Genomic DNA, 140,496 nt, shown 5'->3' on the forward strand with positions numbered 1-140,496 from the left:
CCTCGAAATTGCCATCATGCGCCCCAAACCTTCCATCGATGCCACATCACTAGTTTTCGCCATACAATTTGACAAAAATAATTTTTCGTTAAATGGTGGGACGAAAATTTGTTTTCGCCAAACCGTTGGAGGAACCTGTATTAATTTTGAAATTTTCTTATTTTTGATATTATTTCCACAATATTAAAAAAATAATATTAAAAAAATTCCAAGGGAGGGACGGCGACAAGCATCGGCTTGGGTGGCCTCTCCTATCTCCTTGACCATGCTACTGTACTTAGTACGATTGGATGAATCATTGGTGGCAGGTGCCGTAGGATAGACTTCAGTCTTCAAGCAGCCAGCATGGCTTCTGCTGCCTCTGCATTGATATCTCTTTTTTTTTTTTTGACGGAAATGCATTGATGTCTCATTGAGGGCGCTGCTCTGTTGGTTGCAGATTCTAATACAGTGGCTTATAAACTGTTCAAGCTTTATCTGACCATTCAATTGCAAATTTTACTGCCGATAAAAGATTCTCTAATTACAAACCTGGGAAGGGTAATCAGATTTGGGAGAACTTTTATATTGCCTAGCAAAAGGGAGCCACTGGTTCAGGTACATCATAGTATTATTGTCTGGACAATTAGACAGCCAACCTGTAACTGGAAAAACCCAGCCATGGTGCAAATCTGAGAACCTACTGCATGGGGTCAATTCCTTTACCACTCCTTCCTGTGGACAAACTTGGACCTTGTACTCCCAAATCAAGAACATACTGAATTTCAATAGTTCACTATTTTGGAGAGTATTTTTAGTTACGGTCTTGCGGATGACAATAACATCAGGTAGGTGTCACTGCTGCAAGCAATGATTTTTTAGATAATGGATCGAACTAATGAAATTGTCCCGACCTCTTCATCCCAAGATGAATTCAACCGCACATTATCACAAGAGACAAAACCAGAAAGTAGATTATGTCTATCACCTAGACAACAAACATCAAAAGATGCTAGGAAATTTAACAAATAGTACATGTTAATTTTAAACATTTAATCTATTGCTAAACCTTTAGCAAAGATATCCATCGTTGCGATCTTCAATTGAAGACATCTTGCTCTCATATTCTCTTAGGTCCTCTTTTCTCTTCTAAAGTAGAGCTTAGAAACTAATTCAATGTGTGGCCCTGTAGATAACCTGCATAGGAGTAAATATGTTGTCCTTGTCAAAAAACATATCATTTCGGCTAAACCAAATTGCCCAACAAATGGCTATGGCTCCCACCAAAATTTGTTTCTTTAACCCCATATTTATTCCACTCAACCACGAACCAAACATGTTAGATACATTAATAGGAGGAGCTAATCCAAAAGAAACTTGAACTATTCTCCAAATGAACTTGGCAAAATTACGGTTAAAGAAAAGATGTTGAATAGTCTCGTCGAAACTACAAAAACAACCCATTTCATTCACATGCCAATTTCTTCTTATTAAATTATCTTTAGTTAAAATCACTCCTTTGTAAAGGTACCACAAGAAAATATTGATCTTCAACAAGCAATGATGAGGAACCTATTACTGTGGGACTCCTAGATCTGGAACAAGCACTAAATGGCTGCAAAATTTGGTGCAAATCCGAGCTTGGCTACAAGATGAAAAGGAAAAGAAAACTGAGCTTGGTTCACAAATCAAGAACATACACCACTTAGATTCCTAATAGTCCAGTACTCTCAAGAACAGGTAGTTTAGGGCATTCAGAGAGGCAGTTACACCAGCTACATTGTTCACAGCTTCTGTTAGTACATATAATCAGTCAAGAAACCTTTTCGGTCTGGAAAAATTGGATAAAAAGAAAGGAGATCGGTGCAACCTTTGTTAGATAGCACAAGCAATGCACTAAATGAATGAAAAATTGGGTGAAGAATGATGAAGATATTATTTAGAGCTTTCAGTGGCACCCTCAATAAATCATATATCTGAAAAGAGACTCTATCACTAAAAATATTTCATCTTTGGATAAAAGTAGAAATGGGAAGTTGAGATGACTGATACTATGTAAGCAAACTGCAAAGCTTTCTGCAGTAACAAGCAAATATGTTTGCAAAAGAACATTAATGACAAAAAGGATACATTTAGCAAAGTATAGTTGGCAGAAGAAGTTTTCTTTTTTGAAGCTCTGTGGATAAAAGGAAAAGAAAAATGGAGTAGAACTGTGGTATTACTACAGACCTGCATAAAACGCAGTATTCTGGGCATGCATTTAGTGTGTGTCAGCACGATTAGGTCAGGTTGAGCCCCAAGAGAGGAACATGTGGGCCAGCGGTACAAAAGAGAATTGAAAGTTTCTGAAGCTACTGTTTCTGAATTTACTAAAGAATAGTTGATAAGAAATGCAAGCTGCTTCTAAATCATAACACTTCCCTTATCCTTCATTTGCTTCTATTGAACATTTTTGGAGTAAAAATGATGACCAGATATCAGATATTAACCAAGAATTTCTTTACTTAACATGTAAACTAGTATCACTGTCAAAAGTACGTAATCACATGAACACACAGGAAGAAACACAATTTAGAAGACAAAGATAAAACATTAGATGAAAAAACATAGAATGTAAGAATGTGACCTAGGAATGAACATGGCACTTAACTTTTGTGGTCCCCTATTCATGGAATATGTAAGGTACTAAGCAATTTATTGCTTCCCTTGGTAGCCAGGCACTACCTGACGGCCAGCAACCTAACCACACCATGTCCTGTGAACGTACCATAAAGACTGTATCTCTAAAGTCTAAATCTTGACCATCAATCAGGATATATTCAACGAAGTTCAAACAAATCTGAACCATTGATATTCTTGTGACCAAATTCCTGGAGTAGTAGTGTCCAGTAACCAAAGGAAATCAGACTGCAGCAGGCAGTTCTATTTATACATAGCAAAAACCTGCTTTATGAGTGTAGTACTAGGCAATCTTTCTGGTTTGACATCAAAATCTACCTAGTGCTTCACAAATCTATGGTTGCCAGTGCAGGTTGTCCATAGTCCACAGATTTTGGAGAGTGGTGGCAGGGGAGGACACTGCAAATGAGTAAATACCTGAGAAAGGAAGCCAGAAATGCACATGCTTTCCTTCATTTCCTTTTGTTCCTTTTTCCCTTTCCTATATGAACAACTGAACAAACATACGAGAATAATACAGCAAATGTTGTTTGAACAAACACATAAGCTACTAGCCTGCTCGTGAAAACAAAAGAAATAAACAACAACAACACAAGATGCTACTGATTCGGCTGCCATGCCTTCATTCACTGTGCATTCTTTGACGATTGGGCCGCCTAACGTTCTCCCAGCTTGAGACAAGCAGATTCAGGATGTAGTAGTAAACAGTCATGACACAAGTCATGACGAAGTTCCAGCAAGAGGAAGGCCAGTACCAGGGATAGAGCAGCCGGAAGAACAGACTTATCACATGCCTCGGGTAGCGACCAACCTGTAGCCAAGTAATAATCCATAAGCAACCAGAAAGATATCATATTATCTTACGAGATTATAATGGAGAATGAAGAAATGAACCAAGTGGTTTAATCTTAACATATGCTGTTTATTGGTGACAATGAGGAGAGGATAACATAGAAGAACACAAGAGATGATTGCTAGAGACGATAACATTTTTCACCTATGATGCGCCTGGCCTCAATCGCAAGGTAACTAAAATTGTCGTTATCGCAACTTGCAGTATATCATCTACTAACTTAGGTTTTTTTGGTAGATCTACAGCATAGCAAGTCCACTGTACAGGTATGGACAAAGGTATCGTCAACACCCAACATGCGTGTTAAATAGCATCATATCATGCTTCATTACTTACAAGGTACACTGCCAAAGGAATCAAACTATAGTGAATTCACAACTATTCTAAGTATGGAGAAAATGCAGGTACTCACAGGGAAAAGCAAATCCAATGTATTCCAGGCTGCGTGCCGCACCGCTCTTGTTGGGTAGGTAGGGCCTCCAGGAGAAGTGAAGCTGTAGAGGCAGGCCTTTAATCTAGTGCTTGTAGTCATCCTCAGTTCCAACCCTGCATGGATTAATTTATTTCATAATAAAATTTGACCTTGCAGCGGAAGAATGGAAATGTAAAATTAGCTCATGTCTGACTTCTTTGGAAACTTGTTTAGACTAGTACCTTGAAGTATGGTCATGCGGGAGAGGTAATGCAGCAGTACTGGCTCGATTTTTAGCTTCTGAAGCTGCAGTAAAGAACAAAACAGTTAATTTCAGATGATGGTATAACTCATCATCAGATGCACAGAACAGCACATCTATTTCATTAAGGAAATAACCTGATCAGAGAGTTCAATTACAAAGTAATCTGCTGGACCACCAACCAAGAAAGAATTTGGAAAAGTGGGAAAATGCTCAAGGAAACTAGAAAGCAAGTGATCTGCATATAGAACATTGCGATACTTTAGTAGCAAACGATGAGCATTCAACATTAAGAAGATGCAGAAAGGACACCTACCTTGATCATAGAAGAACATGAATCTAGAGAGCAGAAGGAAAAGGTCTCTACCAGCCTGTGAATTAATAATGGAAAAGTAGCATTGGACATTGTTAGGAGAAAAGAGGTACAATATAACTCAATGAAGAAAGATAATAACCTGTAATGATATTTTACTAAGTCGGTCAGGGACTAGAGCAACGTCTTCAAGGAGATACTGTTTAACAAAGAAAGCAATGTTAGGGGTGTAAATACACATGGAGACTAATTTTAAAATGAGATAAATCAAGAACCAAACAAACGCTTACATGATACAAAGAGAGAAAGTGTCTTGTATTTGTCTGTATGTCAATCCTATTGAGAAACAATTTGATAAGTTTCTGGTAGTTTAGGAAGGGGAGAAAAAAAAGGCGACAACAGTGATATTTTCTCAACTGTTAGCAGCCAACAGTTGAAGTAAAAAACATTAAAAAGAAATAAAGCTGGCTTTTTATCATTGCAATCATACCAAAATACATTTGTAGCACCTTGAACAAGCGCAGAGCTGTATCTTAGCGATATTTCCTTTCCATCAAAAGGGGCTTCAAACAACTGCACAATGAACTTGTGATTACTAAAATGAGGTAAAGATGGAAGTTACTATAATTTTGAGAATCCTACTTGTCAGAAGGACGTAATAATCAATGGAGAGTAAACAGATTTTGTCCCATCCTGAAATTAACTTGTTTGACTTGTTATTGGTGTTAACATGTTAACCTGAACTGTAGTCTAGTTACTTCAGAATGAGCTTGGTAATGGATACAATATCCTTTCTCTGGTCTTGAATCAATTTAAATCTAGAATACGTATTGCCGATAACTTAGTCTCATCAAAATAGAATACATATACTATTTTGGAAGAACATATAGTAATTTGGAATATGTGCAGTGATGCATGGTATAGCAAGAGGTAAATTACTGAAAGCATGTACCCTAAAAAAAATAAAGAAATGAAAGCATGTTTTTCTCTGGACTTGAATGAATGCTTTGAAGGACATCAACTAGAAAATAAAACATGGTTTCTTGATAATGGAATTGGGATGTACACATACATCCTTCGATTATTTATTGAACTGAGTAACGCAGCATACCCATTTGTGGAAAAGAAGTGCAAATATGTTGGCCGCAAACAACTGGCTCCAGAGTTGCACTATCAACTCAAGTATACGTCTCCCACTTTCAGGAACTCTAACAAAATGATTAGCAAGAATCTCATAGAAGCACAGCCAACCATCTTCTCGTTCATCTACTGGAGCAATGCCATCATCGTACTTGCTCATAATTGCATCTGTTCAGAGTATAATGCAGTTATTTCTCATGAGATTGAATAAGCTGCACAGAAGTTGTGCTCCAGGATCTAAAACAACAAATCCAGCAGTGAATGTGGCCCAGGTGATCTTAATGAATTTATCATAAGAGGAAGTAGCAACCCAAAAGAAAGGAATTATACAGCAGCAAGACATTGTAGCTTATTGATTCAACGAAATCCCAAATGCAACAAATGCGTTACTTTTTTCCCAAATGAGAGATCGATTAAATTTCTTCCAAATGTTCTGCTCATCCAAGGCGACAATCATATTTATTTACTGATTAACATGTTTATAGAAACCATGGTGCACACAGTCTGAGTTCAATCCTAGTAATTAGCATCACCTAAACATAGATAATGATACAGGGTGTCACTTTCTGAAGGAGGAGGAAATAGTGCATGCTGTACCAGGTCCGAGCAGCCAATGTAAGAACATCAGAGAAGTGCAAAGGACTTACTAAAAAAAAAAGCTACATTTTGTCATGGAATGAATCAATAATCCAGTGTGGTTATGTCAGTATAACAATATGAAAATCAGGAATTCACAATCAACTGGTACCATAACTTCTTGATAAATCAATTTGAAAATCAAGATGCAAGGGACTAGAACTCAAGAAAGATCCAAAGAGGTAGTTCAAACACCATCAACAAGCTGTTGGCTTTCACAATTGGCGAAATGAAATCTATGGAACAGGAACAAGATAAACTGTTTGGCCTGAATGAAATTTATGAGACTCGTAGAAAGATCATAGATAATTGACATTAGGTCAAAACATCTGTTTTATTAGTCCCTCTTAATTCCCATATGGCCATACTTGCAAGCACATAGAACTTGTGCTCTAGCTAAAATTGTAACTGACTTTGATGCACTGCATGGCAAAGTCGCAGAATGCAGTAATTCCAAACACTAAACCAATAGTAAGCAACTAATATTGATGGAAAGAAAAGACTAATGAAATTAGCAGTCAAAACTATGCAAGATATGGTACCTCGAGCGCGATCGTCAACCTTCAATGCGATATCAGCAAACAACTGCTGCAGTATCTGTAGACGCTGTGAGTTGGAGCTCAGAGCCTGCGTGCAAACAACAAAAATACGGTGAAACAGGTCCACATTTATTATATTAACGAGTGAAATTTCGAATATAACAAATGTGTCAACTTTAAGTGGAATTACATCCATTGCATAAATTGGTATCAGACAATAACATTGTCACTTTTTTTTCCAACAAAAGAGGGAAGAACATGAAAAGTCCAATTTTTGAAACGATAACAGTCAATACTGCACAAAAAATGGATACACGAAAACGAAATTCCTGCTGTTTAAGAAAATTTCAAAAGCCCTCGTGATGTATCAATTTGGGGGTACTCTGCGAGAGAGGTCCCTCTCCCTCCTTTCTCCCTATTTGCCGCCGACCACACCACGGCCTTACCGCGGTGCACCCGCACACCTCTTACTGCGCGCGACCCTGTCCGCCTCGCACCGCGCAACCTCGCCCACCCCAACAGCCACCACACTTCCTCCGCCGCCCTCGAAATTTCTCGAAGCCGCGAAAGCACATGGTACGAGAGCCACAAAACCTCAAATTAACCGGGAGGAAAACAGATTGACGGAAAATTCAGCGACCCTAAGCACAGCGCGGAGGAAACGGACGAGACCACGAAGACGCCATGCCACCTTTACGAATCGGACCAGCAGCAGCAAACTGCCGGACACCCCCGCCGCGCGAGGAAAAGATGGGTTACCTTCTGCAGCTTGCGCTCGATCTCGAGGGAGAGCGCCTCGAGCCGGTCAGAGGAGCTCCGGCTCCGCATAGTCGCTGCCTTCCACACCGCGCGCGCGCGGCCGGAGGTGATCGGGGCGGTGGCGCTTTCTGTAAATTAAGCCGTGGAATTTTCCCAAACAATTTGTGAAGTTTCATGTTTGATGGATGGATAGGGATGCGGGGACCCGGATCTGCTGCTCCCATCGCAACCGCTGCCACGTGTGAGCCGTCGGATCTACAATGCGCGGCGCTTCCGTCGTGCTGTCAAGCCGAGCTCCACCCGCTGATGAACCGAACCATCAAGACCAACCACATTCCGTGTCAGTCATTTGACTTGAGCTTACAGCTTAATTTATACACACTTACTAAAGATTTCAATCGATTCCAATCAATTTCAGTCAACGTCTATTTCAATGGCAATTTCAATCAACGTCTATTCCAATGATAATTTCAGACTACTGATATTTTAATGACTTGACAAAGAGTTAATATTTAGGGATAATAGTTTTTGGGGTTTGGGATGTTCTCCGTGCTTTGAGGGTAGCTGGGTAGCGGTAAGACTGTTGGTGGGAAGTGGCATGGTAGTGTAGCGAGGTGATAACGGCTGTGGCAGGAGGGTGGTGGGTAGTGTCGTCGGAGAGTGGGACAAGAAAATAGCTCGTCACCACTAGGTTAGTGTGGCAGGGACGACGACCACAAATCTGATGGTGGGAGTACCATCGGAAACAAAGGCCAGTGGGCGGAGCAGGGGAGCAGATGCAACGCTGAGAGAAAAACGTGAAGGGGAAAAACCAACAAGAGGTCAAAGATGACATGAATTATATTAAATGTAGATCCAACGTAATCTTATATAATTTAATTAGACATGTCTGTTTGTCCTTCAAAAGATTTCCCCTCTTCAAATATTTTAATTTTTCATATGTTTGATCTTCATCCAGCGTACTAAATCAATCTCCTCCTTAATATACAGCTCCCAACCGTAATCATATAAATGCACTTAAGGTTCTATTTGTATCACCGTCATCCTTAGGCGGTGGGAAGGTGGTGCCATCCTCACCTCACGAAGCCCACCGCCTCACCATCATCGTGCTCGGCACTGGTACGAATCGTCTGCCGCCGCTAATCCTCCCTTCATCGTATGCCTTTGCACGTCTCTTTTTCTCTTGTGCCAGCCATGCTCTTCTTCTTCTTTGTGTTCGGCAGGGTACCCCGCACTGCCCCGTTGATCCATCTCATTGACTCTTGTTGTGAGATCCACCACCACCGTCTGCATCTATGCTAACCCATCAACAGTTTGTGTGCCCCCACGCTGACCCTACTCACTGACGATCCTCCACCGCTATAGCCAGTGGAGCCCCCACCGCCTCATCATCCCAACCACTGCCGAGCCGATTGACATTCCTAACCATCCCTCTAACGTTGGAGGACCATAAATCTCGAATCATAACCCCAACGCTAATCGGGTGGTGCAAGGCAGTAGAATGACAAGAGACGATGGAGATGAGGAAGGAGCAGCCGAAGCTCGCCGGAAAGGACGACTATGGCTGCCCTGAGCACGGATCTCCTCATCAATCGTAAGGTCAGAAAATCGCATGGCCGTTCCGTAATTTAATTGGTCGGGTTTCTGACCAAACAGCTCAACCTCAGATGTACATTTCCATGGGGGGAAATGCTACGGTTCTCTTGTAACTTTCAACAATGGTACAGGAGACTAGGACTAGGCATCTTGGTGGTACCTCCAATCAAACGTTTGTGAGAAGCTAAACGTTGGCGTTTCGCATGCACGAACACATTTGATTTGTTTTTGGTGCAGCCACGGGGAGGCGTTGACACAAAGCCTCTCTCAGTAACGGCTCTAGTCAGTTGTCATACTCAGCTCCGACTGCCGCGCGTCGGGAGAGACTCGACGGCGGTGCTTCGTGCAAGATGGGATTAATTGATAATTGATTGTGTCTGTACCAAATTAATCGAAAGAAACTGTACCAAATTAATTGAAATTTTATTGAGGCTTCCAAATTAGATGTGATGTCTAACATCATTGGAGCGAAGTGGACCGTACGATGTAGGTAGATGGATGCCTGAGATTGTGTTTTTTATATTAGTATAGAAGTATAAGATAGTGTTAGGAATAAAGTATGACAGCATCGAATACGAGATATGATTTTTATGTGAAAAATTTTTGCCGGAAAAAAATCACGGACGTCAATCGGCGATCTTCAATATATCAGGAATATATACAATGCAGGGGACTACAATGAGCTTCTCTCTCCCCCCTAGCAGCTTACAAAATATATTTATAGGGTGGACAATATCGACTAGTCTAATACGGATTGTTTCGAAACATGGGTTGAAGACGTCTCTTGTATAGCCGACCAAGAATTCATATCACAATCCAACAAACTCCACCTTAAGACGAATTACATCTTATAGCAAATGAAGAATCATCAATGGACTACCTTCAATAACAAATATCACATACGCCAAAAGTTTCTGGGACTCAAACTGTAACACCAACTAAACTTGAGCATAGCTCAAATTTAGTAGCAGGAACTGACTTTGTCATCATATCAGCAGGATAGCTCAAATTTAGTAGCAGGAACTGACTTTGTCATCATATCAGCAGGATTATCATAAGTGCTTATCTTGCATATTTTAATATCACCTTGAACAATAACATCTCGAATATAATGATACCTCACATCAATGTGCTTTGTTCTTTCATGAAATATCTGATCCTTTGTAAGAAAAATAGCACTCTAATTATCACAGAATATATTAATGCAAGAATTATCTCCATAAAGTTCAGTGTACAAACCTCTCAGCCAAACAGCTTCTTTACATGCTTCAGAAATAGCCATATATTCAGCTTCAGAAGTTGATAAAGCAACAATAGCCTACAAATATACTTTCCAACTAACAGCACAACCATCAATAGTGAAAAGTGGAATAGTCTATATGCCCTTCTTCGTAAGTAACTGTACTTAATCATAATTGTACTCATCAGGCAGTTCTTCTGCATCCTGAAACAAATCAAATGATGTATCAGATAGATCCAAACAAATCCTGGGGTAAAAAAAGGAGACGTGTCAAAATAGTCCATATGTTTGGGGTTCCTTTCGATTCAGTGCTACCATCGCACCTACATAAAAAGGTAATCAATTCTTTCTTTTCGTCTTTTATCAAGTCTTCCTCCCTTCAGATGAGACCCCGGCGGAGTTCCATTGGAGGACTAAAAACCCAATAAAATGCATTCTAGGTTGATTCACATCTTTGATGTATGTGCCAGGTCTCATTATCTAAATGCATGAAATAAAAATACTTGATATCAGAAGAGATAGAGATGGGTTCTTTTGTTCGGGAGACAACCATTGTATATTCAAGCCGAGATGACCAGGAAAAGAGAAGGATAAAGAATGTCATATATCTCAGGAGCTAGATCACTTCCCGATGAACAAGTAAGAATTGCCTCAACAACATAACCTATGAGAGATCTCCTCTTATCCAAATCACCAACATAATCTGAGTCAACATAACCAACAAGTACAACTCCAGATTTCTCAAACTGCAAATAAGCATCGGAAGTACCACACAGATATCTGAAAATTCACTGAACAGCTTTCCAATGTTCTTTGCCAGAATTATCCATGAATCTACTAACAACACTCAATGCATGAGATAAATCAGGACAAGAGTAAACAATGGCATACATAAGTGAACCAACTGCACTAGAATATGGAACTCTAGACATGTACTCAATATTGTACTCTAACTCAGGACATAGAGCTGAAGATAATTTGAAATGAGCAGTTAATGGAGTACTCACTGGTTTTGCATCATGCATATTAAGACGACAAATGACCTTCTCAATATAACCTTGTTGACTAAGATATAACTTGTCAGCTTTCCTGTCTCTAATGATCTCCACACTAAGAATTTTTTTGCTGCACCTAAATCCTTCATCTCAAATTCATTACTCAATTGTGATTTCAATTTGGCTATTTCTGATTTATCTTTTGCAGCAATCAACATATCATCGACAAAGAGAAGCAAATAAATAGCCAAACTATTAACAGTCTTCAAATAGACACAGCTATCATAATCAGAACGCTTAAAATCATTAGAGAACATAAAGGAGTCAAACCTCTTGTATCACTGTCTAGGAGACTGCTTCAAACCATAAAGAGATTTCTTTAATTTACAGACAAGATCTTCTTTTCTAGGAATAACAAAACCTTTAGGTTGATCCATATAAATATCTTCATCTAACTTCCCATGTAAAAATACAGTTTTAACATCTAATTGCTCAAGTTCATAATCACGCATAGCAACAATACTGAGTAAAGTGTGAATAAAACTATGCTTCACAACAGGGGAGAAGACATCATTATAATCAATACCTGGAATCTGGCTATAACCTTTTGCAACTAACCTTGCTTTATACCTTGCTGCTTCATTAGGAGAAATACCCTCATTTCTTTTGAAAATCCACTCGCAACGTATAAGTTTTTATGTTACTGGATTCCACAATTTATAACAGTTAACACCAGATTTATAACCAAGAAAGATGCACTTAACAACTCTAGGTTCTAATTTACCATTATCAACATAAGCATAAACAGGACTACCAAAAACTCTCAATTCTGAATAATCAGCTGAAGAACCAGACTATATCTCAATTGGAGTTTTCTTATCAATGGCAATATTGGGTGATCGATTAATAAGATAGCAAGTAGTGGAAGCGGCTTCAGCCCAAAAACGTCTATGCATACCTGCATTAGACAATATGCAACGGGCCCTCAAGATGATAGTTTTGTTCATACGTTCAGCTACACTGTTTTGTTGTGGAGTACCAGGAACAGTGTAATGTCTCAGAATGCCTTCAGACTTACAATATAAATCAAATTCATTAGAACAGAATTCCATCCCATTATCAGTGCGAAGCTTCTTTGCCTTCTTTTCGGTTTGCCTCTGAACCATAATCTTCTACTCTTTAAATACTTTAAATGTTTTTGATTTATGATCAAGAAATAAGGTCAAACTCTTCTCGAGTAATCATCAATAATAGTTAACATATAATGAGAACCACCTAGTGAAGACCTACGAGATGGTTCCCATAAATTAGAATGCACATAATAAAAAATACCTTCTGTTGTATGAACCGAAGTGTTGAATTTCACCCTCTTATGCTTGCCAAAAATACAATGCTCACAAAATTTCAGCTTGCCGATATTATGTCCATCAAGAAGACCTCTTTTGCTCAATTCTGCCAAACCAAGTTCACTCATATACCCAAGACGCAGATGCCAAAGATTAGTAGAATCAAAATCTGATAATGAATGTAAACTTACAGCAGCATCACATGTGATTGTAGTTCCTCGGAGATGATATAAATTGGCAGACTTCAAATCACCTTTTATTACAATAAGAGAACCTTTTTTCACCTTCAAAACAAAATCTCCACCTGACCAATCATACCCTTTATTATCAAGAGTACTCAAAGAAATAAGGTTCCTTTTCATACCTGGAACGTGCCTCACATCTGTCAAAGTTCTAACAATAACATCATGCATCTTTATCATAATTGATCCAATTCCAATAATTAGACATGGGTTGTCATCACACATTCTAACAGAACCAACATCTTGAACAAAATTATAAGTGGTGAACCAATCTCTATGTATGCATATATGAAAAGATGTAGCAGAGTCAATAATCCATTCATCACCACTACTAGCACATCCAGCAAAAGCAACGAGAGTCTCTCCATTAGAACTATTATCGGAAGTAGCAACGGATGCTTTACCTTATTCATTACATTTACCTTTCCTCTTTTCTTTATTCTTAAACTTGTAACATTCAGATATATCATGATTATTTTTCTTGCAATACCTGCAGAATTTTTCTTTGCCTCTGGACTTTGAACGACCCCTGTAACCGTTCGAACTTTTATCTCTTTGGCTATTATGCGAATTCTTCTCCTTTGTCTTGCCACGCACAATCAAACTTTCTTCATTAGAAATAGAGCCATCAGTAGACACCATCTGTTTCATCTTTTCCTTGGCATGCAAGACCTCATAAACTTCTTTCAAAGTTAGTGTATTATGACTATATAATATGATATCTCTGAAGTTTGCAAAATACCTAGGTAATGAGCACAAAAGAATAAGACTCAAGTCCCCATCATCATATTTTACCTCCATAAACTGTAGGTCAGCAACGATCTCTTTAAAGGCCGAAAGATTATTCAACACAGAACCACCCTGCTGTAATTTGTGCATGAATAACTTCATCTTCTGATGCATTTTACTGGTTAGATCCTTGGACATGCAGATCGATTCCAGCTTTAGCCATAAAGTAGCAGCGGTTTTCTCCTGCAAAATCTCCTGCAAAATATTGTTTGATAAATGAAGATGAATTTGTGACAAAGCCTTACGATCCTTTCTCTTTTCTTCATCGAACCAAGACTTTTGATCCTTATTCCCAAAATTATCAAATGCATCATCCAGATCAGTATGCGCAAGAACAGCCCGTATCTTTACTTGTCATAGAGAAAACCTTGTATCACGATCTAGCAATGGAATATCATATTTCATAGAAGCCATGAAGAAGGAAAAATTAGAAATAAAATAGCCTGCAATGCCTCTGGTACAACCCTTTGTGCACGAAGCAATAAATTGCAGAAATCCTGGCACACTTCGTGTACGTGCAGCAATCAAACCAGAAAAACTTTCCTCATGTGTTTCCTCCTTGTGGCAGAAAACGAACGCGGCCCCGCAAGCACGAGGCTGCTTCAAGTGTTCGGGACTTTCGCCGGCTAGCAGCTGTTTGCGTGATGGCGGATGACGTCGGCAACAGATGAAATCGCGAAGCGCGTGGATAGGCGTCACGTCCCAAATTTCATAATCACGTGATTAAGCTTAATCATACATCATTAGCATCATAATTATTTTCGAGGTAAATTATTTTGGCACACTAGAGCACTTTGTTTGAAATCAATTGGATGAGAGAAAGAAATTCGGGAGAGAAAAAAAAATTAAAGTCGCAGTTAAAACAGACCTCTTTCTCTCTAACATGTGAGACCCACCCGGCCCCACACCTCCTCCACTCCAAAGGGGCAGCCCACCTGCTCTCTCTCTCTCTCTCTCCTCCTCACTCTCCCTCACGTCCCCACCCGAGCTCCCTCTCCCTCTCACTCCCCTCTCAAGTCCTCTCTCCATTTCTTCCAAAATCCGAGCTCAAGAGAAGGATTGGAGGTAAGCATGTTGTACCATTGTGATCACAAGCTCATAAGCTATCCATTCCTCCAATTCATTTTCATTTTCCCCAAGGATTCGAGCCGATTTTGTTATCTTTTGGTGTTCTTTGTTGAAGCTCAAGGAACACCGGAGTTCTTCGATTTCTCACCATTTCCTCCTTCTCCCGGCGGTCCTCAACCTCGACAAAGCACCTTGGGTAAGTCCTCTAGGCTTCTCATGGCTTAGATACGCATTTGGTTGGTCAAAATTCGAATTTGAAGCTAGGTGGTGAAGTTTGGGTATTTTTGGATGTTTTAGACCTACTTTGAGGATTTGGATGAATTTGAGTTAGGAATTGAGTTTCTAGGTTGGGTAGTGAGTTCTCGGACCCTTGAATTAGCTCTAAGATGTTTCCTTTTAGTATGGAGAAGTACGCAAATCATTTTGGCCAAATTTCCCCCTCTCAAACAGGCTGTTTTGGAGCCACTCGGAGAATCCGGGCTGGCCTGGAGGGTCCAGGCGACTCCTAGCCGAAAATAACAGAGAGCTCCGCCCAGAGGGTCATACGGAGACTTCGTTACCCCGGAATATCCGAGTCAACCCGGAGTATTCATGTTGACTGTTCATGAGCCTTTTTTCTTTTGTGCTGATAACTTGTAAAATTCATAATAAATTCTCAGTAACTCCAAAAATTATGAAATCAATTTTTTTAGTTTCATAATAAACTATTATATCTATTAAAAATATTCCTAGATATTAAATGTTGAATTAAATTTCTGATATTAATTAATTAGGTTAAAGATTCATTAATTTACCAATAATTTTTCACAAGTACAAAGTGGGTGAATCCAATTTTGCTAGTTTTGTTATGACTTGTTCTAGCTAGGAAAAATATTTTCATGCATTGTAAAGTATATTTTTATGGTATTTCATCTTGTGCATATTGTGGCATGCATTGGTGCACTTTATTCATACTCATGGCATTGCACACATTATTCTTTTTATAGAACATCGAGCCGGTGATCCAGGAGAGCAAGAGAAACTTTGGACAGCTACCTGAACAGCAAGCATCTAACATATCGAACCCTGTCAGTTGAATTGAATGAAGTCTAAATATTGATAAACTATGCTTATATATAGGTTTGCATGTATATGGAGTCAATGTCGGGAACAAATGGGTAGAACATACGCCAATTGCATTATTCTACCTTGATGACTTGTTCATCCACGTTTCTTGTAGCTTTGAGATGATGTTATGTCTAGGTACAAGTTCGACTTATATGCTTAGCCATGCTTAGGTCTTTTGGTAGAAGTCGAACGATGACGTTTTCCGTTGTTCGCGAGCATAGGATTTACTTTTATCGCACAAATATGTATTTGATGTTGTTATGGTTGGTTGAGTGGTGAGTAGGAGACGAGATGTGGACGGTGTTAGGGGTGTCATCTACCCTCAAGGAAAGTCCAGGGGTAGTTCTGGAAGGGAACCCGGACACCGTAGGTCGCTTGCATCGTTTAAGATCAATCGTTGGAGTAGTTGATTTTAGTACTTACCTTACTCACCACATGCCGATCTAATGGTAAGGCGAGCCGAATACCTTCGCAGATGTGGCTTTGTGGGGCCTGAACATCGACGGTGTGAGCGAGCGGGCATGTAAGTGGTACTAGTTTGCTCCGGAAGTAGTTCTAGTACCGCCGCGTCGAGCGATGCATGTTGCACACGGTTGGGGCTGGTTGAGAAAGGTTGACAAGGGTACCCCTTGTGTGCACTTTAGCGAGTGGCACAAGCCGTATGGTCCCCGAGTCATGTGGGTCCAAGAGTATCCCCCTGCGGGGTGTAAAAATAGTTCGAACTGCCGCGCTCTCGGTCATGAGCATGCTATTATTTCATTTGCATCCGGTCGTAGAGTTCTCGTTGTTGTTTCGGTTATATGGTTCGTATATATTGTTTGTGGTTTGGATATGTGGGAGGTGGTCGAGATGGCACTTGTTATACATTGATACTATTGTGGTTACAGTTTCGTATGATCAGTTGATAGTTGCAGGGTAATTTTATATATGTTGGTTAAGTTAGTTGCTCACAGATATGTCTAGGTTGCTTACCGTTTTAATTAACTTAACCGCATGTTTATAGTCTTACTAACAGCTCAATGCATAATCCTTGGAGTCGGGATATTATATACACATATTGTGTAAGTCTTGCGAGTACCTTCGTACTTAGGGTGCTGCCCTTAAGTTGATGCAGGTACTCCAGCTGCTAAGGAAGGGGTGGTGTTCGGCTACTTTGTGCCTGTCGATCAGGGTGTGCGGGCAGGAGTAGTGCATCCTACTCCGAAGCTCGAGCTTTTGGAGTGGAGCCTAAGGGCATGTGGCTCCACTCTCTTTTGTTGTTTAGTTTATTCTTTCCGCTGCGTAGATCTTTGGATAGTTAGGAGTTGAGGGGTTTTATCTCATCCTAGCTCGCTTTTGTTATAAATTGTTGGAATCTGTTGCATGCTTAATTTTTGTAATATAAATATTTATTACTTGCTCTTTATTAAGCTATGTTGTGATGTACTATGTTAGAGGCATGTGTTTCGATCATTGGGTACAAAACACGTGCTGAGACTATCGAAACAGGATTCTAGTTAATCGTCGATATCGGATTATGAATAATGATCCCCTGATGATTAATTAGAATACTGTTTGGATGGTTCCTCACAATAGGACCGAGCGACAAGGCGAACGACGAACCTGGCGAATTGAGCGGCGAACTCGGCGAATCGACGTAGATGCAATCTCAGTCAACGAGCGGACGAAACCGATCTAGCAAAATCGACGAATCCTAATGACAGGATCCGACAACGAAAACAGATCTATTTTTTTCTTGTATTATCATGTGTTTGATCCAGCTCTGATACCATTTGTTAGGAATAAAATATGACAAGATCGAACACGAGACACGATTTTTACGTGAAAATCCTTACGAAAAAAAACCACAGGCACCAATCAACGATCTTCAATATATCAGGGATGTGTACAATACAGAGGATTACAATAAGCTTCTCTCTCCCCTAGCAGCTTATAAGATATATTTATAGGGATAAACAATAACGACCAGTTTAATAAGAATTATTCCGAAACAGAAGTCAAAGATATCCTTTATATGACTTAACAAGAATTCGCATCACAAACTACCAGATAGAAGTGTGCACAGGTAAATGCATGAATCATGGTGTACATATCTACATGAGGAGATGGATCGAAGCAACAGCTAGTCTACGGTCGCTAGCCTCACAACCCTGCTGGGCTGCCATCTTTCCTCGGGTCGCTGACGGCGGTGAGGTTCCCGCGGAAGACACTGTCCCCGCCGCCCGAGGCGGCCGGGGCCGGCAGCTCGTGCACGATGAACTGACTGACGCCTCCCGTGTCACTTCTCTGCAGCCGGTGTCCTCTCTGCGCCAGGAACTCGATTGCCTCGCCGCTCAGAGCGATGACCTCGCCGTCGATCACCGTGTCGTTCTCGTACGTCACCACGTTCGGCACTAGCTGATTGCATCAATTCGTCAACTTGTCAGGAGTGAGATCAACTCGATCCAGGGTCAATGATGCATGGAACGCGCGAGGCGAATGCATAGCGGATGTTTACCTCATGGTAGACCCTGGGGTGCTGGACGGCGGCCAGGGGGTCCAAGCCGACGATGAAGTGGTTCAGGAAGACTTGGGTAACTGTGGCGATGATGTCCGTGCCCCCGCTGCCGCCGATGACGCCGGCGAGCTGGCCGTTCTGCAAGGACACCTCAGATGTCAGTACAAGCGAGTTGCAACGAGGCGTGTAAGAATGGATGCAATACCTTGAGTATGATCAGCGGCGTCATGGAGGACAGGGGCCGTTTGCCCGGCGCTATGAAGTTCGCCGGCGCGGGCGGGAGGTGGTCGGGCGTGCGCTCCGCCGGCACGGAGAAGTCATCCATCTCGTTGTTCAACACGATGCCCGTCGACGGCGAGAGCACGTGCGCGCCGAAGCTGTAGTTCACGGTCGTCGTCATCGCCACCGCGTTCCGGTCACCGTCCACCACACAAAGGTGACTGGTGCCGTGGTCTCTCAGCTGGCTCCACCTGACGCCATCAACCAAAAAAAAAATGCATGTTAGAGAACTGGTACTCCGATGTCCGATCCTTGCTCTTAAGAGATGTGAAGACCATACGTGCATACTTTGGGAAGTAGTAACCGGGAGGGAATGTCGTATTGTCGACGATCCTTTGCCGGATTTTGTCGGCGAACGGCGGCGACAGCATCTCGGAGACGCTCCCGGACACATTGACGAAGTCGGGGTCGCCGAGGTCCATCCGGATCGCCAGCATGTGCTTGACCGCTTCGATGAGCCGGTGGACACCAATAAACATCTTCACGAACTCGAGCGATTTGTACCCTCCCAATATGTTCAGTATCTGCAATGATCAGACGATCAAAACAAAATTTTGCTGCGTTTGAATCGACGGATGCAGAAATCATTGCAAGCTCAAGCTGCAAGGGCACTGACCAGAGCCACCCCAACTGTGCCGCTCGACGGCGGCGGCATGCCGAGGAAGGTGTACCCCATGGCGTCCGCGCGCATGGCGTCGCTCACCTCCACCTTGTACCCCCTCAGGTCGTCCACCGTCACGATCCCTCCCGCCGCCCTGACGTCGCGGACAAAGCTCTCGCCGACGGCGCCGCCGTAGAACGCCGCGACGCCCTCATCGGCCACGCGCTCCAGCGCGTCGGCGAGGGCCGGGTTGCGGCACGCCTCGCCAGCCGCCAGCACCCTCCCCTCCGGCGCGAACACGGCGCGCAGGCCCGGGTCGGCGAGCACGTCCCCTTCGTTTTTCTTGAGAGCGCGGGCGACGAATGGCACGATCGAGTAGCCGTCACGCGCAAGCCGGATGGCCGGCGCGAAGAGGTCCCGCCACGGGAGCCGGCCGTACCGCGACCACGCGGCGTGGAGACCCGCGAGCTCGCCCGGAACGCCCATGGCGAGCGCGCCCTTGTACTTCGTCGACGGGTCAGCAGCGTACATGTCCTGGTGTTTGCACGAGCACAAAGAACAGAGACTGCTGTAAGGAAATGCTTCGCATCACACGTGCGACTGAAAACTAGCAAAGCCCATAATTTCTATCGTAATTAGCTAGTTTTATCTTCAACTAAATGAAGAGATTTTTCAAGCAACTGAAAACTAGCAAAGACGATAACTTCTATCGCAATTAGTTAGTTTTTATGTCGAACAATTAAATGAAGAGATTTTTCTCTCCAACAAATTAAAGAACAAAGTTTGTATTTGATGGTAGCAGCAAACTTTGTGTGTCGACTACGATGCGATCAGTCAATAATTGCAGGTTCGAAATGTTTCAGAGATCCACATAGTGAGCACACGGTAAGCACTAAGCAGCAAGGAGGTCATGTGGAGAAGCAGTTCTAATCCGAAGCCGTCTGACAAATATGTTTAAACTTTTTTACATTACCACTAATATCTACATCATAAACTAGCTAGGTGCACGTGCATTAAAAAAACATAAATATTAAAATTGGTAATAGACCTGACTAAATAGGCCAACGCGTGACCTAATACTGTAAGCAAGCACAGCCTAGCACAACGCAACCCGTTTATAAGTTATTATAATCATAACTTATACTATGAAAAGTCCCGGCTTCTGCCGGGATCGTGTACGCTGCCCATGCTTCCCTGTCTGATGCGGCTCTCACTCACTCTCACATGCAACATGCGCACCCGCACATGCATAAGCCATGCATTTTTTTATTCACCAGCCACATGTATGCATGTGAAGGTCACGGAACAAAAAATACCGAACGCCACAGGTGAGAGATGGCAGGTGCCTTTTGTATTTTCCTAATCGGCTAGGAGTCCACTCCGCGACCAATGCGCAGCACCCTGAGCCTTCCGCTGACATGGGAGTGTGCGTCACGCGCCAAAAAAAAGCCCCTAGTGGCTACCGTATTACGGGTCGGTAGTGGTGGAGCCAGGACTGGAAAAGGATGTCCTCTTCTTTCCTCCTCAACCCCCTCTTTCCTTCTTACTAGACCTATTCAAATACTGGGCCGGACTGGACTTTGAAAAGCCCGATAGAAAAAATCAAAAGTCTGAGTTCGATGTTGAGCCAGGTTTATAGGTCGAGCCTAGTCTGATAACAGGATTCTTTGGGCTGGGCTCGGGTTTTTCGGCTTCTTCGAGTTTTTTGGCTTCTTTTGAGTTTTGAACAAACTTATGTTTTATATAGTAAAATATGTTTAAACTTCTTCTGCATTTGCAGTTGCAGCGAAATCAAGAACTGCTCGCATCAACGTCGAAGTTCCGTGTAACTCGCTTGTGTGTACCTATCACTTGCGTAGGCAATACGTGGCCCACCAGAGACTGATGCGCGCGCAACCGGACGCAACAGTTACCAGGGCCCAGTTGGTGGCCGGCCGGGTGTCATGTGGTGGCCCCACATGTCATCGAAAGGCATGGTCCTCTCGTCTCCCCCGCTTGCTACTGAGACGGTGGCGCGGGTACATACCGGCGTGGCCGCGGCAGGCGCGGTCTCCCTGGCGTCGAAGGCGACGGCCTCGCCGGAGGCCGCGTTCCTCACGACGATAAACGCGCCGCCGCCAGCGCCGCTCGACACCGGGTGCACCACCCCGAGGCAGAGCGCGGCCGCCACCGCCGCGTCCACCGCGTGCCCGCCCGCGCGCAGCGCCGCGGCGCCCACCTCCGAGCACCGCGCGTCGTCCGCCGCGACCGCGCCCACATCGGACTCCGCCTCGTGCGGACTCAGCCGCACGCCGCCACCGGCGCCCGACACCCGGCGGCGGTCGCCGTCGGCGCCCCCACTCCCGGAGCTCAGGAACAGCAAGGCGCCGGCCAGGGCGAGGAGCGCCGCGGCGATGGCCAGCACGGTCCACGGCCGGCTGCTCCGGCGGCACCGCGGAGCTGCCGGCGAGTCAGCGCCGGCGCCGAGGAGAGGGCCCTGAAGGCCGCCGCCGCCGCGTGCGGCCATGTCAACGCCGGCCGGAGATTCTTGCCGGGATTCTTGGATAGAACGAGCGCGAGGGGGGAGAGGAGGGATTCTTGGATGGTAAGAGCTCGGTCTCTTGTTCTTGGCGTGAGATACTGCAATTGTATAGACAGTACCAGCTAGGAAAAAAATGTCTCTGTCACTGCAAGTGTCCAATATTTTATAAGGAAAACAAATGTAAACCCCCTCAAAAATCAGTCTGATTTTGATATTCCAGCAGAAAATCTCTTTTGCATTTTTCATATATATATGTATATATATATGGAAAACTTTTTTTTACCCGAATTAAATAAAATATTTTCTGGTAAAAAAAGTTCTCTACCTTAATTAAGTTATACTTATAGAGGCCTAACTTGTTGGGAATTACATCAAACTACAGAAATCCAAATGTTACGTTCTTATTTTCTATTCTCATCAGAGAATATCAAAATAAATATGCAGGACTTCTAAAGAGAGTTGAAGTAATCATTATCGTAAAGGCAACTTCTAAGTTCGAAACTTATTGATGCACGATGGCGTTTTGAAGGCAACAAGATTCATAAATGTATGTGTGTGTATATATAATGCAAAAGGGGAATCTCAAAATAAATAAACTTTTGAGGGGGTTTTACAAGAAAACAATTTTTAGGAGAAATTTTAAAATCAGACTGACTTTTAGGTTGCTTTCCCATTTTCTAATGACAAACATAGTTTAGTCTGTCACTTTGTCTCTCTTTTTAGTAATCAAATGAAAATTCAGGACAGGATTGGTTCATTGGTTGATGGCTGACGCAAATTGTACTAATCCGTATTAGACTATTCCTACAGCTATTCAATAGCAGTTCTGAATTCTGACGAGTCCGTGGTTTATTTCGCTGAATCAAATGTTATTGTATGTTTCTTAGTCCAAGATTACCAAAATGGATTTAACATGAGACAGTGGTGGGAATAGAATAAGAGCATTGACGTGCGCATGAATCACAGTTCTGAATTTTTCTTTTGAGAGGGAGAAAGTGTACCAAGTATTTGTAAGCTGTGTGGAAAACATATTTTGTGACCGCAGAAAAGGAGAGGATGGTGGTGCTTGATGCAATCATCCAACTGTGAAAACGACCTCTCAGTGAAATCAGGAGCTGCTCACCTTCAGATGATGTGATGCTATTACTGTATTAGAGCAGCCGCGATAAGAGAACAAGACTTGTGAACTGACAGTAGCTCGGCTGGTAAAGGCTGCATGGGAGCAGCCGGCTGGTCTGGGCTCGAATCTCGGCACCATAAATGGCTTTGAAGGAAGGTTAGACCGAATCTAACGGTTTTTTTTTCCGCGGGAGAGATTTTTTGTCGTGAGGAGATTTTCGTTCCAGCGTTTCAACAGTTTCATTTTACGATGAGATTTTTAAGGTTATTTTCTTCAGAACAAGATTCTTTCTACTTTCCCTTTGCGATTTCCTTTGAAGAAAAACTGTTGGAGATGAGAGGAAATAAAAGGAATAGAAACGGAGAAGAAAATCGGAAAGGGAATGAAATAAAAAAAAATATAATTAGGATAATCTTAAGTTGAAAAAGATATTTTTTTAAAGAGTAGTAAGACTTTAAAGTCTGTTACTGGTAGTAATGCTATTATCATATTATAATCAATAAAATGATTATTTCTCTTTCAGTCCTTTTTTTTCTCTATCTCTCCACGGTAGGAGGCATATTATGATATGGGTTTTATCTTAAGATTTTTTTAGCAATATGCATTATGCCGATTATAACAATTAATATCTACCGACACATGGTTTCACTTTACTATCTATTTGGATAATAAATATTATGGTCACCTTTATCATCTAGCTGTTTAGATCATGTCTAACAGATTCTCTTTACAATTCAGAATCCCTTCGTGAAGGATTTTTTTTTCTTTAGCGTTTCAACAGTTTCTCTTTACGGTTTACTTCACGAAAAGATTACTAAGTTCATTTCTTTCAGGACGAGATTCTCTCATATTTTCTTTTACAAATCACTTCGAAGAGAAGTGGTCAGAAATGAAAAAAAATAAAAAGAATGGAAACAGATAACGAATTAAAAAGAAAACAAAATGAAAGGAAAGTAATTGGGTATGATCTTATGTCGCCTGACGGAAGGGAGATTAAAATTGTGGCGACGATACGGCACCGACGCTTAATATTTCTTGCGCGCTTCGTCGCCTCCCTCTCCAGGTCTCAGTTCAGGAGCCATGCTTTGGTTGGCTCGTCTCGCCGATCGTCAGCTTGCTGGCTGCTCTTGGAACAGGAGGATGGAAAACGGTTAACCAATTGAACGGAACATCCAATAATCCCGCCTCGATGGAGCAGAGCATCTATCGCAATCTATGGTCCGGAAAAATTCAGAATGCGGGACTTCTACGAGAATTTTTCAGGATGTTTGGTCTGAGGAATAAGAGGATATCTTCGTAAGCATATGGTTAGTGTAAACATGAGGAATAATATCCTCTCACTAAAATTCATGGGATAAACCCATAATCATCATCTCATCTAAGATAAATTTATCCTTCAAATTAAACACCCTGTTTGTAACATTTACACTAAGAAGTATGGTTCTCACACGTGGAGGCCAGGTACATCGCTAGGGTCTTTGTATATAGCTGTCAAACCGTCTAGATTCAAGTCTAGTGATCTAAAGTACCTGCTCCCGTTGTATGTTATACGAGTTATGACAGGTACACAATTCTAAACGTACACGGATACACCATTCAAGGCTGAAGACGAATTTCAGGGCATTGAACTCCTCGAGTACAGAAGAGGTTCCAAATTGCCTCCTGGCTGATTGTAATAAATAAACTTTGACGTATCGACATGTGTGAAATCGAAGTCAAAGATCCAAGGCGAGGAACTGAGGATGGGCGTTTGATGCTTCAGTAGTTGCAGCAACAACCTCGTCATCACCCATTACAGTAGCACTACTAGTGCAAAAATTGTTAGATAGTTAAACTAATATTAGGAACTGATCTTATGAACACAACACTTAATTATATGGAAATTAGAATAGAACCTGAATTTGACAAAACCACCCTTCCAGTCGATATAGATGCTTAGGACGCCTTGATGAACCCTGGGAGAGCCCTCCTGGTGGCGTGGGTCGACCTTAAGTCAGCAGGTGGGCTCCTATTTAGGGGTAGTCGATCACTCGAGTGTTAATGACGTGATTAGATCAATAGAAGGGTTGTCCCCCTCTTAATATAGCGCAAAACTGATATGGGATCTAACCATTTTAGGTTTAGCCCCCAATCACCAGCACAATTATTAATTGACTCTTAATGACAGCATTAATCATCTAATTAAGTCATGCTGCACTTTAAGTTATAGATTAACTTTAGCCCAAGATCATATTATGGTGTAACAAATTTGCTAGGGACAAGAGAAGGAGCGAGGAACCCTCCTAGCAGATCTAGTAGTCTTTTATAGTGTTTAGCGGTAATAAAAGTCCTTAATGCTGGCGCTAGATTGGCGCATCTCAGGTTGTCATTGAGGTATGTTTGTTTTTTACTTCTTTGGGCTGAGATCTTTAGATTTGCTTATCATGTATGTGAATAGGAGAGAGTTTTCACTATCTTTTTTTGAGGGTTTTGTTTTCGAATCGATGTCCTCATCGATGACGGAGGGGATGGTGTTTGAGTTACCATCGATGGTGGATTTAAGGATAGTGGCACTGAATGTTTTTTTCCTCAACCACATCTAGCGGTGTAGTTGCCGATACCCCTTCATAACTTCAGATGCATCTTAACATTGAATTTGAGACGTTAAATCTTGCAGCAATTTCAACGTTTGGGGTTGTTCGACAGATCTGGTTGTAGGATTTGACTCTGACTTCGACCTTTTACCTTGCTTCGATCTAGTGCAGTGATGCCATAGGCACGTCGGAGACCGGAGTTGGAGAAGATAAATGAAGGATCTAGATGTTATTTCTATGTAATTTGCTCTTCTTTTAGGTTCTTGATGTGAAGGGTTTGTACTGCTCAAAGTTTTAATATAACCCCTTCCCATTTGTAAAAAAAATAAATAAATCCAAGAACAATAATTCTGGTTGTGGCCAACAGATTGGATAGTTGCTCTGTGTTTGGATGCGACAACAAGTAGATAGAAGCTAAGGTCAGCCATGAGAAGTCGAACCTGCTTTGTCGTCATCACGACAAGCCTAGCAACGATGACTCCGTCGTTTATAGGTTGTAAAAATGTGATGGTGTCACTATAGGTGGTCGTTCTTCTGTCATTGTCAAGATTTTTGCCAGTTTTCCCTTCTAATAGATCATACAGTTCTAAATTTTCAGATCCGGTTTCCCTCTTAAACGAAGTCAACTCCATTATTCTTTAGTAAATTGCAGTAAATCACTGCCTTGAAAAAAAGTATCATACTATCATAACCGTAGGATTAAATTCATACTATTGCTACTAGTGCGTAGTCAGGAATCAACACAAAATAATCACTTTACTGGGCCCAAAGATTATTAGCACAAGCCCATTCCTTCATAATTCTAACAATACAATGACCAAAGTTGCATCAAACTCATTACTATGATCGGATGGTTGTCAGCTTGCGCAACATACCTCCTCAAACAATGGTATTAGGTTACAAGAGGAAAAAGGAATGAATCTCAATAGCCTGGACAATCCAGTTTCTGCCCAACTTTAGATCCCAACTTACAGAACAACACGAGCGTATTTTATCTACTTGCTCTAAAGATCCTCTCCTCTGCTTGTACATACACTCGAGCCCAGTCACATATCCATTACCCTCTCAAACCTATATTGTACCATGTACTGAACTACTTCATCTCACAACATACCAGCAAATACCGTTGACCCCCGAATTTTATCTACTTGTCTGCACCTGAAGTTTAGGCCTCTAAGGGACCAGCAAAATTGTCTCCGAGATCAACTGTGGGATCGAACTGGTCAGCTGAATTAACCTGCAATTGCGAACTACTATTACATACACCATTTGTTAAATAAAAAAAAAAACCGGTGGGAACCTGCTTGTTCCCGTTGCTAGATTAAAAAGTCAAAGTCCAATTGTTGGTTGTTTTTGTATGATTGGGAAGTACTCGATTTGATATGTTTTTTGGAGGCAGAATTAAAGGAAATTGGGATTCACTGAAAAAAGGACCAGTATGGGGCCAGCAACCGCCTGATTACCAGGAAATTTGTAAAACCAGAAAGTATAACCCAGGTCACTTGTCATCCATTTTTCTTTTTAAAATCTTGAACAACAGAATAAGGACAAGTGACATGCTACATCATAAAGAGGTACCTGAAGGTCACTTACCAGTTGTGACAAAAACTAATCCCATTAGCTCTGCCACATTACTGCACCACACGCTTCCTTTTCGATCTTTTGCCCTTCTTCCCAGAGTAACTTGGAAGTTTCTTGTTGCTACCAGAACTGGATGCTTCCTCTACAGGCCCTCCCTGTTGTCAGGTTTACATCAGTAACACAAGATGAATTTCATATTCTCAAGGGCTGTTGGGGGAAGGAGGATTTTCTAAGATGAGTAGCATTACAATGCTTTACTAAAGAAAGATAAGTAACGGAAAAAGGGCAAGAGTACCTCTTGTGCGCTCTCATCATCTGAGTCTTCATCCTCTGAGATAGACGATACCGAATCTGAATCTCCGGCAGCAAGCACTTTGTTGAATTTTCTCCTGTTCTCTTCTTCTTTTAGCTGCCTAAACCTGGTTGAGATGTATGTAAAAGTTAAAAGCAAAAAATAACAGGGTCAAATAACAACTGAAGTTCAAAGGCACCTTTCGCCAGCTGGTTGAGCATCAGAGCGTTTTGCTCGTCCCGCTGTAATTATTCCACTACCTCCTTCACTGACTATAGGCTTTGCTCCTCCCATTTTCCGTAACCACACCTGCTGGGCTGTGCTGAGGACATTGTTCGTAAACCTAACGGCAAACCATGACGCCAATACAGAATGATAATTGTGAATTTGATTGACTGTAATAATTCAGTGAACATCAAAGGAATAATACGATCTTCCATGAGGCATCTAGCACTATAGCTTGGAACATATCTTAGCGCACTGCTTAATAGAACCAGTAACAGATACACATACCAATAAATGGACAATCCCGACGGCACTGACAAAGAGAAATATCCAATCATAAACGGAAGAAATTTCAAAACAAGCAGTGTGTTCTTCTGTGATGGGTCATCGCTCTGTAGCAGACCATAAGAGAAAAGTTAAACCATGATAGTGTATAATGGCATAATAACTGGTGAAAGAGTACACAAAGCATTCACCTGCGGTGGCTTCATGATCTCCATAGAGACGTACTGAGAAGCAACAAGTAGTACAGGCAACACAAGATAAGCTATCGTGTCATGCCAGCCTAATGGAGGATGACCATCCTGCATAGTTCGTTTGAAATGTCAGCACAAGTTATATGCTTTTAGCTTATCAATCATGCAAGCATATAGACCATTTTATTGCCACATATCTACAAGAATACTAAATCAGGAAAATGTTATGCCACATCATTTAAACAGTAGATTTGTTACATGACCAACTATTTAAGCCATAGTGCTAAACAGGTAATGAAATTTAAATTCTGCACATGACAAAGCTTTTGTTGCTTGAGTGCCATCGAATGTGCTGCCTAATTGGCAAAGAAAGAAACATATTGCTGGTCCAACAATCCAATTTGACTAAAATGTTGCAACAACATATCGCTAGTAGTGCAATAGACCAATCTTTTTCCCAGAACCAGGAATGGAACAACTGATCTATATGTTCATAAGGGATCAATTTCAATACCACAAAAGGGAAGAGCCAAGAAATGCCAGCACCACTTTGCCGAGCAGCAATTGTTGTAGGGCCTCCCAACGAAGGAATCCAGAAAAATCCTTCTGTCAACAACCCCTTCATGTCATAGAAGCCACTTAGTTCAAAAGCCTCTTAATCAAGCAAACACCAAGCAATCAGTCAGACTTAGCTTACCTCATTTGCTACATTTGAAAGAGCTTGGTAAAGACCAATCCAGACGGGTATTGTTGCCAGAGTTGGAAAACATCCTGCCAGAGACCATAAGATCATGAAACTACATCACAAAAGGCAGTTGCAGTAAAAAGCTAAATGGTTTTGCAAGGCGGGGATGGATTCTATCATAAAATAACAAAATATCATCAACTAACATGAAATGATTCTCTTTCAGGAATCAAGTACAGAATAAAATTCAATGGACTGGATGGACCATTTCACTGTCAGAGTAATTTGGTTTAGAAGGGGAAATTAAAGCAACCTGCTAATGGGTTGACTCCAGCTTGCCTATATAGCCGAGCAGTCTCTAGCTGTATCCTTTCCTAACAAGAATTGTGTAGAAGCAGGTGATTAGAATATGCAAAGAAGCGTGTTTGAGAAAGATAAGACAAGCATAAGCTCATTGTAGGGAGAATGATTCTATCATGACATCCACGATCGATGTTTCCGATAACCAACACAAACCTGATTGCCTGCATATCTCTGCTGGATCGCCTTAATCTGTGGCTGTAAATTCTGCATTGCCAGAGTTGATTCGACCTAAAAATAGATAAGCAGCACATCAATCAATCCACCAAATTCATAATCAGGAACGAGAGGTGGGACGATGCTCATAAATTCAACTTAAATAAGGCTAGAACATTCACCTGCTTTTTTGTTAGGGGTAACGTCGCAGCCTTCACAATGATGGTGAGCAGAATGATAGCAAATCCGTAAGAGTACGGTACATGAACTGCTGACAGACCATCCTTTAGCACCTGTATGGCGAGGCCTCGATAGCATCAGCATTTGAAAGCAGTTCACTATTATGTTCCTAAGTCCTAACCGGCAAAGTAGCATCCTATAATGCCGCATTTCTATCAGTTCCCGTTAACCTCGAAAGTTAAATGTAAAACAAACACGTGGAGTTTCATAGGGCTCCAGAACAATCATTTCCATCCCGAAGTAGCCATAAACAAGACTATGAGCTCGTACAGGACCAACCAAACGAGCTTTTCCTACCGCTCAATGTTGGAGCGAGTTCCAGAGACCAGAGCATGCATGGAAGCATGAGCAGTGCATGCACACCCAGTCCCACCCTTGACCGACTCCCCAAGAACTTCCTTAACAAATAATTACGCATTCAATTCCGCACAATTAGCATCAACTGTCAAACTACTAACACCAGGACCACCATTATTAAGCAATCATTACCTTGAGCACGACCTCCAGCGCCTCGGAGATGAACCCGAACCACCCGCCGTTCTTCTGCACCGCCGCGGCCGCCTGCTCCGCGTCCCCTCCTCCTGCCCCGGCGGCCGCGACGACCGCGGCGTCCGCGAGCGTGTAGAGCGCCGCCTCGGCGCGCTCCAGCGCGGCCTGGAGGCCCCCGACCGACTCGAGCCCGTTAAGGTTCGCCCTCACCGTGCATGAAGCGCCTCCCCGGCGGCGGCGGAGGGAGCGCAGCGACGGAAGCCTCGCGCCGCCCCCGACGGCCGCGGCGCGGGGCAGCGCGGGGAGGAGGGAGGAGGAGAGGAGCGCCTTGGCCATCGCGGGGGGGAGGGGTCTAGAGCTAGGGTTACGGTTTCATGCACGGCGAGGGAGGGCCGAGGCGGAGGCGGGGAGGCAGGCGGTGGTGGTGAGAAGTGGAGAGGAGGGAGCGGAAGAGAAGAGTCGGTGCTCGTTGGAGAAGAGGAGGTGGGGGACGCTTTATCCGCTTCGGTGCTCCTGGACTCGGCGCACCAGAGCAATTCACAGCTGATCTTTAGTTCAGTGGCTCTCTTGCATTGCGCTACATGTCTACAACTTCGGCTCGTCATGCTCCCTTTGCGTCCCATTTACCCATTAGTGGACTCAACATTTTAATAACAGATGCATATAGATAATAAAATTATTCAATGATTATAAAGATTTATAATGAAAAGATCCAAAATATATTTTTTATGTGAGTCTTGTAACTTTAAATTTTATGCAGTTCTCATCTTATTACCTCTATACTATGTTGATATGAGAAATTATAAACAGCGAGACTCATATAAATTTTAAAATGTATTTTTTTATCTAAGAATTAGCACTAATTTTAACTATTAAAGATGACTGGCGCTTAATGTTCTCAACTCCGACGGGCAGGTTCAGAGTTCAGAAAATGCATGTGCGCACCGTCACTCACACGCAAGGATAGTCCAGTTCATTCCAGGAAATCAAAGCTGAGCGCACAAGGCATTCTTTTACCCTTTTCCTCTGCTACAACACTACTGCTCTGCAGACTGCTGGTTTTTACTTGTTATTGTAGACTATACGCCACACTCAGCCTGAAACTGAACTGACTGACTGAATCCACTTCCGTTCTCTAGCTCCAAAACGCAACCGGCTGCAAGCAGAAACCAGCCCGTTTCCGGCTCTCGATCTGCCACCCGGCCATCCACTCGCTGCTGCAGCTGCTCCTGGCCACAGAGAACGACAGCTGCTGCAAGCGTATTCGACGTTGCTTTCTCCATGGCTACACAAATCTCCTATGGGAAGAAACATCACATGGCTATGTGCTGGCCACAAGAAAGGCAGAAAATATCCTGCTCCTCAGGACGAAGTAGAGATCTTTGTACAGCACACGTCAGGCAGCCAGGCAGGCGTCACAATATACAGAATTCAGGTTGAGCAAAATTTGCTAGTTAGGCTGACCCCAGAAGGATGAAGCTTATTTACTGTTTGCAAAATCAAGAGTGTCTCATCAGTAGTTCAGTTCCAGAATAACCAGGATGCAAGTAGGATTCAGTCGACACAAGGCGCATATGAACGTATCAGTCATCATACAGCAACCACATCAGGTTCTGATTTCTGATGAAAGCGAGATGGGTCATAAGAAAATGATTACAAACACTTGTTGAAACCGACAACGCAATTCTGAACCTCTGAATCATAAGTAGCTATCAACATTATTATGAACCTGATCATCAGAATATACACAGAAATCTTAACAAGCCAGCTTTCTGATAGTCAAGGAGATCACCAATGTAGTGATGTCCTTGTGTAAAGGTACAGGGGGGCATTAACAGAGGTAACTTTTACCTAAATCACGAACTTTACGGGGAAAAGAAGTTCAACTTATCAGCTACACGTTTGGCAGCAAAAGATGAAGGCTTTCACTGATCCACGGCCTGACCTGTTACATTCCAGTATCTCATGGCATGACAACGGAAGATCTAAAGGCTAACCGTTTTTTCTGTTCTATGATAACAAAAGATCGTTGTCACCAAGGTGCGGGGGCCTCATGCAGACCTGAACTTCATGCTCCTCTGGTCCAACACGGTGCTTTGGGACCATGATTTCCAATCGAGTTCCTGTCTCATCATAATACGCTTCAATCTTTGCGTCTTCTGGAATCCATGTAGCCAGAGGTATCTCTCTCACAAACTCGCCGGGAGGGCAGTGCTCAGGAAAAGGGTCCGTCAGCTTGAATGTCCTGTCACGCCTCTTTATGAAGGGCATCCGAGCGGTGCTCACACATGTTATCTTCACAATGCCATGTGTCAGTGTGTTCCTCCAAGTCACCTTGACGCTGTGTGGATCAGAGAAGAGCATGCTCACCACGATTAAGTACCCTTCATCATCCTCATATATTGTCTTGGCAGCAGTGACAGGCCCACTAGCATGTTTAGCCACACCGGTGAACTCATGCATCCATGATGGCTCACCAGTGTGGACTTCTACCTCTTGCTCTCTATCAGAACAAGAATTGTTTGCCATCGCACAGTCCTCTGCACCATGGCCAAAGAAGTCCTTGCGGCGTTTGGCGCATTTTGGTGAAAGGTCCATGCCATCATCTGATGATGGTGGAGTAGATAGATTAAGACCTGAACCATTCAGTCCCTTTTTATGATTATGAGAGCCATGTGAGACACCCTTTGATGATGGTGGCTGTGGCCTATCAAGTTCAAAGTCAGTGCTCGGCAGATTCCTCCATGACTCAAAGCCACTGGCTTCAGATGGTATTGAGAAATTAAGTTCCCTGCCTGTGAGTTCAGCCCACCTCTTCAAGTCAGCCTCAGGAACTGCTGATAAATTTGGTGAGTTCACAATCTCAATCCCATGAAGGCACTGCGGGTTTGACAGCCCGCGGTAGTGCTTTCGCTGCATGCGGTGTGATCTCGAAAAGCCCTTGTCGGCACTGAATGGAAAAGATGGCTCCCCATGCTTGGAATGCCCATTCATGAAGCTCCGGAGCTGCATCTTCCCAAGGGCATTGTCAGGACGCTCCTTGAAAACCCACATGTACATGTTCTCCATGTCGTGCTGCACAAGGAAGACATCAAGGCGGAGGTCAGACTTGTCGAAGCCCGAGATGCTCCCGGATGCATCTCGCACCACTTTCCCCTTTGGCTTCTCCACAAGTGCAGGCCTGAAGTAGTGATTGAAGAAGAACCATGCACCCCAAATGCTGTCTCCTCTCTTAGCACACTTCCTCGCGCCAACACCGACCACAACACTACCATTGCCGGTCGACTTTGGAAGTGTAAGTGCAACCTCAGACTCATAAGTATGAGTGCCAAGATTGACATCAAGCATGTCAAACGGGTCGAGGCTCCACGAAGGAGGTGGTGGGGAGGGGTCTGCAGAAAGAGGGAGGTTGATGTCTGGCGGACCCGGATGTGCAGACTCATGCCGAGGAATGATGAAGAGTTCCCTGTCACCACCACTACCAACCCCATTGGCGCCAACACCACCAGAGGACTCGGCAGAGGCCGGGCGCGACCCAGCAGGGTCCATGGAGAGGAGAGTGCAGGGGTGGCTGTTGCTGTTCTCCATGGAGAGGGAGGTGAGGAGGGGCTCCCCAATGGAGAGCTCCCTCCTTTCCTTCTCCTTCGTCCTTCCTATTGTTGCCTGCTTCTCTTCTACCCCTTCTTCCTGCTCTATCACCTCCTACTGGCTACTGCCCCTTCTCACCTGATGTGCCAATCAAGGTTCAAGACAACCATGGGAGCCGCATGAACTTCTCACAGCCTAGCATCATAAAAGATGGAACTTTCCATCACCAGTACGCAGATCAGGATTTGAGATGAGAAATCCGCTCTTCCGAATAAAACTGGGATCTTTCAGGCCAATTCGACGGCCACAACCCTGTAAACGGATGAAATTGAAAGTTATTTTTTACCCTCGTCAAATTGACACTAATAACTGCATACATATCAAAACCTAAACCGCAAAAAAGTGAAAAAAAATGCCTCGGTTTCTCCCACAACTCGATCTTTGTACCAAATTGCAACGAAGGAACAAATTTTTTTCAAACCATACCAGATAAGACCTCGAAATATCCATTAGCCGTTACAAGAATTGTCATGGAAAGGTATAGAAAAATAAGCTATAGATGGGGAAAAAGAAGAAGAACAAGAGGGGGAGGGAGGAAGAGAAGCTCTTGCTCTGATCTGACCTTGGGGGAGGAAGAAGCTTCCAGAAGACCCTTGTTTCCTGGGGACGATCTCTCCTGCGGGTTGTGGCGACTCCGCCTGGGCTCTCGCCGGCGACGGGGTGGAGAGGGGAGCGCCGGAGGGGAGAGGGCAGGAAGAAGAAAGGAGAGGACAGACGCGAAGGGCCAGACTGCCAGAGAAGAAGAGCCAACAGGGGTCCGGGCGTCAACGGGTTCAGGTCCAAGTCCGTCGCGGGTCACAATCTGCAACCGTGTTTCCTCTCTTTTCCTCCAAGGAACGGTGCCGTTGGCTATTTCCCATCTATGCCATGCTCGGTGACAACCAAATCCTCCGGCCTAGTTTTTATTTTAAAACAAAAGGCAACCTTTCATTAACATGGGCTCTAAACACATCGTTAGAGATCAAACTAAGTACTCCCTTCAATCCTAAATACATAATATTTTAAATAAAACATAGTCTCTAATAAATAATTTTGATTACTATTTTTATTAGAATGTATTTATAAAATCTATTAAATTTGTGATATTATGAAAAAAATCGTCAAGATAAATCTACCACTTTGTTACAAGACTGTAAACAAGCAGAAACTAAACAATTAGTAAACCCAGATAGTATATAGCCTCTAATCTGTCTAAATAAACCCCCATTTGGGTTTCTATCCATACTAGAACTTTTGATAGCCGTAGCTACAACTGTTGTATCAGTATCAACAATGATTTGTATCCTTCCCAAATACGTCACCAACGCCAAATTATAGGATATTATCATGGCTTCTGCTTGCAAAGCACATGATACATGAAGAAAATTTCCAGCTTCAGCACATGATATACCATATTGTCTTTGATGTCGTGTCCTCCTTGGAGCGTCGCCCAGGAGGTCCTTCCTCATGTTTGAGTGGCCGCCGGCATCTTTTTGTCAGCGATGTCGACTGTTGAGACTAAGGATCGCTACGGAGAGTCAGAGTTGCTTGGTCGTTGTTGCGATGAGCTTGACAACGATGACTTATGATGAGCATCGATAGTTGAAGGTCGTTGGTGTGTGGTGGTGAGTCGCCAAAGGCAATTGTCCTGGTCCCATTGTGTGAGTTTTCGCCGGTTTTCCTCCAATTAATCATGCAGTTGTAAGGTTTTAGGATCCGATTTCTCTTATAAACTGAGTCAACTCCACTACTACATGATCCATTTAGTATGACGCCTCTATACAGATGGATCTATAGAGTTATCTGTATAAATGGTACTATAGATGGATCCAAACTAGAACTATTTCAGAAAATGACAACAAGCAGTTTCAATAAAGTGGGACGCTAGAACTGTCTATACTACAGACAATCATAGTACATACGGTTCTAATTTAGAACTGTCTATACAAATAGAACAGTACAGACGATTCTAAACTGAGAACCATCTATATTATTAGTATAGACGATTTCAAACTTGAAACCGTCTGTACTAATAGTGTCACACTTGTTTAGTGTGTATATATTATATAGATTATTTTTATACAATAATCAGTAATCAATGACATGTGAGATGGTAAGAAAGCTTTATAAGAAAGAACCCTTTTTCTATCAAGTTCTTTCACCTTCTGTCGGAGGATTAGCTCCTGTCGCAGGGATCCCGAGAGACCCCTTTTTAGAGATTCGGCCGGGGGGATGATCCTGAATAAGTTCGCCGGAGAAATAAATGAAAGTGGATGTAAATGCAACGGCCGGTGGTGGGGGATGATCGACCTAGTGCAAAGAGAAATAAATGCACCGGAGTTTAGACAGGTTCGGGCCGCACGGGGGCGTAATACCCTACTCCTGTATGGATGCAATAACTGTCCTGAGGGAGATCCCTCGAGGATGTATCTGGTTACAAGAATATAGTGTCTAACTAAGAGCTTGAGGCTCCTTGTTCTTCGGTAGGAGCTCTGCTCAGGCTTGCTCACAATGTCTTCGTCTGTTGGCTTGGTTCGTTGTGGGGTTCGTCTTCTTCGTGAGTCAACTCGTGCCCCTCCCGTTGATTGCTTGGGCTTTTTTCTCTCCGATCCCCGCTCTCTTCGGTGTGCCGACTCTTTTATGCACTCGCCGGCTGCGACATGCCCCGAACGGGAAGGAGGGGGCACAAGTTCCAAGATGCCATGACTGAGAAAGGCGTCATCATTTCCTCTGGGCGAAGTGACTGGAGCGGTGGAAAAACGCGGCGCGCGTCCGATCACTTATCACTGTGGACGCCCTGGCAACGGGCGCCGTTGAGAGGGCCCACCGGGCAGCCACAGAGCCACCCGGCGTGCCCGCCCTGTCTTGTTCTTCTGCCACGGCAGGGCGGCAGGCGGAACGCCTTGATCCTGGCAATGTTATCCCGAGACACACCGGATGATACGGGACGGGACCCGTGCAATTAATAGCCCCACACTCCTCTGGCAAAGCATGGCAGGAACTGACGCTGCGGCGGGAGCAGTTGGATATGTCAGGCCACGCGCGCTCATTTAATGCAGCCTTGGACCTCTGACGGGCGGACACCTCATCGGTGGGCCCCTTGGGGGCCTCTCTAGGTCGTCGGGGAACCGAGTGCTCGGGGGTACCGTTCACCTCCCCGAGCACTCTCTCCCGGGAATGCCTCTCTTTGTCTTCGGGGTACCGGGTGCTCGGGGGTACTGTTCACCTCCCCGAGCACTCTCTCCCGGGAACGCTTATCCCTGTACGAGCCTTCGGGGAACCGAGAGTCCGGGGGCTGCCACGTGCAGCCCCGAGCATTCTCTCCCGGAACTTAGCCCTTCTGATCATCGGGGGACTAGGGTGCTCGGGGGTGACCGGGCACCTCCCCGAGCACTTTCTTCCCGGTACTTAGACTCTACGGGTCATCGGGGAACTGGGGTGCTCGGGGACCAGAGACTATGGCCCCGAACACCTTCTCTCGAAACTTAGACTTTCCTCATCCCGCAGGAGGGACCTCGCGGGATGGTAACACGTGGCGGACGGCTGGCCTGGCCTCGGGACTCAGGGACCCTCGGTTCCTGATACACCGACACCTTCGATTGGAATGGATTTACAATAATTATGCCATTTTCATGATTTCTTTAGAAAAATATATAATCCAGATGTTGATACAATTACTGTGGTATTTTGCGTGAAAAAACGTGTGATTTGCGACAGTTACAATTTGGAATTGTCTGTACTAAGTATTTGTACAAACAGTTACAATTTGGAGCTGGTATTAGTAGGAAAATTATTTTTTAGAGTTTTTAGCTTAAAAAACTTAGCACAGACAGTTACAATTTGAACTGTCTGTACTAAAGATTTATACAGATTCTTTAATACAGATAGTTAAAAAATTATCCCACACAGAGATTTTTAACCGTCTATACAAATTATTCTCTAGTAGTGCTCTATTCTTCTATATTAAATTGTAGGAACTTTCTGCTCTTTACTAAGGTTTAAAAGAAATTCCAGCTCCGGCTGCCCCCCCCCCCCCCCCCACAATAGAAAGAAGCATCAACATTGACCTTGTAATAAGGATCAAACGACAGGATTATCTTGCTTGTGGTTTATGTTGCATATCAAATTCAGCTTGTTTAGCTTTTCAAACTCTAGCAGATGAAAGGTTAGTGAGACTCGAATCGTGATCCTTAGCCAAAATATACATGTGCCATATTAGTTGAACTTGCTATAGATATCACTTGGATGCAGTTGTGTTCATCTTAAAAAGATGCTTTGAAGTGTTCTATTCAATTGGCTAGTTGTTTGCATTGCATCACTTGATTTAGATTTTAAGACTTCGTGAGCCCATAATTTGCATTGAATCTTTAAATCTGGATTCAGTTATTGTCCAGCAAAAAAATAATCCAAACTTAGCTTAGTTGATAAAAGTTGTGAATGCATACCACTACCATCTAGGTTTGAGTCATGTTTTACTCGAATGGAGCGCCTATTTTCTTCTTATTAATTCTAGGATGAATTCACTTTTCAACCTTTACGCCTGATCTTGGTTTGTGTTCTTTTTTATCTCTAACTTTGGAAACCTCTAAACACAACCCTCAACGGTTAAAATCGGTGTGAAGTTGATGTGGCCCGTTTTAGTTAATGTGTATGGTGCTCACGTATGCTTGTAGCTGCAAATGCGGCTACACAAATTAGCGGACAACTTAAAAAAAAAAAGGAGTCCATGTCACGGAGACTTGAGTAGTAGGAATCCACCTCAGCAAAAACCTCCGTCATGCATATCAGCCAAAATCATGGTGTTTCCTACATGGGTTTATTTTACACTGTTATTGATAGTTGAGGATTATGTTGAAAATGATTGTAGATTTATGGATTGAAAAACAAACCAAACCAAGACTTGGAAAATTAAGAAGTAGACTTTTTTTTTTCTTAATACAAAGTTATAACCTGGTTTCTCACATACTCCCTCAAATAATAAATATATGGTGTTTTAGCCTCTCCAACTCTTTGCTAAATGTATGTCATCCTAAACTTCTATACACCTTTTAATCTTTTCTTCCATCTTTGCCCATGCTAAATAAATATTACTATTCTCATAAAATTCGATAATAAAAGCTTTATTAACTCTCAACGTTTTATCAAGATGATATAATCGTAGAAGAATACTCTTATAAATAAACAATCTCTCTTTTCTAATGTAGTGTAAATAAAGGACAACAAAATTATTTGAGCTACTTTCTTAATCCCTATGCACAAATATAAAAAGACATATATTTGTGATTCCAAGGAGTAGTTTTGAACGAACAACTTATCTGATAATTAGCGGTTGGTTTACTACAGTAGGCAGGTCCTTGAATTCTTTACAGGTAACAACATTTAGAGGCTGTAGACCAAAACCAAGGATTCGACAGGTGCTTTTTGCAACAAGGCGTCAGCAGCGTCTGGAAGGGAGATTATTCTAAGCAGAGTGTGGCTTCGGAAACTGCGGTGTAATGTGAGGAAGGCAAATGCCATCCTACTACCTATTTGCAAAAGCGGTGTGGATCCAGAAAAGATTGAAAGGATGTGTCTATTCTATTACGACATATCACATATTATATATATTATATTACAAGTTTAATGAAATTAATGCTCAAATTAAACAAAATGCAATACAAATTGTTCAAATAAGAGTATCAGTTGGTTTTACATTAATATAAAATTCAAATTATCTAAAAAAAATTACAGCTTCAATTTCACATAACGATGGCCCATATTTTGAAAGCGCTCGATTACATCGCCAATACTAATATTTAAGAACATGTTTCGCTCTATAAATGCCACAAGACAATCATTTAATAGTTGATCACCTATACAATTTCTCAATTTGTTCTTCACAAAATTCATAGCAAAAAATACTCTTTTGATACTCATTGTAGCCACCTGGAAATCGATTTGTAAATAATGATGTATAGGAGCATAGGGAAAATTGTTGTGTTCTTGTTTTCCCCAGACTTAGTTGCTTGCGTTCAAATAGGAGGAATTGGGAAAACAATTGTTGGATGGTGTCTGATAGAACAAATTGCAGTCGCTAGGGTTTTGCTTTTGATCGGTAAAAGGTATTTTGTGAAAGTGCATCTTACCCCTATGTATAGTTTTGGTAATTAATGACAATACCTATAGACTAACAATGGTGTCGAGATTGTTAGTAGGTTGTTCAATAGGTGATGCATGGAGAAGAGATATGTATGAACTCAAGGTGAATGGGAAGATTGAAAATGCATCGAGATGAATGAGCTTTAGGTGATGCTCGGGTAAGTGATGACAATGCCTATGGACTAACAATCATATTGAGAATTGCTATTAGGTTATTCTATAGGAGATGCATAAATGATGAAGTATGGATTCTTTGAGAAATACCATGAGTTCAAAGAATTGCATCAAAAGTCATTGAGATTTTAGTGATGCTCATAAGAAGAAGAAGAAGCTAAATAAGATTCTTGAAGGCTAAGTTACTTGTGGAGATCAAGTAACTAAAGGTATGACTTGTCAATAGAGTTTTATGGACTAATCCGTGTGCTATGTGTTTAAGAATGAGTGGGGTTAGGTTCTATATGAAGATTTGATAATATTCATGAAGGCTAATAAGTTACTTATGGAGATCAAGTAACATAAGGTATAAAAGTTGTCATTTAGGTTTTATGGACTAACCCATATACTTTGTGCTTGAGAGTGAGTTGGGGTTAGGATTCATAAGAAGGCATAAGTTGAATTGAAATTATATGTGCCAAGAGTCAAGAACAAAAGTGAACTCCATATATGAAAAAGTGAATTCTCTGAAGATGTCGAATACAAAATGGTTTTCTATGGCAAGACGGCGAAGGGCAAGCAAGACTCGACTGCGATGGACCATCCGGTGGTGAAGGGCAAGCAAATGGCTTAACGCCGAAGGACCAAGGCGATGGTGAAGAGCGAGTGAAGCTTTGCGTCAATGGACCGTGCAAGGCCATGAAAAGCTATGAGTGATTCGCATCAATTACATGAGAAATCAAGAATAGATGGAGTGAAGATTTTATGGAAGTTGGCAACCCTCAAAGGTTTGAAGGTAAGAAGCGGTACTTGAAAGTATTCAAAAGGCTCAAATTGGTTCAAATGTGTTTTATCTTTGAAATTGAGTCTAGGTATGCCGCACTATTAAGAGGGATGCAATGTGAGCTAATTGTCGTATCTCAGTGCTCAAGAGTTCCCAACCAAACCCAAAGTGAGAGTTTGTTGTTAAGAGTCCGAAGCGGAAAGTGTGGAAGTGTCCAAAATAGTTTTTGGAGTGTTCCTAATTTGATCCTATGTGTTTTAGGTCATGAATTTAGTTGGGATGTGTATTCCTCTGAATAAGCTTTCTATAGAGTCCAAAATCGTCGAAATCGGACTTTGGGATCAAAAGTTATCGCCATTTTTCGGAGGTCAGCTGTGCTGTACTCGGAGACTCCGGTGAAGACCGGATTCTCCTGTACCTGGAGTGGCCAGAGACTCCGGTATAGTCCGGATATTCTGGTAAAGTCCAGAAAAGAGCCTAACGGCTAGTTTTTTGAAGTGGGCTATTTATACCCCACTCACCCCATTATTTGGGGCTGCTGCAAGGGCACGAAAGAAACACTTTTTAGAGCCAAAAGAACTCCATCTCACTCCATTCTAGTGTGTGATTTGAGAAGAAAAGTGAGTTGGGTTGAGAGATTGGAAGATTGAGTGCAAGTGAGCTAAAATCCAATCTTGAGCACTTGAGTTCTTGACAAGAAGTTCTCAAAGCGTTTGTTACTCTTGGAGGTGAAGCCTCCTAGCCGGCTAGGTGTTGCCCGGTGAGCTCCCGCACGTGTGGTGAGCCGCGGGAAAGTTTGTGAAGGTCGATCTCGCCTCCGAAAGGGAAGAGATAAAGCTAGTGGATCGAGGAAAGCGGTTGAAAGAGGCTCGTTGGAGATTCCTCAACGGAGACGTAGGATTCACGGTGGTGAATCCGAACTTCAGGAAACAAATTTTGTGTCTCCTCTTTGTTCCTCTACTTTTGAATTCTTGCTCAAATCTTTGTGCATATTGCTCGATCTACTTGTTTGTGTGTATTTGAGTGTAGGTTCTCCGTGAATCTACTTGGAATCATCTCCGGGAACACACGACATCACTTGGTTTGAGCTAGAACTCTCTACCCATCCTTTATATTCAGTTTCGAGCTCAGTTCTGTACAGAATCCGGAGAATCCGGAGTTCACCGGAGTTTCCGGACCTGTACAACCCGGAGACTCCTGTCTTCATCCGGTAAACAGTAATTTCAGGCATATGAACAGTGTTTTCAGCCTTTTTCAATTTAAGTTTTATTGCATATCTCTTGCTAGATTAGAGTAATTTTTGTCACCTTAGGATTGTAATTTCCACACTTATTTAGGGTGATTGTGCACTAGTTGAGCCAAGCATATTTAGGTTTTTCACTTGTAAAAAACCCGTTAGTTTATATTCCGCTGCAAGTTTAGGCCAACGGTAAAAGGGGACAAATTTTTGTAAAAACGTCTATTCACCCCCCCCCCTCTAGGCAACATCATTGTCCTTTCATTTTGAAGGACCAATTTGTGATGAAACGAAGATATGAATGTTTTGTTCTAATTCTGGTCTCAGCTCTTTGCAACGGTTCCTTGTGATGAGCAGAATTTTTTTTGTGTGCCCTAGCCCACCCGATGACCCCCTAGATCCTCCCCTGCGCAAAGCCCACGTTGCAATTATTTTGTTAGAATTTGAGGCTCAGCCCAAATGGGCCTTTGCCGTGGCCCAAATTCATTTGGAAAAATCAAGGTGGTGTGAGAGAGGCATGATGGTTTTAGTCACATATTGCCTAGCCATGATGAGGTAGTCCAACTTAAATAGAAGCCTCATATGAGGCTTGTAATTGAGGCACATGGGTGGAGAGAGAGGAGGCTTATGGCTATAGTAACACACACGAACGCACGCACATGTTTCACTTTTTTTTTCCGTGATTAACACGTGACGCAGCGATCATGTCGTGATGAGTTGTGTGTCTAGTTGGGCGGGTCCTTTTTGCCACGCATACGAGAACACCACATCATCGACACCTAGGCTGTCACGTGGGACCGCGAAGTGGGCTAAGCACATTCGCGTGTGATGAGTCTGTCAGTTCCACATTTGAGAGATACTAGGGGGCGGTTCCTGGATATCTGGCAATTCAAAATCCTAGTGGAATATCTCTTACTCTATATAACAGGAGACGTCCTGTGAACGAGGGGATATAGACAACACTAGAACCACGTTCTCTAGTTTTTGTTGCGCTCGACGCTTCTGAGTTTTGCCGCCCTCTCTGTGTCGTGCAACATATCGAGGGTGAGCGGTGTCTCCGAGTTGATGCCGGTGATCTGAAGCCTGCATGAGGGACCGGCAATCAGGTTTCTAGGAAGCGCACTCGCACAGTCGCGCGACTACTCCTGCGACTTCCTCTGCGACATCTACATCGACTTCTTCGTTCATTCGTCTTCCACCTAGCGGGATCTGCTGTAAGTTCATCAGTGTGCAATGACGATACATGTATTATGTGCTTTATCTATGTATCTAGTATATGTTTGGGCTGTTACTAGATCTGTTATAATGTTTTTGCATCCGTTAGAAATCATATTAATCAGGTGCCCTATTATTTTTACAACAATCATGAAACCTGAGATAATTAACATGGTTGGCATTTTGGATGCATTGAAACCTGAGTGATTCGCATGCGCAAGGGGGACAACTTTAAGAGATGGCAGGCACGGGTCAAGTTTTAGTTCAGGTGGTTGATTTCCCCAGAGAGACCCCTTACTCTAGAGCAGCATCGTGACTTTGAGGTGGAGAACAACACACGTCTCGGTTGCATGCTGTCCCTCCTGTCGGATTAGCTATGTGAAATCTACATGCACTTCAACAGTGCCGCTGAACTATGGGAGGCCCTTGATTGCAAATACACCGAATCAGATGTTGGGTGTGAACTCTATGTTAATGAGCAGTACCATGAGTTTACCATGGTGGACGACCATTTGGTTGTGGAACAAGCTCATGAGATCCAGCTTATGGTGGGGGATTGCCTGACAAGTTCGTGGTCGGTGGCATAATTGCCAAGTTACCTTCTTCATGGGGGGACTTTGCCACGAGCTTGAAACACAAGAAGGAGGCTATGACTGTTGAAAGTCTGGTCGCCACTCTTAATGTTGAGGAGAAGGTGAGATCTAAGGATATGCCTCGTTCTACCCATGATGGTCCTTCAAATGAGAATGTGGTGGATGATCAATCTGGTGGTGGCAAAAAGAATGACAAGAACTGAAAAGGAAAGGCCAAACAAACTAATGGCTTTAAGAAGAATAAGAACAAGGAGGGCCTTACTTTCTTTGTGTGTGGTGAGCCTGGTCACATAGCCAGGAAGTGTCGCCATCGCAAAGGCAAGAAGGACGGTAAAAAAAAAACTATGAATGTAACCATTGGCGGGGTTGGAGGATTAGGGTATGTTTCTAAAATTCTTCTAGCATGTCGGACCACCGATTGGTGGATGGACATAGGAGCTAATGTTCATGTCTGTTATGACATTAATCTGTTCTCTTATTATCAGGCTGTCGGCAATTGCTTCGTCTTGATGGGCAACCGATCAAGGGCAGTTGTACAAGGAAATGGTAGAGTTGATCTGAAGTTAACCTCTAGAAAGACTCTAACTCTGAAGAATGTGCATCACATCCCTGGAATAAATAGGAACCTTGTTAGTGGCTATCTTATGTGCCATGACGGCTTTAAGTTAATGTCTGAGTCAAACAAGTTTACTATTTTGAAGTTTGGAACCTTTATCGGAAAGGGTTATGATAGCGGAGGTATGTTCCGCCTTTCTGTGATTGATGGTTGTAATAATCTTGTGAACTCGACTTCATGTTCTTCCAGTTGTGAGAATATTACAGGAGAGGCCTCTGTCTGGCATTCTCGGTTATGTCATATTAATTTTGATAGAATCATCTGTTTGAGAAAGTTTAACTTAATTCCAAATTTTTCCATAGTCAGAGGATCCAAATGTCAGGTTTGTATGCAAGCTAAGCAACCTTGAAAGCCCTTCAAGTTTGTAGGGGAGAAAAGCCTAACACCCTTAAAACTTATTCGTTCTGATTTATGTGAAATGAATGGAGTATTGACTAGGATAGGGAAAAGATACTTTATATCATTTATTGATGATGCGACTAGGTACTGCTATCTCTATCTAGTAAAAACAAAAGATCAAGTCTTGAATTACTTTAAAGTCTATAAAGCAAAGGTAGAAAACCAACTAGAAAAGAAAATAAAACAGGTTATGTCTGATAGAGGAGGAGGGTTTCTCTTTGATGATTTTTTCCCTCTACTGTGCGGAACATAGAATTATACATGATACAACGGCTCCTTACTCGCCCCAATCGAATGGAGTGGCAAAGAGGAAAAAACCAAACACTTACGGACTTGGTTCATGCCATGTTTGACAGTGCTGGTTAATCCAAGCCATGGTAGGGGAAAGCCATCTTGACCGTTTATTTTGTCCTGAATTGGGTTCCCTCTTCAAAGGGAGAAATAACCCCATACAAAGGATGGAAGGGAGAAAACCTTCTCTGCATTTTCTATGGGCGTGGAGTTGCTTGGTGAAAGTCAACGTACCAGCTTGAAAAGAAAGCTAAGACAAAAAATCGTTGATTGTGTATTTCTAGGATATGCACATAAAAGTGCAGCTTATAGATTTTTAGTAATTAGATCTGAGATTTCAGATATGCATACTAATACTTTGATAGAATCTTGAGATGCAAGCTTCTTTGAGAACATCTTTCCAATGAAGAATAGTGGAGTGTTCTCTAGTTAGCAAAATGTTAGCTCCTCAACAGAGTAAGAGACAAAGGATTGGAAAATCCTTTGGTGATGATTTCATTGCATATCTCGTGGATGACATTCCCAAAACCCTTTCAAAGGTATATGCGTCTTTTTTTTAAAGCGGTTTATAGTGAAATAGAATCCATTATATCAAATGGAACTTGGGAAATATGTGACTGTCTACTGGGGTGCAAACCCATTGGGTGTAAATGGACCTCTAAGAAAAAACTTAGACCTGATGGTACAATTGATAAATATAAGGCTAGGCTTGTGGTTAAGGGGTTTATCCAAAATGAAGGAGAGGACTATTTTGATACCTACTCACCTATTGCAAGGCTAACGACAATACATGTTCTTATTGCACTCACTACTTCATATAAATTTCGTATCCATGAAATGGATGCGAAGACAACATTCTTGAATGGAGAGCTGCATAAGGAAATCTATATGGAGCAGCCTAATGGCTTTGTGGTGCCTGGACAGGAGAACATGGTGTGTAGGCTGCAAAAGTCTTTGTATGGCCTAAAGCAAGCACCCAAACAATAGCATGAGAAGTTTGATAGAACTTTGACCCAAACACATGTGTACTATAGATTTAGTGGGGGTGAGGGAGTAATATTGTGTCTATATGTTGATGACATACTAATCTTTGGGACCAGTATCAATGTTGTACATGATGTCAAATTATTATTGTCTCAAAGCTTTGCCATGAAGGATCTAGGAGAGGCGGATGCAATACTTAACATAAACTGATCAAAGGTGAGAATGGGGTTACTCTCAAGTAATCCCATTATGTGGACAACATCTTGAGTCATTTTGGATACTCAGATTGTAAGCCATCTCCAACGCCTTATGATGATACTCACAAATCATTGGTTCTCTCATGTATCTAGCTGGTGCAATTAGACCTGATATCACATTTGTTGTAAGCAAACTAAGTCGGTTCACTTTTAACCCTGGGAAAGGATCATTGGATTGCACTAGAATGAGTGATGAGATACTTGAGACGTACCTCAAATTAAGGACTTCACTATACCGAGTACCCAGTGGTACTGGAAGGGTACAATGACTCCAGCTGGATCTCGGATGCTGATGAGATTAAGGCAACTAGTGGATATGTATTCACTATTGGAGGTGCTGCAATATCATGGAGGTCTCAAAAACAGACTATCCTAACGAAGTCTACGATAGAAGCTGAATTGGTAGCACTTGAGGCAGCCACTAGTGAGGCAAAGTTGCTGCAAGAACTCTTGATGGACATGCCGATGGTCACTAAACTGATTTCGGCCATTCTTTTGCACTGCAATAACTAGAGTGTGATCGCAAGTGTTGAGAGTGCAAAAGAAAACTTGAAGTCGTCAAGACATGTGAAACGATGAATCAAATCTGTAAGGCTTTTAAAATTTTTTGGAGTGATCGCCGTAAGTCATATAAATACAACAAGAAACGTGGCGGTTCCTTTTACTAAGGGACTATCACGTACTGTTATAGATGAAGCATCGAGGGAAATGGGATTGAGACCCACCTGAGTTATTTTGTAGTGGTAACTCTGCCTATTTGATTGGGGATCACGTGAAGTAGGATTTGGGGAAAACAAGTTGTAAGGATAACTGGAGAGTACATTTGCACTTATCATTTCCTGCTAGAAGATGCATACTCTCAGTACTGCATGTGAGGATGACATGAGTCTTAGTGTGTTCTGAGGCCAATATTAGGAAAGATACTGACTTGCAGGGTATTCTCGAAAGAACACACCTATGTGGGCTTGACTTTGAGGTCGCAGTCTATGAGATTTGGGTGATCTCTAATGAGCTCACGAGATGACACAAGAGCACGACCGTAATGCTCTATGATAGGCATGGCTCTAGGCGGTCTAGTATTAGCGATGCCTTCAAGTGGATCTTGCTTACACAAGACTAGCAATTTAAGGCTTTATCCATTGCATAGTTGCGAGTTAGTAGATCTTAGAGTGCTAGGTGCATCTCAACCCAAGATGGGTCTGCACTATAAAGCTGGTATATTAAAGCGTAGTGGAAATGACCTATATGAAGACCTTGAGTTTTCGGTGGGGATTGTTGGAATTGAGGCTCAGCCTAAATGGGCTTTTGTTGTGGCCCAAATTCATTTGGAAAAGTCAAGGGGGTGTGGGAGAGATATGGGGGTTTTAGTCTCATATTGCCTAGCCATGGTGAGGTAGTCCAACTTAAATAGAAGTCTCATGTGAGGCTTGTAGTTGAGGCACATGGGTGGAGAGAGAGGAGGCTTATGGCTATGGTAACACACACATATGCACGCGCGCGTGTTTCACGTTTTTCCATGTGATTAACGCGTGACATCACGATCGCGTCGTGATGAGTTGTGTGTCCAACTGGGAGGCTCCTTTTTTGCCACGCGTACGAGAACACCACATCATCGACACCTAGGCTGCCACATGGGACCGCGGAGTGGGATAAGCACATTCGCGTGTGATGAGTCCATCAGTTTCACGTTTGAGAGATACCAAGGGGCGGTTCCTGGATATCTTCGAGTTCAAAATTGTGTGGGAATATCTCCTCCTTTATATAACAGGAGACGTCCTGTGAACGAGGGGATATAGACAACACCAGAACCACATTCTCCAGTTTTCGTTGCGCTTGCTGCTTCTGAGTTTTGCCATCCCTCTCTCTGTCGTGTAACAAATAGAGGGTGAGCGATGTCTTCGAGTCGACACCGGTGATCTGAGGCCTGCATGAGGGACTGACGATCAGGTTTCTGGGAAGCGCACCCGCGCGACTGCTCCTGCGACTTCCTCTGCGACATTTGCACCGGCTTCTTCGTTCATTCATCTTCCACCTAGCGGGATCCGCTGTAAGTTCATCCTTGTTCAATGACGATACATGTATTATATGCTTTGTCTATCTATCTAGCATATGTTTGAGCTGTTAGTAGATCTGTTATAATATTTTTGCCCTTGTTAGGGATCAAATTAATCATGTGCCCTATTAATTTTACAACATGTTTTAGAGAAGATTTTGTGGCCAAGTGGTGAGACAATATTATTTTCCTTAGTACGATCTCATCGGCTGTATTTGGATACCTAGCATACGACATGTACTACCGATGATACAATCGATGGTACAGTTATACAATTATCAGATCAAAATTTTACATTTAGCCTTGTTAATAATCATGACGATTCAAAATATAAGTTATTTTAACCTTCACTATCCGTGACCAAATATAAGTCACTCCACACTTTCGAAGTAATTTGCTATATATTTTTCCTTGTTAACTTCATTGCACTGGTAAATGAGCTCTTTTATTAGAATCTTCATTTCATAAGACTACCACCTACTCTAATTTATTAATTAGTTATGAATGGTCAATGAAGGGTCGCATGGCAATTTCACACACATCCTTAATTCATGTGTCCATGTTTAAAAGGACTCAAATGTGTATCATTAACAACAGGGACAGATGATGGAGGAAACAACAATGGTATTTCGTTTCCAAAAACAACTATTTTGAAACCGACTTCCAATATACTGAAAAACCATTTGTAACGAACAATAGGCACCACTTCCCCACGCATTTCAGACTGCTGCGATGTTGGTTTAGATCGACAGCACGTCTAGTCTTTTTCACAATTATAGTTCAAACGCAAAGGTAAAACAAGTGTAAACAGAATAAATGGAGAAAATGTACACCAGACGGAAAGAGATACATGCATCATTTGACATTTCTATGCCTGGCGCTAGACCAACGATGGGATTTACTCGGCGAGGTCGGCGTATGAAATGCTTCACCTTGACGGTGTTCGTTTCCAAGGAGCAGATAGGATTTGGAGCACATGGGTGCCATTGAGTGTGAAGTTTTTCATCTGGCTCGTGTCGTGGCGGCGTATTTGGATGGCGGACAGGTGCCTGAGGCATGGGTTGGACGCTCACTCAGCTTGTTGGCTTTGCGATCAGGAGCTTGAGTCCGCGGATCACCTACTGGTCCGGTGCCCCTACTCCAAGTCCACCTGGTGGGAGTCTCTCTCGTGGGCTCGCTGTGCTTGCGCTTTCCTCTCGAATGCCTCTTTTCAAGACTGGTAGGCACATATCATCTCCCTGCAGCTGATGACGATGCGGAAAGGCACCAACATGCTTTTCATGCTTGTTGCTTGGTATCTTTGGAAGGAACGCAATGTCAGATTATTCGATCATAGGTATTCATCGGTGTCACTGCTACTACAACGGATCAAGGTGGATGCAAAGTTATGGATCTCGGCGGGAGCACCACACTTAGGTCGCTTATTTTGCGAGTAGTCCGTTAGGCCTCGTGGCAATTCGATGCTGCCTTGCGCAGGTCCCCACACATTGTATTTGTAACCAAACTTTTGGTGTTTTGTGCTTCTTAATACAATAATGCACAGTGTTCCTGCGTTTTTTAGGAGAAAAGGGGTACAGCATACCGACCAATAGCAAAAGGCATATCAAGGAGGCAGACTTGCAGAGATGCAATTGGCTCCTTTCATCACTGATCTGATCTACCTCCTTTCCTCTCATCTTTTTTTTTTTCAGGTCAGAGTAGTCACTGCATATTTTTACCTAAAGCAAATGGTGACAGTATCCTTCTTGGTTCCTGCTATTCAGGGGAAGTGACTCCATTTACAGAAACTTTTTCCTTTTTTTTTAAAAAAAAAGAGGGAAACTATACCTGCTTCGGAAAGCAGAGCATGACACTGGAGACCACCAAACTTTTGAACTGCAATATGCACTAATCTAGTTCTATTTTCATTTACCCGTGGAAAAGCTAATCCTTATTCCTCGGTACAACCACACCATTGGCAACTGATAAGAGTAGTATTCTAACATTCTCCGGTCTGCAAACTTGCACTGACGTGAGGCATTAAGCGTATCTTTTTTCCAGTAAAGAAAGTTTTATTGACTCTTATCGTTACATCAAGGTGATACAAATATTAGAGGTCATTTTTGGCTTCTGCATTAAGCGCATCGTGCAGTTACAGTAGATACTCAGGACTAGGAAGCTCATGTGGAGTAATTATACAATTTTTGCCTTTGACAAGGCCTTCTTCCGTTGGGCGAGCATATAAAGGAACATGTGTGGAAATCCTGAGAGTCATCAAAACGAAACAACACGGTGTTCTGTCAGATCCTGCTTTGTTAAAATGCCGATCACTAAATGAAGGGAAATTATGAGGAGAGGGTACCTGGAATGTAGAGACTGATTAAAAGAGCAGATACATAGAAGTAGTCGAAAGAGAAATTCCACTTGTTGGGCATCCTAATACAGTACCTTTCAGATGCCTGCAAAGTAGTTGACAAGAAAAATACAAGTCGAACGTGTTATCAAATGAGCAGCATGGGGCTCTTGCTTTCTTCAGTTATACAAGTTACCTTCATGTAAGGTAGGGCATCGTATATTAAGCCAACCTCACTAACAAGACCAATAGGATAGAATACAAAAAATGTGCTGTACCTGCAAAGAATTGGTAAAAGAACAATGAAGCAAGCCACTTTCAAGAAGAATTACTGAAAAGGAAATATGGTTTCTTTGAAGTTTGAGAGAAATAGTGAAATTTCTTTGAAACCAGTACCAACCTAAGCCATAAGAGCCAGGAAGGTATAATTCCAAATGCCTCCTTCAAACCAAAGAAAGAATATCTGATGATCTGCAAGAAATCAGCACGTTTTCCATTAGATTATTCTCTGAAATGAAGAAAATACCAAAATCTTAGATTGAGATCAGAAAAGGAAATTTTAAAGCTTAGATCAAGAACTTCCAAGGCTTTGCTTTTTTACTTTGGGGAACTTCAAGAATACCAAGGTATTAAGAAGCGACATTGATGCTTTACATCTTATTATGTTCATTGCATTTTAGATACTTCAAGAAACTTGGTGAACATTTGTCGGAAGTAATATGTACCTCAGTGATGGACCAACTTAGGACCAAGGAAGTAACAAGAACATGAGAATGTGTCTGCAAGACAGATGTGCACAATGATCAATCAGTATCAGTGAGAAACAAAAATAGGTGTTTACTTACAAGTTGGGATACAACAAATGGTGAATTAGAATGCAAAATAAATGGGCACTCATTACTTGTGCAGTTATGCCACTATAGTCTGTACAATGCTTACCTGCAGTTAATTCATGATCAGAAGTAAAAAATATATTGTCCAGTTTGAAGAGTTGGAAGTTGCAACATCACCTAATATCTACATTTACTCTGTTTAGCAATTGCTTCAAATCCAGAACTTGTTCTAAATCATACAAACAAAATAACACCTGTCTAATATGAAAAGATTAAGATTTGGTAGGGATGGGATGATGATACCTCAGGAAAGCTCCACAAGATGCCCCAGGTAACAAACAACCTTGCACTAATTTGTGGAAGAGTTGCAGAGATTGGAGATCTCACAAACCCTTTAAGCAGCTCAGTACAACATAGCAGTGATTAAAAAGTAGAGATACGAGAGTTAAGAAAAGCGATATTATTTCAGAAAAAAAAAGTTGAGTATGATATGACTCTCAAAATTATAACTTGTCCTTGATTTGTTCAAAATCTAAGCTGCATCTTATATCATAATATTTTAGATAATCAGAAAATAGGCTATGAGGAAGAAGAGATACATATTGCATGCACTGCATGTTAATTGGCAGTGTATGCATTTCCAAACTACAGCAACCTTTTTGTTGTGCGCGTGCTCCAAAGGATCCTTTTACCATATACCATAAACTAATCCAAAGGGGAAGGGCGTTCTCCTGGCTGTGGAGGAAGGCCTTGTTCACCGCCCTGTGACTCCCTTCGGCTTCATGGCCGCTGCCAGGGGTCTCGACCTTCCATCGCCACCAGCGTCGTCGTTCTGAAGCAATGCCTGCCCCTCATGACCGCTCTCCCGCTCGCCAGCTGGTCGCCCCGGCCGTCGTCATCGTCGAGGGCCAACAGGTCGCCTGTCCCCTGCACCGCGTAAGCGTAGTCTGCAAACAGCTCTTGATGGTCGTTGCTTGAACTGCTTATCGTGGACGCACCGGCGGGTGGACTGTCGTCTTCCACCATGGTGCTTCTGTTGTAAAGGCTTTCAACACCATGCCAACGATTGTAAGCGGCCGCGCAACGCCTCCTCTGGTTCGGCGGGGTCCGTCGACCGTCGTCAATTCTGTCGCGTCCCCTCTACCGACTCCACACCCATGGGCTCCGCGGCTACTTCTGGCATCCCGCCCCATCTCCAGAGCCCTCGTATCGGCTCCACTCCCACGGGTTCGGCCGCCTTGGGACCACCCCACCTCTCTCCCCCCGGCGGCCATGCCTTCCGCTCCGACGTAGATCTCCACAGACGTGGTTGTTGTCCCTAGCTCCGTGTAGCCACCGAAGCGTTGTATTGTGCCTTGGTCAGACGCCTTCTCCGTCGAGGAGTCTCGACTTCGTTGGGCGCTTTTGGCATATGCCGATCGTGCGAGACAGAGCTTTCAGGATAGTGAGTTGGCTGGCACCCTCACAGGAAGCTTCGGCATTCGGGCAGATGAGTTCAACATCAAAAGCTTCTATCCGGACAATTTTCTGGTGGTCTGTCGTTCGCAGAGTGCACGTGATGCCATCCTTGCCTCCAACGGGCTACCTGTGCCAGGAGAGGTCCGTTGGTTCTTCAGGCCTTGGACACGTTTAGCATATGCGTCCGGCGGATTGTTTGCTTACCGTGTCATCGTCTCCTTCACCGGCATTCCGCCGCATGCTTGGTTCGCCAACACGGCTCAGCACCTTCTTGGGAAACACTGTTGGGTAGAGAAACTTGAAGATGAAGCAGCCTTAGCGGATCGGGACGATCTCTCGACCCTCCGCGTTGTTGCATGGTGTGACCAACCAGCAAGCATCCCGAGTAATATCATGATGGAGGTGTTGGAGCCTAGCATCCCCATCTCCTATGAAGACCCTGTCATGCAGCAATTGTTTGGCAACCTCCCCCCATACATCATGGAAACGAAGACCTTGAGATACTCCATCTCCATCCGGGTTATCTCTCTGGCTGAATTTCGCATCCCATCTTCCTCTAGCAGCGATGGATCAGCCTCCTCCAATGACGCTGATGGAGGTCTGCCCGGTGGTAGCGAAATGGGTCGTTCGGGCCTTCCCCGTGGGCGGCGACTGATGTTCCTTCCTCTACCGAGTGTGGCGTCCGGCCACAGAAGCTCGGCGGCCGGCCAAGGAGCCACGACGGTCGGCAGACATGCTTCGGGTGTCCGTTGGGCTACCAGAACCATACCTCTGTCCTCAGATTTCGCGCCTCTCTCCTTCGGCCCCTTTAGCGGCACGCCCATCAAGAAGACGCCCCCTCACATGTCCCTGCCGGTGGGTTCTGGGGCCGCGTTGTCAACTTTCGGTGGATGACAGACTTGGGCGCCTGAACCTGTAACCGTTCCCATTCCCCTCCGTGACGAGACTCCACCTAGGCCCTATGACCCCATGACGAACGAGGCCTGCCCCTGCGACGGGATGGGCTCTCGCTGTTGCACCTCACCACTCATGTCTCGACACGTCAAATTTGTGTATTCGAGGCACAAGTGACAGGCAAAGGTTTCTGAATGCCTCCCTTGGCGCGAGATCTCTGCTTCCCTGCCCAACATTCTGAGCATTGATGAGGCATGTCAATTGGGCTTGGACCCTTGCTCTCCTGCTGGCCGGCCCTCCACGGCCCATGGGCACAGATCCTCTGCGGTGTGTTGTGTTAGGCGGGCCTCCACGGGGCGGCTGCGCAACCGGCCTGGGCATCGCATTGGTTGTCGGACGCCGAACAGCTCGTCCGAGATGCGGAGTTCTAGTGCAATGGCGGTCGTCAGCAATGTTCCCAGCGCTTCGACAGACAGCTTGCCGGTCTCTCCGGTCAACGCTTTCTCCAATGCTTAACTGCTGAGATCCTCACCCCTCTTGCAACCCCGCCACGTGGGAATCCATCTGCATCGTTCTCGGTTGGTGGTCCTCGGAGGAGCAGCCGTCTGGCTGCGAAATCTACCATCTCTGCGGTGCGGCCCTCAAGGAGGGGGGAGGTGCTCCTCATGCGATGCTTGGGCCTCCTTAAAGAGGGGGAGGTTGTCTCCTCTCCCCTTCACCGGGCATACGTTGACCTTTTCAAGCAACCGTTGTTTGATCAACATCTTCAGGCGATACGTGACCTCTTTCCCGAGCAATTGCTGCCGGCCACGAATCTTGCACAAGGTGCAGACTCGCCAGTTAGCTAGATGTTTGCCAGGATGTAATGCTTTGTCGGTTGTCGAACCATATGGATAATTTCAATATCCTGTGTTGGGATGTCCGTGGGCTCAACTACTTCCTCCGTTTCTCAATGTTTGTCCATGACCTCGGGAGTATCTGTCTCAAATTGTTTGTCCATTGTGGTAACCAAGAATACTTTATGGTCCATTTTACTGCTATACCCTTGAGTGCATGCATGCTTTTACTCTAATATTGGTGAGTTAATTGCTCCCATCCTTACATTGATTAGGGGTAGCATGATCATCTCATTGCATTTTTCACTCTATTTCAGTATTCTTGGTTTGTATGTAATAGTGGACGTGGACAAACATTGCGAAACAGAGGGAGTATAAGGCTTGCCGGGACGTTGTCCGGACCATGGTTTCTGATCACAGCGCTGCGATTGTATGCTTGCTGGAAACGAAGCTCGCCGTTGTAACTCCTTTGTTGGTTAATGAAATTTGCGGCTCCGCTGTTTAAGGCTACTCTTGCTTGCCGGCCAAGGATACCAGGGGTGGAATTCTTGTTGTCTGCCGCCAACCGCTCTCAGTTACCGCCATTCAGGTGCTGCAATTTTTGGTTAACGTTCTTATTTCTTTGTCAACCGAATGTCCCTTCTACTTGTCCATTGTTTATGGCCCCAACGATGATCGCCTAAAAGATTCCTTCCTCGCTAAGCTCATTGTTGTGCGTCAGTTGATGCCGGGGCCCTGGCTCATCTTTGGTGACTTCAACATGATCACTTATGCGGCCGATAAAAACAATGCAAATCTCGATCGATGGTCTATTGCTAGATACAGACGCTTCATCGCCTCGCAAGAGCTTAAGGACCTTCATCTCTTCGGTCATCGCTATACTTGGTCCAACGAGAGGGCCTCTCCTACCTTGGTTAGGCTTGACAGAGCTCTCGCTTTTGCGGATGGGATGCCCTTTTCCCAGATTGTTTCCTTCAAGCCCTTCCCTCCGAGTGCTCAGACCATTGTCCCCTTTTGCTTTCATCCTCAGTCTATGCTCAGCGACGGAAAAGGTTTCACTTTGAGGCTTTTTGGATCAAACTGCCTGGTTTCAACGATGCCCGTCCAGAAGGGGTGGGTGCTGAAGCCATCAGAGCTTTCCAAACCCCCAATGGTCCGACTGGACATCCTGCTCAGCCGCACTACCAAGGAACTCTAGCGTTGGGAAAGCAAACATGTAGGAAACATTAAGGAACGGCTACTCTTGGCAAGGGAGATCATCGGCCGGTTTGATGCTGTACAGGATGGCAGAATCCTTTCACCTGTTGAGTATGATTTAAGGAAGTTTCTTAAGTTCTGTTGCCTTGGCCTCGCTTCTCCCGAGCATACCATCGCGCGGGCTCGCTCCAGGTTGAATTGGTTACGGGACAGGGACGCCAATACAAGGCTTTTTCACTCCTTCGCCAACCACCGTGCGAGAAAAAACACCATCAAATCTTTGTCCACATCAGCCGGCTCCGTTTCCTCTCACACCACTATGGAGGAGACGCTATATAACCATTTAAATTCTATTCTCGGTGTTGCACCTTCCAGGCTCTATTCTATTGACTTTCTTGAGCTTGGCATCTCACCTTTAGATCTGCAGTCTTTGGAAGTCCCTTTCAGCGAGGAGGATATACTTGGTGCAGTCCGCTCTTTGCCGCTCAACAAGTCGCCAGGGCCCGATGGATTCACGGCAGAGTTCTACTGCGCTGTTTGGCCTGTCGTCAAGACTGATATCACTCTTGCCATTTCTACTTTTGGCATTGGTGAGTGTAGGGGGCTTCACCGACAGAACAGCGCATTGATCACCTTGCTTCCGAAGAGGGACGATGCTACCTCGCCTTCAGATTACCGCCCTATAAGTCTCATCCACAACATCGGCAAGTTGATCACTAAGGCTATGGCTTTAAGGTTTGCTCCCCGGTTGAACTCCTTTGTTGCTACCAATTAGAGCGCCTTCATCGCGGGCCGCTCCATTCACGACAGTTATAAACTGGCGCACTCCACCGTGAGGCTTCTCAAGAAAACAAAGAATCCTAAGATCCTCTTTAAGCTAGACATCGCTAAGGCCTTCGACTCCGTCAATTGGGCTTTTCTTATGGAAGTTCTTCGAGCGTGGGGTTTTGGGCCTGGATGGTGCAGCTAGCTAGAGGCGATTCTTGGTTCTTTGTCCACAAGAATTCTACTAAACTCTGTCCTCGGGCCACCAATAAGTCACTGTCGTGGCTTGCGACAAGGGGATTCGCTCTCCCCTTTCTTGTTTGTTATGGTGACGGACATCCTTTCTCGGTTACTTACCAAGGCAGGAGAGGCGGCTATCATTGACCCCATGGGGCACTCCGCTATCCAGCATCGCTGTTTCCTTTATGCCGATGATGCTGTTATCTTCTTCTCACCTACGGCGCATGACATCCAAGCACACTTAGCAATTCTCCATTTCTTTGGGGCTGTGTCAGGTCTCCAAACCAATATGTCCAAGTGCGTGGCTGTTCCAATCTCATGCTCCGACAGTGACATCACAACCATCAACGAACATCTACCATGTGGCTTGTCTTCCTTCCTTATCCAATATTTAGGCATGCCTCTTTCAACAGGGAGTCTTCGCAGAAGCCATCTGCAACCGATCGTGGACAGAGTAGCTACTATGCTTCCGGTATGGCAAGCTAAGTTGATTTCTAAACCGAGTAGGGCAACTGTGGTCAAGTCTGTGCTATCATCAACCCCGCTACACACTCTCATTTCCATTGTTATACCGTCTTAGGTGTTCACGAAAATTGACAAGATTCGCAAAGCTTTCCTTTGGACTGGTGATAGGGCAACGCCTGGAGGTCGCTGCACTATAGCCTGGTCCATGGTTTGCCGACCTGTGGAGTTTGGCAGCTTGGACATACAGAACCTCAGACTTGCCGGTTTGGCTTTGCGTCTCAGTTGGTTGTGGTGGCAACGTTACGATCGTTCGAAGCCCTGGGCCATTTTGCCAATCAAGCATGAGCAGGAAGTCTCTACTCTCTTTGATGCCTCCACCATCTTCAAGGTCAGCAATGGAGAATCAACATTCTTTTGGACCGATGCATGGATCGAAGGCCGGTCTATTCGGTTGATAGCGTTGGACCTGTTTGCATGCGTGCCGACGAGCTCTAGAAGCATAACTGTCAAGGCGGCTATGCTCAATCGATGTTGGGTTCAAGATATTAAGGGCCCCCCTTACCGTTGCTGCTATTACCCAATACATGCATCTCTGGTTGTGGCTCCAATCGATGACCCTGGGCAACGAGGAAGATCAGGTGATTCGGTGCTGGACTACATCTGGTCAGTACTCGGCTTCTTCGGCATATCAACTAATGTTTCAAGGTGCCAATCCGCTTGGAAGGTGCTCAACTGCTGTGGAAGACCTAGGCACAAGTTCTTTGGTTGGCTCTTGCTGCATAATCGTCTTTGGACTATGGCTTGAAGGAGAAGGCATGGCCTCCAGGCCGATGATGCTTGCGCTCACCGCTCTCAACTGCCTGAAACTAGCGATCATCTCCTCTTAAACTGCAACCTGGCGCGAGAAATCTGGTGGCGTGTTGTGGGTGTTCAGACTCTGGCACATGACTCATCCATACTGCTCTGGTGGTCCGGGTTGAGGGAACGCACGTCAAGAGAACTCCGAAGAGGGTTGGACTCCATGTTTTTGCTAATCTGCTGGCGTATCTGGCTTTTGCGTAACAACATCACTTTAAACAGAAAACGTGCCTCCACTAACTTACTAGTAGCTACCATCTGGGAAGATGTTGAGAGCTGGTGTGTCGCTAGAGCTAAACATCTGTTCGTTCTTGTAGAGCGCCTACAAACCTACGAATCGGTCTTTTAGCTTACGCCGATGCTTAGTTACCTAGTTGCGATTCTTCTGTATAAGCACATAACCAGAACTTCTTAGCTAGACCATCTGTTTGGATGGTCGTAGTGTATTACCTATTTGGGAACTCTTCTTCTTTTTATAAAGATGCGTAGCTCTCCTGCGTATTCGAGAAAAAAATAAACTAATCCAGTATATGGATAAATTACAGTGCAAAATATCGGTAGATCTTAGGCCTAAAGTGTTTCTTACTAATGTTTTCCACCAAGCAGAACTGTCAGGTGCCAATTAGCCTTTGAAACTCTATCAGAAATCTCTTTTTTATTCTTTCTTTATGAAAGCGGAAGGTTTAATATAAAACAGCATACGGTACTCTGTGCTAAGTTCTGTCATGTACATATTACGTCTATTTTGTGTTTTCCACATCCCAATCTAAGTATAACCAACTTCTATTTCTGGGCAATCTACTTTCACACTTGAGACTTTAAGAGGCATTATTTTCAGACAGAAAGTCGCTCTACATGGATCTTGCACGCAATACACATCCCAAGCAGGTACATTACAATTCTCAAGTTTGCCAAGGATAGTGAAAATAACATAACTGGAAAGCAAAGAAAAACTTCTTACCTACAATAGAGTGAAGAATCTGCAGTAGCAGCAACACCATCACCAGGCAAACACAAAATATTCAGTACACCATGTGCAAAGAAATATAGAAACTTCCAAATCCATAATTAGGATGCTACATGGAATTCGGCAAAGAATCTTCTGGAGCAGCAGATACTTAAAATGAAGTTGAGGTTGCAGTATGTTGCTATGGGCTAGGTAACATTTTGGTCAGCATGTCTATTGTAGTACTTTACTCAATTTGAGAGATGCATCCCACTTAAGAAGATCAACACTACACCTTAGGATTTTGAGCAAAATACAACTGCGCTAAGATTTACCTCCATTAAAGCAGCGGTCTGTGCGAACAGCAGAGGCTGCTCGACGGCAGCATAGACGGTCTCATGATTACTGCCCAACAATGCCAAGGTTGCGTAGTACAGAACCTGCGCCCTGCAAGACGCCGAATCCAAAAAACCAAATCAAACCAACAGGCCAATGGCCAATCCAAGAGACGTCCCACAAATCAAGATGCAAGAAGTGAAAAAAATCCATCCGTGACTCAAGAACAGCAAGCGGAGCAACTGACCATCCCAAGAAGATGACCCAGTTGTAGATGGAAAGGTAGACCCGCTGAACCACCAACCTAACACCCGCCATTGAAGCGTTGCATGGAGGAGGAAGACTCTGAGACGGCCATGGCTTTAATATGGTGGCTTTGACCTTGGTTCCTGCCTTACTCCACCTATTGACGTGCATGAATCAGATGCACCAAAGAAGTATCAGCATCTTGGTTGGTTAGTGCCAAGTGGCAGTTATTTCTGCTGCTACTGCCCACCAGCCACCACCCCTGCTAAATCCAACCATGTGACTAGCAAATTCCATCCGAACAGCGGAGGGTACAACTTCTTTCTCTAAAAACCTTCTTTTCTTTTCGTTATCTCATTATCTCTTTTCTTTTTCTTCAGATACCAATCTCTATAAAGTCATATGGTAACTTGTGATTAAAAAAGAGTTAACACTGCAATTTTTTAACCTGATCGAAACAGTATATGTGAGAGGTCACAAGTTTGGTTCAAAACTCTGGTTGGTTATACTGTATTCTGAAAGGAAAGAAAATGTGCATAGATGCCCAAAAGAGTAAGAAACAGCTGAAAAGCATATACTGGTGTACGTGCACTAAGACCCTGTTAACATCAGCGGCCACCAGTCATGTAGCTAGAAGGAAACAGGGAAATGGCTCATGAACAACTCTCTAAGCAATTAAACTGTTACTCAGATACCAAGCTGAGTAAAGTAAGTCATATGATAACTTGTGATTAAAACGGTTAACACTACTTTTTTTAAAAAAAAAGAAGAAGAGCAAAACAATATATGTTGTTATACGAGAGGTCGCAAGTTTGACTCAAATCTCAGGTTGGTTATTTGTATTCTGAAAGAAAAGAAAATGTGCATAGATGCCCAAAAGAGTATGAAAAGGCTGAAAAACATGTCCTGATGTACATGCACTAAGACCCTGATAAATCAGCAATTCGGCAGTCTCCAGTAATGTAGTTAAAGGGAAACAGGAAGAGGGCTCATCAACAACTCTCGAAGCAATAGAACCATTACTCAACTGTTAAGTGTCAACAACTAGTTCAACTGAAGAAAGCAAGACAGCTCAGCTAGAAAGCTTATTGTTCTTCTTTCAAATCACATTATCCAGGATAATGTTGCATGATCTGCCCAACCAAACAAACAAACTTAAAACAACACAGGCAACCAATTTCGTGCATGAATTACTTAAATTTTAGATGTATGTTGTACATATGAACTCAGTTACAATATTTGTTTCTACGCCGCAAACTAATTAAATGAAGGTATAACCCCAACTTGATGTGATAAGGTTTGAGCCCTTCCGCAACATCATTAGTTGGTGATCATGTGGCCAATCAGTGCCACATGGCTGGGTCAAGGCTAATCATCCTGAGTCCCTGGAAACAAACCCATAGGGATAACACTATAGGCAATCTTTAGGTACTGATATCGAACAAGCCGGACCTGACCTACTTAGAGTTCTTGTCATCCAGCAATTCGAGTCAAAACACATTCTCAATTCAGAGGTGAGTCTGCATACAGTTATGCAGCAAACCAACCTAACTTGCACCATAATCCAACTTTAAGCACATTCATTCGTAGATAGAACGTCCAGGGATACAGGGAAGCCCTTGATTTCCCCAAATTCTCAGGATTAGTCTTAAGATAGACCACACTTAGCAAGACCAACCCCTTTTGTCCAGTGAGCACAAGCTAAGGTCAACTCTCCAGATGCTGTGTTTATCCAGATGATGTATGCCATTGTCTAGTATCAATCATAGATTCATTCTGGCAATAAATCTCAGCGATATCATAAACACAGCTGCACAGCAGCCAGGAAAAGCTACCGCACAGCAGCCAGGAAAAGCTACCTCTCCATCCTTGCACAAGCACCAGCATAGGTAACTTCTGGTAAAACAAGTGTGGATATCATTCATGTGGAAGTGAAGAAGTTGAAAAAATACTTTAAAAGTTGTGGTTATAATTTGGCAGGTAATATTAAAAAGACAAAACTTGACCTGAAACAACAACTCAAAGATCTTGAGTTGTTGGAGGAACAAGGTTTGTTATGTGCTGAACTTGCAAAAATGAAATCTCAGGTTCAAACTGAACTGTTTATATAAGTTGATAACCAAAGTGATGACTATCAGAATGGATCCTTTCATGGATAAACTGATCAGTAAATGTCAAAATGCTTTTTATCAAAAACAAGAATATTATGGATGGTGTTCTTGTTCTTCATGGGCACTGGATAACCAATTAACCATATATTGTTGCCAAAATCTGAGTGCATAGTACAGTCCGCAGAGCAGGATTATGTATGAGGAATTAGCATTCGAAACAGTGCCATAAATCAACATGGAAATTCCCCGTGTTGGGGCGATTTGGATCAATAATATAACCAGAGAAAAAGCTAATACAATTCTTGGTACAACACGTACTGGGTAATTCATGAAAAGAGCCTCGGGATCTAACATTCCCCGTTCCAGTAGCAAACTCGAGCCCTTAGCGCATTGAAAAACCACACAATGTGGTCTAGAAAGCTCTTAGTGTTACGCAGTTTTGCCCTTCGACAAGGCCTTCTTCCGCTGGGCGAGCATATAACGGAACATGTGCGGGCTTCCTACAGCCATCAAAATTGAAACAATACACTTTGTTGTCAAATCATACTTGTTTATAATGTTGATCACAAAATAAAGGACGACTATGAGGGGGAAGGGGCACCTGGAACGTAGACAGCAATGGCAAGAAGAGATCCATACAAGTAATCAAAGGAGAAATTCCATTTGTTGGGCAACCTAAGGCAGTATTTCTCCGATGCCTGACAGTAGTCACCCAAGAAAAGAGTAGGTAAAAGAATTGTTATAAAATGAACAATATGGAACTCTTCATTTTCTTTTTCAGTTACCTTCATGTAAGGCAGGGCAATATAGATTAAGCCAACCTCACTAGAGATACCAGTAGGATACAATAACATAAAGGTGCTGTACCTGCAAGCAATCAGGACCACAACATTGAAGCAAAGTACATTTTAAAGGAAATTATACTGAAAAAGATAGTAAACTTCTTTAAATTTGGTGCAAATAGTGAGATGCCTTGTTTCAGATGAATACTAACCTAAGCCACAAGAGCCAGGAAGGTGCAAATCCAAGTGCCTCCTTCATACCAAAGAAAGAATATCTAATGATCTGCATTAAACCAGTAATTTTCCATAAGATTAATCTGAAATGCAGAAAGTTAATCAGTAGGGGCCTCCATAACTGTTCCAGTAAAAAAAGAAATGCAGAAAGTTATAAATAAAGTATTACTTTTTAGGTTTAGCGTCATATACTTAAGTAGAACATTTACATGAAGTAATATGTACCTCAGTGATGGACCAGCTTATGACCAATGAAGTAACAAGAATATGAGATTGTGTCTGCAGAACAAAAGTCAATATTGTCAAGAAACTGAGTGAGTGTCTACTTACAATAAAACAAAAATGGAAATAGGAATGCAAAAGATAAAAGCGCTATTCCTCCTCTAAGATGCTTGCATATCAGCTCGATTAGATAGGCCACTAGTACAATGCTTACTCATAGTTGCTTATTCCATGATCAGACATAAAACTAATATAATTGTGCAGTGTTCATGTACTAGTCCTGAAAGTAGCAACATAATCTAATAGAAAGTGCTTTCAATCCCAGAACATTGTCATATTTCAAGGTCCAAGCAAAACAGAAATACTTAAAAACAAGTACCTAACTTGCAAATGGAGTATGTTCTTAATAAACGATGTCTTGTACATAAAAAAAAAAAAGACCTAATGATGAACTGATTATACCTCAGGAAAACTCCACAAGATGCCCCACGTGAGAAACAACCTTGATCCAATTTGTGGAAGTGTTGCAGAGACTGGAGACCTCACCAACCCTGCAAGAGATTCAATGCATCACAACAGTAACTAAAAATGAACATACACCAAAAAGTGAAGAAAGCGTTTTGTTTTGGATATTTGAGAGCACACTATCTCAAAAATAAAATTCATCTTCGCCATATTCAAGATCTAGTTTGATGTTTGTATCATAGTGCTTCAAGTAAATTGAAAATGAGACTACTAGGACAAAGAAGTGCATATTAGTATCCATTAAGTATAAAGAAGATCTTTGTACCTACAAGCCCGTGAAGAATCTGCGCCACCAGCGTCAATGTCAGCAAGCAAACATAAAATGTTTAGTACCTCAAATGTTTCATGGGCAAAGAAAAACTGCAAAATCTAGAACTATGATGCTAAAAGAAATTTCACATAAAGTTTGTCTACACAGCAAAAGCATAACTAAAGTAGAATCATAGCAGATTTATTTTTGCTATGGCCCATTTTAATATGAATATCTCTGTTGGTTGCTTTGCAGTTCTTCTTGCCTAAACCACAACAAGTGTATTTTGTCTGTATTGAAACGAATCAGCAGGAGAGTTGCCCATTATATTAAAAAGCAGGGAAAACCCGACGGGTACAACAGGGGAAAAGAAAAAAATGTTACCAGCTGTGGCCAGAATACAGGAAAAAAACAAAACAGGGGGCTACGAAAAAGTTATTCCCTCCTGATTAGACGCCCTAGGCGCCGCGCTCTCCTGAAGTCCCAAGTGCCCGCCTCATCCTTTATCTTGTTAGCAACAAAAGGCACGGGCTGCTCGGTTCTATTAAAAGTTCTGGCGTTGCGCCCCTTCCAGATTTCCCGACAGATCAGAATGACCAGGGACCTCAACCCCAGTTTCGGAGTGTTTGGGCTGCTAGCTATGGCTGACCACCAATGGTGAATTGAGGATGTGCGTGGCCAGGAAATTGGCATGAGAAATTTGCGTGCATTTTGTTTGTAACCGTACTCAGCTTCACAGCAGTAATCCTACTTAGGTAGATCAAAACAACACCTTACACAATCGCACTAAAGTTTACAATTTTACTGTGACGAAAGCAAGAAGCGAAGTGCACTAGTAAATGAAAATGAAGGAGAAAACCCAGACCTCCATGATGGCGGCGGTCTGCGCGAACTGCAGCGGCCGCTCGACGGCGGCGTAGACGGCCTCATGCCCGCTCTCCAGCAGCGCCAAGACCGCGTAGTACAGCACCTGCGCCCTGCAAGACCCAAGAACCCCAGTCAAACCAACGGGCCCGTACCAAGTGACCAATCCACGGCCTAGTAAGCAGGAGCAAGACGAAAGAACAGCAGGAGGCGCAACGGACCATCCGAAGAAGACGACCCAGTTGTAGACGGAGAGGTAGAGCCGCCGCACCGCCGAGCCGACGCCCGCCATTGCAGAGCCGCGGAGAGCAGGAAGAGGATGCCGAGGGCGACTCTGACCGGGGTCCTGAAGATCTACTAGTACACCACGCGCATCAGATCAGGTGCAGTGAACTAGTATTGGCGTCGAGGCTGTGACCTGCTCGGATTGGGAAATCGAGCTGATCTAGCTGCGGCAGGCCAAGGCCTCACTGCGCGGATTGATTCGGCATTCAATTGGGATCGGATCGGGGGATGGATGGTGGGTACTCGGTGGGCAGTGGCAGTTATTGCCGCTGCAGCTGCCTGCCCGCCGCCCGCGCCAATTCCATCCGTGTGGTGTGACCCAGCAGATTTCGTCACGAACAGCAAGCGGGAGATGCAGTACACTGTGCATGCCCTTTTCATTCTCTCTTTTATATGTTTTCTTTCTCATCGGACACCAATATGTATAAATTCAGGTCATATCAAATAACTCTTTTTTTATTAAAACAGTACATTTTTTAAGAATAAGGAATAAAACCTATGTAATTTTTTTATTAAAACAGTACATATATTGTTTGATTCAAAGCTCAAGTTGCTTTACATGAATTCTCAAAATAAAAAGGAAGCTGTGTACAGAGGTTTAAAAGGAGTATAGCTGAAACAACATGTAGATCAAGTACAAGTATGCTGTATGCATCAAGACCCATTAACGTCAGCAGTCAGCAGCCATACGGTTGTGCAAAACAGGCACACCAGAAACATTCAAGTAGCTTTCCAAGAAATAAAACCGCTCAGCTAAACTGTCAACAATTAGTTCAACCAACTGGAAATAAAGTCCAGAAAGCAAGTCCATTGCACTCCTTTACAACCGAATTATCACATCTCAAAGAAAGAGAGAAAAGAGAGCCCAGAATAATGTTGCATGATTTACCCATCCAGCAAGCACAAAGAAAACACCAGAGATCAGCTGTATGTCGTACAAGATTCATCTTCCCAAAACATCGTGATTAATTGGATTAAGTAGAAACGCCAATTTCTAGAATGCAGTAGCGAGGATCCCCAGTTCAACGTGAAGCGGTTCGAGCCCTTCCTCTTCCAACAAGGAAAGGGCAGCCAGGCCGTAGTAAGAATGGTAGATGTCCGGTATTCCATCATATGGAAATTTGGTAAAGCCTCCATACTGTTGTGCCAGCAAACAAAGACATACTCTAAGTAAGTAAAAAAGCAAATTGACCAATCTGAGAAAATGATTTGAGTCGATAGAAGAGGTTTTAGGTCATTACATGTGACTGGCAGGTTAGCAAAAATTCCCGAAGAGCACAATGATCAATCAAGTGGTAAGCACCGATCATCTTCAGGACACCTCCAACCCTGTAGAGTGAAATTGGAAGCAAGAAAATTAAACAGGTATCTTGTTGCTTGTCAGACAACTAGTACACAGATTGGAAAATATACTTACCAAAAAGCATAGCAGGTATCACTGGGCTTGTTTCTTCTCCCTTGGAATCCTCCATCAGTCACTTGTCTCTACACAATAGTAGTGCAATACTTTGTAAGGTTCAGCAATGCAATGGCACAGGCAATCCAATTCTTTTTAACCCTTTGTTGCTTTCTTGTGCCATTACTCTTTTTTTGTTTTTCTACTTTGATCGATAGAAGCGGAGACGTGATTGGGCAGAGCTCACCTGAAGACACCATTCCAGGAGCATGTGTATGTCAATAGACACAGATTCTCTTAAGTTTGATGCCAAATCAACTTGAATGAAGCCCATTAGACGGAGAGCTGCAACAGCACAAAAAGTCCCTCCACCTGACTCACTAACACAAAGACAAACAATGAGAACCCAAAACCCATTGCAAAGTGGCAAGAAAATATTAAACTCAGTTGCCACATAATCAAATGATAACTTCCACATGACACTAACAAACAAAGCAGGTAAAGTAACACATAAAAAGGTCAAATGATAATATGAAATTGCTTACCATGAGATTCCGAACCAGGAACCATGCCAAATCCCCCATCATATGTCTGCATATGATAGCAACTAGAATCAGGTATTGCAATCACATGGACTTCGCTATCTCAATGCAAAATGTGGTACATTATAAATTTTCACAAATCAACCTGGCAGTTAAGAATGTATTCCTCTGCCTTTAACTTGTCCATTCCGGACCAGTCATCTAGCATTGAGCAGATTGCAGCTGAGAAGGCAGATCATATGCACTAAGTTATATCAACGAAAGATTCAATTACTAACATAAACAAGGCAGTACTCCTCACCAGCACAGTATACAAAGCGAAGGTCTGTTTCCGCACCAATATGAATAGGCATAAAGCTACAAAAAGACGATTATCAAGTAAGCCAATAAGCCAATGTATTAAACAAGACATGGTGTTCATAAAACGAAAGGCTTCTACGCTGACTAACAACCAACTAAACTCACTGATAAGCAAGATCACATGCACATATGCACAGACAAGAACCGTCTATAACACACATACATTTACTCGGATCATAGCATCTTAATGTTCTAGTTGAAAAGGATTGCTAGGCCGACAGTACAGAGATATACTGGTAAGGTGGCATTTACCTATGTAAAGTTTGTTTCAATAAGAGAACATGATTTAAGTTGAAGCAGATAAAAGCACATGCAATAAATGAAAAAAGTAGGAATCATGCATATGTTCCTAAAACTGAAATACAATCAGGGATGTGAAACAACTCATACAAGAGCATGTGAGGTGGGTGAAAATATTCTGTTGATAACGTTAACACAGGAGTGGTAAAAGCACAGACACTTCCAGGACCAACCTACAAGTCTAATAACCATGAGATGGGACATCAAAGTTGAATGCATACCTTCCATCTGGTTGTTGCAGGTTTTTCATTGATGACAAAAGTGCCTTGCTATCAATATTTGCTAGATCGTAACCTACAATCTTCAGGATAGCAAGGGCAGAATAAGTGCTTGCAAGATGACTGCCATTGTGGCAAGGGTCCTGAAACAGACCATGATTTAATATTTAAAACTATCACAACATTAAATAAAACAACAAAAATGTGAAAATGTACAAAGAGAAAAGGTTGACTTCAGCACTAGCCACGCATACCTTCACATTAGCTGAGGGAAATTGAGTTGATCTAGAACCACAGAATCCATAAAACAACCCTAGAAACACATGAACTGTTACACAACAAGCATATTGCAGCTGAAAGTATGAATTTTAGCTATCATGAGAGTTTTTTTTACATGAGTAACAAGGAAAATTACCATTATCTACATCACCATTTGCCTCAGGATGAACTTCAAAACACAAAACCCATTTGGCAATTTCATCCTTGTTAACCTAAAGAAAAAAAGAAATTACACAACTCTCAAGTTACTACATCACTTCTTCATGCAGAGTCAAGGTATTGAAAGACTACTACAGGCTGCATTTCACTCCTTCAGCAGAGTATGCTAAACTCGGAGGCAATCATGTATTCAAATAGCAATCAATATTAAGTAGAATCAACTTAACCGATAACCAATTAGACAGCCCCCAACTGTACGAAGCATTCAGCAACTGCCCACTGCCTAGACAGAGTCGAACATAATTTATATTGCAAGATCAGCATTACAGCCACTTGCGCCAGTAATCTGCTACAGCATCAACATCATGTGGGCTCCTTTTTCCTAAAAACAGTAACATGGTACATATATTTCGCATGAAACAGAATCATGTTGATCGTAGTTATGACATGTACATGTCAAGAAGAGTTATATGCCCTAGTCCCATTCACCTCTAACCACTATGATGGACTAATTAACCAACAGGTCAAATGTTAACATCGCTCGTACAAGCCTCCAAAAACACTGTAAGTCCATCCATCCATAAGTGGTATTCTGCTATCCCATACTTGCAACCTCCTGCATTTATCATTACGAAAACTACTTGTACTTACCAGTATGAATTCTTCAAATAACTTATCAATACTATTTTCTCACAATTTAATGGAATTACAAAGTGAGCTACAATTCATTCACCTTTCTTTGTGTCACGAGCTTTGAATGCTCCCCTTTTACCTCCTTGTTCCAAGTACCCCCTTCCTAACCAACCCGACCATCTGAAAGTTCTTTTTCCATTGCCAAAAAATCGCTACTTCCCAAAGCAAAGAACGTGTTCAGGATGAGAAGGTTCGGCCTATCATAAATTCCCTATTCCTAAACGCACAGATCTGCTGCTGACTAGATCTGTGTTCTTTTGCATATAACTGGGTAATACTAAATGCAAGTAAAACAACCACACAAGATCTTTAACAAGTAATCAAGATCCAATTTTTGCATTCAGGCGCATCCAGAACATCACATATCACCGGGGAAAAAAATAAACCCCCGTGTAATTCTACGAGCGGAACACGAGAACATCTTACCCGATCGAGCTCCCGCAGGAGCGAGAGGCCGGCGACGGCGAAGTAGGCGAGGGTGAGGTGGTTAACCTCCTGCGTGGCGTAGTCGCCGGGGAGCTCGGTGGTCATCGCGTCAAAGAATGCCACGTGGTGCGCGCGGGCGAAACCGGCGAGCTCCGACGTCCCCATCCCCGGTGGTCGGCCGCCGAGTACCTCCTCGTCGCGGGCGTCGGCGCTAACTTCAAGATGCGTTTGGTCGACGTCCTCACTTCTCCAGGCTCCGCCTGAGCCGCCGCGGCCGACTCCGATCCGAGGCCTTGCTCGGTGGTGCCACGAATCGAAGACCAGCGCCCAGCTGAGCGGAGTGATTCGCTAGGACTCGCCGCTTCACCGGTGGAACCGTGGAACAGATACGTTGGGGAAAATATTCCAGTGGACAACCAATTGGGGTGAAACAGTCCACAAACTGGATTTGATTTGATGAGTCCTGCCAGAACAGGATCTTGATTTGATGATCAAAAGGAGAATTTCGGAGGACTCAGCACAGTACCCGTAGCCGTAGTATAATTCACATGTAATTACAAGCTGAGCCAAAGCCTTCGAAGTGAGCGAAGCTAAATTTTGTTCGTGTCTTAAAAATTTAGTTTTTGTTTGAGTTGAGGTTAAAATTTAATTATGTCTTTAAAAAATTAGTTGGTTAAAAAATTTCTATATTATTTCTGAGTAAATTTTGGACGGTTAAATCGTCCATCAAAATTTTTAGCCGATCAAATTTTGGTTTGGTCTTAAATCAAACGTCATTTTTTTATAGGAAAAACAATAGGGAAAGCCCCTACTACAGAGCATATATTGAAAAGGAAATAAACTGTACAACAGAGAGGGAAATCAAAGAAAAGAAAACTAGAGAAAACAGGCCGGGGAAAAGAAAAGAAAAGAAGAGCCCCACAACTAGGGAAAATAAAAGAATCTACAGAGAAAAGGAGAAAAACCAGTCAAAAATTTTCTGTCTATCAACATCTTTAAATCTGTGAGTTTGGAAAAAGATGTCATCCTTGAAATTCCTCTTCCAGATGGAAAATTTTGGTTGCTTGTGTTCGAAAATGAAGATATTTCTCTGTTTCCAAATATTCCAGGCTCCGACTATAAAGATTTTCACGAAGAATGAATGGTTGAAGGCATCTTTTGCTTTAATCATCGTTTCAAAGAAAGGTTTGGAGAAATCCCAAACCATGCCAATAGAACTCCAGCACCTCAGACTAAAATTACACCCAAGGAATAGGTGAAAGATAGTTTCCTCAAGATGCAGGCTGCATAAAACACAATTGTAATTATCACTGTCCACTTTGAAGTTTTTTCTTTTGACAATGTTCTTTGTATTAAGTCTGTCCATCAAAAGCAGCCAAGAAAAAACTCTAAGTTTGTTACAACACTTAGAATTCCATATCCATTTGAAGGGTTGTGAAGGAAAGATGTACTTGTAAGGTAGATTATAACATTGTTTGGAAGAGTAAACTTGTGAGCCCCAAAGGTAATTCCAAGAATCTTTGGTATTTTCTTGCATCTGTATACTCTGGATGAGATCTTGTAAAGAATTGTATTCTTCATAAGCCTGAGCTGTCAAAGGAATGTGGAATTGCTCATCTATACTATTATTTGCCAGAAAGTCTGCCGCTGAAATTTTCTTGTTCTTTGCAAAGGAGAAAAGTCTTGGAAACTCTTGTTCTAGGAGATGATTATTCCATAAATCCGCCCAGAACATAACTGTTTTCCCACAATCTAGAGAACAAGCTGCAATACCTCTGAACAAAAGACTAAGTCTTAAAACATCTTTCCACCAAAAAGAGCTTTTTTTCCGAGAAGAAGCATGAGGCACATGACCATTTTGATAATACGTACCCCAAATGAGCCTGACCCAAGGTAAATCCTTTTGGTTATAGAATTTATCAAGATGTTTGAGCAAAAGAGTAATGTTCTGATTCCTCAGGTTGACAACACCTAACCCACCTTTGGATTTGGGCTTGCATATTTTTTTCCAAGCAACTAAAGGGATGCTTCTGGCATTAATGTCTGAATTTCTCCAAAGACAATGTCTTCTAGCTCTGTCTAAGTATTCAATTATAGCAGATGGAATTTTTAAGGAACACATTATGTAAGTTGGGAGAGAAGAGATAACAGAATTGGTTAATTGCAATCTTCCAGCAAGAGAGAGAAGAGAAGAAGTAGAATTCAACTTTCTTTCAGTTTGATTCATAAGAGGAGCATAATGTTCAATTCTTGGCTTAGAGGTTCCCAGAGGCAAACCTAAATATGTGAAGGGGAGTGAGCCCAATTTACAACCAAAAACACCAGCCATGCACTGAGCCTTTTCCTGACTGAGATTCAAAGAAATGAGGTAGGACTTTGAGTAGTTAACTTTAAGTCCAGTTGATTGAGTAAAAGCTTCCAGAATTCCTTTTAAGACAAAATAATTCCATTTGAGAGGCATTCAGAAAGAGAATTGTGTCATCTGCATACTGAATAATAAGAAAATCCTTTGTGCCTACAGCTGGGATTGGAAGTTTGAGTAGACCAATCTCATGGGCTTTGTTATTATGCTTTGAAGCAGCTCAGCCGCCAGGACAAATAAAAGAGGGGATAGAGGATCGCCCTGCCTCACTCCCCTATTACATTGAAATTTTTTGCCAGGAACACTATTGAGAAGAATAGCTGAGGTTCCTGAAACAAGAATTCTATACGTCCAGTCAAGCCATTTGCCGTTGAAACCCAAATGATGCATCATCTTCAAAATTGAAGAGTGTTCAATAGTATCAAAAGCTTTTTCAAAGTCCAGCTTGAGCACCACAATTTCCCTCTTTGAATGTTGACATTGGTGAATGTATTCAAAGGACCAAGCTAGATAATCTTAAATTGTTCTATCTTTTATGAAACCATACTGATTCTGATGGATAATAGAAATAATAACTGACTATAGTCTATTGGCCATAAGCTCAGTGATTAGCTTAATAATACAATTCATCAGAGAGATAAGCCTGAAATCATTAACCCTTACTAGGTTATTATTTTTGGATGAGAGCGATAAAGGAGCTATTAATTGCCTGCAAACTAAGACTGCCATTGAAGAAATCATTGCAAAGATCATAGAAATCATCTTTGATGATGTTCGAGTAACTTTTAAGGAAAAGATCATTGAAACCATCTGGCATTGGAGATTTATCATTAGCCATTTGGAGAACAGTCCTGTCAAACGTCATTTTGACATCAAAATTTGGCACTACCTAATTTATCCTCTATCCAAATTTTGGCTTGGTATGTTAGGACTAAAAATCAAATGCCCCTAGATTCGTATTGTAGTATACTAGCTAAGTGCAGTGCGTTGTAACAGAGATAGTAATATTAAGTATAAACTCAGATATAAAAATATGGATGTGTTACGATGCACCACCGAATTAATACATCGAAAGAATGCTATAGTTTGATTTCAGATGAATTTTTTTAAAAAAAGAGGATAAGATTATTCACTAATTTCTCTTCTAATTTTTCTATTTTTATTAGTAAAGTATGTGTCATATCAGTAGCCGGTAACAAGACGAGAAGACTAAAAAATGATGATAGATAAAAAAAATTATTCAAATTTTAAAAATTTATTAGGTAGAAAAAAAGTAAGAAAAAATCTGACATAAAAATTAATTCGTGTTTTATATAGTATTGTAGAGATTGCTAAGGTAGGAAAGAAAGAGGTATTGAGAGTTGATGCCGGGGACTCCTGCACCGGAGACGAGTACGACCGTAACACCGGCACCTATCATCGCGACACGAACATCCTCGGCGCGTGCATGCTCGGCGTTTGGTCTTGGTGCGGAGGTGACGGATGCGCGGCGAGGGGGCGGCGGCCGGCAAGGAAGGAATCGAGGCAGCACGGGAAGAGCGTGGGCACGGGGCCTGCGTGGGGACGGGTCAGCCGCGCGGGCGCACCGTTGGGCCGGCCGCTCTACTCCCCAACCACCTGCTCAACTCTGTCTCCACTGGTCTATACTCTGATAGGTCCAGTCCATGCACCAGCTGATGAGGAGCTTCATGTCATTTTCAGGCTTCATTTCGCCAAACAACATATTAATTGTTATGTTCCAAAGCTTAATCTTGTGAACTCGTAGATCCATTCCGACGCCTTAAGAGTTTATCCAGCTTAGAACAACAATATATTTTTTAAATCTCCTGATAAAATAATATACGTCAATAAATTCTGTCTTATTATATGATAGAGTGGTTCTCTATGACTGTCATTAGCTAAATCTATTTTATTATTTTTTTCACTCAAAGCAACTCAGGTAGTTTTGCGTACTCATAGCAATCTATGACATCGGGTTTTATAATTAATCTAATGAATGGTAATTCAGTTGACTCCTATGTTAAGAGAGAATACTCTTTCACCCAGAAAACAAATATATGTTACGTAACCAGAACAACTACAAATATTATAAGGAATATATATAGTCAGTTGCGTGACTTTTTTTCACCAGCTTGAAACTGAAGACAAGTTTTGCACCTGTTTGTTTTAGTTTTTTTATAGGGTTTTGCATCGGTTTATGACTCGGAACCCGTACCCTGGGTTTTACTGGGAGGCCATGGACCCGGTCCACATCAAGAAGTTGAACCCCATAAACGCCACATAACTCCGGTGGGTCCAACCGCCCACCTGCACGCGGGGCCCACGACCGCCCCGCCGCGGGATCAAATACGCCACCCCCGTCCGGCCACTCCCTCGCCGCCCCATCTCCTCCACGACCACAGCCACAGGCAGTCGTTGCCTTCCTTACTGCTGCCGCTGCTGCTCCCACCACCGGCTCAGGCGGAGGAAGCGGGATGAAGGTGGCCGTCGTGTCCCGGAGCGGCCGGGAGGTCGTCAAGGGCGGCATCGAGCTCAAGGACTCGGTACGTGCCCCCCCTCTCCCTCCCTCGCACCAGGGTTTTGGTTCTCTTGGCGTTGTCTTGGTTGGGGTTTAAGATGTCGTCGAAAGGTTTGAAGTTGGATTGATTCGTGGGTTCATTTGCAGGCCAAGGTCGCGGATCTGCAGGAGGCCATCCATGCCAAGAGTAAGTGAATTCTTGCTAAAATTTTGTTACTTAGTTACATTTGTATTCTGGAGTTACCAACATGCGATGTTTTCAGTGTCTTTGCCAAGTAGGCATCTGTAGGCGCTTTTAATTTCGCTGCACTAGTTATCTTTGCAAGGGCCATGGCAAAAATTTAGTGGAATAGTAATTTTTTTTAATTCTGTTCCAGCAGTGCTGCTGCGCTTCATTGTTGAAAAGATAAGCAAATGTTTTAGGGTCATAGGGTGTCTGTGCAAACGATTCAATCTGCAGCCTTCTAGAGTTGTGTCTAGTGTTGTTACAACTGTATGATTGTCTTTTTTTAATACCATCCTGCAGATTAAGTTTGTGAACTTCATTAGCATGTTTAAAATGTTTTGATGATGGGATGCCCAGATTGCTTTTGCTCAAAAGGTTCAAATCTGTCAATTTTGATGGCTTAGTATGGTCATGTCGAGTCAATATGGGCAATTATGCTTTGTAATTTAGTGTAGAGAAGAACAATTATTTGGGTCTTGTATTGATCAAAGTGTGGGTCCAGTATTACACCATAACTATCAGCGAAGCCTGTCAGCCCACCATACAAGTGTTAGCTATTGAGCAAAGTAGTGGTATCATTACATTTTCTAGTTGGCTGGTGCAGACGTGTGAGCACAAATCCACCCATTAGGTTTCACATCCTGGTTGCCCATCTTTCTGCGCACAAAAGTGTGCCTCGGTAGGAATGAGATCGCAGGTTTATCCCAGCCTCCTCAGTTATATATGTATGTTGCACTCGTGCCTGTGTTTGTGGTGTGCACGCCTGGCAGTGTGTATGCATATTCATCCTCTGTTCGAATTTTAAAAACAAAAGAGAGGATGTGTGAGGGAAACTGCAGCACGTGCATGTGTTTTTAGCATTCCCAGGGTTGAAGAGGCGAGCATTAGTGAACAACTGATTGAGCGTTAGGTTTTAATCATATCTAGTACGTGCAACTCAATCCAACATCAATAACTGTATTCAACCTTGGTTCATTTAGATTGGTTGCCCTCCTTGCTTCCCCAGATTTTGTAGGGAATATTTTGGTTGCTACAGGTTGTTACAACGTGTTTAGGTAGGTGGGAGTTGGCCATCAGCATCAACTCACACACTTTGTGAGTTCTTTTTTCAAGTACAAACTACAAACACACATTTTATGAGTTATGACCTGCGGAAAGGGAAGGCTTAGAAAGGATAAATTAACTGGGAACAAGAAGTGTAGTTCGGGGTTATTTGGAAGTTAGTTTGGGATCATGTTATTAACCTTCTAACTCTTGAAAACTGTTGCCCCTGAAATATGTGGATAATTCACTTCCTGATGTTGGTAGAGTATGATGGAATAACAAATAGTTTGAGCCTTTTGCATCTTTTTCCCTTTTCAAAAAGAAAAGACTGGCCATGATCATTTTCACAATTTCTTCACAGAAAATAAAAAAACTGCACAAGTATAGGATGGGGTACTAAAGATACATAAACCAGAATAGGTGAACTGAGAAGTGAAAACGACTTTCTAAGTAGACAGTACAAGGTGAATAGAATTATTTTACTGTGAAGCTAAGTGTTGTATGTTTAAAACTTTTAATAGGTGCAAATTATGATTTTCTAACTTTAAGCTTGCACCGTTATTATCTAATATTGAGAAAAACATTAGATTTTGTATCTAAAAGACACTTCTTGGTTGGTTTTGATGGGTGAAACTATGACCTAGCTGGATGTAAAAATTTCATCATGTAGTATTGGTTTAGGCCTTGCTTTCCCTAGTACACACTCTTTCCTTAAAATGTACAATGTGCTAACGGCTTGGCTCTGCACCATGCAGCTAAGAAGTATTACCCTTCTAGGCAGCGGCTCACCCTGCCTCTACAACCTGGAAAAGGTGGAAAGCCAGTTGTCCTCAATCCGAAGGCCAGCCTGTCAGAATACTGTGAGAAGGGTTCCGGGTCACTGACAGTAGTCTTTAAAGATTTAGGCACTCAGGTCTACTACAGCACGCTGTTCTTCTTTGAATACTTGGGTCCTCTTATTATCTACCCCATGTTCTATTATTTGCCTGTCTACAAATACTTCGGATACGAGGGAGAACGGGTCATCCATCCTGTCCAGACCTACGCCATGTACTACTGGTGCTTCCACTACTTCAAGAGGATCATGGAGACATTCTTTGTGCACCGTTTCAGCCACGCGACATCACCTCTGTCAAATGTCTTCAGGAACTGTGCCTACTACTGGACCTTTGGTGCTTACATCGCTTACTACTGCAACCACCCACTCTACACCCCCGTGAGTGATTTGCAGATGAAGATTGGGTTTGGCTTTGGGATCCTCTGCCAAATTGCAAACTTCTACTGCCATATCCTGCTGAGGAACCTCAGAAGCCCGAGCGGCAGTGGTGGTTACCAGATCCCTCATGGTTTCTTGTTCAACATTGTGACATGCGCGAACTACACCACTGAGATCTACCAATGGCTTGGGTTCAACATTGCTACGCAGACTGTGGCAGGTTACGTCTTCCTCGCTGTGGCAGCAAGTATCATGACCAACTGGGCGCTAGGCAAGCACAGCCGTCTGAAGAAGGCAAGTGTTGCTCTTTCCTGTATACTAACCAATACCACGAAATTACATAGCTTTACTGACATTGCTTCTCCTGCAGCTGTTTGATGGCAAGGGCGGGAGGCCTAAGTACCCTCGCCGCTGGGTGATTCTCCCTCCATTCCTGTGAGAGGCTGCAATTGAGGGTTGGCCCGTTGAGATTCCATATTTACTTCCTTCTCAGCATTCAGAAGTTTGGTTCTTGAATATCATGCAAGCGTCTGTACTAATCATGCCTTTGTACCAGTTTAGCTTTGATTCCATGATCCAAAATTTCTAATCCGAAAGATGGATGTTAAACATTTCTTTTGGTTTTCTGTCACATCGCTCTGTGGTCCTGTCGCAACACGAAAGAAGGGTTTGCAGCTTGACATTTTTGTCGTCAATTTGATTGCACAGCATAGAGCTTCATGGTGAATGATGACTTGCTGACTTGTGTGGTTCCGATGATATTTGATTCCTGGATGGCACAGCTATCATGTACCAACAGAATTTACTTTTGAGCTTGTCATCCTCTGTCTAAACACTTGAATTTTTTCAACTGCTTCACATGTGGACGTTCTGCAGACCACATTTTGTTTTACTTGGAGTCTCAGCCTCCATTGGGCCATTACTACTCTGAATTGGCCTGAAGAAAAAAATCAGCAGGATTCGTGTTGTTGGGTCATTCATCATCGACCGGATCCCTTAAAATCACACGTTGTCTTGCTGACACGTGGATGTCGTACGTCGTCGTTGACATATGCTGACACGTGGATGTCACATGATTTTGTCTTCAGGGATCTCGGTCACATGCCCTCTACACTATAAAAGAAAGAAAGAGACTGCGTGTTCCTAGCATGTCCTTTTTGTCGAAATTATCAGTATATATTTTCTAAAAGAATGTCTATCTATAAATCATATGAATGAATTGCATAAGACCTAGGACGGTTGGTGGCAGTATGCTACTTAGACCAGAAAATTTCTTGCTGAACATCGCTTTCCTACGCGGTTTTCTTGTCGCCGGTCTCTTGCGACCACTGACCTGTATGCGTTGTGAGCTACAAGCCTACAACTACAAGCAACAAGCTAGAAAGCAGTGACCAGTCAATTGCAGTGCCTCGAGCAACACACAGCCTTGCAACATATACCGTAGAAGATTTCCCTGCAGCATTTGACACTTCAGTTCGTCTCAAAGATTTTGCAGCCACATGTTTTTTTTTTTTTTTTTTTTTGTTGTTGTTGTTGAGATCATATGATCGCCGGAGTTCGACCGGACTGACCAGTCCAGCCGGTCATTTGCATCTGATACTGCTTTGTGATTCGTACACTTGTGGCTGAAAATTTCAGCTTGCACAGGATATAACCTTAGAATTTTCTTATCCTTTCCTACCACTTTCTTTTTTCTTTTATTTCTATGATGACCTAGCTTGACATTCCAATGATAGCTTTATCTGTAGCCAATCAGAATCAACTAATAAGCACGCCAAGTCAAAAATTGACCGCGTCAACTTGTCCAAATCCATATCTTTTTTTAAAATTTTCTTTTTAGAAACCCCATTACTTGCGGTGCCTCGTTATTGACAGCTATGTCGCCTACTGAAAAAAAAAAATTCATGTTATCGGGACACACAAGTAACAAACCTAGAATTTGATCTCTGATGGATAGGGTACCGTCACCTTCACTAAAGCCTTGGTTCTCATTTTTCTTTTTAACTTAATTTTTTTCTCTGAAACTATTACTCACTGAATTTTCTTGAACAGAAAAAAAAAATCTCGTGAGGAGTCAAATTCACACCAACATTTTCCCATGGCCCACCACGACGCAAACAAGGAGTACAGAACACAGTGAAATCTACTAAAAGGGGTCGAAATCAAGGAGGAATATGAGGCTTTGGAACACAAAATTATAGCAAATGATTAATTAAAAAAAGGCGAGGCACTAAATCGCCGGTTTTGGACGACAACGCGGCTCCTTGTACTTTCACACTTCCACCATACTTTGCTTTGGTTTATGTGTTTGCTGGTGTGCTTGATTTGCCCAAGGACAGTCCTCTCATCTCTTCCCATCTCACCTTTTTTGTGCTAGTAATAGTAATTCTTAGTAGTGAAACAATAGCTGGTAAAAAGATATCTCTTCGCTATACAGAGACAAATTAAGTTCAATCACAGACCTTGCAAACATGGAACATAAAGGTTTCCACGTCACAACGATATTCAAAACATAGAACGAGATCGATATAAAATTCATCGTAGTTTTCCTATGAAATTTGTACGAGCCGCTATGCCCAATAGATAGACACCCTCGACCTTTTTGTAGGGAAGTGTCCTTAAATTTGTTTAATGTGCGCATGTGTAAACTTAGTACCCTACCACGCTCACTCTACTACAGCTAATAAATAACTTTGTATTTATGGGAGTACAACTTTTTAGATAACTAATGAATTTACTTGAGTTTGTATTAACTTGGTCAATATTAACACGGGATCTAATCTAAAATAAGACAAGATTAGCATGTACTTAACAGTCATAACCATAATGGTAAACTATAACTCTTGTCAGAGGAAAAGGAATCTTGTAAGATCATTTTCAACGATTTTTCTTCAGATTCTAGAATCTCTTCACAAAGATATTTTCGTTCTCTTCAGTACTTTAACAGTTTCTCTTCACGGTTTCCATCACGAAGTGATTCTCAAAGTCATTCTCTTCAGGACAGAATTCTCTTTTTTTTTCTTTACGAATTCTTTGAAAGAGAAACTGTTAGAGATAAGAGAAAATAAAAAAAATAAAAACAGGAAGAAAAATCGAAAAGAGAATAACATAAAAAATATATGGTCGGAGATGGTCCAACTGTGCAAGAGGCGGAAGTTTTCAACTGCCAGCACCCGCCATTCGGGCAGGCCGCCACTGACCGGAATTTAACCGAAGCCGTCTCACATCCTCTTCCTCACTTCCCGGATCCATCGGTTCCTTTCCATTCTTGTTCCCGTTTCTTTCCACCAACTCCTTCCATAACTCCGACCCTCGATTCCAACACCAAACCCTCCCGGATTGTCGGCTGCAGGCGTCGTCGTCGTCTGAGTCCAAGGTTAGTTTCAGAGGAGAAAAAGGAAGTATTTTTGTTTGGTCTTGCTGCGTGTTTCGTGAGTTCTTGATGCCATGGCGGCGCTGCTTCGCGTGCGCGTCTAATCTGTTCGTGGAAAGGCGCCAATAGGTTTCTGTTCGTTCCGTAGATCAGCAGGAGCTGCCGGAAACCTGCGAACGTTAGCTCAGGAGAGGTGATTTATCTTCGGTGTTTTGGTTGCGTTTTGTTCAGCTGCTTTTGTTGGGAAGAAAGCTGAGATGCCTTTTTCCCATCCTTTTTGTTTGGATCAATACGCGAACATGTTTTCTTGATTTCACCTTTCTGTTTTATGATTGTTATGGAGTTGAGTCTGACGGGGACAGTAAATAACCAATCTTGTTACGTTTTACGGTTCCGATTGACGACATTGAGCTAAAAAGTGATTTTTTGTTGACGTAGTTCGGATGATGATATGGAATTAAGAGATTGATACTTTTTTCATGGCTCAACCGCTCAAGTCACATATGGAGCCATGTATTGTTCCTTCAGTGTGTTCTCCCACTTGGAAAGCATTGAACAATCATCTTGGTGCCTTTTTTTTTTCTCTCCTTGATTTTTTTTTTCCAAGATGGATTTTCTGGCAGTTCGTGATCGGATTGATTGAAGAAGTGAATACTGATTATATTAGTTGGTAGAGCAACAAAAGTTGCCCTTTTGGTTACAGTGGAGGATTTCCCCTCACAAGTTGAATGAAATTTCGTTGCTTAGCACCGTTTCAATGGACTTAATTCATTAGAGGGCTTGTAACTTGGAGGCTTTCATTCAACTGAGTCGGCCTAGTTCCTCGTACGTGGTGTCGTTAACTGAATCATCGCAGTGGTGATATGGTGCATGTGGTTGTTCTTTAACTCGATTCCCTGACTTCTGAATTTTTTGGTAGGTTACTCACATTTTCTCTTTGACCCCTTTTCCAGTCTTCAATTGTTAGTCATTTGTAGATAGAGATTTGTTTATTGGTTCATGAGAAATGTGTGCCCTTCTGTTTGCTGTTTCTTGTCCGTGTTCATTTCCTTTTTGTTTTGGTAATAAAATACTGAAGAAAAGCGTAGCAGAACATGTTGATTAACATGTGACTAAATTTCCTCGGTAGTTCCTTTTCTTCATTAGAAGCTTCCTCTAACTCCTTGATTTTTGCACTGTGGATGTTTGGCCATGGTTTATGTCGTAAGAAAAGGCCTGGAAATCACGATTTTTTTCTTCATCTCAGTAGTGTATATCTTTCATTCCCATATAATCATCTAGTTATTGATTAGTAATGGAGGCACTAATCTAATTATTGGTTAGAAATGGATACACTAACTAACACGGATATGGCTTGATATTTTATAATTACTCTGTCTTAATAAATGCTTCCATTGCAGTTGGCGGATTTCTGTCTGCATGTTTTCAGAAAAAGGAGTGTTATGTCAGCATCTTTTGTTCATTAGTCTAGAAAAAGTTAGAAAAGGCCCTGTTAAGTTGCCTTTTATTTGCACGACGTTCATCATTTATGGTGCAAATAAATTTTCTATGTTACTTTACGCGTTTTCTCAGGATTAGTATCTTCCTTTATCTTGCTGATTTTGTGGATATGGTTGGAGACCATCTTTTCCTGTATTAAATTTGTTTGGCTCATACGCTTTTCCAGTATGGTCTGGAGACAATGATTTATTCGGAATTGGAAAGGCATTAGGTATGTTATTTGCGAGGTTGTTAATCAGTGGCCAGTCTGTTCATGACAGGTGGGAAAGTTAAGCAAAGCTGAAGGCATGTTCCTTATTTTGCAAGCGTGGTGCTCATAAGGAACCACGACCCCTCTTCTTTGCTGGCGGGCTAACACCAAATGGCCCAGCTGTTGAACCATCAGGAGTCCGCATTTTATGGCAAGGAATTGCATGGGTGCAGATGGGGCATTCTTCAGTTCTTTGGATTTCGCCAGCGCCTCCGGAACACAAAGATGCTATCTGACAAGAAACATGGCCAGGGGAAAAGCAGTGGTCGTAAGTTATTGAGTTCTTGTTCTTTGATATTTGTCAAATGGACTTGAATACTAGCATAACACAGTTGAGGGCAATTGAAAAATTCATGTTTTTTATACATGTATTTGAAACTGTTTTTGTGTTGATCGTCAAGGCAACTTGCGCAACTAATGATGCAATATAAATATAACTGGTGCATTTACTGTTTGACTTTTTTTTTTATTGTGCTGATATTAATCCCTTCTTATATGAAACTTAACCAAAATTGTACTTTCCTTTCATGTGTACAAACAGTTTTAGAAATTATGCTCATGAATCCATATTAAATTAGTTATCTTATGATGTAGGAAATAGACGTCGAAGCTCTTATGCTCCATTGAAAAACGAAGACAGTGGCATCGTCGACGATGAGAAAAACACTGAAGTATACCCAATAGCCCATCCTAGATTGTCATTTACATTTTTTATTGAATAGTACTTTTTTTCTATTCATCTCTTGGTTTGTCATCTTCACTCCCTATTTGCTGCTTGATGGCTAAGTACTTGAATTAAATGCATTACCACTCTTTCCATTTTGTTTCCTTTTTAGTTCAAATGGGTACTAATTTGTCTGAAACTTTGTCCTTAAGCAAATTAGCTCCTATTTGTAAGCATGTGGTGTGGGTACTAGTATACAAATATATCTGATACATCTTTATATATAGTGTTTAATACAAGCAGTTTCTATAAGTACCTTCCTTCTCCAAAACTACGTAGGCAGACAACTAATTTTCATTTGGAGATGACTTACCTTATTCTTTTCATTTCTCCTATTCCAGGTTACAAAAAAGCAGAAGGCCTCAAAAAAGAATTCTGGTAAGGCTAGTTTGAGGTCTTTGATTCTCAGGAAATTATATGGAAAGGAAGGTCAGAAAGAAAAGATGCTTCCTGTGGCACCAAAGCTACTGCGCACTATTTCGATACACTATCTGGAAAGCAATGAATATGTTCTTGATGGTGAAACCACTTCCAGTGATGATGGCTCTTCGCATAGTACTGCATTGCAGAGGATGCAAAATGCTACCAATACAAACTTGCACCATGCTGCATCCGATACCGCGGGTGGTCATGATAGTGATACAAGTTCTTTACTTCTCCTAAAGACAGGCGACAGCCATGTGAAGAAAAAGAGCCACCGTAGCATTTCAATGGATGGTGTTCTTCATAAGGTCCCTTATGGAAAGAAGGTGTCTGGAGACGTAATCAGCGACGAACTTCCCAGATCAGCCTCTGCCACGTATGATAGGGATGGTTTGAAACCTTACATTGGTATTGCTGCAAAGAGGCACGCAAATCAAGGTTTTCGGCGTTCACATTCCCTCACTGAGTCCTTGGAAAGTTACTCTCGCTTACTTGATTCCATTGCAAGTAGTGACTCCAAAAGAATGCTGACAATCTCGAAATCTACTAGGGATCATTCTTTGGATGGCCCTAGTGTGATGAGTTCATCTCAAAGAACATCAAATGCTGAGTTCAATGAAAATCTTATAACTTCAGAAGATGCCTTGGCATCACACGTTGCAGAGAAAACTGATGTTGGAGATATGAAAGTTGCTATGGGTGAGAGCTCTAGTGATGAAGTTGCTGGTGGCTCTGAAAATCCTGCTTTGCTTCAAGAGTGCATCCATGACATAAAGTGTCACGTTGCAATATCAACTGAAGTCGACTCACGTACCACTCCTTCACCTTCAGAAATTGTCGATATCTCAGAAGAACAAGTAGCAACATGTGATGGTAATGATCAGGTTTTCTCATCAACCGAAGTCGATTTGTGTGGTGTAGGTTCAACGTCAGAAGAAACTGATATCCCAGAAGAACATGCAGCAGCTTGTGATGATTATCAGATCCACTCAGATTCATGTACTGCTCTACCTTCAAAAGATACCAACATTGCAGAAGAACACAGAACAACTTCTCATGACAATCAAATGCACTCATTCCAGATTTCAAAACCAATAGAAGGTACCTTCTGTGTTCCTGACCCCAGTCACGAAATTGAAGCTGACATAAGTCTAAGCTGCGAACAAGAAAATGAAAGTCCAATGTCTGTTCTTGACATGGCCTTCTCAGATGATCCTGCTAGTCCGGTGAAACATACACCACTGGATGGTGAGATTTTCATTAAGTATTCAGAAACCCTATGCACATTATTCATGACCCAATTATTAACTTAATACCAAAATCATCAATGACATTAACACTTCAAGTTCCATAATTTACTTTTGCATCTGCCTACCTCTGTTTCAAGCACCTACTTACAGTTTCCAAATACGTTTTCTTGTTTATTGCCTCTTGCAGATACATCGCTGAAGCCAAGAATTCTGCATTTAAATGATACTGATGTTTCAACTGGCATTGATGTTGTACAAAAAAGTGACTTTGATGACCTGAATGGTCTCCAAGTAGATCCGGCATACGAAGTTGAGTACAACTATGTGAAGGATATATTCAAGAAGTCTAGCTTCAGCAACGAAATGGTGTTTGATGAATGGTACTCGCGGAACATTACAGCTCTCCAAGAAGAGGATTGCCAACACTACGAGGCTGCTGCAGCAGCATTCGACTTCACTGATATGTCTGCTGATCAGCTACTTCTGTTTGACTTAACAAACGAAGCACTACTTGATATTTACAAGAAATATTCTGTTTCTAAGTCTGAACTCTCTTGGTTTTCATCTTTTGATAGACCAAAACCTGTGGGACACCTTGCCCTTAAGGAATTATGGTCTAAAGTGAGCTGCCATCTGAACGAACAGCCACGATCCAGCACAGAAGTCGACATGATTTTATCTAGTGACCTAGCCAAGAGTGATCGCTGGATGAATTTTCAGAGAGATACTGATCATCTAGGGAACAAGTTGGCAGACCTTGTACTTAACAAGCTTGTGACTGAGCTCATTCGTCAGGTTGCAGAGTTTTGAGTCTAGATGGTTATTTTGTCCCCATTTTTTGGATTAGGAGTTCTATATTGTGCAAATGCATGGGATCATTCTGATGTACATATTACAAATTCGTTTTGTTTTCCCTTGAGGAAAACACAATTCTTAGGAATTCAATTCATGTGCTGGAAAGTTTTGCCTTTTTTAACGTAAGAAAGTTTTGCATGTTGACTACTAGTATAAATGAATGAAGGAATTGTTTTGCACTACTATTTGGATGGATAATGTTTAAAAAGCAGAGTTTGAAACAGAAATTTGACAGACAGGCAAAGCTGAAAAGTTGTGTCAACTGTCAATTCCTCCTGAGCCGTATTCTGCTCAAATTGCTGGTGATTTTGTGGGGAATGACCATGAAAAAAATGCCAATTATTTTTGGGTGGTGTGACTACATATTACTGAGTTAAGTTACTTCTAACAGCCAGATAATGTCAGTGATCACAACAATCCAGTAACTAAAACCTGATACCTTGAACAAACTGAATGTGATCTGAAATAGACTTGAGCTATGTGGGCTTTACTGGGCTGATGTATCGAGCTGGGCAGTGCTTGGCATGAAGTGCTTGCAGGTCCATGGTGCTAAGCCTGATCCAGCCCTAACTGCATCAGGCTGTGATTGAGCGGCCTGCTCAGGTGTTTCTGAAATCGGCCCAGCTAATAATCTTTGCATGGAAAAAAGATCCAGTTCTCTCTCGAAAATGAAAGCATGATACGATGCTCATTTTCTTTTTCACCAAAAAATGCATCATGGAGTACACGTCCCTTGTTTTGCTGCAGGAAGGTTGTGTCTGGACATGATGACTAACTGTAAGCGTCTGGGCAAATCCACATCTCTGAATACCTTTCTAGTCCGAACTCTAAACTTGGCTAGAAATTAGTCCTTACTTGAGCTAGAACTTTCTTCAGCTGTCTAGTGCATAATTCCAATCTCCCTCTCCCTCGTATCCGAAAAAGGAACTTCGTCTCCAAAAAAAAAAAAAGAAACTCTAAATGCATTTTCTTCCGGTTCCAAGCTGATCCAGATATTTTCTGGAGCAGAAGGGTTCGAGAGGCTTCACTCATGATGGAGAAGAGGTGAAGATCGATGGGGATCCTCTGCAAGCTACTGTAGCTATAATAAAAACGCATTAGATCCCACCTGAACGCTGATTTCACGAATGGATGCATGGGATCTTAGTGCTACAGTACCGATAAAACTAGGTTCATGTTGCTACATTAAATATATGTAAATATTAATTCTCTACATTAAAACTACGTTAGTGGGAAGGATCCGGTAAAGATACCTGCCCACACATTGCAGAGAAAGCAAACATTGTCTAGAAGACCGAACCTGAATCAAAGAAGACTTCTTGCCACCGATTTTGGGACGCTATAGCATGAATCTTATCCACAAGTCGGCACTTCGACATCATTCTCCCTTCCGCATGTGTGTCCCTGCCATCTTCATCACGAAAAATCTTTGCGTGCACGTTAGGGTCTGTGTGTCCCTGCCATCTCTAGTCTAATCAACGACCTACTCCCTCCAACACGAGAAATGTCGTTTTGTGTTTCGTGCTATCAACAAATTTGGAGTTTAACTATTAATATGCTCTCGAATATTTTGATTGGATTTTTAAAAATGGTGTAGCTATATTTATATATAATTTATACAAGTAATTAGTGACCGTGTCAATGTCAGGATAATATTTTTTTTACTAAAGGAATAACTTATTTAATTTAACCACAACACTCACTGTGACACATGGTTGTCCCTGTCCAAAGGAGCCCGGGCCACGTCGTGTACCAAGCTATGATATTTATGGACCCAGAGTTCACAGGATTGAGATCATCTGTGAAGTCGATTTTAAATGGATCTGAGCTATTGAATCACGGGTAAACAGTTTAGATTTGGTGCTAAAGTATTCGGTAAACAGTAAATGTGCTAAAGTATTGATAAATAGTAATGTACTACAGTAACCGACTGTAAAATATTGTTCACTCAGACTCAGTTTAATGTGTAACTCTAACTTCAAGTTGAAGAGGATCTCGATCCGAGTTCACACGTGTTTCAACTCGATGCAGATGAAAGTTGAGCGTTTTCTTATCTTTTTGTTTTGAGATAATTTTGTGACAGGCATGCGGCCGCTGCAGCTTTACTGATTCGTGTCACTGTACCATTATGTGCGACTATCTCTATTATAGAAAGAAGAGAAAAAGAAAGGATGAAATTTTCTAGTATTTACTAGAAAAGAGGGAAACTATAGTTGTAAATTCGTTCTACGATGAATATACCAGCAAAGCTGAGTTGGAAAACCACATGGTGGATCTTGGAGTAAGCTTTATCTGTTATGAACTCACAAATCACTAGTATCGCGTACAAAGGAGATGAATGCTACTAATAACGTGTAGTTCTATTTACATGTATGTTAATATTTTTAGCGGTATTATTTGTAGACGTGTATGATAGAAATGTATTTGTAAGTCACCTTGCAATCATAAAAAAAAATAGCGTGTAGCACTAGACGCCACAGGTGAGACTGAAATTCTGGAGCGTACGTGATCTCAGCCGTGTTTGTCCGCGTCCCATGGACGGCCAAGAAACTGGATCGATCAGGGGCAAATCACCGGGCACCTCACCGTCCGCACCAGCAACGGCCGGACCCGCCCCCACGTGGAAGGCCGCCGGATGGGCTCCCCGGCTCTATAGATAGAGACTCCCGATCGGAGCAGGGGACCCCCGCCCTGTCTCGTGAGACTGCCAGGAGCGCTGCTGCCTGTTGGTGAGGAAGCCCGCGCTCTCTCTTGTTCGTGTGATCTCTGAATCCCTCGCTGCGGGGATGTCGTGCTGCGGCGGCAACTGCGGGTGCGGATCCGGCTGCAAGTGCGGCAGCGGCTGCGGAGGGTAAGACATGCCAATCGAATGGTCCTCATCTCGATGAGATTTTTCTTTTTGCGCCTTTCTGATGTGTTCTTGGACTCTTCTCTTGGTTGTTGTTGGGTTCTGTCGTCTATCCGCTGCGATCTTTGGCATCTTTCATCTAGCCACCCTCACGCCTACATACAACGCCTACGTACCCACGTGATTACCTCCTAGCATATATCGAAATAAGATTAGAGTTATAAACTAAGAGCACGTATTTTGATCACTGAATAAAAGTGCTTATGTATTATTCCTCACGAGATTTAATCCTAAGAAACTACTGGCACTCGTACCAAGTGTAGAACTCGGGTGGACAGTTTTCAACAAGAACCCTAACTAACTGTGTATACGCTTGCTGTTTTTCTGTTCCCGAAGGAGGAAAACTTGTGATGATTTTGGTTGTTTGCGTCTGCGTGCAGGTGCAAGAAGTACCCGGAGATGGCTGAGGTGACCACCACCCAGACTGTGATCACGGACGTTGCACCTCCCAAGGGGTATGCATGTGTATCAATCCATCACTTCTGTATATTTCCCGTTCTTGCGCATAAATTATTTGGGGGCATCCATCATCCGTGTGCTATTAATAGCCAACAATCCATCATCCTTGTGTAACTAAAAAAAGAACAAGCCTCTTTTTGCTACAAACATATGAAAAATAATTTTGTACTCCTTCTGTTATGGCCTGGCAGATCTCCAGATCCTAGCTCCACCTTAGATCTAGTGTTAGGTAGGCTAAAATTAAGTGAATTAAGTCTCTATTTTTAGTCTAAAATGTAAACAAAATGACTCATCTGAACCCTCTATATACTCATAACTCTAGCCTCCATAATTTCTTTTAGAGCTATGGATATCTAGCTCTAAAAATTGTTAAAGCTGGAGGTCTGTCCAACAGGCTTGTACTGCACACCAATTTCTCTCTTCGCAAGCAAAGAGGTGAAGCAGCACGCTACGACAGAAATACTCGTGCCATCCCGAAACAAACTGCTGCTTTTTTTTCTTTTTTTACTGGTCCTGTACTGAAAGTCTGAAACTGCATAAGCAGCTGGTAGCTACCAAGCCAAAAATGCTTCAACTCAGTCTGTTCACCAGCCAACCAACCACGTCATGCATGTTAAGGCATCCACTGACTTTGTTGCTGTGGTCTTTGGTTTCTATGTGCAGCCACGCCGACGGCGGGTTCGAGGGCGGCGCCGTCGCCGTCGCCGGAGGAGCCGAGAACGAGGGGTGCACCTGCAACCCCTGTACCTGCAACCCCTGCACCTGCAAGTGAGCTGCCCCCTGGCCAGAGGAGATGGAAGGAATCTAGCAGGAGTGTGTGTGTATGGCTTTATGTGTGTGTGGCTTTATCTGGTCAGGTGTTACTGTATGTGGCGTGCTTAATAACCGCGTTGTGCATGCTTAGTAGTAATGGTGAGAACAATAAGAAGCGAGATGAGATGGCGTGGCCGTCCTTCCTCTCCAGGCTCCAGCAGGGGGCCCTGGTTTCTCTATTTGTATGGTCTGTGGTGTTCTAGTGTCCTCTGTTGGTACCTATCTATGTATGTATCCAACTCTTGTGTTGTGCTCATGTGTAAGATGTCTTTTGTGCCTGCGAGCTAGCACTATGTTGTAATTTTCGATCAGATATCTGTTGGTTATGTCTACATCGGGGTGGTTCATCTCGTATCTACGCTGCAGTGAGGCCCGGGAATGAACTGCTTATTGGCTGTGATCAGAGTTCCATGCGACGAGACTCAAAATCCTAGTTAGGTCCAGTCTGCTCTGCTTATGCTGCAAAAGTGGTCTCTTTGTGCCAGATGACCTTGTTCTGTGGGTCAACGACGAGACTGTCCACCACTTATGCGTCATATGCTGATTGAAGATCTCTTCCAAATGTATGAGTTTAAGATCTACCCTTTGGGTTGAGTCTCTAGTAGGTGATAGAGCTTCGTTTCAGTAGCAAGGTGGCTACTTCTTTGTATGTTATCAGCTATGTTTCTCTCTGACCTTTGTACCATGTTTTTAATAAATTTCTATATATATAAAAACTAATTTGTATTCTCAAAGTACGTACTCTTGACATAATTCATAGCTGATTTCGTTATAATTAAAGTATATATATATATATATTACTTTATATATATAAATATATGCTATTATACACTTGGGCCTAACATAACCTGAGCCCCGCGTCGCTTGCTCACATGCCCCACACGTCCAGTAGTTTAAGTAGTGTTTAGTACTTCTTCAGTAATTAACTAAGTATTTAAAATTATACTAAGTGTGATAATTTACTATGATTTAGATATTCAGTAATTTTGCTATGAGTTTGATGCTTTCAAGATAGTATTAAGTGTGAAAATTTACTATGATTCAAATGCTTAAGTAGTTTTGTTTAAAAATTATATCAATAGTTGTTCAATAGTTTCTAAGTCATAGAAAAATTATTCATTAGTGTCAGTAGTTCAGTATTAAGTAGTTTAAGTTAGTAGTTTGTATCAGTAATGTTAGTAGTTGACAGTAGTATCAGTAGTTTGTTCAGTAATATCAGTAATTTTGTTCAGTACTTTTGTTCAATAATGTCAGTAGTTGTTCAATAGTTTCAAGTCATAGTAAAAATTTTTAGTAGTTCAGTTTAGTAGTATCAATAGTTTAGTTAAATAGTTATTAGTAGTTGTTCAGTAGTTATAAATTATTCAGTAGTCGTTAGTATTCAGTAGTTCCAAGTCATATAAAAACTATTCAGTAGTGTCAGTATTCAATAGTTTCAAGTCATAGTAAAATTGTTAAGTAATATCAGTATTTAGTAGTTAAAAGTCATAATAAAATTGTTAATAGTCATTGGTATTCAGTAGTTTCAAGTTATAGTAAAATCCAACACTTATGTTTAATTCTAACTTTTAAGTCATAATAAAAATTAATAATTTTTATCTGTTGAGAGTAAATCCCTGACAATGATTCCAAGGTATGCTGAACAGATGGTGCGTGATCAGCATTCTGGGTGTGCCTATAGAATGTGTGTGTGTTTGTTGCTCAAGAACACCAGAGTTATCCAGGTCTAGGTCCCTCGTGAGATAATAGCTTTACATCCTGTGTATTCTTCTTCATCCTCCCTCATTTTTTACAGAAGGTATCCCCTTTATATTCTAGGGGGAGAAGTCTTACAAGTGGGGCCAACAAAAAGACCCATGCCTGTCCTAAAGAAACAATATAAATAATCATTACAAGCCTGCATTCGCTATGCCTACCCTGGGTCCCTGCGGCGCCCATCCCGTCCATCGGTCGCACCCCTGTTTGTCGCGTTCGAAGCGCCCGGCCTGCCCTTTCCTATCGCAGGCTTCCCACGCGCGCCTACTACGCCCCTTGTCACGTCTGCACGCCCGTCCCACAACAATTAATGTCTGCAGGACGGGATAAGGCAACTCTGCGCTGACCATGCCGCCTCAGCCGGAGTGGACTGCCTGGAGAAGGAAAACGGTGTGAGTAGCGACATTAAATGAGGTTTAACTAGCCTAGACGAGTACTTGCCCGGCAACCAGTAAGGACCAGTCGTGGGGAACCCTGCGAAGGCCATGGTTGTGGTCGCGCTGGCATCGACTGGTCGCGCGGGGGTCATGGGTCAAAGAACGAAAGTGGATACTGCCCAAAATTGATTGTTGCGGGCCATCCCGGTGGGGGACCCCTATATTCTTTACATCGACAGTAGCCCCCAAGCTCCCTCACGGATGTGATGATCCGACCTAGACCTCTTGCCGGTAGTCGGTGCTTGTTTTGAAGGCACTCGGATGACCACAGAGGAGCTCGACTCCTGTGCCGATTCATTTTTGTATGTTGTTCGTTCCTGCCTTTGGACCATCCGGTTTGACCCACTTAGGGGTATTTTTTGGTCCAAGGAGTATTGTCTAGAGGTCGTCTAGAGCCAGTCCTCGGGTCTCATTCGAGTGGTCGCTTTGTAACGAAGGATACATGTCTTTATATGGATTTTTTCTGTGCTTGGACGGTGAGTAGCCTCGGAGTGCTCGTAATGCCTAGGGAGGATCGCGTCGACCTGCTCGCTAGCTAGGTCCCAGCACTAAGGATGACCTTTAGCCCGGCAAGCTTTTTGGTGGTGACCAGCGCTTGACCCAAGTTAGGGCTTGTGGCATTGTGCTCGTTAATCCTCGGGCACCATCCCCTAGCAGCGTGCGCGCGGTTAATTTTGGATCTCGTGCCATCAATCATGAGCGAGTGGGCTAGACAGATCTGGCTGCAAGAAAAAAAAAACCGCATATCCCAATAGTTCTAGCCCCCGACTATCTTGTCGGCGGAGCAGACTACCGACCAGGCGGTCAAGTTCTTGAAACGAAAATACATATAATTTGGTGGGAGGTCATGTTTGTCCGTGAAGTCCTGCAACATAGAAAGCTTGGTTTTTTGGATTTGAAAACACTTACAAATTATGTCCATGCTCGTCCGGAAGGTCCTACAAAATAGAAAAATAGGCTTGTCATCGAGCAGCCTTATACACAGGACCGACGTTTCGCAGGTTGTGTAATTTGCGGCCGACCACCCTAGCAAACCTGACCCCATCAGGCCGGGGAACTGTAGGTCGCTTTGGAGCACCCCTCCCTCCCCGGGAGGAGCCTATTACGACCTGCCCAGCCTTAGATTGAACCCAGGTCGAGGTCGCCCATGCCTAGTGCTCTTCCCGCGCCTAGTGGTCGTGGCGGCGCCTGAGGACTTGTTGGGACTGGGATGCTCAAGCCTTAGAGCACGTTTGTGGAACTCTTCGCCTGAGTTTTTATCTTCGTCCTCACCCAGCCACTTGGTCAGGCCTAGATGGCTGGCCGTTCGAGGCGGCCAGCGTGCGATTCTCAACTGGCGAATCGAGTTCCATTGTCCGATTTTATATGACTTGGATTGCCAAGTCGCACTACCAGCACTCACATGGACCTTAATCGCTGTTGTGACGGTGATCTCCCTAACATGCTCGGGTTTGATCCACTTTGTGGACTTGTCGACTGTCACGTGTAGGAATTCAAAACTGCCTGGGGCTTTAGAGAAACGGTCCTACAATATCGAGCCCCCAAATAGGGAAAGGTCGAGAGAGTGATATGGTTTGCAGTGTCTGAGCTGGTAGGTTGGTATTTCGGTCATGGTATTTCACCTGCTTGTAAGCATCCTGGAGGGCGGTATGAGGTTCGGCCTCCACGTATGCCTCCGAGGATGTTAGGAGACGTTGTGCTCACCCATCCTGAGCGATGTATTTCAGTAAAGAGTCGTTACTCTCTTGGTGGCAGAGGCGTCCCTCTACCAAGGAGGATTCTCGCAGTCTACTCACGTAACCCTTTCTGCTGACACATCGTCGTCAGGGTCTGCTTGATTCTGAAGGTAATCCATGATCTGATCCATCCAGATCGTACCCGAACTGAGCAGGGCAACCACATGATGGCCACCCGAGGTCGACGGCACCGAGGGAAGAGTTGCCTCCAAAGATGTTGTCTCTGGTGTTCCGTTTCCCAGCGGAGCATCCCTTTCACGTTGGCCCGAGACTGCGATGGGTGGTCGTGTGAATCTTTTCCCCAAAGACTCCGACAGGGGCGGGTTCGCAAGAAGAGGCCAAACGGACTAGCCCATCAGCCAAGGAAGTAGTCCTTGCGAAGGACGTGCGTGACTTCCTGGTCGATGGCGCGTCGCTCTAGCTTTCTTACTTCGGAGTGGTATGTCTCCATCGTCTGGTCTAAGCACTGGAAAACCCTTTGGCGTTAGGGTCACACCTAGTAGTGAGTCCCTCATCGCTAGTAGGTGTTACTCCCTCCGCGCGGGTGCTGCTCGCGTTCCAGGTAAGAGGCCCTCATACTCCGCAATGCTATTACTAATTGAAAAAATATAATTGAACAATGTACCTGATGATGTAGGGTCCTGTGCTCGTTCTTGGTCGGTGGAAGCGTGTCTCGCTTAGGGACCAGTACTGCCCCTGTAGCGCCTTGAAATCCTGCAAGGTAGGACAAAGATTCCCCCTTCCTATTGATGGGTGGTCAGTACCGGAGGAGGAGAGTGTTACCTTTCTGAGGTCCTAGTCCCCAGCGGGAGGTGGTTGTTACCCATGTCAGAAGTGCGAAGTGTGGACCCCTCGTCCGTCCTCGGGTTCAACCTATTCGAAGAAACAACAGCCTCGATTAGTTTTTGGGTACTCTTTTACCTGATCAGATCATACATGACCGATGGTTTTGGTTTGCGCCACAGGGCTGGGTGTTGACCGTCCCGACACAGTGAGCGCTCCTCCGGGTGGGGCTATCGTTGATGAGGTTGATTCCCTAGGGACTTGCGGTTCGTGAGCCCCCGTCGGTGCCTTGAATATGGATGCCTCTACTGCTCTTTGTTGAACTCGAGGCCTTCGGATTCTGGTCCAATGTGCTAACTCTGAAACATATTGGGTTTGTTTGAGTCGTATCCCATGAAGAACACCTCGCAGCGACTCAGATCCTCCGAGCAGGACTTGTCGATCGTCAGGGATTCAAACATGATAATTAGATTAAGGTTTTTACAACATTATTTATAAACCATAATTATATATGAACAAGGTATTGCATTTATTCTAAACCAAGACAATGTCCCATATATCTCAGAAGTATGAAAGCGTGGTAGAACACAACACCAAAAAAATTATCAAACTTGATCTTAAAAATGATAATCTTGAATGTAGTATAGACAATGAGTTCTCAAACAAACATAAAAGAAAAACGAGCTTAATGCAAGAATAGAATAATATTACATAGCAAATTCTTATATAGAATGCATTGGATTACAATCATTTGCACCAAATTGATACAAAGACATAAAATCTAAAAAAGGATATAGAGAAAATTGTACAAAGATTATAAGATATCCAAATAATTGGAGAAATACCAATGAAATATTGAGATAAGAATTCTATTATATATAAGATAAACATTATAAACCCAAACTATATAATTAAGACGTATCCTATATAAGCTACTCCAAAGAACATAGAAGAGTTTAAAATGCATATTGAAGAGTTATTAAAATTAGGAGCAATAAGAGAAAGTAGAAGTCCACATAGATCAACATCATTTATAGTAAGAAACTATTCTGAAATAATAAGGGGTAAATTAAGGATGGTGATAAATTATAAAAGGCTAAATGATAATACTGTGGAAGATGCATATAATATTTCAAATAAACAAGTATGGTTTAATAGGATACAAGGTAGCAAATACTTTTCAAATTTTAATTTGAAAGCTAGGTTTTGGCAAGTCAAAATGGCAGAAGAATCTATAGAATTGACAATATTCATATGTCCACAATGATATTTTGAATAGCTTGTAATGCCTTTAGACTTAAAAAATGCACCTGGATTATTTTAGAGGAAAATGTAAAATATTTTTAATAAAAACCAAAAGTTTATATTAGTTTATATAGATGATCTGTTAATATATTTAAAAACTTATAAATAACATATTGCCCACCTTGAAATATTTTTTAGAAAGGTAGAACAAAATGGGTTGATATTATCTAGAAAGAAAATGGAAATTTGTAAAGAAAAAAATAATTTTGTTAGACATGAGATAGAAGAAGGTAAAATATATCTACAAGAGCATATTGCAAAGAAAATCATTAAGAATTATAAATTTCCTGATATCATGAATGACGAAAAAGTTCTACAATAATTTTTAAGAATTATAAATTACACAAAAAACTATATAGAAAATTTGTCTAAGCTTATTAGGTTATTATATGCAAAGTTAAGAAAGAATGGTCAAAGTGCTTTAACTCGGAAGACATAAAATTAGTAAAATTGATAAAGAAAAAGTTAAGGATTTAAAACCGTTAAAATTACATTTAGATGATAATTATTTTATTATCGAAACTGACACCTCTAAAGATTGATAGGACGCTATATTAAAGCAAAACCCTAATAAATATTCCCCAAAAACAGAAGAAAAATGTATGCAGATTTGCTTTAGAAAATTACAAGATAAAAACTGTAAATAATACTGATATAGAAATTTTGGCAATAGTATATGTAATAAACTCTTTTCAATTGTATTTAGGATTCAAAGAATTTACGGTTATAACAGACTGTGAAGCTATACGTAGATATTATAATCAAATCAATTGGAAGAAGAGTTCTACTAGAAGATAGGTTTTGTTCGAAGATATTATTACTGGAAATGGCTATAAAGTGATTTTTAGAAACATAAAAGGAAATATAATAAGTTGCCTGACTTATTTTCTCGTTCATCTATTTTGCAGGTATGAAAAGATCGATGAATTTTAGCAGAGTTGAATCATTTAGCTTTGGAGCTGAAAATAAGCTAAAAATATTCTCACCAAATTCATATAAATTTAAACCAATAGATCATATAGTCCTAGATGAAGTATAAGAATGCATACTAGATAAATTCTGGTTTCAATATAACAATAAGCGAGAAGGGGATATACGCTATCAATATTAAATAGTCTTGCTAAATATTTTCACATGATAAATGAATTGATGTCTACATCAAAAAATTCAGAGGTAATAGAGCTGAAGTCTATATGTTGTATTTGATGAAAAGGTACTAGACATATACATATCATTTGAAGAAATAATCTCTCAAAACATAGATTCAAAATTGACAGGAGTAATGTCATGGAAAAATATGCAAATATTGATGAAGCATTAAAACAAGCCCAAAAAATATTGAGAGTAAATTATTACATAGAATCAGCTACTAAAGATTATATTAAGAAATTTAGAAGATCAAAGAATAAAAAAAATTCCAACAGCAGCATCTTGTATCAAGGAAGAAGAGTCTTAAAAAAGCTCACATATAAAGAATGCATAATGAAATATGTGGATCATTTAGATGGTTCATACATATACTAGAAAATTCGAGAAAATTTTGAATCGATATTATTGGAATGAAAGATAGAAATAAAGAAACAAATTCTAAAAGAATTACGAAAAGAGATCAGTGATAAGTTTGAAGAAATGAAGAAAGAATATGACGAAAGATTTGAAATATCATTCTCAAATGAAGACACTATAGATGTTATCGGACATGGAAAAATCGAAAATAACAAATATATCTTAAAAAGAGAAACTATATAAAGAGACATATCCGTTGAAAGATAAAAGATGTTGGGAATATTTTCCTTCAAAAGTATATGTTATTGATAAGGTGTTATCAATAATTTAAGCATGAAAGACCTATGCAGAAAAAAAAAGACAAAAGAAAGATTGCATACTCACATGCTCAAAAGATTGTATGCTCACGTGCTTTCTAATGGCCAAAATGTGTGTTCCGTCATCAAAACAAGACACCAATAATTCAAGAAAAAGATATTCCATGCGCATAAAGACAATCAGCAGATGGCTTCACGTTCCGTCGGCAGATAATATATTCTAGACCTTGAGATTTCAAACTACTACCTAAATGCCTAGACTAAATTAAATAAAGGAGGAAATGAGCTCCTCTCGTGGCTATAAAAGGAGGCTTCAGGTAGCAGAAGAGAAGACACAACCAGACACTAGTCACTAGCCATCGAGCAACATCCAGAGAATAGCAAGTGTTCTTAGCACTACCTCTCCCTCCTAGTATTAAGTCCACGTTATAAAATAGTTATATTGAAGGAAAAATTTGTGTTACTACCGCTGTAAAGTAGTCCTCTGTTTGTGTAAGTATTTGGTGTTATCGAAAGGAAGAACCATTTGTAAGCTATACTTGTTGAAATAAAGTGTCATTATCTTTGAAAATCTCTTAGTCTTCTAGATTGTCTATGTGAAATGAGTTTTATGCTATATACTTTATAGAAGAAACCTCTTTGTAAGTTCTTAGGTAATCACTGTATCTGGTATGATCATAATAGGATGAGGAGAATTTTGTATCCATAGAAAAATATTTCCTTTAGGTTGAACTGCTTGAAGTGATGATATGAATTTGTCATATATACCTATGACTAGAGATATCCAGAGAAAACTTTACTACTTTTGAAATAAACTAGCAATAAAAATAATAAATACCGAGTAGAATTTTTACTACTACTATACAATCAACTGAATTGTTAGTTTCGCCACCTGCAAAGATCCTAAATAACTTTTAGTGAATAATATCCTAAATAGCATCACTTATTACTACTGAATAAAAAAGATCATTTTCAATATTAAATATTTTAATACTATTGTTACTGTTTAAATATTATTTTAATACTATTAAATTAAACTTTTGCTGTTCATACAAGGTGCCAACATTACTAACTATTATCTGAATAATACCAAATAGTACCATATGATAATTCTCGAATATAAAATTACACAAAAATAATAGACGAATTATTAAAGTATTTTATTATATTATATCTTTATACCATAGCTATATATATACACATACGGTGCAACCTCTCTATTGCAACTAAACACACCCTTATCTTCAGTTGGATGACTGTCCGCCCGTGATCCACGAACCAAACACCAGGCAAAGGCAAAAACTTGGACGGTACGATGCCGTCTACCCTGGTACGGTAAACCAAAACAGGCTCCAAATGAACGATTCGCTCCCACATTCCCTATTCGTGCATTCTAATAGGATGTAGCGACATCACTTTTATCCATGGTCGTGTCGATTGCGTAGGCATAACTGCTGCTGCACCAACATTAGCCTCGTGCAATGAAGAACAAAGTAATCCACCAAATCACACGGATGCTAATACGGCACATGAGTAGACGGTACACAGATGCATGCATTTCATACTGATAAACTTCGCCGATCAGACGTTATACACTGTACAAGACCATGCGGTCAATCATTGGATTTCACAAGGTCTGCAGGCCGACACCTATCATCCACTTGTGAACCATCCATCATAAACAGCAAAGAAAGATCATGAAAACTGCTGTACATGATGCGCAAGAAGACTTGCGAAGCACAGCCGGGTAGCAAGCCTGCAGGATCCATACCATCTGGACGGGAGAAAAATAATCAGATACGAAATTAAGGACACGGGCAGGTTACAGCAATGTGCACTCAACACTCACTAGCAAAAAGTGCTTGTGGTTGTAACCTTGGGAAAGGGAACACTTTCGTTAGCACTGGAAAGCATGTATATGAAGCTGCCCTGCAGTTTCTGAAGATATGCACATTCACAAGATGCTGCCAAGACAAACTACAGATCAGCAATAAACCGAGTATCACACTACAATGTGAAATTTGTGCCATGCAGACAGGTGGTGACAATGAACTCATAGATACACAAGAGGAAGCATGATATCAGATTCACAAAAGAATGCTCTTTGGTCAATAAGAATTCTTGCAAACTATTCAACTATATCAATTCATCTATCCTCTTGTCTCATTCTTTGCACCTTTTCAGGAGTACCAGTCTTGTAGGACATGGTGGAGAGAATCGATTGCAGTACCAGACACAGCATGCCAGAAAATGGGCAGTACTATTCCATACGATATAACCACTCTGGAGTAATGGTCAAGTCAATTGCAACAAATCTGGATAACTAGACAAGACAAAACAAGCCAATTTATGGCTGGTTACCAGGTTGAGGCTGTGAGCCCTGTAGACCAGACAACCTTCAGCCCCTTTGCCTTTCTTAGCGAAAATGTTTCCCAATAGTATGCTCACGTGCAAGTATATAACAAGACCCATCTAGCATAGAAGTCATAAATGAGTAGCGAAGCAGTAACTAATTCAGGTTGGGTGATCTGCCAGTAACTAATCCTGGGAGAATATATTGCATATTTGCTCCAGTGGATCTAATAAACATAATAAGATTATTCCCTCTGTTCTTTTTTTTATTTGATGTTTTAGACTTGTGCACGCCAATTGAGACAAGTAAATGGTGACCACATACCCTAGCAAAGTTATGTCTCTTGCTACCTCATTAAATTTGTTTGTCACCTAAACCACCCATTATGAAAAATGAACAAAAATATTGGGTCTTGTAAAATAGCAAATTAGGTAGGGCACTATAGAAAAGCATAGGCATGTCACTTCTTGAAATCCTAGAACATCAAATAAGGAAAAACACTTCTCAACCAACATCAAATAAAAAAGAACAGCAGCATTTAGGAAAGACAAAGCTGCCAGTTTTTCCATATTCAAGAATCAAACATGACGAATATACACATAATTCAAACCTTTCGATGTTGTTCCTTGGAAATTGCACTTAATCAGATCCATAAAAGCTGATAGTTGTTTGCCTAAGGACTTCAGAAGTTCGGTCAAGGCTGTGAGACGCCACCTATCACATGAGAAAGGGCATGTATCCCAGTTGTAATGGAGGTGCAAATTCCTGATGACATCAAATAGAGAAAACATAGAAGAAACAGGGTGGGCCTATTACCAGATATGTCAGGGCTGCATATCTTTCTGGACTTAGATATAAAGGCTTTCCTCTCTGCATTTCATGATCCTGCATCCAAACAGCAACCCAAAAGGGAAGGGGAATAAGCTCACTCTAGACATGATAAATTTCCTATTTCCTTAATGCATCATGTCCTATGAACTATGAAGGCGTTTGGCTCACAACCTTGCCTTGCGAGCTAGCCATCAACTACCACCCATATATTGACCTCAAGAAAGAGGAAAACTAATAATCCATGTTTGTCCACAGGAAGCAGAAAACGAAAATATGCGTCCAGTGAAGCCCAGCTTCGCCACTGACCATACACGCAATGATGGTAATTGTTACACAATATGGTATTGCCACCGACCCAGTAGGCTGAGACCAAAGGAATTCCTCGATGGCAATGACATGATACTCAAACAGACATCAAGAACCACAGTACACCCCACAGCCTACAGCAGTATGGTCAAGGAGGTTGCCCAGGCAATTCAGATATTTTAGGGCTCACAAGTTTCATCACATCAAATCAGCAATGATCCACAGATGATTTGGTGACACGTGACAGGCATTAACACCAAGTCATTAGTAATCAATTTCAACATTTCATATTGTAATTTCGTCGCAAATCAAGCATGAGATAGATTTCACAGTTAAGATGCTTTATTTACAGCACATCACAGAAGTATGCAATTATGTGAGGCAAGGAACTTCTGGCACAGGTCAGAGAAGGATGAGGATAGCAACCAAAAGAAAACAAAGCTCACATGTGGGATCATCAGTGGGAGGTATATTCAATGGAGATTGCAACTAAAGGCTCTAAATCCGTAAAAAACAACTGTGCATTAGGAAATTAATCAATACCTCCTCCCCGAAAGTGTCAAGGTAGGGAGACGGCCAAAAGGCAAGACGAGCAGAACGCTGCAACAGGATTGTTGTTTTCTGCACAGAGCATCCATCGAAATTGGAAAGCAGCTCGCTATCAGAATTCAGAAAGAACAAGAACAGTATACTGGCCATAACAATTTCATCTGATAAGGAGTAATGATCTAATGCATACCCTCACTAAAAGAAATATGCCAACACCAGCACCGCATTGTGATGCATGATTCAGACATTTACCAGTCCTACAAAGAAAAAACAAATTAAGGGTTTAGCATTTGACAAATTACAGCAGAACTAGCACAAGTGGAATAGGAACTGTAATAACCAAAGTACTATCACCTGCAGCATGGCTTCCAACTAGGTGAACATAGTTTGCCACAAAGCAAACACAATGCTGGTTCATCAGGCACCGAGCCACAATCAGGGCATTGCATCTTCACATATCTAGTGGGAAAAATGGAAAGCTATTAGCTCCAAAAGTTAAAAAAATACAAGGCCTAGCCCATAAAAGCACGGCTCACACAAAATAGAGAGCGTCCCAACTTAGAAGATTTAGATTGAACCTTTCTAGGAGAATTTGGTAGACAGGTGGTAATTGCATCAGCCTAAATGGAACTGCAGGGGTAGAAAAGAGAACGCCTCTATATTTACGGGAGCTGTAATCTTCACAAAAATGTTGAGACCATTTTAAGGCGAGCATATGTACGGATTCATCTTGGAGAATCAGGTCCAGCGACTGAATCTGAAACAGGTGTTCCAATTCTCTTATTCCATCCAGCTCCATTGTTAGTGAAGAACTGCCATCTGCTGTGCTATTACTCAAGTAAAGATGTGATCCTTCCCAAATATTGGAACTGTCATATAAGGGTACTGCGGAAGACGATCTTAACAGCTCCCAAAGTAACGCACACCTCCTAAGATAAGGATATGTCAATCTACGGACCATATCTTTTGGATGACAAGAGGGGTTGATATATTTGGATACAAAATATTCTCTGGCAATATCACATCCAGACATTGTCTTGCAAATATCGTTAAGAAGGCAGTCATTAAAGCTTGATCGGTCAAAAGTTTCTTCTCCGTAGCACGTTATCAGGGCCTACAGCAAAATGCATGCAGTAACATGCTATAAATTAATACAACTGACATAGAGACTGCTAATCCGAGAGAAGGCAATGCAAAACAGCATACCTGAATGACACAAACAATATAGAATAGATGGACAAAAGGGATGAAGAATTCAGTGGATGATAGAACTTGAACAGGTAGACAGAAAAGTGTTGACATCAATGATGAAAATGGATCTTGAGCAAGGACTGGATCAGCACATTGCTTCCAAAATTGGATATCAGGGAAGAGGCCCCCCTCACTGGCCGGATCAACCATAGGCGGCAAAGTGCCTGTCAAAATGAAAAAATAATAATAATAAGGGATACCTAAATAGAATGATTTGGAGACACGATGTGCATGCGAGATATAGAATGATTCATGTATCGTTTAAGACAGCAAAACCAATTTCAGACCATGAAAACCAAATACCACCCTTCGACTTTTTCTTGTATCAAACATCTACTGTTAGCATTTTATGATAACCACATTAGTTCAAGCAAACTGATATTAGGTTGGTTCCATTTATACCTCAACAAAGAAAACATGTAATGTAGCCTTCTTGACAGATACACAACCTACAAGGCCTTAAATTTCACCCTTAAAGGTTTATTTTTATTTAACAAGCACTAGCAAATGAATGCTTAGAAGGTCTTTCTGAAAGCGAAAAAGTGACCTCTTAACACAAAACAATTTTTTTACTAATATATCAAGAAACTGACATGATTTTACAAAATGTGGTATGCAAGGTTAGAAGGTTTACTGATTACTTCAAATCTTAATGCAAGTATGCTTACTCCAGAAATCTTCGCCATGCATGTTATGTCATTTCAAGGATCTCGGATTGATATAAATGGAAAGCCAACAATCACCACACAAAAAAGTGAAATACAACACATAGGACTTTCAGAAGGAAAAATAAAATAGGATCATAAATAAGATCAAAACCGAAACAACAACAAAAGTTGATAGATAATGCATTATTCCCTACCAATCAGCACAATAAAGCAAACAACAAAACAATAGTTACACTGCATAAAAAATTCTGTAAATATGTTCTACAACAGAAACAGTAGCAACTAAGAACCAACACGATTACTCATTAGACCACTTAATATATAAAAAACCCTGAATTCCACTTATATTGTATAAATTATAACTGTTGTCCATTCCAAACTGGAGAATTAGAAAGCTCATATTAAAAGTGGAAATAGGAAAACATTTCAATATACAGGAAAATCATCTCAGATGTAGGATATATATATATATACATGTGAACCATACCTTTTCGCTTAGTAGCATTCAGAACATCTTTATAACCTGAAATGCAAGAGCAAATAGACCCTGCTAATAGTTGGATGCCTTCAAACCTCAGAAGAACTTCAAGGCGACTCAAATTTCGTGCAGAGTGAGCAACATGGAACAATAGGGACAATATGAATCCACTTGATGAATTAAGTTCGACACGCAAAGATTCTAAGCAGGACTTTGTTCCAACAGAGTGACTTGACATCCTACCACGAGAAGCTATTTCTGTAGATACCACAGAGTACCTAAGTGTATCCCAGAGAAACAGGGATGGGTTTAGCCTTTCAGATGCTGAAAAACTGCTATGGCTGCGAGGATAGTAAAGCATAGCCAGTCTTCGAAGAGAAGGATCTAGGGCTGGCTCAGCAGTGTCGTTAATCTTCCCAGATAAAGCTTTTAAAAACTTGCTTTGTCCAACAATTTTTCCAGCACTTTCAAGAACTGACAGCGCACGTGGAAACTGTAAGTTACTTATATTCACATCTGATGTAGTTGTAACAGCTTCAGGTGACATGGTTTGAACAAATGGTGTCACCTTCATTAATGTTTCACTAGAGAAATCAGGTGATGCTGGAAGAATGGAATTTGCAAATCTGCGACACACTGGACAAAGCAACTCTCCCTGACAAAGCAACATGTAAGCACAGAATCAACGAAAATAATAAGACAAAAGTTTAAAAACAAATATATATTACCAGATCGGGATCAACAATATGACCACCTTCAAAACCAAGTCTCCTGATATATCTGTAAAGAAGATTGTAGGTCCAACAAACAGAAGTGTGAGCAGCCAGTATTGTATATGATACTAATACATGTTGGCTCCTAAAGCAGTAAGTTGCATATCTGCATTTCAAGTTGTGAACACTGAACAGGTATCCTATTAGAGTGGAAGTTAATTAAATGTATCAGCCAATTAATCATTTGTTCACTTGCACTGCTATAACTGCAAGATTGCCATTAAAACACAATACCCCACAAAAGGGGCAATGTGAAATATTTATTCCATACTTGAACTAAATAAAATTGAAGTAAAGGGGATTTTACTCTGTCCAGCATACCTTTGTTTCAAGGAGAACAAATATCGATCATGGCATTCCTGATGTACAGCATGTCCACAAGAAGATATGTGGATGCCGTCACAATCAACAGGACCAAATCTGTTTCTTGTAGTTACAGAGGCAGAAGATTTGGAGGCTACATCATAGAGAGAAGACTGGCGGTGTTTTGCCGAAAGACAACTAACATATGTTCCCAGCACAGAACGTTTGGGGCTTCTGGTTTTCTTTGGATCGGCTGTGATATTTGACGTAGATGATGACAATGTTTGCTCACCATCTTGAATGTGTGCATTGCTGGATCCTATATCATTTACAATAGACTTGTAAATATCATCCTCAATTGCCTCAAGTGAGACAATATCATCTGCATTGCTGTTGCAACGTCCACTTGGGAAAGATGATATATATCTAATCAGTGGATGTTGCTCATTTGAAAAATCAAGAAAGGCATCCACTTCAATGTTGTCTAAATCGAAAGAAGGCTCTACTGTTGTATCATGGACAAGTTCCTCTGAAGTAGAAGAACCAGAGACCAAGGAATCTGGTGAATCATCCCTTTTGACTGATCCCAATGTCTTGTTTGCTTGAGTTGGATATTCCCAGGATGGATTACCCATCTCAACAAAAGTTGCAAGCCGAGATTTCTGGATTATAGAACACATAAGAAAGCTTATAATATGATACCAACATGTCATTATACTAGAAAAAATATTAAGTCTTAACAGACACACACTTCAAACATAGGTCAGAAAAAGGTATATGTCAAATCAAAATATTACAGAAATGACAGTTACTACTTCAAGTAGCTATGAGGCATCAATGGATGGAGCAAACCATTGTCAAGTCAACAATGATTACCTGAAGAAGAATCAGATAGCACAGAGAGCTTTTGGAATCCGAGTCCCGGCACAGAGAGCAAACTGGAAGTGACTCCTCAGACACAACACCACTCGAACTGGACACATCTGGCTCTGACATTGGAACATCATGGCCCCCATTTCCTGACGACTTCATACTTTCAGCAAATTTGGACTGCTCTGCTCTCATTTTCGCCTAAGATATATGGGGTCCAAGAGAAGAAACTTGTGTTTAATGTAATTTAGCAAAGGTCAAAGTCAACAAGTAACTTTACAACCTAGGTAGAGCAAATTGTAGAGTGTAGACAGATTAAGGCTTAAAAACTAAATCAACATGTAAGCAAGGAACTACAGAAATAGTGTATTTCTAAACTAAAGAAAAATGATAAAGTTGTCCATTTTCACAAGCCCATCCGACAAAGACCTCACATTTAACTACGGCTAGGATTTGAGTTCGCTTGAGAGTACAATTAAACTATGTCAACTTGGCAAATAAAGCTCTTACCATAATTGCAGCTTGGCGTTGGCGGGCTTTTGCTTTCTTTTCCATGGAATCTGAAGAAGATCCTAGGCTTCCTTTGGTACTGGTCTGATCTGGAGTAGATGGGACTATATGTGGCGCCATTTGTCTTAATGTAAGCATGCACCCCTTACTTAATTTGGCAAATTTCTTTAACAAGCTCTCAATTAGAGATGGAATATTACAGTACTTGGATCCAGAAAAGGTGGCATCATTCTCTTCTTTGTATTTGTGCATTAATGAAACAAGCAAGGTTAACATGCTTTCTGTCTTTACTTTGTCAGACTCTGAGGCAACTAGTTCAGTAGAGTAAGTCAAGATGGGAAAAGCCTTTTCCTTATATGATGACAGGACAACCCATGATTCATCATCATGCTGCACTATGTCCATGCCATACTGATTGGCATATATTTGAATTTCTGATTCACATATATCAAGTGCCAACCAAAGCAGATGCAAACCCGTCACAAGAACATTATCAGGGGCGCGTGATGCCGATGATGCATCAGCGTAAACAGCATAAAAGAGGACAGCACGGACAATCTGAAGGACAGCCTTGGAGGTAGCAATGTTAGAAATACCTCTCAGGGGGCTAAAAACATGAGTCCAATGAGGTAGTTGAGCATTAAGAGCCGAAATTTTGCAGAAATGGTAATATCTCTCCTCGGCAATTTGTAACTCCCTGGAATTCCAGCGGGGATGATACAAGTCCAGTTCCTTCCAGCATGTTTTGCGAAGTACATACTTACCCTGTGATAACTTTTGATGTTAACAATGCATTTTACCATAAAAGATATTTGCAGAAGCATGTAACATAATTTGAAGGATCAATACCTGCTTCATGCCAGATGGATTAGAATAAAGTGCAAGTGAATCCAGAACATTTTGAAGTTCGTTACTTGACGAAAGATCACGAGGAAGAGACTTCACAATCTGGCTACGGGTGGCATCTCCAATAGCTAACTTATAAACCAATTCTCTCTTCAAGTTGTCTGCTGTGGAAAGCCCACAAAATCGGCGTTCTTTAACTAATTGTATGAGAAAAGCTAGCATTTCTTGCATCAGAACGGATTCATATCTGAAAACGACATACTGTCAGAACCCAGTTTGGCATAACACAGATCTTCGACATTTAACAAAAACTTCACGTGATAGCTGGGAAAAATAGAGTGAGGAAAATGCAGAAGGTAAAACATAAGCAAGCAAGAAAGCTATATTTCATTAGGCCTTGATTGGATTCATTGAACAGATAAAATCTACTGATGGAAGGAACACTGTTTAGAGTTGAAAGATAAAACAAGCAATACGTAATTACGGAAGAAGTAATGATGGAAGGCAGGATGGAAGAGTCATTTTCACTTTTGTTACACTCGTATCTTTTCTTAGTAGGTAGTGACAGAAACACAAAGCAATTGCAACAAACTCACAAAGCTATATATAGGTAGTATCAAAAATTGAAGAATTGATACAAGACAGAAATAGAAGTTGATATATCATGATAAAGCATCTTGGGACTTACTCATTCTGTTCTGCAAGATGCAACGATGTATAACTGGACAAACCAAATCGCTCTTGAATGGTCCTAACAAAGAACTCCGGAGAAGATAGTGCAGCACAGCATTGAAGCAGAAACAGGTCCGACTCCAAACCTTGTTCAAACCTGGAAATAGGGGTACAAAGATAACTTCAGCACAATTATTTGAACAGTAAATTGACATAAGGTCACTATGAAATTACCATTGCACAGAACGGTACCACTCAGCACTCAGTATAGCTGCATCACCGTTCTTACGCCACATTCCAGCACGCACTTGGGCGCAAAATACTCTCACTCTTAGCGGATGCTCCATCACAATTGAAGCAAACCCATAAGGCTCACAACCTCTAAGTACATGAGAGAAGAACTCATTGGACTGCACAATCGGACGTTCCTCTGGCTTGGCGTCCTCTCCAAAACACTTCTTCATTGCCTTCCGCAATAGTAACGAAAGCATACGGTGTAAAGGAATATGAAACGATGTTTCTTGTGAACTGACGTCAAAGACAACATGAGGCCACTCCCTTGTGTTGAGTATACCTAGTTCCTCAATTCTTGAATCTGGATGAGCATACAAAAGGCTGCCGTCAGTCAACGTATAAGTAACGGCACTCTCAGGGTGCAATTGTATATCTGCTGTGTCGCAGCTGTCATGCATCTTTCCTTTACCCGTCCTGTTACTAGCCTGAGGCATCCCTTCTTGGTCAACCTGCATCATGTTGCCACGCTCTTGCATAGGAGAACTAAATATCTCATGATAATCCGCAATACCATTTGATTGTGATCCTTCAGTTATCTTGACGCCCGCCACACCAATCTTTGCATTTGGGCTTCCCTTATCAGAAGTCAAAGGCTCTTCAAACAAAACCATAAAATTGCGATCGCTGCTGCTAGCATCAAGGGAGGACAGCTTGCTCCTCAGAGCTATGTCAGGTTCCAACCAACTTTCAATAGCTTTCAGGCATTGAAGAATCAACCAGGAAGCAGGTGATGGCAATCCACAACTCAAAGAACTGTCCCTGCTGCTTAAATTGGATACTGAGCTCTCTTGGGAGACCCTTCCGACTTTTGCATGCCGCTGATTCTCAGCACTTTCCATGCCTTTTATCGCAGTGGAGCAAACAGTAACATCAGTTGATTCATGTTGATCAGGAGGAGAAAATGATCCCCTCATCAGAAGATTCTGAACAATGCCAAGATAGTGCCCCAGCACGAAAGGTGCAGATAGATGCTCATTCTCGTCTTCAGCATGAATGCTTGTCACTCTCTTCTGAGGATCCATTCCTTGCACAAGTGATAAGAGTTTAATCCATGACCTTGTTAGATCAGGCCTCTCATAAGCAACATACTTAGAAACCTCCTCATGACTCAGGACATAGCGTGTATCATCTAATAATCGAATAGAAGCATCAAATAAATTCCCCCATTTGTTTGTCTGCAAATAACAAGGTAAGGACTCCATGACCATATGAAAATAAAATTATATTGTATGAGTCACAATGCGTTAAGTTGGTATATATAGTAACAATGCCAGAAGACTATCAGTCAATCAGTCTTATTTATAAATATTTTTGCAATCCATTGCCGTATCTCAATACAAATTTAACAGAAACCAACAAGAGTGCTGTCCTGAAATCTTTATCATCCATCCACTCCCAGTTATCCAAGTAAGTGGCCATGCTATTTGTTGCTCTCTTTTTTCTTCAGCATAATTTAAGAGATGCTAGGCACAAGCAGGGCAGAGGCCATATCACTATAATATAGTTCACAGAATAACATAAGGTATGGCCAGCCTAAACTTGACAAACAGAATAATAAATATGTAGCCATTGTACCCAAAAATGGGTCAGCAACTGCATAAGCATTAAACACTTTGCACCATAAAAAGAAAAACCAAGCATACCTGTAAACGACCATCCTCGCCAATGCAAGAAAGAAACAGATCTGTCAAGCATCCAAGAAGAACACCCAACAAATTAACCTCACGCACAAGCCTTGGAGTCAGCGTAGGCACAGTGAATATTTGCACAGAAAAAGATGGCATCAGTGGATACTCCTCCAGTAGCGAATCATTGCACCCTTTAATAACTTCGCCAAATGTAACAGGGTAGTAGCATATGAAAACCTTGGCAAACTCATACTTAAAAGCTGGGTCACTGATAAGCTTCAATAGCAACTCATGCAATTTTTTCACAACCTTCTTGTCAAGTAACCTTTCTGCTCTAATTAATGCATCCAACAAATCCGAGCACTCACGGATCCTTAGGGACACGAAACTAAGAAGGCTTTCACTGCATGTGCAGAACTCAAGAAGCATGTTAGCAACAGAAGCTGTCAACTCTTCAGCAATCCTCTTGCAAGTGCTACCACCGTCACCCTTTGTGCGGGGTGGTTCCACCAGGCATATCCTCTCCTTCCAGAAATGCAAGAGCACATTTAGCACAGGTCCTACAGAACTCGCAAGCTCCTCTGGAAGAGGCTTAATCTGCTCAGCTCCCTTGTGCTTTGAGCAGAACCCTTCACGCTTCCAGGCAGTAGCATCCCCACAGTCACAACATCCACCCCCTGTATACATGATGGAGTAATCATGATCCTTGTGATTACCATTCTGGAAGCACGGGACACAAATCGCACATGTGGGGTCATTCTCACAAGTCCGGCAGCGATAAGCAAGGTCATTATGTCCCCAGACAGCCCCACAGACTGCACGCTCACCCGCAGAGCAATGCTCTAGGTCATCAAGAATCGCTTCTGGCTCATTGTTGAACATCAACCACTGCAACCAAGACAAACTCTCACTGTATGCATCGCCACTGCTGCTGCTGTTCGTGTCCTTCTTTGAGGCCCTCTGGATCTCCAACACATCAGTACCTGCTGACAAGATGACCCTCGCGACATCAGGTATCTGCTCCTTGTGCTCCTCCATGTAAAGGAGTAAGCCTTCTTGGTGTTCTTGCAGCTGTTCTTCGGGTACTCCATAGAGAATGAGCTTCTGCATGGAGAGGACAATGCTGCTCATTAGCAAATTTCTAAATGCCCTACTGAGTCATCGAAATCAATTATGAAATAAGTCTCCGATCACTGCAACCAGACGACTGGTTCCGTTCAATCGAGTCAAAGAAGAAGACGCCCAGTTCGAAAGAAATCTCTCATTCCCACCTTGAGAAATCACAAGAAAAATTGACGCACCCAAAAAAACAACAAATAGGAAGGGAAAACGCCAAAGTGGCATCCGCAACTCGAGTTAACTTATTCACAAAATTAAGGGCAAAACATCTCTCCCGACCTCAAATTTTCCCATCTCGCGTCGCCTAGGCTTATATAAACAAAATCCACCAAAAGAGTGTTCTGCCCCGCAACTCCCTCTACCAATTTCTATAACAGTGGACAAACAAATCCTCGCGCCACGAAAACGAATCGCAAGCACCATCATCAACAGATAGTACTGGCGCTTCAACCCATCACCCCCGCCCCCCTGGAACCAAAGCAGCACACGGCAAGCAACCACCACCACACCGCCACGGGTTGAGGAGTAAGATCACGAGGGACCAGTCAGACGCGACGCACCTGCTCGATACGCTGCTGCGGCGACATCTCCGGCGGCGGCGCGGCCGCCCCCTCACCTGCGTCGATCCCGGCCATGGCCCGCAGCCAGTGGGCGCAGCTCCAGTGGCCCGATCGCCCGCCCCCACGCCCCAGCCTCGCCAAATCAACCAGCCAAACCGAACCGAACCACCGCCCACCAAAGCCCCTCTCCGGTCACGCGCAATCCCGCGCGGGCAGATCCCGCGCCGCAAACCGCCGAAGGACCCAACCAGTCCAGCCACGGCGATCCACGCGCTCTCCTCCTCCTCCTCCCTCCCGCTATTCCTCGAGGGCTTCGGCGAGTAGGAGGACAAGGGAAGAAATCCTTAACCCTAACCGCCACGGGGTTATTTATAACTTCGCCGGAGAGGCTCGAGACGGTTCGTGCAGGTTTCCTTTTTGCGTGATGCGGTGGTGCGGCCTAATGGCGAATGGATATCCCGGTGAAGGCGAAGAGGTGGTTCGCCCGCTGAGCCGTGGGTCCCGCGGATGGGCGTCTGTAGGGTGGGGCCACTGTGGCGGTCAGACGGCGTGCGGCTTCATTTGGTGTGTGGGGACTGGAGATGGGGCCCGAGGCTGAGTGGGTACGGCTTCATTTGGTGTGTGGGGACTGGAGAAGGGTCCGAGGCTGATGGGTCCCAGACAGAAGTAGCGTTGGTATGTCGTTTCGCAAAAAAAAAAACGATTTGGCTGCGGGATGGGATTAACTCCGGTAGAAAATTTTATACAAAATTTTATAGGATAGGGTCTTTTTAAAAGACTTCTTTTATTAATATAATATAGGTTAGTATTTTTTTCTCTTATATATGTAACAGTCATTAGATAAGGAAAGGATGAAATAGAATAGAATTTTATAAAAAAAAACATGTAAAGGATCATATGAAATTTCCTTCTATTAGCTCCACAAGTTTCTACAATCTTACTACTACTAAATTTTAGGAATTTAGTTTGTCCTCACCTAGTCACCACCAAGAACTATCGAAATTCCATCAATTTAGACATATATTTAGTTATTAGCCATAATTATGATAAAAATCATTATCTAACTGTTATTTGAGCCGATGCATCGATGAATGAAAAGGTGGTATTAATTATGTTCGTCTAACCTTAAACGAGTTTAGCGAAAGAAAAACTTATAACAAAGCTTACACGAGCGTGTATAGGTTGAAGTTATATAAACTTGGATAGCATGGACAAAATCTTTGACGGAACTTTAAATAATGAGATTCAGTTATGTACCACACGCGGGCATCAATCTTGTTGCCTTGATCAAAATCCCGGATGCAGCAGTAGCTTTTGATGAGATGATATATCTCCAAAGAGCATCGAAAGTGGCCCTCTAAAAGAGTCGGAACCATGCATGCACCTAGCAAACAAACAAAATAGCTATTATTCTCATCGGCTCAATATAAAATAATTAAAAGACAAAATAGCTATTATTCTCATCGGCTCAATATAAAATAATTAAAAGGCAAAATAGCTCTTATTCTCATCGCTCCTCTCTCTGTCCCCTAGCTTTTCCCTCTACCTAATGAGTTCGGTTCGATTCATTATCCCCTAGCTTTTCCCTCTACGGCTCTATCTAATGAGTTAGGTTCGATTCATTGTCACCACGTAGTTGGGACACAGATCCTCTGTATTAATGACGATTAATGCAGAGAATTACTGTTTCGTACAGTAATATGAGTCTATTGTTACAGTCCTTAGCATTAATTAATTATTGTTTACTGTGTATACTGTAGCATCGGTGTTCTGTTCTAGTGTAGCACAGGTTCGTATTGTAGCACCAAGTATTGTAGCAGTTAATCCAGTCAATCCCTCTCCAAGTCAACGGTTGCAGAGTACTTCTAATGCACTCTATTGTAGCTCTCTGCAGAGATCCGATCGCTAACCTATACATACATGGATATGATTTTTTAATTTTTTTAAAATCAGCCCCTCCAGAAGCCTTCACCAAGAATATTTGACGAGGCTTGTCCGGAACGGGGCCCGAGCCCCCGTCGGACTGGCTCCCTATGAAGCTCTACCACGGCGCTACACGCACACGTGGATGTGATTTTAAACGATTGTACCTAGCACATAGGCGTGGAAAATAGAATTACTCCACATAGACAGGAGATATGCATCAGACACCGTCTCCAAGCTAAGCGAAGAACCTTCGTTGGGCGAAATGACGAGATGAATCATTCTTCAGCGAGGAAAAAAGACACAACGAGCTGCTGACGAAATGGCCGGTGATTCGTGGAGGCTCGGCATAAGAAGGGGAGACACGGCGACGTGTTTTGGTTTGGACGATGAGCCATCTGTCCGGCATGGAGAATCTTGTACTACTCACCAAGGTTCGTGTTTCCTTTTGCCTCTCGAACCGACCGATATTGACACGGTTGAATAAACGAAAGTTGCTAGCTTATTTTTCTTGAAAAATAATAATGCTTTTGTACAATTGAATTGCTATTCATGAGATAGCTTGTATCAAGCACACATAAGTTAGCAAGGTCTTGACAACCTTGGCGAAAGCCGATCGAGAATTTTTTTTCCCTGCCCGGTGCTCACCAAGATGAAGACAAAGCCCAACAACAAAGCAATTGATGTCAGAAAGGCTGGCTACTAATTCCGGTCTCGTTTGCTTAGCGGTCGTTGATTTTTGGTGGTTCGGGTAGGAACATACGAGTAGGACGTGCGCCATGGATACATTTTCTAGAACAATTAGTGATCAATGGTACGATTAATGGCATAGTATATACGTTAATTCTTCACATCAAACATCAAACTTTTACCTGAAGGTGTCAATGGGCAGGGACAGATCCGGCCTACAAAATTGAACGAGAGTATAACAATGATTAGGTATTTGTAGCTTTACTGAAAAAAGATCAAATTTTACTTAACAAACAAGAATTTGAGCTAGACATATGTCCTCGCTAGGCCTCTCCTGATCCGCCCCTGTCAATAGCGAGAGGGTTGGTGATCAGAGATGATGTGGTACTAATTCTTCTAGAAGGTTCAGAACGAGGTATCTCTCCTATCCCCAGTAGATCACGGTGATAATTAGCAAGTGTTAAGTACCCAACATTTTATTTTTTTGTTATAGTTGTTATAATCAAAAGAAAATTGTGCTGGCCGGTCACCACCCAACAACTAAATAGGCAAAAGAAATTCACGTGCTTTGTGATCGAGGAGCATCTCGTGCGCGCCACAGGTTGTTCACATCTTCACCACAAGAGGAAAGAAGAGGTTTCTCCCTGTCTTCCGAACAAAAGAGGAACAAGACACGACAGGTCTGAATCCGATCCAATTCTGAAAGGTTTGGCTTACGCACGCAACGTCACATGAGATTGTGAAAAGACGTTATTTACGTGGCATGCATGACTTGCTGTTAAATAGTTCAACTTCAAACAGTTCAAACTTCAGAAACTTTTAAAAGTCCAAGTCGAACTTTCAAGTTTGAACTTGAAACAGAGAAATCGAGAGATGCCCACCCACCGATCCACGGTCAGGCCACGGAAGGATTTTCAAGTCTTCTTGCTACCTAATCCCTTTGGTAAAAACTATATGATGTTTTAAACAACGATTGACCCTTATTTTTTATTATAATATAATTATAAATCCAACAAATTTATGATATTATGAAGTACTCTTCAAGATAAATCTACGTGTATGATTTTCATGTTTCCAATCAAAATATTTTAAATGATATAGATAGTCAAAGTTTTAAAAGTTGGATCGAAACCTTATTCAAAATGTCATGTTTTCGTAACTGAGGAGAATACTACTGATATGATAACTCCTTAGGTGAAGTGAGGCGGCAGGGTACGTATGTGCAACAAAATGAATATACTATACACATGCATTTCTTGCTGTCCTAATTAATGGACGCGTGTCGCACAACAAGAGGGAGCCCACAAGAAAGTTGGACCGAATCATACGTTGCTTTCTCCTTTTATCTCCTCGCTCTAATCATTTGCTATGTCCCTCTGTTCCTTTTCCTTTCCTCCTCATCCGATGCACCCTTGCCCTCTACCAAAATGCCAAATTGAGGTGCACGAGTCAACGTAGTCACTAGCCTCTGATGACACGCCTGACTTCTCTCCAACTTGCCTCTCTAGGTTTTTTTGAGGCACGACCAATTAAGGGAGACACAGTTACTAGAGGAGGCTGTCATCGTTGTGCCATGCCGATGACCATCGGAGGGCCCTATCGCACCGCCACCCACTGCCGTGCGTCGGTAGCCCTAGACTATGAAACCCTAGTAACTTTATTTGAATCAAGGTCCGATGTTTGTTAATTGAATGTTCTATCAAATGGAATTAAAAGTTTTATCAACCAATTAGAAAGCTTTTCCGATTTGATTCAAAAAGAATTCGAACCGAAAGATTTTTTTAATCCATACAAAGTTTTTGCCAATTTGGTCCAAAGTTCTTTTTTTAAAAAATCAGACCAAAATTCTTTGAATTAAAAGTTCTATCCAAATGATTTGGAAGTTTTATAAACCGATCGGAAAGTTTTTCCCGATTTTGTTGAAAGTTTTTTTCGGAGCAAGTGGGGTGGAGGGGCATGGCGACATGGATGCCGGAGGAGGTGGAGAGGGGCGGCCGGGCCTTGTCCTTTTGCTATCGGAATTCAAGCTTTGGTAGTGGTAGGGGCGCACGCGCGGGTTCCAGAGGCCCCTACGCACAGGCTATGCACGGTAAGTACAGTGATCGATGACAGTTAACGATGGAGAGTGGAGACTGAACAAAGTTGTTTTGCAGCACTTGAAAAAGAGGCCGAGTCTTCTTTCACAAAAAGAAGAAGAAAAGTAGGCCGAGTCTTGAGCCCATTGTCGGTACCAGCATTGCGTACGAGGCCCAGATGGGGCCCGCTATCCAGAAGCTGGCCCAGATTGCGCACCGGGTGGGGGCTGTATGCACCGAACAGCTCCAGGCGAGCACAGCAAACCCAAGAAGGGCAGCAAGGGCAAAGCTGGACATCAATTCAGCAAGGCACGATGCGATCCGCCGCTGCTTCGCCGCCCGCTGGTCTGGTGCCCACAGCATCTTCCGCCACCGCGGGGATCCTCTGCACTCACCATCCCTGTGGCCGTTGTAGTTAGGCCAACCAATGCCTGCAACACGATCTGCTTGCGGCTGCAAATCCTGTCACGCTCCCCCCCCCCCCTCCCCCTTTTTTTCCCGACACTTGCGTATTAACCATAGTGTCATGGATACCACTAAGCTATTTATTTGTAAATGATGCGACTTATAGTTAGTTTTTTAAAATGAATCGACAGAATAACTATGTATTATTATATTGATAAGAAGAAAAGTCTAACAGACTTAGTAAATAATATTACAAGGCTAGGTTAATTAGAAAAGCTATGTCCAGAATCAGACTAAAGCATCCAATTACTCTAAACTATGTCTAGAGCACCGTATCAACATACTATCTACTTAGCTAAACCAGAGCTTTTTTTTACGACACTTGCTTATTAATCATAGACTCATACTATCCATTGATACAACTAGGCTGTTTATTTGTAAGTGATGCGCCATGATAATTTTATCCCACATAAACATCAAGAGTGGCCTCATAAGAGATTTCCCCAATACTTTTTAAAGAAAAGCTTGATAATACTAGTAAACTGAGTCATTCTTAGCCTTCTTTCGGATGGATATGAACTTTAGTTTTGGAGCAATCCCATTAGCCAAATTAGATACTGTGATAAGATGCTGACATTGCACTCTATATATAAATGGAGAAGGGAATTTTAAGTAAACTTTGTCTATTTTTCAAGGAAAAGAGTAGAAAATTCGATGGTGGCAGTAGGGCCCACATGTCATCGTGACTGAGGGCCGGTCGTCCTCATGTCATCACATCAGAGGCCACGCCCTTATATTATCCTGGCCTCCTTGATTTTCTTCCTCCACAAGAAGCAAAATCCAATCTCGAAGCCTCTCTCTTCCATCCGAACCAAATCTAATCACCCTCGCCGAGATGGGCCGCAAGTTCTTCGTTGGTGGCAACTGGAAATGCGTAATTTTTCTTTACTCGTTCCACGGTTTACTTACCCAGTCTTTTTTCTTGATGGATCGTCGGGTTGGAAACTTCGGTTTTCTGATCTTTTTTTGTGTTCTTTTTGGGTATGTTGAAGAAGGGCATAAATTGCAAGTGAATTGCATTGGTCTCGATTCAGATCGATGTAAAAAAATAGTGTTTTTGCTGTGTTCTCTTTCACTTTTGGATCCCCGTCCAAACTGGATGCGTTAGTTGAAGGAGCTATTTTTTTTTTAAGATCCGGGCAAGAATTCGATCGATTTGGTCATTATTTTGCAAAATGGAATCAGATTGTGTGATTCTTAGGGTCTGCTGTGTTTAAGTTCGGGCCTGGAACTACATGCGTGATTCTTCCAATCTTCATGTGGTTTCTAGGCCCGAGCACATCGTAAACCTTTTTCAGGTACAAAGTTTCATGATGCATGCTATCAATATCTGCGGTCTAGATAAGTTCGATCTGCCAACTTCTGGAGATCCATTCATCTACCATAAAAATTAGCCCCCGGATATATATTTCGTGCTGAATTGTTAGAAGATCATGCAATGCTAATTATAGTGACTTGGAATAGGATGAAACTTGGTTAATCTGAGGTTTAGATTGGAACGTTCTTTTGCATTTGGAATACGCTAGGCTGTGAAATAGGGATGTCTGTTGCTTGCTAAATTTCTCATACAAAAGACATGTATAGCTAGTGAGTTGCTTGCTGACTGTGTATTGACATGGTTAATCTCGATGCGTGCAGAACGGAACCACTGATCAGGTTGACAAGATTGTCAAAACTCTGAATGAAGGACAGGTTCCCCCTCCAGATGTTGTTGGTATGGAGGCCAAAACTTCAGTTGATGCTTTCTAGGAGTGACCTTTTACATGGCAGGCGCTCCTGAGAAAGTTACTAAAGCTTATTTTATGATGACATAAACAATTTGGAATTGTTACGTTGCAGAGGTCGTTGTTAGCCCTCCTTATGTGTTCCTTCCTGTGGTCAAGAGCCAGCTGCGCCCTGAGTTCCAGGTCGCTGCTCAGAACTGCTGGGTGAAGAAGGGAGGTGCTTTCACCGGTGAGGTCAGGTTAGTCTATGATTCTCTGTTGGCTTTCCACCCTGTATTCTGTAATGGCCATCTGTAAGATTAATGGCAAATCTTCAATGTAATGGCAATTCCTCTTGTTCTTTTAACCACTATCCACAGTGTTGTCTTTTCAAGTCACCTTCCACTCAGTTCTAGTTATTTTCATACTGATTAACTGATGTTAGGTTTGTTAAGCAATTTGCACATATAATTTTATTCAGCAGTTTGTTGATGTCACTTGATGCATGCCTCATTCAATTTCTTCTATTGGTTGATAAGTAATTACTAATGCAGTGCTGAGATGCTCATCAACCTTGGCATTCCCTCGGTCATTCTTGGACACTCTGAAAGGAGAGCTCTGTTGGGAGAATCAAATGAGGTATGCTCCAGGTTGCATCTTATGCAACACGTCTTTATAAAATTCCGCATATTTTGCACTGCGCTTGCGCAAATAGTACAACCAAAAAAACTTGTGCATATTGCTCATTGAAACGATGTTGTAGCTACTGAGCTGACATTCATTCAGCTTATCAGTTATTCTTCTTTAGTCCTCCCTAGATACCAAGGAATTGTTAGGTTTTTAAAAGGTGTTCCTTTGCGATATATTTGGTCGTTGGTGCTTGTAGTCGCTGTTTTGGCATCATAACCACTGCCATCCAAAGAATGTTCACATTTAATGCTTTCCTCTCTGGATGCCAGTTTGTTGGAGACAAGGTTGCGTATGCACTTGCTCAGGGATTGAAGGTCATTGCATGTGTTGGTGAGACCCTTGAGCAGCGGGAAGCTGGATCAACCATGGATGTTGTTGCTGCACAAACAAAAGCAATTGCTGGTATGTTTCGTTTACCTTTGGTCCCATGGAGTTAGTTCCTTCTCTTTGATGTATATGTTGAATTAACCTTTGAATTGCTAGTGTTGTGCATAGGCTATTTGATGTATATCTTGATGGATTGTCGATTGACATTGATTACATATTCAAATACTTCTACTTTTAGCTTCCAGACATGGAAATATAAAGTTGCAAAGGCTAGCTAAATATCTTTTCAGAACAGTTTGTTTTTGGTGAACTTTTATCTCATTTTGTTCGTGTGAATTAGATCTTGGTAAGCCTTCACTGTGGTTAGAAAATGTAAGTCACTTCCATTTTTAGCATTACTAATTTTTTCTGGCAACTATAGTTCAGAAATTGGCATGTGTTTGCTGCTGTCAATTGGAGAATTCACATGCTAGCTTTTTCCTTTCATAGTTCAGTTGGTTCATGACTTCATGTGAATTTTGTTTAATGCCTTGCCTTGATTTTACCTAGTTAAAATATTTATGACATGAAAATTCAGGTTGAAATGATCAAATGTTTGTTTGTTTTACAGAGAGAATCAAGGACTGGAGTAACGTGGTTATTGCCTACGAACCAGTCTGGGCCATTGGAACTGGTAAAGTTGCAACTCCAGCTCAGGCTCAGGAAGTAAGTTGTCTCTTGATGATCACAAATTTTTAGTTCATATATGTTCACAATTCTTTAGTTTATAAACTTCCACTTGTTTCAACATTGTTCTATACTCTGCAGTTATAAATATCTTATTCTGCTACAGTACATTATCTTGTTTTCACAACACTCTAATTTGTACTATTTTCCCAGGTGCATGCGTCCCTTAGAGATTGGCTAAAGACCAATGTGAGCCCTGAGGTTGCTGAATCTACAAGGATCATCTACGGAGGTATGCATTCTTGAGCAATTGCCTTATTTATGTACCATTTGCTAAGTCATCTTTGATTTATACACACTTTTTTTTTTTGTACAGGTTCTGTAACTGCTGCAAACTGCAAAGAGCTGGCAGCGCAGCCCGATCTTGACGGTTTCCTTGTAGGTGGTGCTTCTTTGAAGGTAACGAAAAATCCAGGAAGACCATTGATGTCCTGTTTTTTCCTACATTGTAAACACTACAAACAAAATGACAGCTTTCACCTAATCACCCCCTAACTGTTTTCTTTTTGTCATATCTTTTTCTGTAGCCTGAATTCATCGACATCATCAACGCGGCCACCGTGAAGTCCGCCTAAGATCTTCAAACCCTTCAGCTTGATGCGGAGATTTGCTGAAGAGGAACCAACTTTTTTCTGCGCTATGTATGCTAGTAATTTTGTGCTGGAGCTGCTACTGTTTTCGTCCCTCCACTTTACTGAAGCTACAGCTTGAGCGTGCTAATAATGTTTACATCTGAACGTATCAATAATGTTTTTACGTCTAACCCCTTTTGTCGTGAGTTACATCTTCTCGTTGTTCTACATGGACCTTTGGTTTTCTGAATTTGCTGTGAGCGCATCATCCACATGATAGGACGCCGGCTTTCTAGCCAAATATTCTGGTCACAGTAATACCTATACATGGACTATCTGTGACTTGTGTTTATCAGCTCGGATTAGCCGGGCCTCTGAATGCAACTCTTCATCTAATCCTTACACGGAGGTAGCCAATCAGTGAAGCAAAGGACGATAGGATTTTTTTGTCATGTGTTCGATGATTAGGACATAACATCAGATTTGTACGAGGATGAGATGATGTGGTTAATATTCTCCGAGCAATGCAAACTTTTGTAGCATTACATACATAGTTCAATGATGATAAGTGCTCTAGATGACAATTTATAGTCTTATTGAAAGTGAGCTGGTTTACACTAGTCGACTGGACGGTTGTCGCATGGTTCTGACCATTGATCATGTCTACTGCCTACATGAATGTTACCGTCCAAATACTCATAATTAGTTCAAATGTAGACAAAAAAAAAAACTAAAATTTGTCCGAACACTCAGAACCCTAGAATTTTGACTAGTTTAGTTCAAATTTCGACTGAATCCTAAAACCTCTTGTTACAAATCCTTGATCCGAGTACTGTTAGAGCATGTATAATGGGGTAATTAGAGTAATGCTTATATAAAAAACCAGTTTATTTATGCCACGCTAAACGAGGTGGGTGCTTATAGGGAAGAAAATGTGCTTAACTTTGCTTCATGTACTTAAAGTGTGCTAATAAGGTAGTTGAAATTTTTCTCTACTACTTAAAATATACGTAGTGATTCTAGTACCAGGTAGAACGTCTTACCCTCCCACCTAAGTTGCACATCCTGCCTGCTCCCGCATGGGCTGCACCCCCACTTGGCTGCCCCCACATAGATGTAAGGAACCGTTCAAATAATATTCCAATTAGCCATTAAGTCGATCATTTTTTTGATCACGACTCTCATGACTAATTAGAATATCATCCTAATAGTTTTAGCACGTATTTTGTGTTTAAGATCGGAACACATGTCTTTCCAACGTTTAACATCACAACACAGCTTAATAAAGAGCGAGTAATTAACATTAGATTACAAGTTCTTAAGTATTTACCAAGTTATTATAAATTACAACAAAAGAGAGTTAGGAGTAGATAAAAAATGACTCAACTCCTAACCAACAAAAGAACATATACAGCGGAAGACTAAAGACTATACAACTAAAGAATGATGGAGCCATATGCAAGGATATAGTCACATGGTTAAGTAAATTTTATATGTGAAAGCAAATTGGCATGCACATATGTAAGCATCTATACTTGACCAAAGTAACATACTAGCTCATAAACATCAACTGAACATAATATAAAAGGAACCATGAAACTAATATCTGTAAAGCACATCTCAAACCATCGACCAAATCAATCCACACTCGTAACTCTATGACTACTGTAAATAGATAAAAGTATGCTTATGATCGAGAGTACGGTATTTCGAAATGTTTTTACACCCTGCAGGGGGTACAACTTTACCCACAAGACTTGAGGATCATAAGGCTTGCACGACTACATTCCATACAAGGGGTACTTATGTCAACCTTTCTTAATAAGCCTAAACTATTTGAATCGTACATCGCTCAGTGCGGAACCCACTTTGGTTAACTTCTGGAGCAACCACAAGTGTCTCTACAAACTCGCCCGCTCACACCGTCTATGTTCAAGCCCAAATAATCATAACTACAGAGGTATTCAGCTTGTCTTACCGTTAGATCAACATGTGGTAAGTACGGTAAGTGCTAGAGCCAACTGCAACAACGATCAGTGCTTAAATGACGTAAGCGGCCTATGGTGTCTGGGTTCCTCTCCCGACGTACCCAGGGGAACTCCACATCCGAACATGAGAAGCACCCATAACACCGCACACATCTCGCCTCATCCTCACCACTCATCCAACCAACACCATCAACCCATCATTATAATCATTGTGCAAGTAATTAAAGCCTATGCTCGCGAACAATGAAATATTTTACCATTCGACTTCTACCGATGACCTAAGCACTTGTTAAGCATCACGAATAACATTTTAAGTTAGACAATATCATATTAAACTCAGGCTACGAGGATACGGATCAACAATTATTCATAACAGGAGAATTAGTACATAAATATAAACTCTATCCATCATAAACCTGACATCGACTCGAACATATATATAACATATTTATCACATTAGACACATATGATCCAAATGAATGGGAGAAGTATGCTTAAATATTTATCTTGCTGCTCAGGTGACCGTCTAATGCTACCCGTACAACACTAGTAGAACTCGGGGAGATCGACGTCGTCATCAATCGTGCCCGCGCCACGCACCGGTTCTTCACTCACTGAAGAAGAACGCATGCACTGATGAGCATAAATGAAGTGCAATAATATATGCTACAATATGCATAACAACATGCTAAAAGTGTAAAACATGTGAAGAAATAACAAATTCGCGATTTAACAACGCTGAAAAAGTATAGGAGGCTGGAGACTCCGGGCAATTCTTCGGACTCTTCAGGTTACGGAATCTCCAGATAATTATCTGGACTCTCCGAACTGCGAAATCTCCGGATAATTCTCTGGACTCTCTGGGGTTCTATAGAGAACGTGTTGGTGCCGTTTCGTCCATCGATTTGACTTGCATGTTGAATCTATGCTACATAAACATGCATATACACTATACAAAGGGTTCTAGACTCAAATTACACCCTAAACTCTAACAATTTCTGAGTACAAAACAAGAGGGGTTTTCCCTAAGAAGTCTGGATTGTCCGGACTTTTATCCTGAGTATCCAGATTTCCACATAGAGCAACTCAGAGAGAAAAACTTGACTAATTTAATTTGAGAGCCTCTCCAAACTAAATGAAAATATGTTTAAGATAATTTATAGAGTTTAGAATTCACTCACCAACCTAATAACTCAATTTCTAACTCAAATCTCACCAAAACCTCTTTAATTCACTTCAAAGCTCAAGAACACGTCAACTTCACAACCTTAACTCCAAATTTGAGATTCATCCAGGCAAAACATGCATCTATGCCATAGGAGCCTAGGAGACTCACCTAAGGTACGTGTGTGGTTAGGGACCGTTGGTTGGAGAATAAATCAACGGGAGAAGCTTGGAGAAGCGAAGAACGGATTGCTGAAATTGAGAATAGAGAGATGACAAAATAGATTTGCAAAACCTTTAAATCTCTATGCACATGAGAAATTCTTGGATGAATAGAGAGCTAAGGAGGTGAAGAATGCAGTAGTATAACATGCATGTCTTGCTTCCTTGTTCTTGGGTGAGATTTTAGATGGAGAAGGAGGGAGTGCTTGAGAGAGGGAGAAGGTCTGCTGCCTTGGCCGGTTAGAGAGGGAGGAGCAAGGGTGAGGGAGGGAGAGGGGGCCGGGGGAGTGGGCTGCTGCCTAAGTGGAGAGGAGAGAGTGGTTGACTCACTCCAGTGGGGTCCTGAAAGTGCATCTAGCCCCTATGTGTGGTTTTGGTAATTAATGACAATACATATAGACTAACAATGTTGTTGAGATTGTTAGTAGGTTGTTCAATAGGTGATGCATGGAGAAGAGACATGCATGAACTCTAGGTGAATGGGAAGATTAAAAGTACATCAAGATGAATGAGCTTTTAGTGATGCTCATAAGAAGAAGAAGAAGAAGCTCAATAAGATTAGCAATATGCTTGAATGCTAAGTTACTTGTGGAGATCAAGTAACTAAAGGTATGACTTGTTAATAGAGTTTTATGGACTAACCCGTGTGCTATGTGTTTAAGAATGAGTGGGGTTAGGTTCTATATGAAGATTGACAATATACGTGAAGGCTAATAAGTTACTTGTGAAGATCAAATAACTTAAAGTATAAATGTTGTCATTTAGGTTTTATAGACTAACCCATGTGCTTTGTGCTTGAGAGTGAGTTGGGGTTAGGATCCATAAGAAGGCATAAGTTGAATTGAAATCATATATGCCAAGAGTGAAGAACAAGAGTGGACTCCATACTTGATAAAATGAATTCCGTGAAGATGTCGAATACAAAATGGTTTTCTATGGCAAGACGGTGAAGGGAAAGCAAGACTCGGCTGCGATGGACCATCCGTGGTGAAGGGCAAGCAAATGGCTTGGCGCCGAAGGACCAAGGCGGTGGTGAAGAGCGAGTAAAGGCTTTACGCCGATGGACCATGCGAGGCTATGGGAAGCTATGGATGATTCACATCAATCATATGAAGAATCAAGAATAGATGGAGTGAAGATTTTATGGAAGTTGGCAACCCTCAAAGGTTTGAAAGTAAGAAGCGGTACTTGAAAGTATTCAAAAGGCTCAAATTGGTTCAAATGTGTTTTATCTTTGAAATTGAGTCTAGGTTTTCCGCACTATTAAGAGGGATGCAACGTGAGCTAATTGTCGTGTCTCAGTGCTCAAGAGTTCCCAACCAAACCCAAAGTGACAGTTTGTTGTTAAGAGTCCGGAGCGGAAAGTGCGGAAGTGTCCAAAATGAGTTTTGGAGTGTTCCTAATTTGATCCTATGTGTTTTAGGTCATGAATTCAGTTGAGATGTGTAGCCCTCTGAATAAGCTTTCCATAGAGTCCAAAATCGTCGAAATCGGACTCCGGGATCAAAAGTTATCGCCGTTTTTCGGAGGTCAGCTGTGCTGTGGCCGGAGACTCCGGTGTAGGCCAGATTCTCCGGTACCTGGAAAGGCCGGAGACTCCGGTGAAGTCCGGATACTTCGGTACCTGGAGTGGCCGGAGACTCCGGGAAGTCTTCAGGACTGTTTACTGGGTTAAGTGCCGACCGGAGACTCCGGTGTAGGTCGGATACTCCGGTAAAAGTCCAGAAAAGAGCATAACGGCTAGTTCTGACACATTCTGTGACCGTTCTGACGCCGTATTTGGATTTAGGGCCGGATACTCCGGTGTTCACCAGATACTCCGATCAGTTCTGACAAAAACAGTAACGGCTAGTTGTTTGGAGTAGGCTATTTATACCCCACTCATCCCATCCTTTGGGGCGGCTGGAAGGGCACGAAAAGAACACATTTCTAGAGCCAAAAGAACCTCTCCCACTCCATTCTAGTGTGGGATTTGAGAAGAAAAGTGAGTTGGGTTGAGAGATTGGAAGATTGAGTGCAAGTGAGCTAAATCCATTCTTGAGCACTCGAGTTCTCGGCAAGAAGTTTGATTGCGTTTGTTACTCTTGGAGGTGAAGCCTCCTAGCCGGATAGGTGTTGCCCGGTGAGCTTCCGCGCGTGTGGTGAGCCGCGGAAAAGTTTGTGAAGGTCGATCTCGCCTCCGAAAGGGAAGAGATAAAGCTAGTGGATCGAGGAAAGCGGTTGAAAGAGACCCGGCTCATTGGAGCTTCCTCAACGGAGACGTAGGATTCACGGTGGTGAATCCGAACTTCGGGAAATAAATTTTTGTGTCTCCTCTCTTGTTTCCTTACTTTTATGTTCTTGCTCAAATCTTTGTGCATATTGCTCGATCTACTTGTTTGTGTGTATTTGAGTGTAGGTTCTTCGTGAATCTACTTGAAATCATCTCCGGGAACACACGAGTATCCGGACTACACCGGAGTCTCCGGTGAACAGTAATTTCAGGCATATAAACAGTGTTTTTAGCCTTTTTCAATTTACATTTTATTGCATATCTCTTGCTAGAATTGAGTAATTTTTGTCATATTAGGATTGTAATTTCCACACTTATTTAGGGTGATTGTGCACTAGTTGAGCCTAGCATATTTAGGTTTTTCTCTTGTGAAAAACTCGTTAGTTTATATTCCGCTGCAAGTTTAGGCCAACAGTAGAAAGGGTTGAATTTTTGTAAAAACGCCTATTCACCCCCCCTCTAGGCGACATCATTGTCCTTTCAGGTCCACGTGCTAGAGAAAGAAATAAATTTTAATTGTGAATTTTATTCTTTTCTCACCCGATTTTCTCTCTCTCGTCCATTTGACTCAAAACGAAGTGCTCCAACGTTAAAAAAATAAAATTACACAAAAGTAAGCATAATATTTAAGAAGCATGATTATGCTTAATTACGTGATTACGGATTTGAGACGTGACAATGAACCACGTGCACCAGCTGCCAGGCCGCCTCGCAACCGCATGTGCCATGTGTCGAACAACTGGGCTGCCTGAGCCTCACACCCCCACGCGCTAGGCTGCATTGGGCCAAGGTCGGTTCCAACACAACAGTCTTACCTTTTCTTTTCTCTTATTCGAACAGCATTTGAGCAGTACCCTAACAATATACACACACATACATACATGAGCTCCTCGGCCACCTACATGTAGCTCTCTCTTTTTATTCCTTTTCCTTTTATTCTATAGTCCACACACACGTATGGTCTATGAAATACTTTCTCACATCACATGTCTTGTGACGCAATCTTATATAATATTATCGTATGTAAATTTTTAACTCCCGTTACAATGTATCGATATTCAACTAGTTAAGCACTAAATTGTATTGGTGAGAAGAATTTTTCCCCATGTCATAATATTCTTTTTCCTTAAGCACTCGTGTCTAAGCAAATGAAAAGATCCCATCACGGGCCTAAATTCTGAGCCCTTGGGTGAGCAACTCCTCCGATCTTCATCAACCGCCGGAGAATTTAAGCCGGTCATGCGTTGCATGGGCGAGCGGTTTCCGTTTAGCGCACGGGAAGCGTGACGTGACGCCGACGCGTCCTCACCCTCACCACCCCGCCACGGTTGCCTCCCGCCTCCTCCCTCTCTCCTCCCTTGCCTCCCCCGAAAGCGGCAACCCGCGCGGGCTCTTGTCCGGCACGCTGGGTGCTGGCAGCAGTGAGACGTTGCACTGCACGGCTGCTCTCCTCTCCTCCTTTTCTTGCTCGCGCCAAGGAGATCGAGAGATCCATAAATGGGCTCGCCGACGCCATTACGCCCCACCGCCGCAGCCGGCGCCAGCAGTTACTCCCTCCACCGGCGGCGGGCGCGGCTGGGCGCGGGTTTAAGAAGGCCGCGGGTGCGGCGGTGCAAGATGAAGCTCATGTACTTCCTCATGGACAGGGACGAGCAGCGCAACAAGCGCCTCGAGCTCGAGTTCGAGGTGAGGCTGCACTCTGTAGAGCACGCGCGCACGCCATTAATGGTCGATCGATGCCCTGTCGGTCGCGGTTGAGTTGATGATGAACACTGTGGGTGTGGTGGTGTGCAGGTGTCGGAGCTGGAGACGGTGCTCGAGAAGGAGCAGCTGCTGGGCAGGGTCCTGCAGTGCTCGCTGCAGGGGCGGGTCGTCTGCCATTGCTGCCTCTCCGCGCTGGTTCCTTCCAAGGTAAGCAACCTCTGCTCACTTCATCCGCATGCATGCACCTCTTGATTCCTTCTGTGATGTTTGCATGTGGTTGCTAAGTATTCAGTTTCGTCAGTATGACAGTGTGAGCTGATGCTTTGCCGTCCTTAGATTGAACTGCTTTCTGCAGAAGCATTGGGGGAAAATTCTGTTTTTTCAGTTCTGAATGTGTCTTTCATGTTAGTTTCTACCATTTGATAGTACAAAATTGTGACAATGAGGTTAAACGCTGTAGTTACAAGTTGAAACTGTTCGGTTCAGACTAAAAGTTGAAACTGTTCGGTCTGAAGTCTGAACCATGAAGAACAGATATGATTGCAAGTGTAACATCACTGGCAGTCCCAGAGAATTGTCATCACAGCATTTCACCCCAGCATCTGAAGATTTCACACGTGAAGCCGTGTCACTCTCGTACTGACGCCTGCCACTTGCCTGCAAGCATCACGCAACAGCACGGGATCTCTTACGATAACATGTATTCATAAATATTTGTCACTTTTGAGTGCAATTTTAAACATTATTTTCTATTAAATTATTATTATAATATATAATAAAAATATAATATTATGAAAGTATTTTTCAAGATAAACCTACTAAGTATTATTTTATGTTTCCAAACTAAATATTTTAAAAGATATTGATCATCAAAATTTTAAAAATTTGATTAGATCTTAATCAAAACAATGAGTATTTCCGACCCAAAGTAGTAATTCATAAAGACCAAGGTCATTTCCACGGGCTGAAGATTTCAGGATCCCAGTACGGGTGAACATCAGGTGCAGACACACTGTGTCCTTTGGATTCCCGTCTGTCATCTGGTTCTATCTTCTGACGACAGGACATCCAAGGACTGTTTTCACATCCTGACATCGCAGTCTCGATTTGTCTGTAGATGTGTTGATGATCGCTCCCTTATATGCCAGATCTGCTCTCCTCGGATCCTGACTCCTCGTACCTGTCTTACCTGAACGATCACTTTCATGTTAGAAGCAGAACAGCGCTACGACTTCACAGTTGCTTGTAATTTTTCCAATCACATTGTCCCAAAATCGAGTAACTTTGTGCTTCTCCGTTCATACCAATGGATTTTGAGCGTGAGAAAAGGGTATCACTGAACATTTAGCTGAATCGATGTTTGATTTTCCCTGGTGTAGGTCAGGGGCCTGCTTGGAGAGCTAGCAATGGTGGAGGACGAGATATTCTACCTCGAGAAGAAGGTCGACGACCTGCGCCTGCGCCTGCGCCGGGAGCAGAAGTGGACCGACCAGTGCATTGCTCAGCAGCAGCAGCAGAGCTGGCCGCAGAACCGCCAGCAGAGGTACACCTTGTCCAGGAGGGAGCTCCAAGGAGCCGAGCAGCTACCGAAGCTACCTTGTCCAGGCAGCGATGAAGCTCTTCGATGTGAAAGCAAGGCTTCTGTTGGAACTGCCTCTGCCAAAGGTACAAAATGCTCAGCACAATGAAGCACATGCAAATTCAGAGTTTGTTGGATCCTTGCACAAGTGTTGCTATTGTCAGACGCATATAAATCGAATCAACATTTCGCTTTCGACCGGTGGTAATATGTTCATAGGGACTTCATTCTGTTTGATATCGTACACGACCAGCATGAATTTTGTCATTCTTTTCAGTGCAGAGCTGAACTCTTACTGGACTTCTCTGCATTTCTTTTGTAGTATAAAGTTATACACTCAAAACATTTTACTACTTGGTATATGATGGTTGTGTTTGATACTTCGATTAGGCGAGGAGTTGGAGAACATCAGAAGGAGCAGCCACTGCCACTCACCCGAGAGTCTGACGCCCCCCGAGAGGAAAATCTGCTTGAACAGCCCAAACAAGCTCTCCGAGGAGCTGGTCAGACTGATGGTGACCATCTTCCACAGGCTGAACAAGACAGCAGACGCATCAGAGCTGGAGCTGAGCAGCACCTCAAAGCTCAACATCTCCTGCATCGGCTCCAGAAGCCTTGTCCCTAAGGCTGCTTCTGTGAGCGCTGCTGCAGTGATGAGCCCTCTCAAGAACCGTAGCAGGACGCCGAAAAGCGACCGTGGAGCAGAAAAGGAGACCGAGTGCCACAAGAGATTCGTAGAGTTCACGAGAGGCTCGATCGATGTAAGCCGTCTTTCGTTGTGTCTACTGGACATAAAGAACTTGAGGTGAGCTCCGGTTACCTACCAAATACCGATAAATATGTCTACGGTCAGAAGAAATTACAGCTCTGATACACCGTTTGTTTTACTTCTGACAGAGCCTTGATGCAAAAGCTTTGCACCGTCTGTCCGATCTTCCTGACGAACAAGCAGAAGCTGGCGTTTTGGATCAACATCTACAACTTCTGTGTGATGCATGTACTGTAAGCTACCCTTTAGTTTCATCTCAAGCAAAAGTTTTTGTTGCAAGGGACAAAAATTGGACGTAATGCTGATTCAGGACAAGTTATTTCGCCATGATTTCAGGCGTTTCTTCAGCATGGTTTACCTCCATCCCCAGACAAGCTTCTTGCACTGCTGAATCAGGTATATTGTTCGCTCGACTGATAAAACCTGATGGTTCAGACTTCAGAACTCCGTTAAATTTAGCAGCATATTTATTTAACACGAACTGGCATTTAGGCTTCAGTGAACGTGGGAGGAACAATGCTGAACGTTTTGTCGATCGAGCATCTCATCCTGAGGCACTCTCCTGAAGGCATACAAGTATGCAAAATAATTAATCCAGACCAATTTTTCGTTCAAAAAAATTAATTCAGACCAGTCAACTATTTTGCATGCAAGTGCTTTGTATGCTGCAGCATACACACTTCGCCTTATTTAATCTGAACAAGGATACCTTGATGATGATGAAAAGGGAATCATGGGCGAAGGGCAGAGGGATCTGCTGCACTCCTACGGGCTAGGGTACCCTGAGCCCAACGTGGTCTTCGCGCTCTGCAACGGCAGCCGCTCCTCGCCAGCAGTACGTGTGTCACTGCCAACTGATAAAGATTTCTTTCTTCTTTCTCGATCGGACTGACCTCACATGCTGTTGCTGTTGGATGCAGCTGCGCGTATACACGGCGGAGGACGTGTCGAACGAGCTGGAGCGGGCCAAGGTGGAGTACCTGGAGTCGTCGGTGCGCGTCGTCGGCAGGAAGCAGCGCGCCGTCGTCGTGCCCAAGCTGCTGCACTGGCACATGCGCGACTTCGCCGATGACGCCGCGTCGCTGCTGGAGTGGGTGCACAGCCAGCTGCCCCGGACGTCGGGGCCGCTCAGGCGGGCGATCAGGGAGGTCCTGGGCGCGAGCAACGCCAGGGCGGTGCCGGCGCCGGCGCCGGCGGCGAAGATGGTGGAGGTCGAGCCGTACGACGCCGAGTTCTGCTACCTGCTGCCCGTCTGATGAGCTAGCGTTCATGCATGGTCTTGGCCGATCGTTCAGGACACGGCAGCTGCGGGTTTTTTGCTGTGTACGTTCTTGTCGAGGAGTGTTCTTCTCTAGCATTTGTGCAGTGCAAGGTGACAATGCTGTGGAGTGTGCACTAGTAATACCGTTTGACAGTGTAGATCGGTGGTGTTGTGTTGCGATCGAAATAAATAAAAAGAAGTAATTACATACCTTATTAATAAGATATTTATTTTTTGGGTCTGTCTGCAAATAGATGCCGGATTTCTTTCCAAAATCAATCAACCATTCCGGCCATTAGATTTATATTCCACCACCATATCTTTTGCAGCAGCATATTCATTCTTCCCCGCAATAATCCAAGCCCTATGTGTCATAGCACCCCTCCCCCTATGCCGCTGTCTCTCCCCCTCTCCTAGTATCGTCTCCCTCTATCACTTGAAACGGTCGCCACGGTCCTCTTCTCCTTTGCTCTGTCTTAACCACCTCGGTGGTTCTCCAACATCTCTATCAAGCTTTGTAGGATCGAATATGCGAAAAATACCTAATCAGAGGAGGTGAATGATTACGGAAAACAAATTCAAAGATTAACTCACCCAAATCAAAACTCGATTAAATTCGGTATTCCACTCGAAACAGAATGCACAAGCTCTAGTAAAAACGATGTAGAGAACGATCTACTAGTCAGATTGCTCTCAAATTCGGTCAGCAGAAACTACATTCAAATACGAAACTAACACAATAAATATTGAGTAAATCAGATATGTTGATCAAAAGTTATTCCTAGTCGAAGCAGACTGTGTCAACCAGTATCAAGTAGATCAAAACTTAGTTGAGTTGACAAAAAAAAGCTACTCTAGAACAAACCAAATCCACTCAAATTTTTCTCAGATCAAACACTAGATATTCTAGCAAGATTTTGGATTGATTAAACCAAGATGAAACTTTATAGACACATGAAATTAACTGAAAACCAAAACCGAGCATGCAGAATATAAAATAGAGAGAAAATTCCGACAGCAACTCATCAACTTACGAAACTTGATTTTCATTGTATAGATGAGTTTACAAGATACCTCTCCAAATCATCCAACAAGGATTTTCACAAAATCCCAAAACAACTCTCTCTCGAGTTTCTCTAACTCTCTGTTGTGTTCTGCGTGCTTCCCCAATACAATAGACCTCTCTATTTATAGGTAGCCATACACACAAACATGACCGAATCGAACTGTAACTCCCTGTCATATTCAATCTGATATCTATCCTCTTCTAATAACAAGAGGACAAACAAGTTCCGTTAATTAATCTAATTAGCTAACAACTCTTAGGTAATCATACATGCATATCTCTCATGCATACATGCATACACGTAACCAACTCAGAGTCTGTCTCTGACACTAACTCTTGTCTCAAGTCCAGCCACCACACGACTCTCTCGTACCTGCTTCGACTTGAACACGAATTAGTATTCACGTCCTCTCATGATCAGATCGCCTCCTGCGTCCATCTCAAAGCTTTGTCTCCATATGCATTATTTTCTCAGCTCGAATGTCCCGCATGGCATCCTCGATCACCACGACCCCAGTTCCTTTTGAACCTAGTCGCCGAATCTCAGTTCTTCCCAGAACTTAGTTCGTCGATCTGTCATCGACACCTGCACATAAATCAAACAACAATCGAGTACGAGCACAAGTCCTTCCCAACTTGACTCAAGATCAGTTCACGCAACACCACGCAAACTTCAAGTAAAACTAATACGCTAACATAAGCATACCCAACTAATGATAACACATCAAACCAACTATGCTATCTAAGCATATCTTAACAACTCATGAACATCAACCAAATATCATCATGCTAAATTGCTTTGCTCTGCCAAGTTCATCAATCAAACCAATTTTTCATCACATGATCTCACAATCTCCCCCCTGATAAAAACATTGGCAACCCTCATGTCAACATTGGCAGTCTTTTAACAGATATGATTTGATTTTAAAATCAAACGCAAAGTGAAATCAAAAGAAAAAAATCCTTTGAATTTTTTTCTCCCCCCTTTGAAGAAAAAAAATTTATTGAAGAAAAATGAACAACTTTCTCTCCCCTTTGGCAATGATTTCATAAAAAATTCAAAAGAGAGAATCACATCTTATTATTTCAGTTATTTCAATGAGCATCAAAATTCATCCACATATATAACAAATGCTCAACCAAGCCACACTATCAAGAATACTTGCACCAACCCATCAACACATGTAAAAATATAGTGTGAGCACAACTTATCAAGTATAATTAATAATTTATTTGTAAGGCATGGTCTCCCAATCTCAATCACTCGAATCCTCAATTTAAATGCTATAAAAAACATGAATATAAAAAGTATGTCATTGTTTTGTTAAAAAAAAAACATATAATAAGATGCCAATTTTGATGTCAAGAACTTCTCATATTATTTTGCAAGGAATTATATGCACCATCAGCCTTATTCTTTCCAACTATGCCAAGCATATGTCAAAAAGACAATCCGAAGCTTAAGTGATTTTGGTCATACGCGACTTCTTCAAAGTTCATATCAAAGTGCAATGATAAGCAGTCTCGAAAAAAGAAGTGCGATAGTGCATACTTCCTTGATCTTTTATCTATCAACTATTATTCAGCACTTTTTCATTTCTTTGATTCTTTCACATATAGCATTTTTTTTATAAAAGATTAAAGTAATTAAGAGAGTTCAACCATGAAAAAATTTAATTTAAGTTGTTATTCGATTTAAAAAGTCATGACAAAAACTACACAGTTACACATGTAGATATGAAAGTACAAAAACTCCTATGTAGCATAAGCACTGGCTTCAAAAGTCACATATGTATCGGATATGATGCTCATCATATTTCATTATTTTCTTATTTTTATAAACTTTAACAAGTTTCAAAGATATAAAAACTCCCCCTTAAAACAATCCCATAGGATGAATAACACCAAGTTCTCCTTGAAGAAAAGTAAACCAGAAGAATTCAATTTTTTTATGAAAATGTCTGCCAATTGGTGTTTAGTATTCACACGGAGAAGTTCAATATTTCCTTTTTCAATAGTCTCTAAGAAAATAAAATCTGATATCAATGTGTTTAGTCCGAGAATATTACACAGGATTCTTAGCAATACTTATATTACTAGTGTTATCACAGAAAAGTGGAAGACTCTCTAAATTGACCCCATAATCTTTAAGTGTAGCAACTATCCATTTAATGCCACTACTCACGCCTTTTTCCTTCCCTAAGTAGTCCAGTTCGGCTGAGGCAACATGGCCAGCGTAGAGTTACCTTATCCCATCCTGTAGACATTAATTGTTGTGGGACAAGCACGCAGGCGTGACAGAGGGTGCAGCAGATGTGTGTGGGAAGCCTGCGACAGGACAAGGCAGGCCGAGCGCTTCAGGCCGCCGGAAGGACCCAGGGCAGGCACAATGAATGTAGGCTTGTAATGATTGTGTATATCGTTTATTAGGACAGGGATGGGTCTGCTGGTTAGGCCCGCTTGTAAGACTTCTCCCCCTGGGATATAAAGGGGGTATCTCCTGTAAAGAAGGGGTGGAAGAATACACAGGATATAGGGCAATTACCTTACGAGGGGCCTGAACCTGGATAACTCTGGTGTTTTTGAGTAGAAAACACGCACACATTCCATAAGCACACCCGGGACGCCGATCACACACCCACTGTCTCGCATACCTCAGAATCATTGTCAGGGATTTACCCTCGACGCCGGTGTGTTAGAATTATGGTGTATCTGTAATGGTTGTTACCATGTTGTTAGCATGTGCATGAGTTGTGATGTGATCGTGCCCAGTGAACGAGTCGTGCCGATGTTTGTAGCCCCAACACCGTGATCACCATGGTCACCCTCCTTAATTGGATCACAACAGATTGTAACATTTGTAAACTCAGCTATAAATAGAAACCTCGATCCCTAATGGATCAGTGTGTTTGTCAATTCTTCTATCTCTCAATCTCTTTTATGGTACCTAGGGCCACGATCCAATCCACCTCAAACACTTACCATGGCTGGCACTGATGGCATCCACTCCATGACGAACACTGGCACAATCATCATCGGTTCCAGTTCATCCTAAGCCCCTCTTCTGCCCACACCGTCCTTCAATCACATGATTAATGTGAAACTTTTGAGCAACAACTACTTACTCTGGATGGCTCAATTCTTCCCTCAGAAGTCAGAGGCTAATGGGCTTCATCGACGACACCACTACACATCCAAGACCGACGATCATGATGGTCACTCAGACCGTAGAAGACAGCAATCCTCAGTTTGTCCGCAATCTGGAGTACACACTCTGGTGTTAACAAGACCAACTAATGGTGAGTGTGATCCTCTCCTCTCTCACCGAGGAGGTACTCACCACGGTAGTTGGATGTGCAACGGCGTGTGATGTCTGGCGTGTCCTCAAGAAGACCTTCATGTCAAGCTCCAGAGTGCGGATTATGCAAATCTGCATGTAGCTGGCAACAATCCAATAGAAAGACCTTAGTGTCACCAATTACTTCCGCAAGACCAAGAGTCTCGCCAACACTCTTGCAGCCATCAGCAAGCCGCTGGAAGATGATGAACTCATCTCCTACATGCTGTGAGGCCTCAGATTAGAGTTTGATCTGCTGGTGATAAGTATCACCATGAGATCTGATCTGATGACTGCTAACGATGTTTATGCTCAAATGTTAAGCTTTGAACTGCACCAAGAGCACAATAACACCACAACGCAGATTTCTTCAGTAAATCAGGTTAGCAGGAACCAGAACCGAGGAGGAAGAAATGACCATGGCCGAGGACATGATAACTGTAACACCCAGTTTAAAAGGAATAAAACCGGGCACAACACATGTGTGCCAAGATCAAGTTTCATACATGCGTTACATCATCAGTGTACCATCACAGTGCCATTATTATAATAACAATATTAACTTATTACAAAAGGACCCGAGGGTCTAAAAGAAAACACAGCGGAACAAAAGAGCTTTAGCACCATCGGGTCTTCCATCTTCCACATGCGTCAACCGGGGGCACATCAGCATAGAACAGGAGCTCCGGGTCGAAGTCATTCATCGAAGGATGAAACTACATTAACGGCTTCTGAACAACAGAGGGATGCAAGAAAGGGAACTACGAGTGTGAGTACAAAATGTACTCCGCAAGTGTAGGACAAACATGCTATGGAGCTTAAGTCAAGGAAAGGTTAATCACTAGTTAACTGCACTGAGCAACTATGACCTATGACTTCAACAACGGGCATCCTATTTACTAAGTGAGGAGACACAACTATAACAAGGGGGAACAACTCATCGGATTCCATCCGACTACAAAGACTCACTAGATAATTCCATTACTCTGCTACCTGACCAACTATACTAAAACCCTGATCCTAACTAATCATGAAGAAGTCCAAGCCGCTCTTGACCGTGAGCACGGATGATCGATCAGGCTTATACTCTGCAGAGTTTACACATCTTTCCCCACGAGTCGTGATTCCCATATTGCTTCACACTTCCGAGGTGTTGAGTCGGTACCTCACTATAAGGCCTTTACGTATCTCCCACCGATCCGTAGGCACCCATTGAGTTTTCACCGCTAACATACGATTTCATCGTTGCAGAAGCCCCCTCTTGTGCCACTCAACCGTTCATTGATGCCCATAGAACTGGAGGGGTGGTTAATTAGTTGGTCAGACTGTAGCCATATAAGTCTCGTGGTTGTGCGGTTTAGCCTGGTTGTGCGGTTTAGCCTGGTTACATGCTTCAAGAACCGATCTTTAGGATCCCACACAAGAACAACTACAAACCAACTGTGCATTACCCGCACACGTGTATTCCCACACCATCATCATACAAACATTCTGTTGGGATCCTTACACCATGTTGCTACAAAATTACCATACCTGATTCTTGTTGCGTAATTATTAGTCAAGATTAACATTTACCTAACTATGACAGCACTAGCATATCTACTCTTCACTAAGCATGACTCATCAACGGCAACAAGGAATAATCATACAAAAGCTAGTAAACTCTAACATGGGATTCCAGTTTATACATATATGCAATGAACGAATAAATATCTACACATGAATCCAAAAATGGGAGCAAGATGTTCAAGGACACTTGCCTTCAGCTGAGGGCTGCTCGAAGTCTTTAAAAACTGGATATTGCAGATTCCCGAGCTGATCACCTCCTAATCGACAAGCTGAAAAAACACACAAGGGAAACTACTAATAATAGTATACCAAAGAGTACTAAGACTAGGTAAAAACCCTATAAAAATATTCTGCACATGCCTACGAATATTTGAGCGTGAAAATCGCCCAAATCGGAGCTACGGGCAAAAAGTTATAATCTTTTGAAGTTTTAGGGGCTTTTTTTGTAAATTTTACTTATTTCCCGAGAATAAACTGATTTTTTATACTAAAAATCTTATTTATGATGTCATAAAGTGAATAAGAATTATTTTTCCATAGGAAAACCTACTGAAAAGGTCCATGGACCCATGGACCACGCCCTGGAGGGCCGGTCCATGTCCGTGTTGGACCGATTACAAAAGAGTGAAGCGATATGCAATCTGAGCCACACGATCAAGATCGAATGGCTCGGGGTGAATGGGGGTGGACCAGGCGGCGCTGGGCATGGCTGGCGGCCGGCCGACGGCGACGCATTTCTGGAACCTCGCCGGAGAAGTGCGGTCACGCTTCTGACCATGAAACTCGTCGGGGAAAGGCGCAAAATGAAGAGGAGGACACGGGGATTCTCACCATGAGCTTCTCGATGGCGGAGAGGGGCTGTGGGAGGTCGGTGACAGAGAGGAGAAGATGGGGTTCCGGTGGCGGAGAGAAGCCGAGGAGCGGCGGGCTGATCCACCGGAGGCCCTGTGACACCAAAGATGGAAGAATAGGGGTCAATGGTGACTCACGCAGAGAATCAATGCGGCAGCAGAGCTCACCGGAGTTGAAGAAGATGACAACACCGAGGATGAATCTAAGTGAAAAACGAGGGGGAAACGGTTGGAATGGGTGCGGAACGTCGCAAGGAAGACATTGGGAGGCTTATATGCGCGAGAGGGGAAGAGCATCGATCTGATTTGAAGAAAATACCTGGCGGCCTTGATGGAGATAAATGCGGCGGTTTCCGTATTTGAGAGGGGTTATGGAGGGGGAAATGGTCGGGGATGCATGATTATGGGTGGGGATCACGGGCGCGGCATTGATTAGTGAGAAACGGCTTGGAGAGGCACCGGATTTTGAACATGCGATTGGATTTGGGGGCAGAAACAACGAGCAGGAGGAGGAAATCGGGCGCGCGGCTCGGCTCAGCGTGGGCGGTTCGGTGGCTCCAGCTGGGCCCACCTGGCAGGGAGAGAGTGTGAGAGAGGGAGGTTCACGCGCGAGTGAAGGCCGGCTCGGGCGCAGCCCAACGCGGGGAAGGGGGAGGTGGCCCATGCTGGGAGAGAGATGGCTGGGCCATGTCCAAGTGGGAGAGGGAGAGAGGCAGCCTGCAAAGAAAAGAAAAAGAGGGGAAGGAGATTTGGGCCGGACAAAAGGAATTCAGCTCGGAAAGAGTTTTACAATTTTGAAAATCCTTTTCTTTTAACATTTTGAACCAAATTCAAAAGAGGTTTTAAACGAGCGACTTCTAGCTATCTTTTGCAGACATTTTATGATCATAAAACCCTATTGCAACTACTGCAACATGAATGCATCAACACAAATATAACCTATGGAAATTTAAATTTAGAAATTAATTTCTTTTATTGAACAGAATTTACAACTCCTATTTAAATTCTAGCAAAAATTTTAAACTATTGCAAAAATTGTAAATTTAAGGTGTTACAACAACAACGGTCGATCACCTGGTGGTCGTGGTGGTCGTCAGCCAAATCAAGGTGGCAATGGTGGACCATGACCAGTGTGCCAAGTCTGTCATCATGAGGGGCATGACACACTTCGCTGCTATCATTGTTTCGACCACAACTATCAAGCCTAAGATACCAATCGAGTTGTGGCCACAGTCACCAACAGCTATGCGGTTGACTCAAATTGGTATGCAGACACGGGGGCAACAGACCACATCACTAGCGATTTGGAGCGCCTAACGATGAAGGAATGATATTGTGGCAATGACAATGTTCAAGTCGCCAATGGTGCAAGTTTGTCTATTGCATATGTTGGAAATTTGTTCATTGCTGTTGTATCTCATCCTCTTTTGCTCAATAATATCCTACACATCCCTCAAATCAATAGGCATATCTTATCTGTTCATAAACTTGCCTCAGATAACAGTGCATATGTTGAATTTCACCCCAATTACTTTGTCATTAAGGATCAAACCACAAGGAACATTCTGCTCAGAGGCAAATGTAAGGATGGACTCTACTACTTCCCTACCAAATGTCCCAGTCAAGCACTTTCTTCAGTCAAAACATCCAAAGAAGTGTGGCATCAACGGCTGGGACATCCAGTTCCTTTATTAGTTCATAGGATTCTAGAGAAGAATAATCTTGTTGTAGCCTCTAATAAAGATGTGTTAGTTTATGATGCTTGTCAACAAGCAAAACCTCATCAATTGCCTTTTTCATCCTCCTTACATGTTTCTTCTAAACCCCTTGAACTGGTCCACACAGATGTTTGGGAACCAGCTCGAGTCTTTGTCAATGGTTTCAAATATTATGTTAGCTTTGTCGATGACTTTAGTAGATTTACCTAGATCTATTTCATCAAACATAAATCTGAACTTGAGTCCACTTTCTTTCAATTTCAGAACCATGTTGAACTCCTGACATGGAATAGAATTTGTGCTGTTCAGTCTGATTAGAGGGGAGAATATCAGCGTTTGCACAAATTTTTTATCCACTTTGGTATTGTCCATCACATCTCTTGCCTGCACACACATCAGCAAAATGGTTTGGTAGAACGCAAACACGGACACATTGTAGAAACCAACATTGCCTTATTAGCTCAGTCACAATGCCAACTAGATTCTGGGATGAGGTTTTTCATTCTGCCTGCTATTGGATCAATAGAATGCATAGCTGTGTTATTAATTTTGATACACCCATACATCATCTTCTTGGTGCTAATCTTGACTACAAATTGCTCAAG

At 42.3% G+C, this 140,496-nt stretch overlaps 12 protein-coding genes and 1 non-coding gene across 23 annotated transcripts; 6 read left to right on the forward strand and 7 right to left on the reverse strand.

Moving 5' to 3' along the window:
- Positions 1-850: 850 nt before the first annotated feature.
- Positions 851-7,758, reverse strand: LOC133890719 (uncharacterized). 2 transcript variants are annotated; one of them, XM_062331347.1, is made up of 12 exons: positions 7,573-7,758; positions 6,817-6,901; positions 5,610-5,806; positions 4,989-5,071; positions 4,789-4,834; positions 4,641-4,697; positions 4,502-4,556; positions 4,344-4,423; positions 4,166-4,229; positions 3,924-4,057; positions 3,076-3,469; positions 851-1,176 (listed from the first exon to the last, which is right to left on the reverse strand). In XM_062331347.1, exons 1-11 carry the CDS (start codon positions 7,639-7,641, stop codon positions 3,281-3,283), a joined length of 1,059 nt encoding a protein of 352 aa, XP_062187331.1. In that variant the 5' UTR covers positions 7,642-7,758; the 3' UTR covers positions 851-1,176; positions 3,076-3,280. The 2 variants fall into 2 exon arrangements, with proteins under 2 accessions (XP_062187331.1, XP_062187251.1); XM_062331267.1 differs by having other exon boundaries at positions 4,323-4,423; positions 7,573-7,755.
- Positions 7,759-17,949: 10,191 nt separating this feature from the next.
- On the reverse strand, positions 17,950-21,982 carry LOC133890838 (glutathione hydrolase 3-like). Its single transcript, XM_062331469.1, has 6 exons — positions 21,359-21,982; positions 19,348-19,866; positions 19,020-19,255; positions 18,658-18,922; positions 18,453-18,590; positions 17,950-18,352 (listed from the first exon to the last, which is right to left on the reverse strand). Exons 1-6 carry the CDS (start codon positions 21,836-21,838, stop codon positions 18,098-18,100), a joined length of 1,893 nt encoding a protein of 630 aa, XP_062187453.1. The 5' UTR covers positions 21,839-21,982; the 3' UTR covers positions 17,950-18,097.
- Positions 21,983-26,360: 4,378 nt separating this feature from the next.
- Positions 26,361-30,556, reverse strand: LOC133890916 (inner membrane protein ALBINO3, chloroplastic-like). The gene is made up of 12 exons (XM_062331584.1): positions 30,051-30,556; positions 29,504-29,614; positions 29,322-29,396; positions 29,119-29,179; positions 28,818-28,891; positions 28,635-28,739; positions 28,121-28,228; positions 27,933-28,036; positions 27,619-27,762; positions 27,423-27,546; positions 27,140-27,282; positions 26,361-26,783 (listed from the first exon to the last, which is right to left on the reverse strand). Exons 1-11 carry the CDS (start codon positions 30,384-30,386, stop codon positions 27,178-27,180), a joined length of 1,347 nt encoding a protein of 448 aa, XP_062187568.1. The 5' UTR covers positions 30,387-30,556; the 3' UTR covers positions 26,361-26,783; positions 27,140-27,177.
- A 1,189-nt stretch (positions 30,557-31,745) lies between these two features.
- Positions 31,746-34,506, reverse strand: LOC133890993 (uncharacterized). Its single transcript, XM_062331699.1, has 2 exons — positions 34,261-34,506; positions 31,746-33,950 (listed from the first exon to the last, which is right to left on the reverse strand). Exon 2 carries the CDS (start codon positions 33,636-33,638, stop codon positions 32,061-32,063), a length of 1,578 nt encoding a protein of 525 aa, XP_062187683.1. The 5' UTR covers positions 33,639-33,950; positions 34,261-34,506; the 3' UTR covers positions 31,746-32,060.
- Positions 34,507-50,479: 15,973 nt separating this feature from the next.
- LOC133891077 (very-long-chain (3R)-3-hydroxyacyl-CoA dehydratase PASTICCINO 2A) lies at positions 50,480-59,932 on the reverse strand. The gene is made up of 9 exons (XM_062331808.1): positions 59,805-59,932; positions 59,557-59,668; positions 59,237-59,255; positions 51,866-51,954; positions 51,455-51,508; positions 51,130-51,200; positions 50,926-51,007; positions 50,739-50,835; positions 50,480-50,640 (listed from the first exon to the last, which is right to left on the reverse strand). Exons 1-9 carry the CDS (start codon positions 59,873-59,875, stop codon positions 50,570-50,572), a joined length of 666 nt encoding a protein of 221 aa, XP_062187792.1. The 5' UTR covers positions 59,876-59,932; the 3' UTR covers positions 50,480-50,569.
- Positions 59,933-62,043: 2,111 nt separating this feature from the next.
- On the reverse strand, positions 62,044-69,996 carry LOC133930613 (geranylgeranyl transferase type-1 subunit beta-like). The gene is made up of 20 exons (XM_062377295.1): positions 69,450-69,996; positions 68,308-68,383; positions 68,147-68,205; positions 67,896-68,035; positions 67,316-67,371; positions 67,160-67,236; positions 67,018-67,063; positions 66,720-66,844; positions 66,494-66,561; positions 66,318-66,405; positions 66,074-66,214; positions 65,013-65,170; positions 64,793-64,904; positions 63,943-63,961; positions 63,615-63,703; positions 63,156-63,209; positions 62,909-62,979; positions 62,700-62,781; positions 62,516-62,612; positions 62,044-62,414 (listed from the first exon to the last, which is right to left on the reverse strand). Exons 1-20 carry the CDS (start codon positions 69,612-69,614, stop codon positions 62,344-62,346), a joined length of 1,794 nt encoding a protein of 597 aa, XP_062233279.1. The 5' UTR covers positions 69,615-69,996; the 3' UTR covers positions 62,044-62,343.
- Positions 69,997-74,136: 4,140 nt separating this feature from the next.
- LOC133891158 (very-long-chain enoyl-CoA reductase-like) lies at positions 74,137-77,495 on the forward strand. Its single transcript, XM_062331909.1, has 4 exons — positions 74,137-74,354; positions 74,477-74,516; positions 76,355-77,109; positions 77,186-77,495. Exons 1-4 carry the CDS (start codon positions 74,286-74,288, stop codon positions 77,252-77,254), a joined length of 933 nt encoding a protein of 310 aa, XP_062187893.1. The 5' UTR covers positions 74,137-74,285; the 3' UTR covers positions 77,255-77,495.
- Positions 77,496-79,972: 2,477 nt separating this feature from the next.
- On the forward strand, positions 79,973-85,372 carry LOC133891252 (uncharacterized). Of its 2 annotated transcripts, none has more exons than XM_062331993.1 (5): positions 79,973-80,191; positions 81,949-82,206; positions 82,533-82,609; positions 83,004-84,333; positions 84,523-85,372. In XM_062331993.1, exons 2-5 carry the CDS (start codon positions 82,050-82,052, stop codon positions 85,143-85,145), a joined length of 2,187 nt encoding a protein of 728 aa, XP_062187977.1. In that variant the 5' UTR covers positions 79,973-80,191; positions 81,949-82,049; the 3' UTR covers positions 85,146-85,372. The 2 variants fall into 2 exon arrangements, with proteins under 2 accessions (XP_062187977.1, XP_062188044.1); XM_062332060.1 differs by having other exon boundaries at positions 83,004-84,186.
- Positions 85,373-87,852: 2,480 nt separating this feature from the next.
- Positions 87,853-89,626, forward strand: LOC133891407 (metallothionein-like protein 2A). The gene is made up of 3 exons (XM_062332155.1): positions 87,853-88,041; positions 88,479-88,553; positions 89,221-89,626. The coding sequence occupies exons 1-3, from the start codon at positions 87,977-87,979 to the stop codon at positions 89,327-89,329; spliced, it is 249 nt and encodes an 82-aa protein (XP_062188139.1). The 5' UTR covers positions 87,853-87,976; the 3' UTR covers positions 89,330-89,626.
- Positions 89,627-98,743: 9,117 nt separating this feature from the next.
- Positions 98,744-111,667, reverse strand: LOC133891499 (E3 ubiquitin-protein ligase PRT6-like). 7 transcript variants are annotated; one of them, XR_009904267.1, is made up of 19 exons: positions 111,221-111,667; positions 109,557-110,645; positions 107,872-109,088; positions 107,636-107,776; positions 106,951-107,194; positions 106,102-106,866; positions 105,598-105,792; positions 104,740-105,383; positions 104,374-104,425; positions 103,655-104,300; positions 102,455-102,663; positions 101,827-102,362; positions 101,603-101,707; positions 101,439-101,505; positions 101,243-101,320; positions 100,379-100,447; positions 100,173-100,276; positions 99,059-99,173; positions 98,744-98,983 (listed from the first exon to the last, which is right to left on the reverse strand). XR_009904267.1 is itself a non-coding variant. In XM_062332399.1 (18 exons), exons 1-17 carry the CDS (start codon positions 111,293-111,295, stop codon positions 100,202-100,204), a joined length of 6,225 nt encoding a protein of 2,074 aa, XP_062188383.1. In that variant the 5' UTR covers positions 111,296-111,667; the 3' UTR covers positions 98,744-98,983; positions 100,173-100,201. The 7 variants fall into 7 exon arrangements, 2 of the variants coding, with proteins under 2 accessions (XP_062188383.1, XP_062188450.1); XR_009904244.1 differs by having other exon boundaries at positions 99,085-99,173; positions 107,854-109,088; XR_009904241.1 differs by having other exon boundaries at positions 107,854-109,088.
- A 5,416-nt stretch (positions 111,668-117,083) lies between these two features.
- On the forward strand, positions 117,084-120,582 carry LOC133891817 (triosephosphate isomerase, cytosolic). Its single transcript, XM_062332575.1, has 9 exons — positions 117,084-117,247; positions 118,012-118,087; positions 118,213-118,336; positions 118,631-118,715; positions 119,036-119,168; positions 119,704-119,798; positions 119,973-120,051; positions 120,136-120,218; positions 120,347-120,582. The coding sequence occupies exons 1-9, from the start codon at positions 117,209-117,211 to the stop codon at positions 120,392-120,394; spliced, it is 762 nt and encodes a 253-aa protein (XP_062188559.1). The 5' UTR covers positions 117,084-117,208; the 3' UTR covers positions 120,395-120,582.
- Positions 120,583-127,238: 6,656 nt separating this feature from the next.
- Positions 127,239-131,585, forward strand: LOC133891930 (uncharacterized). Of its 3 annotated transcripts, XM_062332680.1 has the most exons (9): positions 127,239-127,723; positions 127,832-127,948; positions 129,121-129,406; positions 129,711-130,125; positions 130,218-130,317; positions 130,426-130,485; positions 130,582-130,665; positions 130,817-130,924; positions 131,010-131,585. In XM_062332680.1, exons 1-9 carry the CDS (start codon positions 127,535-127,537, stop codon positions 131,343-131,345), a joined length of 1,695 nt encoding a protein of 564 aa, XP_062188664.1. In that variant the 5' UTR covers positions 127,239-127,534; the 3' UTR covers positions 131,346-131,585. The 3 variants fall into 3 exon arrangements, with proteins under 3 accessions (XP_062188664.1, XP_062188801.1, XP_062188733.1); XM_062332817.1 differs by lacking the exons at positions 127,239-127,723; positions 127,832-127,948 and adding an exon at positions 128,794-129,019; XM_062332749.1 differs by lacking the exons at positions 127,239-127,723; positions 127,832-127,948 and adding an exon at positions 128,794-128,986.
- Positions 131,586-135,946: 4,361 nt separating this feature from the next.
- Positions 135,947-136,085, forward strand: LOC133891429 (small nucleolar RNA Z247). Its single transcript, XR_009904215.1, has one exon. It is a non-coding gene; the product is annotated as a small nucleolar RNA Z247 (small nucleolar RNA).
- The last annotated feature ends 4,411 nt before the right edge of the window (positions 136,086-140,496 follow it).

This window comes from Phragmites australis, chromosome 1 (genome assembly GCF_958298935.1).
Source record: "Phragmites australis chromosome 1, lpPhrAust1.1, whole genome shotgun sequence".
Classification (NCBI taxonomy): domain Eukaryota; kingdom Viridiplantae; phylum Streptophyta; class Magnoliopsida; order Poales; family Poaceae; genus Phragmites; species Phragmites australis.

Bases quoted from the DNA above. Each gene is read 5' to 3' on its own strand.
- LOC133890719 (XM_062331267.1), bottom strand. From the start codon at position 7,641: ATGCGGAGCCGGAGCTCCTCTGACCGGCTCGAGGCGCTCTCCCTCGAG. The intron at 6,902-7,572 runs GTAACCCATCTT...GTTTGCACGCAG, and splicing joins TCGAGCGCAAGCTGCAGAAG to GCTCTGAGCTCCAACTCACA. The intron at 4,230-4,322 runs GTTATTTCCTTA...TCTTTACTGCAG, and splicing joins TAATTGAACTCTCTGATCAG to CTTCAGAAGCTAAAAATCGA.
- LOC133890838 (XM_062331469.1), bottom strand. From the start codon at position 21,838: ATGGCCGCACGCGGCGGCGGCGGCCTTCAGGGCCCTCTCCTCGGCGCC. The intron at 19,867-21,358 runs GTATGTACCCGC...TGCAAACACCAG, and splicing joins CGCCTGCCGCGGCCACGCCG to GACATGTACGCTGCTGACCC. The intron at 18,923-19,019 runs GTATGCACGTAT...TGATGGCGTCAG, and splicing joins CCCGGTTACTACTTCCCAAA to GTGGAGCCAGCTGAGAGACC.
- LOC133890916 (XM_062331584.1), bottom strand. From the start codon at position 30,386: ATGGCCAAGGCGCTCCTCTCCTCCTCCCTCCTCCCCGCGCTGCCCCGC. The intron at 28,892-29,118 runs GTTGCTTTAATT...GGTCTCTGGCAG, and splicing joins TGGAGTCAACCCATTAGCAG to GATGTTTTCCAACTCTGGCA. The intron at 28,037-28,120 runs GTGAATGCTTTG...GGTCTGCTACAG, and splicing joins AGATCATGAAGCCACCGCAG to AGCGATGACCCATCACAGAA.
- LOC133890993 (XM_062331699.1), bottom strand. From the start codon at position 33,638: ATGGAGAACAGCAACAGCCACCCCTGCACTCTCCTCTCCATGGACCCT.
- LOC133891077 (XM_062331808.1), bottom strand. From the start codon at position 59,875: ATGGCGGGTGTTAGGTTGGTGGTTCAGCGGGTCTACCTTTCCATCTAC. The intron at 59,669-59,804 runs GTCAGTTGCTCC...GGCGTCTTGCAG, and splicing joins TGGGTCATCTTCTTGGGATG to GGCGCAGGTTCTGTACTACG. The intron at 51,509-51,865 runs GTATCATCATCC...TCTGTCTTGCAG, and splicing joins TCTTGTGGAGCTTTCCTGAG to ACACATTCTCATGTTCTTGT.
- LOC133930613 (XM_062377295.1), bottom strand. From the start codon at position 69,614: ATGGGGACGTCGGAGCTCGCCGGTTTCGCCCGCGCGCACCACGTGGCA. The intron at 64,905-65,012 runs GTCCGTTGCGCC...TGGGTCTTGCAG, and splicing joins TGGGTCGTCTTCTTCGGATG to GGCGCAGGTGCTGTACTACG. The intron at 63,210-63,614 runs GTATAATCAGTT...TTTGTTCTGCAG, and splicing joins TCTTGTGGAGTTTTCCTGAG to ACACAATCTCATATTCTTGT.
- LOC133891158 (XM_062331909.1), top strand. From the start codon at position 74,286: ATGAAGGTGGCCGTCGTGTCCCGGAGCGGCCGGGAGGTCGTCAAGGGC. The intron at 74,517-76,354 runs GTAAGTGAATTC...TGCACCATGCAG, and splicing joins GGAGGCCATCCATGCCAAGA to CTAAGAAGTATTACCCTTCT. The intron at 77,110-77,185 runs GCAAGTGTTGCT...CTTCTCCTGCAG, and splicing joins AGCACAGCCGTCTGAAGAAG to CTGTTTGATGGCAAGGGCGG.
- LOC133891252 (XM_062331993.1), top strand. From the start codon at position 82,050: ATGGCCCAGCTGTTGAACCATCAGGAGTCCGCATTTTATGGCAAGGAA. The intron at 82,610-83,003 runs GTATACCCAATA...CTCCTATTCCAG, and splicing joins ACGATGAGAAAAACACTGAA to GTTACAAAAAAGCAGAAGGC. The intron at 84,334-84,522 runs GTGAGATTTTCA...TGCCTCTTGCAG, and splicing joins GAAACATACACCACTGGATG to ATACATCGCTGAAGCCAAGA.
- LOC133891407 (XM_062332155.1), top strand. From the start codon at position 87,977: ATGTCGTGCTGCGGCGGCAACTGCGGGTGCGGATCCGGCTGCAAGTGC. The intron at 88,042-88,478 runs GTAAGACATGCC...GTCTGCGTGCAG, and splicing joins TGCGGCAGCGGCTGCGGAGG to GTGCAAGAAGTACCCGGAGA. The intron at 88,554-89,220 runs GTATGCATGTGT...TTCTATGTGCAG, and splicing joins GACGTTGCACCTCCCAAGGG to CCACGCCGACGGCGGGTTCG.
- LOC133891499 (XM_062332399.1), bottom strand. From the start codon at position 111,295: ATGGCCGGGATCGACGCAGGTGAGGGGGCGGCCGCGCCGCCGCCGGAG. The intron at 102,664-103,654 runs GTATGGTTCACA...TCATTTTGACAG, and splicing joins GAATGCTACTAAGCGAAAAG to GCACTTTGCCGCCTATGGTT. The intron at 102,363-102,454 runs GTATGCTGTTTT...ATTTTGCTGTAG, and splicing joins ATATTGTTTGTGTCATTCAG to GCCCTGATAACGTGCTACGG.
- LOC133891817 (XM_062332575.1), top strand. From the start codon at position 117,209: ATGGGCCGCAAGTTCTTCGTTGGTGGCAACTGGAAATGC. The intron at 119,799-119,972 runs GTAAGTTGTCTC...CTATTTTCCCAG, and splicing joins CTCCAGCTCAGGCTCAGGAA to GTGCATGCGTCCCTTAGAGA. The intron at 120,219-120,346 runs GTAACGAAAAAT...CTTTTTCTGTAG, and splicing joins TAGGTGGTGCTTCTTTGAAG to CCTGAATTCATCGACATCAT.
- LOC133891930 (XM_062332680.1), top strand. From the start codon at position 127,535: ATGGGCTCGCCGACGCCATTACGCCCCACCGCCGCAGCCGGCGCCAGC. The intron at 129,407-129,710 runs GTACAAAATGCT...TACTTCGATTAG, and splicing joins TGGAACTGCCTCTGCCAAAG to GCGAGGAGTTGGAGAACATC. The intron at 130,318-130,425 runs GTACTGTAAGCT...CCATGATTTCAG, and splicing joins ACAACTTCTGTGTGATGCAT to GCGTTTCTTCAGCATGGTTT.